General features: G+C 28.4%; 11 protein-coding genes across 14 annotated transcripts; 9 read left to right on the top strand and 2 right to left on the bottom strand.

Annotated features, from left to right (window-relative positions):
* Positions 1 to 16,333: 16,333 nt before the first annotated feature.
* Positions 16,334 to 16,921, bottom strand: LOC113852182. Its single transcript, XM_027482423.1, has one exon. The coding sequence runs from the start codon at positions 16,919 to 16,921 to the stop codon at positions 16,334 to 16,336; it is 588 nt and encodes a 195-aa protein (XP_027338224.1).
* A 10,583-nt stretch (positions 16,922 to 27,504) lies between these two features.
* Positions 27,505 to 29,766, top strand: LOC113871010 (plastid-lipid-associated protein, chloroplastic-like). Its single transcript, XM_027507670.1, has 3 exons — positions 27,505 to 28,038; positions 28,626 to 28,821; positions 29,121 to 29,766. Exons 1-3 carry the CDS (start codon positions 27,602 to 27,604, stop codon positions 29,433 to 29,435), a joined length of 948 nt encoding a protein of 315 aa, XP_027363471.1. The 5' UTR covers positions 27,505 to 27,601; the 3' UTR covers positions 29,436 to 29,766.
* A 14,119-nt stretch (positions 29,767 to 43,885) lies between these two features.
* Positions 43,886 to 48,611, top strand: LOC113852181. The gene is made up of 3 exons (XM_027482422.1): positions 43,886 to 44,185; positions 44,997 to 45,125; positions 47,280 to 48,611. The coding sequence occupies exons 1-3, from the start codon at positions 43,886 to 43,888 to the stop codon at positions 48,609 to 48,611; spliced, it is 1,761 nt and encodes a 586-aa protein (XP_027338223.1).
* Positions 48,612 to 52,929: 4,318 nt separating this feature from the next.
* On the bottom strand, positions 52,930 to 53,328 carry LOC113852180. The gene has a single exon (XM_027482421.1). It carries the CDS (start codon positions 53,326 to 53,328, stop codon positions 52,930 to 52,932), a length of 399 nt encoding a protein of 132 aa, XP_027338222.1.
* Positions 53,329 to 60,522: 7,194 nt separating this feature from the next.
* On the top strand, positions 60,523 to 64,994 carry LOC113852179. Its single transcript, XM_027482420.1, has 6 exons — positions 60,523 to 61,102; positions 62,138 to 62,206; positions 62,513 to 62,620; positions 62,736 to 62,780; positions 63,023 to 63,567; positions 64,341 to 64,994. The coding sequence occupies exons 1-6, from the start codon at positions 60,523 to 60,525 to the stop codon at positions 64,992 to 64,994; spliced, it is 2,001 nt and encodes a 666-aa protein (XP_027338221.1).
* A 3,316-nt stretch (positions 64,995 to 68,310) lies between these two features.
* LOC113852483 (pyrophosphate--fructose 6-phosphate 1-phosphotransferase subunit beta-like) lies at positions 68,311 to 74,228 on the top strand. 2 transcript variants are annotated; one of them, XM_027482772.1, is made up of 16 exons: positions 68,311 to 68,595; positions 68,673 to 68,834; positions 68,957 to 69,078; positions 69,317 to 69,370; positions 69,477 to 69,583; positions 69,819 to 69,924; positions 70,853 to 70,916; positions 71,723 to 71,811; positions 71,969 to 72,100; positions 72,248 to 72,418; positions 72,513 to 72,628; positions 72,711 to 72,822; positions 72,979 to 73,063; positions 73,391 to 73,435; positions 73,826 to 73,894; positions 74,078 to 74,228. In XM_027482772.1, the coding sequence occupies exons 1-16, from the start codon at positions 68,415 to 68,417 to the stop codon at positions 74,152 to 74,154; spliced, it is 1,692 nt and encodes a 563-aa protein (XP_027338573.1). In that variant the 5' UTR covers positions 68,311 to 68,414; the 3' UTR covers positions 74,155 to 74,228. The 2 variants fall into 2 exon arrangements, with proteins under 2 accessions (XP_027338573.1, XP_027338574.1); XM_027482773.1 differs by having other exon boundaries at positions 71,723 to 71,823; positions 71,981 to 72,100.
* Positions 74,229 to 86,350: 12,122 nt separating this feature from the next.
* On the top strand, positions 86,351 to 87,931 carry LOC113852521 (translation initiation factor IF-2). The gene has a single exon (XM_027482824.1). It carries the CDS (start codon positions 86,465 to 86,467, stop codon positions 87,452 to 87,454), a length of 990 nt encoding a protein of 329 aa, XP_027338625.1. The 5' UTR covers positions 86,351 to 86,464; the 3' UTR covers positions 87,455 to 87,931.
* Positions 87,932 to 94,019: 6,088 nt separating this feature from the next.
* LOC113873231 (probable 26S proteasome regulatory subunit 10B) lies at positions 94,020 to 99,930 on the top strand. Of its 2 annotated transcripts, XM_027511277.1 has the most exons (13): positions 94,020 to 94,341; positions 94,484 to 94,746; positions 95,588 to 95,718; positions 95,847 to 95,991; positions 96,115 to 96,383; positions 96,938 to 97,062; positions 97,573 to 97,616; positions 97,839 to 97,970; positions 98,060 to 98,137; positions 98,584 to 98,666; positions 98,762 to 98,884; positions 99,143 to 99,203; positions 99,453 to 99,930. In XM_027511277.1, the coding sequence occupies exons 1-13, from the start codon at positions 94,227 to 94,229 to the stop codon at positions 99,606 to 99,608; spliced, it is 1,725 nt and encodes a 574-aa protein (XP_027367078.1). In that variant the 5' UTR covers positions 94,020 to 94,226; the 3' UTR covers positions 99,609 to 99,930. The 2 variants fall into 2 exon arrangements, with proteins under 2 accessions (XP_027367078.1, XP_027367085.1); XM_027511284.1 differs by lacking the exon at positions 97,839 to 97,970 and having other exon boundaries at positions 94,034 to 94,341; positions 99,453 to 99,647.
* A 3,256-nt stretch (positions 99,931 to 103,186) lies between these two features.
* LOC113849784 (plant UBX domain-containing protein 4-like) lies at positions 103,187 to 106,601 on the top strand. The gene is made up of 4 exons (XM_027479951.1): positions 103,187 to 103,441; positions 104,919 to 105,204; positions 105,569 to 105,664; positions 105,875 to 106,601. The coding sequence occupies exons 1-4, from the start codon at positions 103,323 to 103,325 to the stop codon at positions 106,253 to 106,255; spliced, it is 882 nt and encodes a 293-aa protein (XP_027335752.1). The 5' UTR covers positions 103,187 to 103,322; the 3' UTR covers positions 106,256 to 106,601.
* Positions 106,602 to 123,486: 16,885 nt separating this feature from the next.
* LOC113852674 (homeobox protein SBH1) lies at positions 123,487 to 129,034 on the top strand. Its single transcript, XM_027483012.1, has 4 exons — positions 123,487 to 123,891; positions 124,278 to 124,527; positions 128,293 to 128,534; positions 128,831 to 129,034. The coding sequence occupies exons 1-4, from the start codon at positions 123,487 to 123,489 to the stop codon at positions 129,032 to 129,034; spliced, it is 1,101 nt and encodes a 366-aa protein (XP_027338813.1).
* Positions 129,035 to 130,984: 1,950 nt separating this feature from the next.
* Positions 130,985 to 136,874, top strand: LOC113852496 (50S ribosomal protein L4). Of its 2 annotated transcripts, XM_027482786.1 has the most exons (9): positions 130,985 to 131,116; positions 131,393 to 131,538; positions 131,675 to 131,736; positions 131,877 to 131,994; positions 132,389 to 132,537; positions 132,931 to 133,038; positions 133,154 to 133,273; positions 134,279 to 134,452; positions 136,523 to 136,874. In XM_027482786.1, the coding sequence occupies exons 2-9, from the start codon at positions 131,424 to 131,426 to the stop codon at positions 136,622 to 136,624; spliced, it is 948 nt and encodes a 315-aa protein (XP_027338587.1). In that variant the 5' UTR covers positions 130,985 to 131,116; positions 131,393 to 131,423; the 3' UTR covers positions 136,625 to 136,874. The 2 variants fall into 2 exon arrangements, with proteins under 2 accessions (XP_027338587.1, XP_027338588.1); XM_027482787.1 differs by lacking the exons at positions 131,393 to 131,538; positions 131,675 to 131,736 and having other exon boundaries at positions 131,000 to 131,116; positions 136,523 to 136,768.
* The last annotated feature ends 1,644 nt before the right edge of the window (positions 136,875 to 138,518 follow it).

Genomic DNA, 138,518 nt, shown 5'->3' with positions numbered 1-138,518 from the left:
GTGTTCATTAAAATTCATTATCATTGAAACTAATCATTAATTGACATTGATAATATTTTGAACAATTTAATAGATTAGTGAGGTTTGTTTGAATTGATTGATGCAAGTATAGTTCCTTTAGAATGAGTAATTCATCACAAATATTGCACCATATAATAACTTGAAATATTAGTTGTGGTAACTTATAATGTTATAATGATGGTAAAATAATATTTTATTGTAACAATGTTTGTGTGATGCAAGAGGTAATAGCTTATAGTGGCGATAACTTGAGATGTTGATGTAATTACGGTAAAAGGTTTAACTTAAATATAACAGATTATAATTTATTATTTAACTGGTGATTAAATTTAAATTAAATAAAAAACTCAAATTAAGTGTAAAATTTTTTAGACTTACACAAGTATAATTAACGGATATGAGCTCTACATGAAGGTGATCAATCTACATATGTAATTGACGCATCATGCTCTATCAGCTTCTTTTTAACACTCTTTTTTCAATGGTTTATCTCAATTATGATAGAGGCAGCAGCATTATCATACCTCCAGCAGGAAAAACCTAAAAGCAAAAGGTATGCCATTAAAGGGGGTTATCGAACGTGTGAAATGAAAAGTATCACCGCCCAGGACTGGCACTATATTTAATAAAGGGTTCAATTAACCTGTCTCAACTCGTGATCAAGTACAAGACATGCATTGAGAGATTTCGGTAAATGTTTTCCACTTAAATCATCATTATCTAACTCAATCAATGCATCCAAATTACCTACTTTTACATCTCTTTTTTTCTGTTTTTCCAATAAAAAGATAAAATCTTAACCAACAACAACAACGACAAAAAAAGAGAATATTATTTTTCATCCATGCACTTTTTTTATTAAAAGAATAAGAAAAAATAAAATAAAATAAAAACTTCGACAGGTGATTTCAATTCCTAACGCAATACCCCTTCAGCAACATATATGGCCCACTAATATTCTTTGCTTCCTCCGTATTTAAATACTTTTTCTTGAGGTAAAATCTGTGTCGAAAGCCTCTGTTCGCTATAAAACCCTTCTATTCAATCAAACACCAAAGATGTAAACATGAGATGTGTGAATTAGTGGTTTCGTTATGTACACTACCACCTAAAGTATAATATTTATTAGAGCAATTTGTACTAAACAAAGATTAATTTTATCGCATCATAAATATATATAACCCTTGTACATTTAGAAAGACTTAAAGCACTAATCAATTATATCTAATTCTATAGAAACTTGATGATTTTTGCACTAATATGAAAATGAATAATATATTTTATTCAATTTGTAATATATTAAAACTGGAACCAGACTTCAATTTTCTGATGTCTATTAAGTAAACCAACAATACCCAAACCTTTCTGCTTGAAAACTACTGCCATTTATCTGAGCGTATATTTTTGTTGTACTAGTATTTTTATCATTCTTTTCATATCAAATAAATAATATATTGAATTTTATTTACATGTAGTAACGAGACACAATTTACACACTAAGTGTGACCTAGTTATTTAATAACATATAAGTTGATTTATTATCAATTGTTCCATCACCTACAAAATTCCAACCCATAGGTCAAGGTCAGATGAGTCACATTCATTAGAATAAGAATTTGTTACGGGATCTTTCTAACCACAAAGTCATACACAGTAATAGAAACAATCTTTTCTATAGTTTATTGTATAATTTTTATAACCATTACTAACCCAGAAAGTTTATAAAAATTAAACACCCCACAATCATGTATCCATTGTCTGTTTCTTGTTGTTTCTATCCTTTTCTTTATATATCCCTCTTTCCTCCAAGCTTAGAGAATGTTTCACGGACTTGATTGATTAACAAGGCAGAGGTATCTGTTTTATACGTGTATTTCATGCATTCTGAGAGCGAGTGGACATCTATCTATACGACCTCCATGACAGCTTGAGTATACAAGCAATAAAGAACCTGTTGAGTTTACCTGCTACTATATATGTGATCACTGACAATCTATAGCATGTAAGCAATTAATTTTTCTTTTCTGCATGCTATACTAAACTGTGGGCTATCCTCTCTTTTTTTTTTTCCTAATTAACTAAAAAAATGGTCTATGATCACTACAACGGATATATAATAAACACCAATGAGAAGTATTTTACTCATTTTTTTTATATATTTTTATTTTATTTCATTTTACAATTTTTCTTTTTTATTATATCTCTACTAGTTTGAGAAAAAAAAATGACTAAAGACACGATTGATTCTTTAAAAAATTTCAAGCTGAACACATCAATTAATTCTTTCAATTATAAAAAAATTAATTTCTAAAATTCATAAATGCAAGTTATATTAATCCTTTTTAAAAAGTTAATAGATCTCGTCCAAAAGGACTAACATATAGGTTATATATGTTATTTTTAAGGACTAGTGAACTTCTAGTATTACCAGAGACTAATATATCTCGTACTAAAGCTATTAAGGACGAAAAATTGAGTATCAATTCAGAAGAAATTATAGAATTATAAATAGGAAAAAAAATCAAATTTTTGTTGTCTACTAGCTAATACAAAGGCATGGGCTTCAGAGTTGACAGGAATTGGATTCATCAACTTTCGGTCTTGATTCACATGCAAGGTTGCTTTCTATAATGGTAGTGCCAGATTGTGTCTCACATAGATTGTGGAGAGATATTAGCTTTCACAAATGAACCATGGAAGGTTAAACGTACGTTTAGCAAAGAATTTAGAGTACCAGAAAGGAATGTTGGAAAATAAGCACGCCTGAATTCCCACAATCTCTTCCTTTGCTGATGTCATTTCAGCAAAGCGTTTTTCTTGATTAGTGGAAAGTGGAAAGGATAATTGATTAATTATTATAACTTGGACTGAGTAGTTAGAAAGAATATATAGGTGGGTCATTTCATGTATTTCAATCAATTCTGATTAGAACTCACATCGGGGCAGTTCCATCCAAGCTTTAGGTTGAATGGACTATCATGGTATTCAAGAAATTTTAAGATTTAACAGGATTTTATTCTATTCTTTAGTCATGGTTTGTTGAATGGACTATCATGAACGTCTTTCCAAATGTAAACTGCTTGTGAATACTACGAAATCTTCGAAAATGACCAAGCATAGTAACAAGCTTGTCAACTATCCTTTTTTTTTTTCTCCTGTTCAGAATATTTTTTAAAATTTATTTAAAATTTGAAGTCAAAATGGTATAAAAATGAATTTATATTTTTTTTTATAATTAAATTGCTTTCTCGTTCATATATTATGTTACTATTTATATCTTTGTATAGATATCTTAATTTTTAAGTTTTATCACACCACGTATATGTATTTATATTAATATAGGTAGTCGTACAGATCCATAATTAACACAATAGTGATTAGATTATGAATATGTACGTTAAGCACACTAATAAAGCTTTTTTTTTTTTTACATTTCATCATAATTTCATATGGATGTCTTTAATTAATATAATCATCAAAAGCCTCTATTTTCCCACTAATCCCAATGAGAATTAAATCATATGATTGATGTACAGTGTCATTTCATTTATAAATCAATTACTAATAATATATCTGGATTCGGAATAGATTTAACGCCTTTGGATTAAGCAGATTTTATGGAGTTGCAGGAGATGAGCATACATCACACGTGCAAGAGCAGGATATAAAATAAATGGCCACGTATATACCCATTGGTTTATGTCGTACTTTGTTTCTTGTTCGGAATTCTATGAATTTGTTCTTGCTTATCTGATTTGTGGATACCAATTTGTGACCTCCAACGATCGATTTATAGTGCTGTAATCATAGACATCCAAGACAATAAAGAGCATGCGATCAACAAATATCGTCTGGCGTGCAAAGAATTTTCATAATGTGGGACTCTTCCCGAGTGGTATGGAGTACTGAAATTCCTTTCATTGTTGAAAGTTGTTAGGATTCCATAACATGCCCTATTTTATATTTTATTTCCATATAAAAGTTAGTATTTTCCAGAGGATAGTCAGTGTAATTTGTAGTGGTTTGGTGACCGAGAAAATACCTAAATAGAAGAACATTCTGGTGAATACTAATTATCTGCACATGATATGCTGTTCATCTCGCTTGCAGACAAGCCAGTGGAGCCCTATGACCCTTTTATATCCATCCCCTCTTTTCTTTTCTTTTTCTCACTCCCATATGTACTCGTCTCTAACAATAATATGTTAAAATGCAATCCTTTTAATATTGTTTTATAAATAGAAGTACACTTCTATACTGTTTTCTCTTCTTGTGAATCAGTGAATATATTTAGTCACACAAATTTTTTCCTCTCAAATGTATATAAATAAATAAGGAAAAATTACGTCGACACCCCCCTAAGTTTAAGTTTAATTATGTTTGATGTATTTCACTTATTTTATCAACCTTAAACAGACCCTTTTAGTTTATATAATATGAACATATATCACTGCATCTTATTAACATATACCCTCCTAATTTCTACATAGATCTTTCTTAATTTATTAATGTAAGAAGATCAATGTTTAAAAAAAAAAAAGAATACTGGACACCTTATCGCTTAAATTCAGGTGGAGCGAATGTAACTTGTCTTATTAAAATAAAAGATAAATGTTCAGATTCTCTGCCATTATCTTAAAGACATATATTAATCATTCTGGAGAATGATCTGTGCATGTATATCTTCCCATCTACTCACTTTAAAGAAGTTGATGGATGGGTAATTTACGGAAGCTGTAAACTCTATCTATATTATTTTGATAAAGAAATATCAATTTAAAGGTTTTGTCTGAAAGATGTGTATCACTACTGTAAATTACACATTTTTGTCTGGGTGTTATTATTCCAAACGAAAACTTATGCAAATGTCATATTCATCCCTTTTGGAATAATCTAAGTTTCTATTTCACAAGTTAGAAGTGCGCTTTTCCCATTAACCGGAATATATTCACATTTTGAAAGTGTGATAGGCATTCAAATTCGTACCACGATTATGATCTGGAATCTTAAAAAACTGAACATTTTTTGTCATATCATGAGAATCGAATCATGCATTCATATTGTTTTGAAGAGTTCCACTAGACATCCACAACATACTAAATTTGATTTGCTGCCATCAAACAGTGGCCATTATGGGGAATATAATCATAAATGCAACAAGGTAAAGGTTATTCTTTGGAATATATACAGGACGTGCAAGTTTTATATTTTTAAGCATCAAAACCGACCCTGCGCTTAAGAACCAAACGGCTTCAAACAGAAGATAAAAGCGATTCCCATCACTTCTAAACAAATCTAACATTTGTTCCGAAGAATCCTAATTTGAAGTATTTAAGTAAGTCAATGAACTACCTCTTTTCTTTTTTTATAAAGTATAATATTAAGTGAGGTTAATTCATGAATAATTTTATATCATCATCATCCTTATGTAACTACATTTGTTATGTTAATTAACTCGATATTCTTTCTAAGTAAATCCTTTTTCGTTTTGGTCAACTAGAAGCTTTATAAAAAGTAATTAAACTGCATACATACAATTTAATTATATTTTTAACTTTAAACTTTTAAATAAAATAATCAACATTTAACTGTCAAGGTGTCTCCTGTACTATGTTTTGGATGGTGCTGGCTCGCTACTCAGTTGACGTGCATTCATGCCATTACACGCGGCTTTTCAACGTATATGAAGTAATTCCTTTTAAAAATTATCAAACTAAAATAAATTTTAAAAATATATCAAAATAAATTAAAACACATTCATAAAATAAGACTTTTTCTATTTTTTTGTGTATGAATGAATACATTTGTGACTATACAAATATTTATGACGGTTAAAAATCATAAAAACTATATTATAAACTGTCACAAATTTATTGAGGTAAAAGATTATAATAAATTACACATAACATAAAATTACTCCACTGTGCATATTGTGTTTGGGTGATGATGCAAAAGGGTTTACAGTGTCTTGCTAAATCACTTAGGGCCAACTAGGCCTGGGTATTGTTTTTGGTTTCGACTTCCAAGTTGGCCTGTAAAAGCTAATAAATTCATGGGTTAGGATTATGGGATCAATTTACCTGAGAGTTTATGTATATTAGAAATGAAAAATAATTTTTAATTATTTTAATATTTTTAAAGTAAAATAAATTGTAAGTAAAAAAAATTAAGAATCAAATTAAAAAATAAAACAGTAAATATAAGCCACCTTACGGATAACATGATATAACACAAATTTATGTAAACTTATTAAATATATAATCCTACGCAAGTTTTATGCATATTAATTCATTTAATCTTAATTTACAATTTGATTAGCTCATTGGAGTTGGAGCCGTGACATTCTTCCTATAATTGCAGAAACCGTGGTTTCCCAACCCTGCCTCAACCGTCAACATTTATCACATGATTGCTCAATCATAATAACTATACATTTCTTGAGCCAACATGCTTATTAATTTTAATAATAATAAATTTTTATATTATAAATGAGAACCCTTTATTTAAAAATAAAATATTCTATAAATTTTTTATAATTAATTATGTATATTTTTAAATTTTAAAATAATACGTGAATTATATATTATTACAGTAATTATTTTATTTTTTATATATTTTTTAATTTTGTTATAAATTTTAAAAATAAAAGTTGTTCTTTAATTTATTTTTGTTATTTTATATAAAATTTTATGTTTATCATAAATATTTACAAAAAAAAAATCATTTTTAACATTAGTATATACATATCATTTTTAACATTATATTTTAAAATTATTTAATCTTATTAAATTTTTATCATGTTTATACATATTATTTATGGCTATAAATTTAAATTAAAATAATTTATACTGAATATAAAAAATTTAACATTATAAAAATATAAATTACTAAATTTTTCTCATTTAATAATATTTTTAAAAATATTCTCGTTTAAAAGTCAGTATTTATACAATATACACAATAATTGATTTATAATTTAAATATACAATATTGATTTTTAATAAAATTATTGAATAATATTTAATTTTTATGAAATTTCCTTTATTATATATATATAATTGTTTTTTTAGTTTTTTAAAATTATTGCAGTTAATATATTTTAAAATTTTAAATAACTAGAAATTAAAAGTGCACAACTTTTTATAATAATATAAAAAACTGTTTCATTATATATGTTAAAAGTATTATATATATATATATATATATATCAAAGTTTAATAAAATGTAATAAAATTATGAATTAATTGAAAAACATCTAGAAAATAAAAATTGAAAAAAGTTCACGTGAAGTTTTTCATAAGAAATTTAATAATCGACGAGATGAATACGTATAAATATAATTTATACCATGAATCATATGGATACAGATAATAACTATATTGAAATTACCAATTAAATTTTAACGTAAGTAAAACTACTTTATAAGGGACATTCGATGCTCCTTAATAAGTACTTTAAAATTATTATATTCCTTACCAAAATGATTTTTTCCCGAGATAATACTCAAGATAAGTCGGGAAGTACTTTATGATTAACAAATAATTACATTTAATTTAATATTTTATAAGTGAACACTTTTTTTTTTATGTCGAAAAAAGTAAACACTTCAAAACTCATCATAAATATCATTATCATATAAGGTACCAGGAAATATTCATTGCTTACATATATAATTTATCAATTGACATTTTTCTTAGATCAATATAGAAAACCAAAACGTCATTAATAAGTTAAATTAATTTGTCGTTCCTTGTATTATTTGGAAATTTTTATTGAAGTTTATATATTTATAAGTTTAAATGTAATCGAAATTTTATAAATTTAAAAATTAAAGTTGAACTACAATAAACTGATGACTCGAGAATAAAATCGAGAGTTTTAGAACCATAGTAAATTATATATAAATTTTTTTCAATAGAGTCCTTGAAACCAGCTTATTATTAGAGATCCAATATCTCAATGCTCAATTACAAAAACAAAAATAGAATTTTCTAAATTATTGATTTTTGAATATTTTAAAATATAAAATAAAATATTAAAGAATGTCTTGCTTACAATTAGGAATGAAAATAAGTCAGGTTGTTCGACAGGAACTTACAGTCTAGCTTTTTTAAAGTTTAATCTAACTTTACTTATTTAATTAATAGACTTAATTTAGACTTTTTAAAAAGTTTAATTAATTAAATGGGTCAGACTTAAACTTAAAAAAACCTATTAAGCCTATTAGAATGACCTATTTAAAATTTATAATAATATATTAAATTAATAAAATTTTAAAATAATAAAATATCAAATTAAAAATCTCAATTTTTTTCGTTAAAGTTAAAGAATGTCTTTACTACATATTTTCTAAGAGAGAGAGTCTTATTTGTTGAAGTTTTTTGCATATTCTATATAAAAAAATATTGTTATTTGTAAATTTTATATTTTTATTTGTTGTATTTGCTAATTTTAGGTCTAAAACTTATTTAGTTATATTGTATTTATTGATTTAATGTATAAGACTTTATGCTACTAAATTTGTTTAATAATTTATAAATTGATATTTATTTTATTGTATTTTTTGTATGTGTAGTGATTTACTTATTTAAATTAAATATGTGGTTTGAAAGTGATAAATAAAAATATGTAATTTTATTATACATGTTCAAAGTGTTGAATCATTTTTTTAATAGTTTATTTATATATAAATATTATCACTTTTAAAAGATATACATATTTACTATAAAAAAAATACTTATTTAGATAATTTAATAATCTATTTATAATAAAATTTAATAATTTATTAAATATTTCAATACGGAGTAAGTCATTAAAAAAGTTAATAGGTCAAATTAAATTTTTAAAAAGATCATATTAAGCTTAATAAAAAGTCTATGATACAATTTAAAACATTAATAAAAAGTCTACTAAAAAATTAATAAATAATATTAATTTATCTATGACAATTAAAATCCCGCTTCCCTAAAATAAGGCCTCTAATATTATCATATTTTTTTAATAAATAAAACTATTAATTAAAAAAATCTAATTTTTAAGGAAAAAAAAATCATCTCAACACTTTAGGCCTATATATCTCTCTGTGTGCAGATGCCCTGCACTAAGGTTTGATTTGATTTTTCATTAACAGTATATAAATTTTTTTCTAAATGAGAACATTAGAATTTAATCTAATAACTAAACTCATTGCGTATTATTATTATTATTATTATTATTAAAGCATGTTATATTCTCACAAGGATTTCTCGTTATGAAAAACATCATAAACATGATTAGAGGAAAATGTGATTACTGATTAAAAGATTAAAAAAAAACATTAAAAATTTGTTAAGATATTTTTTATCATATTTTTCAATACACTTGAACATAATTTTTTGTAATCCTTAACAAGATATTACTTCTAATTTGAACATGTTTGGCAAAGGAATCATTTGCACAGTAATTGACTAGTGATTACTTTGTAATTAATTGAACAGAAGAAAAGCTTCATTCACGAAATCTTCGTCGTGGTGCATGCATCATGCATGTGTTTTGTAGTATATGACTAGTGTTTCTAAGGAAGAGAGACATGAAATGATTGCATCCAATAGCTAGAGCCTCGGGGTTGGGAACCCATTTGGGCTAATATATCAACAACAGGGTTCTATACAAAGAATGTTCATTTTTAGCAAAAAGCTTAAGGAGGCATCATATACTGAAAGCTGGAGGGGACTGTTCTGTGACTCAGTCACTATCTATATTCTATACAATAATAACCAAAAATTTTGGAACTCTTCTTCGAAAATAAGATCAATAACTTGATATATATGGACACCAATAAATCTGATGCGAAAGATGCAAATCGGGGTTCTATAAGCAAGCGATTAGACACACGCCAGTACTGAGAAAGAGACCTTCACGTTTCGAAGACCACATATTTGGAACAAAGAGCCAAAAGGCTTTTAAACTTTCTCAAGTCGAACTCATGACATGCACACTATACTGAGGAAGCCCCACTAACTTATAATATAATATAACCAAAATAATTAAAGATATTCACGTTCAAATACCTCCATTCTTTGCACCAAACGGGAAAATATCTACTTTCAAACTCAACAGGGGGAATCATATATTTCTCCACTCTACCTTGCTTTTCCACTTATGGTGCCTGTACATCTATCTGCTCTCAATAAATTATTATACCTTTATTATTTTTATATATTTATATTAACTATTAATCACGATATTGATAAAATTTAATATTTATACAATTTTTAAAAATATATAAGTTTATCAAATTTTACACTGATGTTATTTTCATATTAACTAGTATTGCACAAACATTATTACATTGGACATTATAAATTTTGATTTAATAAAAAATAATAAAATTTACAATCATCTCCCTTGCATCTACTGTTATTTACACATATACGTTATTTTTTATTATAAAAGTCTTCTACTTTACTAATTTTATACATTATTTTTATTCGATAACATTTATTGTTTTTTTTTAATTCTACATATTTTATCTTATTTTTATGTATAGAGTATACATATACATGGAGTAGTTAAAAAGAACAAACCAAGAGTCTATTTATATTTACATATTTAATATAAAATTAACATTAATAATTATTACACATATAAAAAATATATAAAATGCTTTCTTACTTTATGAGGTACACTAAATTACATTTTTTTAAAATAGAGAATTGTATCGAACACTTAGTTAGAATTTTGGTAAGGGGATATTTTAACTTTTCCTGATTGTTGGTTGTCCTGTGTTTTTACCAAAATTAAGGGTGTCTGTCTATTCATGTTTTTGTCTACGCTTTTTAGAGAAGTAGGAGATCGCTCGGGTATTGTAGAATAGTTGCACAGTGCGATAATGATAATTAGAGTTCTAAATGAGTTAAGTTAAATTAAATATTTAAATAATTTAAAAATATATTTAAATTTTATTTATTTAAATAAGATAAATTTAAAAATTGAATTTAGTTTGTTTGAAAATATGAAGTTTGAATTTAACTTATGTGTAGAATGAAAAAAGAATTTATTTTGTTTAATTAATTTGTGATTTAAATATTTTTATTTATTAAATATAGTGATCTTATATTATTTTAAAATTTATTAATTATGTAATTATTTGTCACCAGGATAAAGAAGAAAGAAGTAAATAATTATTTAAATATTAAAAGTGTGTGTGTATATATATATATATAATTTTAAGTGTATGAAGCTTAAACTTGATTTATCTATACAATTGAGCTTGAAGTCAAATTTAAACTTGTTGTTTTTGTTGAAGTAAATGAACTTTGATCAAACACTCAAGAAGTTTAAACGATTCGTAAATAACTTAACTCATTTATACTTCTTAGAATAATAAAAGTTTATAAATCTTTATGTTATTTCTCTTACTTGGGCCCCAAATTATTTGGATAATATTTATAAAGGGATAATCTCTTCACCGATCATAACAATCATATCCCACAATTATACATCAAAGTCATTGAAAGAATTAAAATATTGTTTTGTAAGGAGTCAAAATTGGTACAGAAAATAAATTGTCACAAATTTCCATCACCAATTTTGTTTTCTTAAAAATTGTAAAAAAAAGCCAAGTGTTTGAATATGGACTTGGCAAGTTCCTATGAAACACCTAACTTTTGATAGGATAGACGAGTTCCATAACCCAATTTGGCCCAATAGAAAGTGAAAATGAGTTAAAAGAAGTCAAAGGGAAAGGCACTTAGACACCGTATCCTAGGCAACGTGCTTTAGATGGATAGTTGTATTACTTTCGTTATAACCCCATTCCCTTATAACAAATAATAATAATAATAGTTTCAGCAGAGCAGTAGACTTTGTTTTAGAAGTTGGTTTTTTTTTTTTAAGAAAAGTGAAAGAGAAAATATAAATGATGTTTACTCATGTTTAAGAATTTTAAAACAATGGTAAGAGGATTTACAAACACTTTTAATCTTATATTTTTAAATTCTTTTAATTTAAGAGATTTTGTATTAACTCTTCTTCTTTTCTTTTACCTTTTAAACTTTTTTCATTTTTTCCCTCTCCAAACTTTTAATAATTAAACTAAATAGTTCAGTGCAAAGAATTCATATTTTCAAATAAGAGAATAGTACGCCATTAAATACAAATATTAGCAAGGAAAATATGAGGTACTAGGATATGTGTTCTCTATACATGTATAGCTCACAATGTCGGGATCGAAGATAATCAAACTATTTTAAATTTATTTATTTTTAATGGATTTTATTACCTTTTCTATTAGAAATAACAACAACATGTAAATCATATCATCGTTTGGATTGTCATTGTTTTTCTTGTTTTAATATTTTTAACGTTCCTCGTATTTGAGCTAGCACATTAAATCCTCTAACTCTTTTAATTTTTTTTGCTAATAACTCTTACTTTTAATTTGATATGCATCATTTGCAATATCCTCATTTTAATCATACATTAAGGATTAATTTTTAAAAATAATTAAATATAACTACGAATTCTTTTCCAACAACTAAGAATAATTTTTTGGTCAACTAAAGTATTAAATCAAATAGAATAGGCACAAAATAAAGAAGATAGATAGGCATGGCTTATGTCTTTGAGATTCTACTTTGGCCCAAAAGTTTGCATACAAGTAATTTTGGGTTATGTAGTTTGACTTAACGTAGGAATTAATCCAATAACCCGGTTGAAATCTCTAAGCTATACCTAAGAGAACGTTAGCATTCTAACTTGGTCTATTTTGAGCTTAAGAAGTGAAAATGGACCTAATCGTTGCCTTGAGGTTAGAACTTTGGGCCCTAACTAGTCTAACAAGTATAGTGTGGGCTAGGAGATAAATATTTCGACCTTGCTTTTTAGGGTTCAAGCATCCTTTGAATTACTTGTTAAGATAAGCAAAATAATTGGCCCAATATATCTATATTGTGTGCCAATAATTTCATCAAATCAAGATTTAGTTGTTGAGCCCAAAAAAAATCAAGATTTAGTCAAAATTGAAATATTTGTTTAAGATGCATTTAGATCGGTCAAGATATTTGACTTAAATGAATAAGTTGTTTGATTTATTAAATAATCAAAGCTTGTGGAATATTTCTTTCTTCAAGGATCACTTTTTGTACCTTTTTTTTAATTTGACACTACCCATAAATTATTATTTTTTTGTAATTTTTATTTTCAAAAACTATTAATATTTTAAAAAATAATAATCTCCTTTCATTTATTTTTTCAACATTTCCTTTCATGTTTGATAAACTTCTGCCTCTTTTCGTTTTCCTTAGTATGGTTACCACCAGTTGTTTGCTAAGCCCAAAGCAACAAAGAGAACCACAAATTCGTGACAACCCAAAGAATAAAAAAAGGAATGAAATACAAAAACCTTCTTTCTTTTACCTTCACCTTCTTTCATGTGCCTCATTTTTTTCTTCAATTTTTACTCCTTTCATTCTAGTTGCTTATGTTTAACTCTTGCCACTGCCTCTCTTCCTTTCTTTCTTTCTCTTTTTTTTTTTTTTTTTCTTGTCGCCTTTTTCTTTTTCCCTTTAGCCTTAGCATTTCATTTCTCCTTCTTACCCATGTTCATTTCCTTTGTCTCTAGCTTTTTTTTTTTTTTTTGGCTTCTTCATATCTCTAACTTTCTATTCCCATGCAACAAAGTATTTAGCTAGGAATAAAAGAGAGAAAAGCACTGTAAAAAAATACCCATATTTCAGGGAAAATATAACCAAACTTTGGAGACATGATTCTTTTTTTTTTTTATTATTTAACTTGATAATTTATTTAAATTTTAATAAATGAGCATGCTTGTATTGATTATGTTTTGTTTTGTATAATTACAATATCGCTTTAGTATAATTTAATTACTCTTGTAAATGTTATTCAATTTAATCGATAATTCCTGAAAAAATAGTACGCTGATAAATTAATGGAGTCAGGAAAAGATAAAGTCACACGTTACATAGAATAAATAAATAAAAATTTAAGATAATTATGGAAAAAAAAGTCAGCTTGAAATCGAAAAAACAAAAAAACCAAAGCCATATGAGATAATTTGAAGTAAAACGTGAAAGTTTATATTTTTTAAACAACGGGGGACTAAGAAGAACCGGTGGTTTTTTGAAAATGAATTTAATAATATTTCAAAAATGTTAATTAACGAAGGCTGTTTTCGAAAATAAAAAATAAAAAAAGATTAAGACGATGTTATTCAATAGTAAAAAAAGGGAATGCAATTTAATTTGCATGTCAAAGTTGGCTTATGAAGATTAAATCATAAAAAACAGAAGCTTAGATTTACTTATGAAATTGCTTATAATTTGAGTTGAACTTCGAATGATAGGATTTTAAATTGTTTAACTTAATTTTAATCCAGTTATTTTGTACGGTATAGATATGCTACAGTAAAAGATGTGTCAAAAAATTTTAGATTAATACTTCGTTTACAGTATATATATATTTACGAAATTATATGTCTCAGTATAAGTATTTTTTTTATTAAATATTATTTTTTTATATATATGAGTTTTGAATTCTCTTTAAATTATTTTTAATAATATATTTTATCTATAAAAAAATATTACAAATGATGCTGCATTTCAAGGGTAGGAAACGTGAAGTTTCCAATTTTTAAATGTTTGAACGTGTTTTTTCTTCTTTCCTCACGTCCAAGATAAGTTGGGAAGTCAATTCACTCGCCCAAAGGCCGAAACAACCATGAGAATCTGGTCATAGGAATAACCAAGGTTACATTAAGTAATTTATTAAACAATATTTTTAACGTGCGTGGAAATATAATAAAAATTTAATAAATAATATTATTTTATAAAAATAGAACATTTAATACCAATGATATATATTAATTTTAGTGATACCATATCATTTTCAATAAAAAATTATCATATATTAAATTTTTATTTAGTCTTAAACACATTAAAAATTATTTATTAAACAAGTCATTATTTTTAAAAAATAACAAAAAGTTGGGCTTCAATTTATCTGAAAAATAAAACTATTTTTTTATAATAATAATAATAATAATTGTTGTTATTATTAATAACTTAGTTGTCAAAAAGAAAATATCTTGAATTGAATGTATATTCACTTGTTTAAAGGCTTAAATACACCAATTTGTATAAAAATTTAGGCTTAATAATCTATGTAAATTTAAAATTATTAATATATTTAAAATATCTTAACACAAAATAGATTTGTGAATAAATTTTGAGAATATATTATGCTTTCAAAATGACTAAATCAGACCTTCAAGAAAAGCATGTTATTCATGTATCAAGTACATAAACCATTCTAGGACCTTTGTTAAAAAATCATATTACATCAATTTATGATAAAGCTTAACATGCGAAAAATAAGGCTCCATTGTTCATCACATGAAATATTTCAAAAGGTTATTTCTAACGCAAGTATACCGCTATTTTATACATTTAAAAATAACATCAAAACAATTTATTTACAGAATTTATTAAATCAAGTATAAGTACGGATACATGTGAATACTAGCAAAATATACGAAAATACAAAAGAACACGTTGTAAACTAAAAGTTATTGTTATTAAAAAAAATAAAAATATATACATGAATTTGAAACTTTTTGCCTTAGAAATTTTTTTAAATTATTTTAATTCATAGAAAAAAAATTAATAGTGATTTATTAATATAATCAGACTACCTAATGTTGATTAAAAGCATTAAACTTTTTTTTTACGACAAACATTAAAAATGTTGTTAAAATTCAGGGAACGATTTTATTTTTTTTTCAGTTTTTTCCTTTTTTAAAATTTTTTTCTTCTAACTCTATGTAAGTAATCTAGCGAATGGTTGAACTTACATTCAGATTGGAACGCATAGATCGGAGATTGACATATACTATCAGTAAAAAATTATATCATCATATATGTTAATTATAATTGACAGTACGAAAATTCTTAGATTGACAATATAGCAAAATTAAACTCTCATATTATTTAAAAATAAAATTGGTTGAAATCTGAAAAATTGTTCAACGTAAAAGTAAAATGAAATAATAAGAAAAAACATTAATAAAGCAAAACTAAAAAATGGAGCGGGCTTCTTTATCTAGTGAATAGTCATATACTCACTCACATATAGTATATACAATATATATAGAAAAGGATCAAACATTTGGAGAGGTATCAAATACATGAAAATTCAATTAATTCTATGATATATTACAGTGAAGAGGAAGGATGAAGTTGTTTTCAGATAAAGAACAAGAGGAAGTGGGAAAAAGGGAAAGGCAAGATCTGAATTGTGAAAGAAGAATTTGAATCTAGAAAATGTCGAGAATCTCGAGGATGGAACGATTGCAAAGGGGACAAGACCCTCGATTAAGCCACAATTCTCTGGAACACACCCTGCAAAAAGTGTGCCCACATGGGATGAACGCTGCACCTTTCTTCCTCCCCATGCACACGCAGCACACCGAATCATTCCCCACAGCTCCTCCTCCTTTCTCCTCCGCATCCCCACCCTCCGTCTCCTCCAACAGCCTCATCAGCGACACCCTCCATGGCGTGCCCGGCACCCTACCCGCTTCCTCCTCCGGTCCCCGAACTTGTCGCTCCGCCGCCAACGCCGTCGCCAGATTCATACTGGCACCCGCCGGAGCCGGGCCCACGCAGTGCGCCCCCGACCCTTGACCCCGATCCGTTTCCATAAGGTGTTGTTGTTGTTGTTGTTGATTGGGCTGTTGTTCGCTGTCGCTGACGGTTAAGGGCGTTGAACGGAATCCCCAGGTGGCCCCACAACAACCTATGGCGATGAATCCGAAGCGTTCCTTGAAACTGCGCCTCCTGCGAGGGCCTCCATCTACAGCGTCCATTTGTTCCCTCAACAAACCAAGGATAGTTTGACTCATCTCGAGCGGGGGAGGGAGGGAGTCACAAAGAGAAAGAGGAGGACATTGAAGGTATTGGTATTGCTAGGGCGCGTGGCACAGAGATCTCGTGAAGTTTATGGACATTTAAAATGGGAGTGACAAACAAAGAAAGCGACTTTGAATAGTGGGAAAACGGAATGCTGGGTTTAATTAATAATGGGCCTCTCCGCTCCACGCATTGCAAGTTCCCTTATTTATTCAGAAAAGATGTGTGAAATGAAAATAGAAGGAAGAGAATAAGCAGAAGAAGAAGAAGAAGAAGAAGAGTTGGGGTTCCTTTACAGCCTGTGCCTCTCTTCTTTATAGTCTGGGAGTTTGAGTAATAACGGTGTTGCACAGCGTTTTTGTTTTTCTCTCTCTCCCCTCGGAAAGATAATTCATATCATATTTTTTATTTATTTTTAAATAATAAAACGTTTATATACTTTTTCTTTGTAATTATACTTTGCGAGTATATGATACATTTTAAAAAATATTAAAAAATATATTATATTTGAAAAAAAGCAGTACTTTCACACTATATACTCATATTTAATGATATTTCTCAATGTCAAATGAACTACCACTTATGTGACAATTTATGTATAATTTAAGTGTTGTTAGTTTACATGTCACAAAAATATAAATACTAAAAACTTAATTAGGTTTTAAAATTTTCATGCATAGTTTTTATTTTGATGTTTTGTCATATATGTGATATGCAAATTTAGTATGAATTATGAAGAAATGTAATATAGAGGTGTTCAATTTTTTATTTTCTAATTTATTAGCACTCGTGTCAGTGTTCTCTTGGCCGGAATTAAATAAGTCAAAAGCCGTTGAAGCCGGCACGACAAGTAACCAGGTTCAGGCCAAATGGCCCATGCATGCACTCTTGCGGCAAGGAATTGGGATTCTCCACTTTAGTTGCATCATAATCAACATTATGTTAAGAGAAGTATTGTTTGTATAACAATTTGTTTAAATTTTTTAACAAATTAGAGAGAGAAAAGGTTAATGAGATGAGTAATATGATAAAAATTATAAATATTATTATAAAATTTTGTTTTATTTATACATATGGAATCGACTTATTTAATATGAAGTTTTATGCATAAATCCTACTGATATAATTTCTTTTGTACTAACAACAGCTACGAATTTTAAATTACTATTTTTAAATTCCTTTAAACTTGAAAATATTTCACGATCTAGCATTATAAAAAATAAAAACAAAAATTCACTGATTTATAGGATGAGGGAATTGTCATGATAATTGGGACAAGTTTGAAAATATTTCACGATCACTGATTTATAAAAAATAAGAAATTTTTAGAGTTTTTTTCTAGTAATTATAAAATAATTCTAATTAAATTTAGTTTCTAAATATTAAGTGCGTTTGGTAAAAAAAAATTTATTAACATCAATTTATATTCTTAACTTTAAATGATTAAAAAGTAAAAAAAATTTAAAAAATAAACCACTTAATATTACTTTAAGTAAATTCTCTCACCCACTACATCTAAATACACGGCTTAATTTGATAAAAAAAAAAAATTAAACTTTAAACAAATTAACAATTTGTACACCTCTGTTTTACTTTTATCCAGAAATAGAAATGCAAATTTTAAAATTTTGAGTGAAAAATATATTTCTTAATCCAAGTTAATTTATAAAAACTATTTATTTAATAATAATTAAATATATTCAAATTTATAATTTCAAATTCGAATCTCAGTTTATGTACATTCAAAAGCAACCCGTGGAAATACTTTAATATTTGAAGCATTAGTTAAAAAAGTGAAATAATTGAAATTCTTTATTCTTTCCAATCTTAGGAGATATAACAAAACCTAATGTCACCTAAACAAGGATTAGGTTTGTAGTTGCTACAACGCCGCCCTTCTTCGTTAATTAGATGCACCAATGCTACTTAACTACATTGCATCATTATCAAACACAACATAACATTATAATATGCATTACGTTAGAATATAAAAATCTCCCCTCAATTCTTCCTTTCACTTTAAACCAGGTCAACGATGGCATGTAATACCCCTTGTATTTTGGATCGCATGGGTCCCCATTTGCCCCAGTTTGCCATGGGTTGAATACAACATAATCTAATTTACACCGAATCAAATATAGTTTAAATCATTAAACTGTTGACACTTAGCTTGATTTCATATTAGCTACAAGCTAATTAAATTAGTATGTAGTTTCCTTATTTATTCAATTGTACTATCAAAATATGGATCTGTGAACGAGGGTTTTAAATATTTCATTAAGAAATAACATGGTTATATTAAATACTTTTAATTAATTAAAAATACATATTAAATAACTTTTGAATTTTTATATAATAAGTATTTTTCAGTAAATATTTTCATTTTAGTTTTCTTAACTAAGGGCACCGATTATGCATAAAAAAGCTAAATGTGAATTATTTAATTAAATTATTTTAAAATCTTAAATTAATTTTCATGGACAAATTTAAAAAATTATTGATTAAAATATATAAATATTTATTTTAAAACAACACTAATTTTTTAATAACAAACTTAATGGCTATAGTAAACCCTGCAGAATTAAACATAGTTATTTTATTTCAACTTATTAGTTGAATTTGTATTTTATGTTATTACTTTTCACATTACCTCATGAAATTTAACCTATTTTCATATCTCTAGCTAATGCCTGTTTTTTTTTTTCATCCGAAGTTCCCATTTCATGTATTCCCATTCTCACAAATTAAACATATCACTTGTTGGACCGGAAAATTTTATGCATCACCAACTAAGATAAGATGAAACATGAATAACAAAATTAGTATTAAACTATAGCATTTAAGATTATTTATAATCTAAGTAGACTAGAAAGAAGGGAATGCAATAATAAAGAATGAATGAAATAACAAAGTGACAAACAGAAACTGTGGTTTGGTGAGAGTGGGACTCGTACCTTTCAGTCACAGCAATTATTTTGTGGAGATTCTGTGTTCATAATTCAGACCTAAATCAAAATAGCCACGTTATTGTCATCATGATCATAATCATCCCTCCGTGATTAAAGCAATAATTAATTTATTAAACATCACAAAATATTATGTAGAATTAAGTAGTTTAAAAATTGTTTTGGACTAAATAATAACAATATTGTGTTGATTGTTAATTTGAATCATGATAGCATGGTATATTCCTCACACCTTTTAATCAATGATTGACATGGTTGGTAAATGGAGTCCAACCAATCAACACACGCCCGTTGATGTGGACGCCATTTGACTCTTAAAAATGGAATTTCTGCCGCGTCCAAATCCGCAAGGATCATAATCAATATCATTATTTAGTATTTTAATATTATTATAAAATTTAACCATTTTCTATAAAATAAGTATATATATATATATAATCATTGCATGATATGAATATTAAAATTTACTTTTTAACTGTTATTATTAAAGCTCATAATCAATTCATACACTGACTTAAACTCGTAGTTGACATTTACACTACTTCGTGTGTTTTATTGTAACATTTTAAAACTAATTCTGTTATTACGAAGTAATCATATAATCAACATTCACTTGATATAAAAGGACGTGTATATGTATATATAAGATAGACTAATATATGTGATCATTGATTTTTTTCTCAATTATTTCTTTTTTATATTTTTTTCAAAAACATTGTTACAGTATCAAAGCTGTGAGACTTTAGAACTCTGTTGTGCGACGCTACGATTAGAAATGTTAATTTTGGTGGCAACATCCCCGATCCTACGCAAGATCAAGGAAGTCCTTATTACGTATATTCGAATGAAAACTCATTTGTGGTAATGATGAATCCATCTCTTGGAGGAGTAAATTATCATTTTTGAGCAAGGGCAATGAAGAGAGCATTGATTTTCAAGAGCAAGTTTCTATTTTTGAATGGTTCTATTGCAACACCGACTAGACGCGATCTAATTTTTGAGACATGGGAACATTGCAATAATCTTGTGCATTCTTGGTTAATGAACTATGTTTCTCCTTCAATAGCTCAGAGCGTATTGTACATTGAAAATGTGACCGATGTTTAGAATGTTTTGAAAGAGAGATTCTTGCAAGGGGACTTGATTAGAGTAGCAGAATTGTAACAAGGAATTTACTCAATAAGCCAGGGAAGTTGAAATGTAACAAATTATTTACAGAATTGAAGGTCCTAGAGGAAGAACTTGAAAATTATAAACCTACTCCAAGTTGTACATGTTTAATTACATGCACATGTAATGCAATGAGAAATGCTCACTCGTTTAAACAAGAAGATTACATAATATGATTCCTTACTAGTCTTAATAAAGAAATCTTTAGTGTTAGATCTCAAATTCTGTTATTTAATCCTTTACCAAATTTGAATAATCTTTTTTATGATACTACAACAAGAACGACAAAATGGTTTTAACGTGAATGAGAAATAAAAAATCTTAATTAATGCAATTGAAAGAAAAAAAACTTTGGTAGAAGACAAGGTTACTTTCAAGGAGGATGAGGATCAAGCAAAGTTTGCACATACTACAAAAAGACTAGGCACATTGTTAAGGTATGCTACAAGATACAAGATAATGTCACTTAATTGTACTACTTAAAGATACAAGATGATCAAGTTGCTAGTATTAATAATTCATTTTCAAATTCATGCTTTTGTGATTTTAATTTTGTTCTTTCCCCATCTCATCCCTTTAGCATTATAGATTAGGTCACTTTTTTTTATAAATACTTGTCATTGTTATAACAAAAATATGATTACATTTCAATCGATGCTAAAAGAGCTTGTAATATGTCATTTTGCAAAACAAAAATGTTTACCCTATTCTACAAGCAGTAATAGAGCTCCTAATATTTTTTATTTACTTCATTTAGTTGTTTGGGACCTTTCTTAGTTAGATCATTTTATAGGCATAACTATTTTTTAACAATAGTTGATGATCATAGTCATTTTGCGGCGTAGATAGTGTTGCTACGATCAAAATTTATGGTTCAAACACATGTTCAACATTTTTTGAAATTGGTTGAAACACAATTTAATGCTGATATAAAGGCTATTAGAAGTAATAATGCCCCTGGATTTATCATGTCTCAGTATCATATGCCAAAAGGTATTGAACATCAGAAGAGCTGCATTGAAGTTCCTCAACAAAATGCTAGGGTGGAACGAAAATATCAAGACAATTTAAACATTAGTCGAGCATTGTTGATTCAAAGTAATTTTCCCAAATAGTCTTAGTCTTTTTCTAAACTTTATAGTGTTTATTTGATGAACATAGCACCTACTGTTGTTCTAAATAATATGTCCCCTTATGAATGTTTCAATGGAAAGCTTCTTGACCTTAGTAATCTTCGTGTCTTTGGATCACTTTTCTTTGCCTCTACAATCATTGCTCAACACTCCAAACTTGATCTAAGAGCACGAAAATATGTCTTCCTCGGTTTTGAACATGGCATGAAAGGACTTATGGTGTTTGACATGAAGACACAAATGTGTTGGTTACAAGGAACGTTGAATTTCATTAATTTTTCTATACCAAAATCATCATATATACATAGTTAGCCTCTACTCAACAATACTTTGAAGATCCCTTAAACTATCCTTTATAAGAAGTTGCTGACTCTATAGCGCAACAAACTAATAATACAAGTCCTAATTCATTGCCTTCCTCTGACACATAATGGACTAATTAGTCATCTCGTAGACGGTGCCAATTAACCAACATACTTGCAAGATTATGAGTGCAACACAGTACATCAGACACTTAATCCTATCTCTTCTTATGTGTATTATACCAAATTGTCTCCTCCTCATAATGTGTTTTCCATATCGTTATCAGAAATTGATGAACCTAAGACATACAAAGAAGTTATAAAACATGCTTACTTGAAAGAAGCCAGAATGTTGAAATCTCAACACTTGAGGCAAACTACACGTGGATCATTACTGACCTACCTAATGGAATAATACCTAGTAGGAGTAAGTGTGTGTACAAAGTGAAAAGACGAGCAAATGACAGTGTTGAGCGGTACAAGAACGTTTCGTGGCAGAGTTACACAAAGACTGAAAGATTAGACTACCTCAACACATTTTCTCCGGTTGGTAAGCTCACTAGGGTGAGAGCAATTTTGACTCTAGCCTTCATAAAACAATGGTTCCTGCAGCATCAACTAGACGTGAATAATGCATTCCTTTATAGATATTTAGAAGAAGATGATGCGTATATGACCATACCAGCAAGAATGACTTCCACTATGTTAATCAAGTATGCAAATTAACAAAGTTTCTATATAGACTCAGGCAAGCAAGTTGAAAATGGTACATGAAACTTACTTTATTATTGTTTGATAAGTGGGTTTAAATATATATACCCATGCAAATCACTCCTTATTCATTAAAAGCACTAATAGCTTTTTCATTGCACTATTGATCTATGTTGATTATATTATACTTGCTGGCAATTCAATCTCAAAATTTGCAGCAATCAAGAACAATCAACATAACGCCTTTAGAATAAAAGACCTTGGTACATTGAAGTATTTTTTAGGTCCTGAGGTTGACCACGCAAATAAAGAAAATTTTCTATGTCAACATAAATATTGCCTTAATCTCTTTTTAGATATCAACATCATTGGTTCAAGGCCTCCTTCTACACCACTTGATCCAGGAGTTAAAATTCTCTAAACCTCACTCATTTTTTGTTCTCACTTCTCTAAAATTTACCGTCTCTTAATAGTTGTCGATGTTGGTTCAACTTCAACGACAAAAATTGACCTTGCCCAAGCATAAGGCCAAAACTCACCCATGTAAGCCACAATTCGTCCAAACACATTTAACCTTATACCCCTGGTAGACATAGACGATCCATCCTATTAGTCATCTAATTTAAATTATTTCTAGATTTTATGTACCAAGTCTACCAATTGTTCATCCTTATACCTCTGTTCATTTTTTTTATTGTAATAATTTTTTCGTTCATTGTCTAACTTATAATATTGACCAACACTTCAAGTTCTTTGTTCGTTCTACTTATGTTTTCACATGTTACTCGAACTTGGCCAAAGTTATATTCTCTCACCACCAACAGTTTTAACTATGGTTCTTGTTATAGTGCTCTCACGTTTGAGGAGTATAAGATACTCCTACACAGTATAATATAATTGGTTTAATTAATTTATAATTTATTTTTATTGTTAAAAAATTCTTTAATATTTTTTTTATTATAGAAAGGTCCTTAAAAAAAGAAAAAATCTTAAACTAAAGGATCATTTAAAGATCTTTTAAATATAAAATTAAATTTATATATTTAGGGAGAGCATTATTTTGTCTTTAACTATATGATACCTCCACCATCGAATCTTTAACTTCATGTATAAAAAACAAATAGGCCAAATAAAATAAACTATTTTTAAATAAATATTTGAAATTAAAATATTGACATCATTACAAATAAATATTGTATTTGATTAAATTTTTAAAATTTATGAATAAAAGAAAATAAAATAAAGATATTACGTTCAAACTCTTTTATTTTATCTGACACAAATTCTAAAAAAAATTAGATTTGATATATTTTTACTAAACAGTAATATAAAGTTGAAACACATGTTATAAGTCAAATCTTTCACAAGAGTAAATAAACATAATTTATTTTCTCAATCAATTATCATACATATTAAGCGATTAATGTAATATAAAAAAATGACATAAACAAATAAATTTATAAATGAATTATTTCAACTTATTTTTGTACTTTAAATAATTATAATCAATATTAATTTAATCTTATAAATATTTAGATATAATATTGACACCATATGAACACATAAAATTGAACCGCAAATGTAAGATTTGCGGTAAAAGGAGGGCAGTAATGGAAAAGCATGGGAGAATATGACAAATGTGTGAATTATCTGCCGACTAAAAACAAGAAACAGATGGAAGATTCTAGAGCAGCCACGATGGCAGTTGCAGGTAGTGTTTGATTGCGTGCCTCACACTCTAGTTATCTATCGTTTTCGTTTTAATGGAAAACCTCAAGCAAAGTACCCCAACTCAAATATCAACCTCTTCTACTCGTAAAGCCTGGCCCATTTGATATGACCGCTAAACTCGCCTACTATTGAGGCTTTCAAGATTCTACTCTATTACACGTCTCTTTTTTCTCTCATTGCCATTTTCTCAAGAACCGACGTTGACCTTCTCCCACTTACCAAAGTTTTTAAAATATTTATTTAAAGTAATTTTTACCACCTAAGAATTCATGTCAATTGTTCAAGTCCAAATAACTCTCTAGCAGTCTTCTATTGGGACTCATACAATATTTTTAAAATATTATAAATTTTGTAAGGTTTTTCTACACTATAACATTCAATGTGTATCCATGCATGCCATATGCCAACATATGAGCATGTGGTGTTGCCCATGGCATGGTGGTGCAACATTATTGATTTGGCCAAGCCTATCACGTGACCTAGACTTGCACAACTAACATGCATTCTAATGTAATAAAAGCAATTCCTAACTTAAATAAATATTTGAAAATGCATTTTTAATACTCTGCTTCTAAATTTATAATACATTGTCTAATTAAACTATTTGAGGCATAATTCATCGCACAGACAATAATTATTATTTTATTCAGATCTTCTAACTATTAAGTCTTTCATGAATATGAGTAACGGTTATTGTCTCTCTTTCTTTGGCTCCCTCTCTTTCATAGAAAATGAGTTTTATTTTCTCAATAGAATAATGAATCAGAAAAATTTATAGATCAAACATCTTTAATTACAGTATTTTAATTTTTATAATGTACTTGAACAAAATCCTTAAAATTTATAAAGTTGAAATCGAACGAATTTAACTTAATTTTAAAATTTAAAGTAATGATGTTATCTTTAAAAACTTAGTTGTCTTACCTCAAATTTTTTTTATATTCTTATTCAATAGTTTGTGATTAATTTCGTTCGGGTGATTTTTGTTTTTTTTTTTAATTTTTCTTTCTCAAATAATTATTTTTTTGTGATTGGGATTTAAATGCATAATTTATATATATAATATTTAATCATTATTGAACTTCATAAAAATAATGTATCTCCAGTCAATTACTGTAAAAAAAGGTTTATAAACTTTATAAATGATTATTACAAAAATAAAATAAATTATAGTCAATTATTATGAAATAATTTAATATTTTTACTGAATTTAGTAAAATAGACTTGCTCAACCAAAATAGTTTAAACTTATACAATACAATGTAAAACTCTAACTTTATATTTTTCAGTTTGAATACAATACAATGTAAAACTCTAACTTTATATTTTTCAGTTTGAATTAAATTTATTTTCTTTAAATTTGATCTCATCAAGTTTCACACGTGATGAGCTCACAAAAATATGTGAAAAATTAAAATTTACTGATTTAAAACACTATTTTAAATTTAAAATTTTAATTTAATATAATAATGTTCACGTCTTGTTATCTACCTATTTGAATGGACTTAAATAGCTTATTTTGGTAGTTTTAATTTTTATAAATTGTATTTTGGTGAATTTGTAAATAAATTTCTATAAAATAAATATAAAAACGAATAAATCTCTTTTTATTATGTTCTATAAATTAAAATTATTTATATTTATCTATATTTTAAAAGTTATTTTATTTTTCTAATTTTTAAAAAATAAATTATTTTTAACTTATAAAATAAATTTTATTTATTTTTATATTTTTTATTATAAGAACTTATTTACAAATTCAGCCAGCCAATCAGAGACATAATCAAATATTATAAAAAAGATTGAAATAATACAATTACAGTGCACTCTGAAAATATTTAATAACTTTATAATCAATTATTATGAAAACTTTTATGTTAGAAAACTTTTCTCTCTCTCTTCTATTACATAGGAGAAAGTTAAATTCCCGTATCTATTTCTCATAAATAATTTATTTTTTATATCAAACTATTTTAGGATAAAAATATCATTAAAGTAAATATAATATTTTAAAGTTTTGTTATATACACGATTAAAAAAAATATTAAATAAGACTCAAATTTTTATCTATTATTATATTATATTTACCTTTCTAAACATGAACGATGATATTTTATATTTTAACCACTTTTATATTAATTTATATGGAAAAAAATTTAGATCCTACTTTAAATTTTGTTCAAATATTAAATTTACTCCTAAACTTTACATAAGATTTTCTGTGAACAATTGTTGAAAATATATAATATTAGCTTCACTCATAACACTAATCAAATCAAATGAATTAAAATTATTATTCAGTTTTAATTGTATTAAATTAGTCATGTCACCTTAATAGCTTAATTATTTTTCCTACTTTGATTAAGAGTAATAAATGATCATTAAATGAGCAAATTCAATTCACATTCAAATGTATTGTAAACGTAATATTATTTTAAATCGTAAATTTTTTGATAAGTTGCAAATATTATTAATAAATGCAAGGACAACAATGTCTTTTAATCAGAAGGACACGATCTTTTCATTTTACAACGTAGCACAGTCAATTCTCAAATCTCATGCGTTGAAGTTATAAATCCATCCCCCACTTTCCCTTCTCCATTCTGTTCTGTTCTGCTCTGTTTTGTCCCATCTTCACTTTTCTCTGAACCTGCAAAACAATGGCGTCCCTCTCTCACCACACCAAACTTTACAGCAAGACCCTCTCGGTCCCCCCGTTCAACTCCACGCCCTCTATTTTCCAACCCAGAACCGTTGGGTTTTGGACCAAAGCGTTCACAAAACCGAGGCTCTTCGCGGATTCTCCGAGGCCGGTGGTGTGTGTCCGAGCTGTGACAAACGAAGACGAGTGGGGCCCAGAGAAGGAGGAGTCCAACGGCGGTGGCGTGGCGGTGGCAGAGGCGGAGGAGAAACCGACGGAAATCGAGAAGCTGAAGAAGGCTTTGGTGGATTCGTTTTATGGGACCGATCGTGGACTCAAAGCAACCAGCGAAACCAGAGCGGAAATTGTTGAGCTTATTACTCAGCTCGAGGCCAAGAACCCCACACCTGCACCCACCGATGCTTTGACACTGCTCAACGGAAAATGGATTCTAGCGTAAGAGTTCTTTCTTAATACCAATTAATCTCACTAAACAACCACCTTTGCTCGATTCCATTACAATTTAATTAAGCACTTCTTCAATAAAAATAAGACAGCTACAAAAATTTATTTAAATAAATTACTTGAAGAAATATATTAAAATAATTAAGAGAATTGACGAAAGTTATAAACTATTTTTTGTAATTTATTTATAAATTCTTCTAACTTATATGCTTGCCTAGGCTAAAGTCATTAGAATAGTATTTTTTTATAGCTTTTGATTAATTATGAGAGAGGTCCTAGTTTTAGGGGAACTTACTTACTTGTTTTAATGGTTATTGACGTTACTTGAATTTCTTAGGTTGCATTACATGTGGTGATGGGAATAATTTGAATAAAGCTTTCTGACAGCACTAGTTAACATAAGAAAGTCTTAGTAGCTTGCAACTAACTATCATCCTATTATTATTTTTTCAGTTTACTTAATATGGTTTGTGTTCTTTTTCGGTTTTTACCCATTATTTGTAGCTGCACAATAGAGATTATGAACATTTAAGAAAGTAGCAACCCTGTGAATGGACTTGTGACTTGTGGTTGTGCAGGTATACATCCTTTGTGGGTTTATTCCCGTTGTTGTCAAGGGGAACACTGCCATTGGTCAAGGTAGAGGAAATATCTCAGACCATTGACTCGCTGAATTTCACCGTCCAAAACTCTGTTCAGTTTGCGGGTCCATTGGCCACCGCCTCAATTAGTACTAATGCCAAATTTGATGTTCGAAGTCCTAAACGTGTGCAGGTTTTTCTTCAATTTCTCCTGAGTTAGCCACAAGCCAATGAATTTATCTTATGAATTGTTCTCATGGGTATATGCTCAAATTGAAATTTTACAATCATATGATAAACTAATGACATGTTTGGGTCAGCTTAAATTTACAGAAATAATTGCTTTGTAAGAAGTAAGTAATTTCTCCAAAATAAGTTGAACCAAATTGATGGAGAGACAAATATATAGTGTGTGTGTGTAAGATGTGTTGGTTCAACATGTTGATTTAGCTCTACAAGTGACATTTCCTCATATTATTGCATGTTATTCAGATTAAGTTTGAGGAAGGCATAATTGGTACTCCACAGCTGACAGACTCGATAGAGATACCAGAGAATGTGGAATTTCTGGGGCAAAAGATTGACCTTACGCCTTTCAAAGGCATCATTACCTCTGTGCAAGACACAGCCTCATCAGTTGTGAGAACAATTTCAAGTCAGCCTCCCTTGAAGATCCCAATTTCCAACAGCAACGCTCAGTCGTGGTTATTAACTACATACCTTGATGAAGAATTACGCATCTCAAGGGGTGATGGTGGCAGTGTATTTGTTCTCATTAAGGAAGGAAGCTCTCTTCTCACAAACTAAACAAAACAACTTGGTTTACTCTTGGATATTGTCTAGTTTATGTTTATAAATAGTGTTTATCTTTGTTATATATAATATCTTATGAACATAATGGGAGGGAAAGGCATGAACTAAATTTGTTGAGTTTTACCTGTAATTGTGAAGGTATAACTCAATACTAAAATTGTAGGCCTGCTTACCCTAGTTTCGGTGTTGTTGGATTCAAAAGTTTGGTTGGCCCAAAAATATGTGTTCATTCTTGTTTCCATTCACATCCTTAACCAGTTACTCAATTACTAAAACCCAACCCAACATGACCCTGTCGATTCAAAAAAACCACGACCCTCTTCCCTACAAAAAAAGAAAAGGAAAAACAATAGACTAGTATGTTCTGGGATATTTTATCATTTTTAAAATAATCAGCATTTTCCCGCAGCTACTCATTTCACCTGTAATTACTCTTTTTTTTTTTTTTATGACCTAACTAAAGCACCTCTTTAAACATTAGAAGTTCATTTTAATCAAGGCCCGACAAAATATTTGAAAATTTGAATATTGAAATTTTATCAAAATTAATTTAATTAATAAAATATTATTTTAATAATAATTTGCAAATATATGATTATACTTAATTTTGATTCACGTAATTTTAACATGAAATAATTAAATAACTAAAATTGTCCAATGATTGTTTAATGAATTGAAGAGAAAAAAATTAGTTTAATTTGATATAAAATTTCATAAATAATATATTACAAAATAAATGAAATAATGTGTTATTACATTACATGCGAAGAAAAATATGTATGAAGATAGTGCTATTTTTAAGAATAAATACTCAAATTTATAATATAGGCATGAAGAAATCATACAATTAAGGAAATAATGAATGTAAAATTTTATTACTTTCCTCGTTCAAGAAATTTCATGAAGTCAATCCAACAATATTTTTTATTTTTACTTTTTGGTTACATGTAAACCAAGTGTTTGGTGCAAGGACGATTGTTTTCACATTAATACAAAGGATTGTTTTTGGGTTGAGTTTCGTGAATTTTAGTTTAAAAAATTATTCAATCTAATCAAAATTTTATGGATTAAGGTAGTTCAGATTTGATATTTTTTATCTTCATCTAACCTAATCATAGAATGGGTTAGGAAGCCGGGTTAGTAACTAAAAATATGTGTATGATTGATGATTTAATCTCAACATCTTAAATAACAAATCAATTGAAATAAAATAAAAAATCATTCATTTTAAGATATAATATAGTACTAACAATTTAATATTCATGTAAAATAAAGAGTTTAAATAATATAGAGTTAAAAAATAAACTTTGATTACCTCTCATAAATTATATTCAATATGTTTAAATTATTTATCAATTTTTAATTCTTCACTTCAAACAAATTGAAAAGCCCGAAAACATGAAATGATGCATTATATATAAACAAATGAAAATGTTAAGACTATAGCATCTCTTATAGTCACTAAAATTATTTAATTAGTAAATTATACCATTATCTTATTAGAGAGACTAGAAAGTAAGATTGATATTAATGTATCTAAGACCTGGAACATCAAGAATATCTAACAATTCATGATTAAAATGGAAAGATTAAAACAAAATAATAAAATGTAAGTTTAAAAAGTAAGTTTTAAATTTTTATTTATGCAATTATACTTGTTTCAAATTGCACCACATCAATTAATTTTTGTAGATCAACAATCTTTTTTGTAGCAGACTTTAACCAATTTTGAGCACAAATCAAAGTTTCAATTTTAGTGGGTTTCAAAGAGTTATATTATGCATAAAGAACACGACTTTTGATACTAAATGCAGACTCAAATGATACAAGTAGAAGCTATGGTGCCACAATGGAATGCAGAAAAGGAAAAATTAGATACATGAAATGAGAGAGTAAGTAAAAAATGATTATAAATTAGGATTTTGATTCACTCACTAGGATAAGAATTAAGATCTTGATTTACTCTAAAAGATTGAAAGTAATTAAGCCATTAACATCACGATCCCAAATATAACAAGTCATTAAATTAAGTTAAGTTTAGTTTTAATATTAACAACTCGTACATAAGTAGGTTATACTATTTTTGCTTGAACTAACTCGTCTACCTAAACCAATCTGATAATTTTTAATTGAATTGAGTTGAATTAATCGAATTTATTAGGTGACCCAAAACTGTGAACACTCCTAGTAACATAAGTTCAAAAAATTTCATTATAATGTCATTATCTTTATTAAAAATTCTATATAATTGATGACTGAAACATTCACTTTAAAAATGACGTTAAATATAATTTTTTTAAAAGTGATAATATTGATATATGAATATTATCTTTAACTTTCTTTTTTTCTATAAATTAACGTCACTAAACTAAAAAATGACACATAATAAGTTTAAAATTAATAATTAAAAAAAAAATTTCAAAAAAATAAAAATAAAAATATATTAAAATATGAGAACTAAAAACTTTTTTTTTTCTCTTTGCTCTCCAAACTAATCATATTCATTTACTCTATAGTTTTTATACGTTCTTTAATTGTAATAATCTTGTTTATATATCTAGTCTTATTATATATTTTAAGGAAGTGAGAGTGTAAAATTTTGTATATTAATAATGTAATGAAATCAAACTCTAATAAATTTATAAATAAATTGTACAATAATAATTAAAATAATAATAACAATCCCAACCATTGTTAATAATTAATTTTAATTGTTATTTTAAGTAAATTTTATTCATAATATGAAAATTGAACACATAAATTTTGTTCTCCGTATTTTTTTAAAAATAAAACCTATCAATTTGCTACTTAGTTTAAAAAAACAGGACTTGAATTTCATAAAATTCTTAATATTTTTACAAATTATTTTTTTACTTTTAAATAATAAAAAATATTTTCATGACCTTTTATATAAATATTAGCAAATATAAAAAATAAGATAAAAATTTGTAATTAAAAATATTTTCTTAAATCAAACAACCTCTTAAAATCTCATTTATACGCTACAATACTTGATAAAATAACAAATCAACAAATAAACCAACTATCTCCTTATTTTTTAAAAAATTATATGTTTTTTATTTTATTTTAAATTAATTAGAAAAATTTTATCATATTTTTATTTTATTTTTTGTTAAACAATTGTATAAAAATCTCAAAATCAGTTTTGTATGGAGTGTGATTTTGGGATTTTAAATTTTTTGATTTGATAAAATATAATTTTTATTAAAAAATTTTGAACATGAAAAGGATTTTAAGCGACTTACATAGTTGAGTTTATGGAAATTTTAAGTAAAAAATGGTTATTTAATGGTCTCGAGTAGAGAAAAACGGACAAAAAGACATAATTACAGCCATTTGAAGAGACTGAGGTTTAATTAAAACAAAAAATTATTCAAAATATAAATATTAAAAGGATACTTAAATTAAAGATAATTTATAATTTTATTTTTTATATTTAACTTTTTCTAGTTTTACTTTATATATGAAAAAATAATTTTTCAATTTTATTTTAAAAATTATATTAGTCTCTATTATTTATTAAAATAATAATATAATATATTTTTTATTTTTTGATCAATACAAAAAAGTAATGTCATATATAGAAACTAAAATACAAATTATATATATATATATATATTTAAAGATCAAAATTTATTAAAATAAAAAAAATATCAAGCACAGAAAATAAATTTAACATTATTTTAATCATGATAAAGATAATTTTTTATATAAAAATTAAAATATAATTTTTAATGCAGGGACTAAAAAAAATGTCAAGTACATATAGTCATATACCATATTTATAATTAGACCTAAGCCAAATGAAACAAATTAAATCCAAAATTGATAATATAATAAAGGTTGAGTAATGTTATTCTTATTGGGTAAAAAAAAAAAAGCCTCGCATTTAAAATTATATATATATATATATATATATATATATAATTTTAATGTAGTTTGATATATATTTTATATATGTTTAGAAATTTTTAACATAATTTTATTATTTTATAAAATTTTTTTAGATAAAATTACAAACTATCTCACCTATATTATTTAGATGAATAATGAATATAATTGTTAATTTTTATATTTAAAATTTTTCGACGGCCAAAATTTTTTTATTTGAGTCTTTAGTACACCATAAGAATTACCTATTGTGATGAGTAAAAAAAAAACTTCATATTTATAATTTTTTTTATCTATTTTTTTTTCGATTTAGTTGATTGGTTGATGTAGAATTTGTATGAATGATTCATTTTAGCTTAATCAATTTTGTTTTAATCTAAAGTTTCATGTTTTTTTTACTTTACGAGAATTTTTCTATTAGTCTTCGTGATGTTACTGTGATTCTTCTTTGCTATTGTGATCATTTCAATAAACTCCACTGTGCAACTTAGGATATCGGTTCATAAATAAAGGTGGAAAATTGTAATTTGATGGAAAAGAAAGTATAAGAAAATTGTTAATTTAGCAGAACTGCATTGATGATAATGTTGGGCATCTACCAGAAAAAACTTGATAATTATAACCTATCTCTGCATCTGAAAATCCTTTTTTATTTAATTTTGCATCAACTAGAGTATCGGCCATATATGATGAATTACAAGTATTGATGAAAGTAGCTAAAACCAGAAGAGAGTGGGTCCAAAAAAGATAGCACTGAAGAGTAGAGTTAGATATTGGTGTTGAGTTTCAGTACCTTTGTCTTAATACATTTGTTGAATGGTCTAATCAAATTAACAGAGTAGAGGGAGCAACACAGCATCTTTAAAAGGGTTCCTCTATTGCACGCTGTCTTTCTCCGCTCTCCATCCTTAATCTTAACCGTTCATTTCTATATTTAGCATTGATATATATAAATTTATAATAATAAATACGATGACAACATAAAATTAAAAACTGACGACACAAAATTTTATAAAGTCAAGTAACCTGTTTCTTATTCATATTCATCAACGTTGATCAATTTTATATTTTAAAATTTTTATTATTATTATTAACTATTTATAAAATTCTTAATTTAATAATTTAATTGGATTGAAGCCTATGTTTTTTTTAGTTTTAACAATTATTCAGTTTTAGAATCTCGATGAAATCAACTACTTGAATTGTCTATGAACGTGTATTTTCACTAATTTTTTGGGTGCGATTCCTTTGACTGAGACATTAGTTAGAATTTTAATTGTTGAATACAACTCTGCTGAGTGCTGAGCGTTAGGTAAATTTTAGGTATGCCAATCAACAAGTGGCTGTCTTCAAAAGAGTAAACGATGTTTCCTGCATTGATATTAATGAAATACTCAGTGGTGGCTGAGATCTGAATGGTCTCATTATGTCATAAATTTTTATACACCATGCATTTATTTTCTTAGTTTAATATTAATTTTATTTTTGTCATTTACTTTTTAAATTTTATTTAACATTATAAAATATTTATTACTAATAATTAGTATACTTACTTTTTAAAAAATTATTAAATTTTAAAATAGTCATATACTATATTTTAATTTAATAAAACTCGTGTATGACAAAAAAAATTATTAGTTATAGAAACAATCTATCACTCATTGTTTTAACATTCCAGCCGTTTATCGTTCCTAAACCTTAAACTGAAACAAATATTTATTTTTGTCTTTTAAATTATAAGTGTTAACTATTCTAGTTTTTAATTTTACAAAAAAATTACTTTAAATTTATTTATTTTTGTTGTCATTTAATATAAAAATGAGTAAAATAAATGTTACTATGTAAAATTAAATATTAACATAGGATTATTATAAAATTAAAGACTAAAATAATTGATTCTTACAATTTGAAAAATTAAAATAAATGTTTACAAGATAAACTCAAGATATATGTACCATCAAACATACGGTGTGATGCAGATGGACACTGGATGTTGAATAAGGTACGATGATGAACAGAATCTTTATGAAAATTTTGTTTTTTGTTTTTTTAACGCAAGAAGGGTTGGATTTATGACAAAATAATATTAGGTTTGTTTGGGCGAAAGTAAACGACATATGAACAACAGTATATATTTTTTAATTTAAGTTAAAGGAAAAAAAATACAAAGAAAGAATTGAAAAAAATTAATTTAGAAAAACTTCAAAAAAAAACTTTTCACTTTTCTAAATTTAATTTTTACTTTCTTATTTTTTTTTATGAAACAGAAAAAAGATAAGAATGTCTGGAATTTTTTTAAATAGATAAATATTCCTTAAAAAGTTTGAAATTTTTATTTTAACCTCTTAAAAATAAATGTTGATGATATATATTAATCCTTTTAACGACTATTGTATCCCATTAAAAATAAGTAAAAATTTACTTGTGATATTTCAGAACTAATGTGATTTTTTTGTACTATTTATCATATACTAATATGTTTCACACTGGAATTATTTTGATTAATGTAAATATACTTACCATATAAAATTTGATATTCAATTTAAAAAATTGCTTGCGATATTTAAGAACTAATGTAATTTTTTTACACTATTTATCATATACTAATATGTTTTACACCAAAAGTATTAAAAATTAACATATAGATGATTAAGAAAAATATTATTTTAATTTTAATATACTGATATTTATTCATAAATTGTCATATAAGCAAAAGTTATTAGTTTTGATACTAATTAGTATATAAATCATATTTACAGTATAGTTCACGATATAAACTTTTTTATATTGACAATGTCCTAACATTAAACTCTAAAAATAATGTTATCGTGAAAAGAAAAATTAAATTATGCACAAATATATAAATGTAAATATTAGACCAAAATGTGTAGACAGGGGTATGATGTTGACTTGTAATATTAGGGGTGAGTAGGAAAAAAAAGGGACCAAAATCTTGAATCTAACAAGTGAAAATGAGTATGCAACAAATTCGTACTGGAGTCAGGTCAATTGAAGTGATGAAAAGGGTTAAAAATAATTTAGTTGATCAGCTATGAGTTTATGATTTTGAACTCATTAGAACTTAAGCCTAATCATGTCCCACTAGTGTTTCCAAAGCCTTTGCCATTTTTATTAAATCACATACCTTAATCTTTCACTCCCACACCTATCCTACAATGCCATTGTATGATTTTGATGTACTTCCTCTCCAACTTTACATTCCTTTGTCTCTAACATTTACAATACTTCATCTATAACTTCCACAATTCTGCATTTCCACCATTGCTCATCTGCTGTAGTTCTTCATTTTCAATTATTCTCATCTTTTAGTTTATTTATTTTATCTCTTTCTATACTCGTTCTTTGTTTCTTTCATTTTCATTTATTAAATCTCATTTTTTTTCATCAATAGTAAAATTCATTTTATATGTGATCCAAAAAAGAGTGAAATTAAATTTTAACCTAAACTTACTTGAATCCACTCGCCAAACTGATAACTCGTCCAACCTGTAGGGAAAAAATTTAAATGGAAACGATCTCAATTGGTAAAAAATTTAATTGTCTCACTCTATATTACAAACATGGAATTTTTTTTAAATGTGAAAAATGATATAATTAAATTTAGAGTGTAAAAGTGGAATGTATATAATTAAATTTTAATAGGATGAATATGAAACCTTCCTTTAGATAGGAATTAAATTTGTTTGGGTTGTTAATTTTTGCTTCTGTTTTTTCTATCAACATGGTTTGTGTAAAATATTGTGATTTAATTTAGTTGATTATCTCTTTATTATTACCAGTACATGTGTAATTTGGATTTTTTTTAACATATTTTGTTCAAAATAAGTTTTTTCTATGTTAATTTTTGTTTACAACAAACTCTCAACATTTATTTTTTATTTAAATAGTTGAAGGTTTAAGATAGATTTAGAATAAGAAACCGCAAGAAGATATGGGATTCGAGTTTGAAGGATTATGTATGTTATGAGATTAGAGTTTCAAAAAAGAAAAATAAGAGAATTTTTTGTGTGTTTGTTAAAATATAATATTCTGATTGATGGGTTTTGATTAAGATAATTTTTTTAATAGTTTAATCAATTTAATTGATAATTTTTTTAAAAATTAATAGTTAAAAAAGCTGACGAAATGATTGAATTATATTAATTAAAAATTGAATAAAAATATTAAAAAAACAACTCATAAAATATAATTAAAAACGAAATTAAGTTATGCACACACTTCACGTACAAGAAATTATTTTATAAGAAAGTATAGCATTTGACTCAAATAAAAAATGTGAAAAAGTGTGAGAAATATATAAATATAAATAAGAAATATTATATACATACATATATTTTTATCACTTAAATTAAAGTAATAATAATAATAATTTGATAAATAACTAATTAAAAGGTTAAGTTCAGAATTACTTTATTTAAGCAAGGGTGATAGTAATAAGAAATAAAAACAAGAAAAGAAACTTTATAAAACTGTATTACAACTTAAAGAATTAATTCATATATGAAATCCAACATTTTAATCAAAGTTGTTTCTATTATTATTACTATTATTACAATCACCACCACGATTAAATAATAATAGATTATAAAAAAAAGCTTAGAAACTTAAGAAAAATATATTGTAAGTAATTTTAGAAAGGTTATAGGTGGTATATAACTTTGATTAATCTCAAAAGTAAATAAAAAGCTAATTATAAATTGTTAATTGATTGGAGGGAAGTGAAATAGAAATTAGGAGAGGATAGAAATGTTGGGAGCTTAGACAACAAAAATGTAATTAATTAATGCAAGATTAAGAGTTGGCATATCACTGTCCTCTAGGTGCATTCATCCACAAAATTGTTATTAGTTTCTTTGCAGATATGATGGAGTGGGACACTTTGTTTTTAATTTTATTTTTGATGAGAAGTATGAAATACTTTGTCCATATAGATTTTCCATTTGAGATGTCTTGTCTATAAAATAACTATTAATATATGTACCTTGGCATAAGAATGTTTATTTGATGTGCATGCTCAAATCTAGTCTCATAAAAATTAGATTTATAGACAGATTTGTAAACTATTACAAACAGATTTTGAAATTACAGATGGACACAAACCGTTTATAATATCCTCATCAGTAAAGAATTACAAACAGATTTTACAATTTGTCTGTAAGTTACAGACAGAAAAATCATTCTGTAATCCGTCTGTGATATATTTTATTATTATTGGTATTTTTTATTTATATATATAGTTATTTGTACCTGTTCCTGATTATTATAATTTATAAACATAATAAAAACTATAAATTGGGCATCTAAACATTTAAAAATGATTTATAAAATATAAAATTTAAATATCATTACAAAAGAAGACAAAAACATCCAAATAAATAATGTTAAAAATAAAATATAGGTGTTCATCATGAATAATCTGTATGATCATCATCCGAAAGAGTATCATCATCAGTAGACGAGGAGTTGGAAGAAGAATGATGCATGTAGTTGAAAACCGGTGATGTTGGAGCAGGTGGGGGAGGAGGAAGAGGTATGGAGCTGCTTGCTCTTATGAGCTCAAAATAAGCATGCATCTGTTGCATCTACATATGATGTTGCTTCATCTACTACTGGACCTCCCTTTGCATTCTCAATGCCACCTTCTTCTCTATTTTTTTCTCCATTTTCTTTGCTTACTTCTTCTTCCATGCACTTTTCTTGATCTTCCACATATCCTCATTTTGCTTTTGGAGTTCTTTATAATGCGACCTTTATAAAGGCCACCCATTGTCTGTGACCACTTAGCATCCTCATCAACTGACTCAGGATCTTGAGAAAATGTTTCCTCAAACCTTTGAACATAGTCATCCTACAGTTCAATTTAGATAATTAGATATTAATATGGAGAACTATTTAACAAATCACTAATAATAACATACAGTGTCAATAAGAATGATTTACATATGTGACCTGAGATCATGTATCAACCCACGGGTTTTTGTTTCCTCTGCGAGTGTGTGTCTCCTTGAACAACTCTCCAGTCGTAGGTGGTCTCTTCAACGACTTCTGCAATTCAAAATAAATCACAATCTCAAATATGAAATTGTAGATAGAGTAAAATGAATTTTAAAATCACATATCAAATTTGCCTTAGTGCCAGCCAAAGTCTTAGATCCACCAGTATGCAATGATCCCCCCTTATTAGATGCCCTGTTTGTCTTGTTCTTCACAGAGAGATTTTTAAACTCATTTGTACCCCAATACTGCTGCAAGGCATGAAGAAAGTTGGGTGTTATCCAATCAGCAGTAGAAGGATCTTGATGAGCCTCAGTGTACATATGTCTTAGTCACTTTGCAGTGCGACTCTTCTAGGCCTTGAAAATCATCTTTTCGTCCTGGGGGGAATGGAGAAATTGCTCTACATAAACATAATTTCATTAGAAGAGGTACAAACAGTAATATATAATTACACTTAGTTAAAATTAATACACTATTATTACCTTCCAATCTTTGTATCATTCCATCTTTGTATCCTTCGGCACCTTTGCAAAACTTGTGTAAGGCGCATCATATATCTTCTTAATGGTATCTGTGACCTGGTGGAGACCTTTTTGTGGTGGCATCCAATTGATAACACAATAAAATAAAATAATTATTATAACATTCATATAAAATACGCAATGTTCAACATATTTTGAAGGAAACTTACCAAGTGGACTCATCCCATCTCAAAGTTTGTAACGATCTCGATGATGTCTGTGTCTGTGATGACTGTTGTCCACTTACAGCTGGGACAGTAGTGGATCCCTCTCTTATGCCCTGTGTAGTAGGTGACTGTGTGGCCTGTATAGTAGGCAGTGCAGAGTGTGAAACTCGCTATATTGGAGGAGGAGGAGCAATATACCCAGAATTGGGTACCATGATAAATTGCTCCTGCCCTTAGCCTGGGAGGTCTGCACTATAGCTAGTGTGGAGATCAAAGTGAGAGTGATGGGTGAAGAAGTGTTACCACGATTAGGACGCTGAGCAACACCTTTCTTATCTTTACCTACCATATCTGAATCAAATACAATATATGTTTAGAGACAAAAACCATAATCGCTATAAAATATGATTAATATTAATGATAACTCAAAATAAATAATCATGAAAACATAGTAAATTGACAAATCTACTTAATTTACCTCATTTACTCTAATAGTTTAAGACTACCTTCATTATCACTCGATGAAAGTTCATCCATAAATCCTTCCTCCTCATTTTCCGTCATGTCATCCATTTCATTATTTCTCAAAACTTGGATAGGAGGATCAATTATTTCAATTTCATTCAAAAGAGAAGATAGATTTGGAGGGACAACGATGTCTATTACTACACGTGAAGGGATTGAGTCATCAATTTGATATGCATCTTCATTACCTACTTCATCACTTTCAATTCGACCCCTTGGTTTAGTTTTTATTACAATCCTCCAACTTTTATTATATTTTCTAGGGTAAGATAAGAAATATACTTGTCTTGCATTTTGTGCAATGATGAAGGGGTCAAAGCTTTTAAATCTTTTGGTATGGTTAATCTCAATTATATTGTAATGGTTATGTTTACGTGTCCCTGTTAGGCGTGTTGGATCAAACCATTCACACTTAAATAAGACAATCCTTTTTATGGTTTTACCAGCATATTCAAGCTCAACTATTTTATGAAGTTTTCCATACCAATCATAGTCACCATCACTTGAATTTCCTTTCACACTACCCCACTATTATCTATTTTTCTCCCTTTACATGATTTAACGGTTTGGAATTTATATCCATTAACATAGTAAATTGGCCAACAATATGCTTTACATGATTCAAAGAATTCTAGTTTTATTCCCTCCGACTTGGGTGCAACCTATCATACATCCACTGAAAATTTTCTAAGAAACATCTGGATCAAGAACTATATTAACCTAATACAAATACACAATGTGGTATCAACCTTCAATTATACATTACACAAATTTTTTATATAAATTTTGGCAGAATCTCCCCTAATACATGTCAAATTTCTTACCTTTGTTTACCACTTTTTTACAAAAATTAAAATTTCACCACACATAACTAATATATTATATAACAATATATTAATCAATACATAAAATACAAACACATCACAATCCTAAATCGTTCTAGAGCACATCTCCTTGTAACTCCACAACATGCATATTCTACAAACTCCACAAACACAAACAATCTCACAACACACAATAATCAGGTTCGAAGAAGGACCTCTACACCCTTCCCCCAGTTATACAATCTTCAATCCTACAACTCTATCTTAGAAATTTTAAGTCTCTAAAATATATCAAAAATAAAAAAACTAAATTGATTAAAAGTTAAAGTATCGTACTAGAAATACAATGATGCAAATTATTTGACAAACAGATGCTCTAATCACTCACAAAGGCAAAAAAATTGAGCTCCTAGATAGAGAGAGGCGAGAGAGAAAGAGAGATTTATGAAAAATGAGGAAGGGGGAGGTGCTGTTTTATGGGTTTCAGACATTACAGACGGAAAAATCCATCTGTAAATGGTTTAATGAAATAGTGTATTTTAAATGTCTATTTATAGACAAATTTTTCCGTCTGTAAACTCGTCGAGTCCATTTATAGACGGAAAAATTTGTCTGTAACTCCCATTCCCAATTTCTCTCAAATTTTTAAATTATAGACAAAAAAATCTGTCTGTAATTCCTGTCTATATAGTTTCGCGCCAAATGGCGGGCAAACTACATATCCATCTGTAATACAGACAAATTTTTTAAAAATTAAAAAAAAAAAACAAATCCATCTATAATTTTATCTATATTACGGACAGATCTGTCTATAAATAACACTTTTCTACTAGTGCATGCGAGTATCTTCCTTTGCAACTTAAAATTTTCTCTCCCTTACCCTCATGCCTCAAACAATTTCTCAACATAAGTATATATAACACAAAAGAACTCGCTAAAGTACAATCACCTAAATACATACACCAGTGCTCTATAACTTTACTGGTTTCTTATTTTCTATTGAAAATGTTTTCTATACTTTGCTAATGTCATTCGCATGCATATCCTCTACATCCATTACGTAGTTCATACATATATTTATATTCATTACAATATTTAAATCTAATGGTAAAATAAAGAATTATCAATAATAGCTTTAAAGGATATTTTAAAAGTAAATAATAAAAAATATAGTTAAAAAATGTTTGTATTCTATATATATTATTTTTAAATTCTATACATAATATCTTTTAAAGTATTCTAAAAATTAAGTTAAAAAAATTAATATGTATTTAAAATAGTTCTCTAACACATGCTCACTTACCTTTTAAAAATAGTATCTTAATAAGTAAATGTTTATTATATTTAAAAAAATTAAAATTATGAAATTATATATTATTTTAAAAAGTTAGTGTATTAACAATTATGAATATTAATATAAATTTATTTTTAAAAGAAATATATTAATGAATTTTACTTTAGGTATATTTTTTTAAATAAAAAATATAATTTTAAAATAATTAAAGTTAACATTAGTCTTTATTAACTAATCTCATGTTGAAATAAATTATTATTTTTATTTTGAAGATTACGTGGAAAAGCAAAAGAATTTACAAACCTCGGAAGATGCAACCCTGGGCTCTGGACCACTGTCCATACCTCGGACTCGGAGGAGACAATCGTAGGTTTGGGTATTTGTTATTGTCCGTACATGACTAGACTGATTTCCTACGTCGTCCTCCGCATAGGTTGGAGGAATAAAATTCTTCACCCAACCCTTTCTTTTTGGGATAAAAAAATGATAAAAGGAATAAGATGTGCCCACTTTCACGAATAGGGCACCATCTTGACATGCAGAAAGACCCACAGAAGACATTATTTTGCTAGAACCAACCCTTTCTTTTATAAAAAAATTTGGCTAACACCAAGTATTAGATAAAAAGCAAATCATATATTTTATTAAATATTTTAATCATTTAAAAATAAGATATTTTTTAATATGACAATGATTAAATTTTATTATTAAATGATATAACAATACATCCTCCTAATTTAAATACATCTCTAATGTAAATTTTAATAATTTTTTATTTATTCATCTTTTAATCAGTCTCTTAAAATACTAGTTAATAATATACTTTAATATAACAACACAGTTTTCAATAAATAATTTTCGTATATTTTACTGAAGACTGTTAAAGTTTTCTTAGAAAAAATAAATTTTGTCACAATTTATATATATATATATTTCATTTGGGCCTTATTTCTCTTTTTTTCTTTTATTTATTTATATATATATATATATATAAAAGAAAAAAAGGAAAATAATGCCATGGAAATGAAATAAATACAGGTGCCAAGTGACTCCTCGGAAAGCAGAAACATTTGATTTCCGAAATTCCTAACCATCCTATGTTTGTTTCCTCCCATGTTTTAAGCTTTCTTCTCTCTCCTTTTGCTTTGAACCCTTAGGTGTCTGAAGCTCTCTTATTCTGTTAATGGCGTCCAACAACCCTCTTCCCGATCCAATGATATTTTCCGGTCAGTCCCATATCCCTCGTCGCCGGAAACATCGAAATTCAGCCGTCGCCGTTGCTTTTCGGCACAGAGCTGCACCCAAAAAGCACTCTGATAATAATAGCAATTCCCCTGTGAACTTTTGTGAAGGTTTACACAAAAGTGAGGCTTCTGCAAGGAAGCTCGCTGCAGGGTTGTGCCAGTTTAGGCTTATGGAAGCCTCAGAGGATGGCGGTGCTGATTTTCAAAATGCATCGTCTTTTCCATTGCCCATGTCTCCGGTATAATTAATGTCATATATTAGTGTGTATCTCTTTTCCTCTTTTTGTGTCTATGTTTTCTATTTAGAATATTCTTTGATTGGTTCGGTAAAAGCCCAAAATGGCAAAAATCAAACGTAAGTGTTTTTGGAAACTTTAGATTTCAGTATTTAGTGATGCATAGCCGAAAGCACGAGAAGATATAGAATAGTTAGTCTTGTGAGGCCAAAGCACACGCCTCTATTGTATGTAGTAAACTTTGTATGCTTTTTTTTATCAAGGAAAACTAACTAGGTAAGCAAATTTTACTGACTGGAAAGTTTAAAATTCTTGTTTATATAACAGTGAAGTGTTTTTTTTTTCTAGATCTGATCGAATTTTTTAGGGTTTCATTTTGATATTTATATGTTGAAGAAATAAAACCTAAGTTTAATATAAGAATCAGCATGCGTGTTTAATTTCTTATGATGGTACAACTTCAGCGAGTAACCTAGTTTAAACGTTTTGTTTTGGTTCGATCGCTTCTTCTTTCTTTCAGCTTAGGCTTCTTGTTTAACGTTTTATGATATTTTGGGTATTTTACATTTTTTTTAAAGACCAATTTCTTTTGATCCATCTCACAGTGTGCTAGTTTTGAATTTACGACTCAAAGTTTGGTTTAGGACAATAGCAATTTAAAATAACAAAAAAAAACCAACATTTTTACCCTATACTTTTTTATTTAACTGAGTTTTATCATTGACTATAGTTTATATTCTAGGTAAATTTGCCCCCTTCCTTTTTCTTATTTTCATTGTCTTATATGGCATCTCCCCGCACATGTTTGCTTCAGCTTGCTAACGGAAATGTAAAGATCACGCTTTCCCATCATCACAATACTGGAGAAAAATTTACAGAGATGAAAGATCGGCTAAGGAGGCCATTAACCATCTTGCGTTCAGGAAATGGAATTCAATGTGAGGTATGAATTACAAGCTCTTTATTATTTGAATGCATTGGCTATTTGAGACTGGAAGGCATTTTAGTATGGCTTGGATTGTGAAGTTCACCTTAGTTATCGATCTATTCCCAAAAGTTGCTCGTGTGGATGACTAAGCTTTGACATATTGGGTAGAGATTCTATATAGCTATTTTTTTACATGGTATAGGTTGGGATGGATTTATCCTTTGTCTTTACTCAGTTTGAAATTTTAATAGCATCCTTTTTAGATTTGAATCCGATTTAATCAAAATTTGATAATATATAGGACACATTAAGTTAACTCCGTTTATTGACAAAATAATCTTAACATTACACATAATTAACTTACAGAAATAATTAAGAATAAAACTAAAATTGTTTACAATATATAATTTAAAATAAATAATATTAGTATAAATATAATATCATAATATGCAAAATATTATCTATTAAGTCTTGAACTTATATTATTACATATACTTATTTCAAAAAACATATAAAATTTAAAAGAATAAGAAACACTGGTTCAGATTAGGATAACTCAAAATATAATCTGACTAATCTTCAAAATATACTAATCTAATTTTCAAAACCTGAACTTGTCAAATTAACACTGTAACAGGGTTGTATTTGTGGAATGAACTGGATCTGGAACATCCCGAGCTACTTTGATCGTAATTTAATCAATTTATGAATTAAAATAATAATATATGAACAGCTGGTTCATGAAAGGAAAAGTAAAAATGTTGTTAATATTTAAGGAAATATTTGATATGCAAAATATTATTTCGTTGCTAAAAATTATATCTTCTAAAAATCATGTTTTTATGAGAATCATGATTTCTAAGAATGTTATAAATATATTTGGTATGTTTAAAATAATCTCAAAAATATTTTATGAATATAACTAGAGCTTTTTCACTTTTATGAAAATTTTATATTATGACCCTTTCCATAGATATTTTTTTATTGAAAAACACAGTTTTAAAAAAAACTTTTTGAAACTGTCAGGGTTTATTTGATTCCAGAAAATATTATTTATTTAAAAATTTAATTATAAAATAGTCATCTTATTTAATGCAATTATATTGTTATTTTTAAAATTTATACAGAAAGCATTAAAAATAGAAAATAAAATATTATTTTTAGCATTTCCTCTATAATTATTTAAAACTAGTAAATAAAATAAAATAAAATGTCAATTTTTTTGTTAAAAGTGAAAAAGAAACTTTTTTTTTTTATAAATCAAACAACTCCTTAGTTTTCTTTTAATATTCTAATTTTAAAAAAAAAAATTCTACTAAACACCCATAAAAGTATTATGATGTATTTTAAAATTAATTCCAATTTAAATTTTATTTGTTTAAATTCTTAGATGTTATTAGAATCATGTTTCTAATCCTTAGTGAAGGGGACTAAAAACATGTTTTCTTTTTATTAAATATACAGATTAAAAATAAATAGAGAAGAAAATAAAAATATAATTTTAAGGATGAAAAGATATTTTCATCAAAGAAATAAATAAAATTGAAGTATATCATTTTAAAACGACAATGGATAGATTTTATCATCTATATATTTCTCGTACTCAGACCCTTACATACATGGGTAGCAATTTTATTATTTGGATATCTATATATTCAGGTAGGTTCAGATTCATTGCTTATATTTTAGTTAACTTAAATATATTTTGTATTCACAAACTAATAAAATATAATTACCATTATGTACTAATATAAATAAGAATAAATCAATAAAAATTGAATAAAAATAAAAGATTTAAATTAAATGAAAATATTAAAAAATATTATTATTCTTAATTATACGGCATTACAATAAAAAATTTAACCAAATTAAAAAATTATTTTAGAAAATGATCAAATTTTAATTACAAAATATAGATGATGGATTATATAACACGATAATCATGCTTGCAACTGTACTCACATCCGTAAAATTTTCTAGATAATTACTTATATCTATAGCCAAAGACCGATTTGATATGAAAAAATCATGAACTATCGTGAATAGCTTTTAACGGGCACCCATCAGATTTGATACGGATTATCGTTCATCACACGTTTCTCCTCATGACAACAATATTCAGATTTAAGCTTCTAATTTGTTAATTAATTTTTTGTGGGGTTGGCTCAGACTGAATCTTCTCTGCCAAATCTCAAATGTTCAAAAGAAGAGGCGAAAAAATGGAACCCTACTCTTAAGAATGAAGCATCCGATGAGTGTCCTATGATTCACAGCAGGAAGTGTGTTGAAGACGAAAAAATTGTTGGTGACTATGACTCTGTTATGACTACATTGTTAGAAGAACTCCTACGAGCTCAAAGGAGTATCAAAAAACTTAAAGCTGCACAGAAGGCTTCTAAGAAAAGAGTTAAACAATTTTTGCAAAATCTTGAAAAAGAAAAATTATTTTGGAAGCGTAGAGAATGCCAGAGGGTTGAAACAATGTTAAATGACTTAAAGGACAAGTTGGAGAGGGAAAGAAAAAGTAGGGAAAGGATGGAGTTATTGAATACCAAATTGGTACAGGAGCTAGCTAAAGCTAACTTATCTGCCAAGCAATTTATGACAAAGTACAAGAAAGAAAAGAAAGAAAGAGAATTGATAGAGGAAGTGTGTAACGAATTAGCCATGCAAATAGGGGAAGACAAAGCTAAGCTTGAGGGATTAAGTGATTCCATGAAAATTTGTGAGGAATTGGAAGAAGAGAGGAAGATGATGCAAATGGCTGAGCTATGGCGTGAAGAAAGTGTGCAAATGAAGCTAGTTGAAGCACAATGTGTACTTGAAGATAAATATAATCAAATGGTTGAGTTGATTGCTTTTCTTCAAACGTTCTTAAGATCAAAGGGTGCTGAACTAGACACCACAGAATTAGAGGACACTCAGTTGATCAAACAGGATATTGAATCAGTGAATATTCAACGTATTGTTGAGCTTTCATATGATTTCTCAAAGTCAGACAATATAGTTTCCATTTTTGAGGAGCTAAGAAAAGACAATATAGAAGAGGGGGTGAATAAACCAGATTCCCATCTCACTCTTACTAGCCCCTTACCCACAGCCCACATTGAAAGTCTTGATGAAGAAATGTTGAATAAAAACTCAACATTGCATGATAACTCAAGTCCCTCTAGCGATTATAATAAAAACTCCAATGGTGGAACTACGATTTCTTCAACACAATCTTCTCAACATAAAAGGTTTGGTGATGATCGTTATGAACAAAAGGAGTCTACAGGCTCAATAATTCAGAATGGAGGGATTACTTCTTCTCAATGTAAAAGTTCTGTTGAAGGTAGCTTCAAACACTCGGAATTGTTGGGACCAGGAAACTCTACATGTAACATGAACCCACATATACTTCGTGGGATGAAAGGGTGCACAGAATGGCCACGTGGAATACCAAAATCCAATTCCAAAGTCATTCCTTCTGAAAGAAAGAGTGAAAAACAAAAAATCTAGGTTTCTACAAATGCTTAAGCCGAAGACCTGAACAAGGCCAACTTTGTTTGTTTATGAATGAGCTGAGCTTGAATTTGCATATATTTGACTCGTTATAATTTGTGAGTTGGCTTGATTTTATTTTTGGCTGGATTTAATTATTTTTAATTAAATTTACGTGGACAAAAGTAGGTTAAGTTTCAAAATTATTTTGTATTGGATTTCATTCAAATTGAAACAATCAATTATCAATTCTAATCACATGCTTTCTATCCATATAGAGAGAAATTACTGCATAAAGATGAATAAAACCCTTTTGTGTTCTCATACCCAATATAATGATGAAAACTAAATATGAAAGCGCACCTTAGGTTTCTCTTTTTGGGTTTCTCTTCTGAAGAAGATAAAGAGAAAAAAGAACTGTAATTATACATGTTACTTGCTCTACAAATATGGAGCATAACCCTTATATTGGTAACTGTCATTAGTTACCCTAAAATTAATAATTATAATTTAGCTCCTCATCAAATTATAATATCACGAATGATGTCTATATAATTAACCTTTCATGACATATATGTCTTTAGCCATAAACTTATATTAATTATACCACTTTAATATTTTGGCTAATAAAATAATGGCCCTAATACATTATATATATATATATATATATATATATATAACCAAAATTGCTAACATTCCGAACTTGTAAGGCCAAAATTAATCAACTAATTAGATTGGCCAAGAATTACATTGACTAATTTGGATAACTCGTGAGCTTAAATAAGCCATTTTGAGCAAAGAAAATACGTTATATATATATATATCACTTTGGCTCAAGCCACTTCTAATAAGGGCATTTATGATTAATCTAAGTAACCATGGAAGCCAATTGACAACAATTAATAATAATAATAAATAAATAAATAAAAGAGAATAGAAAATAGAGACCTAACTAGTGTTGAGTCAAGTATCGAGTTTTGAAAATCAAACATACAAAGGACCATATTCCAGCCACCAAGATTTCCCAATTTAGTCTGCTGTATACTCAAATCCATCTTGTCCTACTCTAATGTTCTTTGCTTCCTCAGCTCTCCTTTAGTCTTCTCCTATTTTACCATTTGTTGTGTTAAAAAATACCAACAACCCCATGACATGATCCAAATCAATTCTAGATTCTAAAACAATTTACAAAATCAACTTGGACCGGCATATTGATCTATTATGACTCAATCAATTCACTCACATAAGCTAGCACTCGTCATTCTTGTTTTTTTTTTTTTTTTGGGGCAAAAATATTTGTCTTTGAGTGAGAACGAGTAAGAAGACTAGAAACAGAGACTGATATATATAAATCCTGAACCAGTAAAAATTAACTTTTAGGAAGTAGATACAGTATATATAAAGGTTCAGATGTTTTGGTTTGAATGAATAACACATGGAATAATGTGACATTAAAAAGAAGAAGTTATACAAACCAAAGAAACTGAGATTTAGCATCACACTTGCAGACAGCAATAATATCACCCCGGAAATTAATTGGATGGAAATTTCAAATATACCATAAAAACTAGTAAATATTAGGCAATAAATAATGATGAAAAAATACCAAACAAAATGTGAGATGTACATGACGTGCATGGACAATAAATAACGGGCACAAAGTTGGTGTAGTCATGTTAATGTAATTTTTAAAAAAAGAATAGGTAAATTGAATTCCAAAAAGTTACTAAAGTTAGAACATATCTCAGAGCATTTGTAAATATATTTTTGGAATAGTTCATCAACAAAATCCTCACATTATTATTTGAATTTATGAAACACGAATTCAGCCGTTGCTAAGTTAACTAATCTTTGTTGGTCACATCAATATAATTTTAAAAAATAACAGTTACAAATATTTAAAAATAAAAATAGATAATAAAATGTAAAAAAAATAGTGAACTTTTTAGACAAATACTAACTAATATTTAAGAATATCAATAAAGCTATCGAATTCTACAAAAATCACATAAAATGAAGTAAAAGAAAAAACAACGAACAAGTGTGCATTTAATAAATTTTAGGCAGAGAGATTTTATACACAACCTTAACCAATCTGACACAACTACAGGTTGGTTTGGATTCAGTGGTCAGGTGTGTATTTAATTAAAATTCTTGTGAAGTATTGAATTTAACAAGCATTAAAATAAATTTAAAAAAATTATCAATTTTATAATCATTATTTATATTTAAATAGTAAATTATTCATAAAAATCACATTTGAAAAATATAATAAGATTTAAAACACATTAAACTATAAATATTATACAATATGTCAACAAGAGACTCAATCCCAAAACTAAAACCCATTGAGTTGCAAAATATAAACATATAACGGATTGTGAAATGGAAAACCTAATATGTAAACCGAAAAATGATAAGTTTCTTGTTTTAAAATTTAATTATAGTTAATTACCTGAGCCAACTCATGTATTATAATTTAGTTTGAGTGTAACTAGTCATGATATTGATATACCGCTTAAAAAGTACTTTTAGATACATTAATTTTATATAAAATGATATTTTTATCTATAATAGTTATTGGTCGATGGAAGAAAATTTTATAAAAAATTGTTTTATTTGATTAAAAAATAATTTTTATAAATAATAATAGTGATAAAACCAAATATTTCTATCTTTTAAATTCTTTTAATTAAATTTAATAAATTTTTATTAATTATTAGTACAAAGTAAAAACACATAATATAAATCAATCCTATTATAGAGACAAATGTTACATAATCTATTTTTATAATAAATTACTAGTTGGAATATCTATGTCATGCCTGGATTTTTTTTATTTTTAATAATTATAAAGATATAATTAAAAGGAATATACATATTTTAATTAAAAATACATATTAAAATTATCACATTTTACTCTAAATAACTTATAATATTCAAAGTAGTGTAACATGGTTGTCGTGTATTTAATTATTTTGTCTATGTAAGGAATATTTATAGTCAGTTTAAGGTAGAAAATGCATTCTACTATTGATAACATCTTTCATATTAGTGTCATGACTTTTAAAACTATCTGTTATCTTTCTAAAAGTTTTAATTTTACAATCATGACATAAGATCCTTGAAGAACAGAGAAAAATATCTTTTCAAATACTATAAAAAAAAATATATCTTTTCAAATACTATAAAAGAATATATATCTTTTCAATAACTATAAAGTGTACTTTACACTTGTCTGCTTTTAAAAAATTCATTTGTATTAGAAATGTATCAGATCAAGATTAATTGTTCTTTTTCACTTTAATAAAAAATTCAAATTAAAATTTTAATTTTAGTTTTTTCATATTGATTTAAATTTAAATTTGAAACTTAAATTTTAACTTTTCTCCCACGTAATTTAAATTCAAAATTTTAAATTTTCTCTCATTTTAATTAATTAATTTTTAATTTTTAAATTTTAACCTTTGGTCAAAATGAAAATAAAAATATAATTTTAATTCAAACTTCAATCAATCAATGTGAGAAAGAAAGTAAAAATTAAATCATAATTTAAAATTTTTCTTAAAATAGAAAAATATTTAAATTTTAAATTTAAATTTGAACCATCTCAAGAGAAAAACTAAAATGTGCAGAATAAGATAAAGATGAGTAAACCCAGGTGTCAATAAAATGTGTCACATATCTTTTTAGTTCAATATGTTTCGAACACTATTAAATTCACTTATTTTTATAATTAATTTTTAAAATTGTATTATTGCAATAAAAAAGAGAAATGTTGTTTAGTACAAAAAAAATAAATTGACGAAACATACAAATAGTTACCTGTAATTTCAGTCAAACAGTAGATATTACATTTTTATTTATTTAACTCACATTTAACCAATAAAATTCATCCAAATGTATTTTATAAATCCGTACTAAATTTTGTGGTACTAAATAGCAATGCTCATAAAAAAAAGCCATATAACGGGCCATCCATATATAAAAGCTAAATTATAATCGAACAAAAGTGTGTATAAATTAAACAAAATGACAAGAAAAAAATGTAAAATAAGTAAAAAAAAAAAAAGGTGACATCAATTCATTCTTTTACGTTGTTATACGCAAGATTCACTTTGTTTAAGTTCAGATTATCATGACTATAAAAATCACACACTCTCCACCTCTACAAGAAAATACAAGCTGAAAAAACATGGAATTTTTTATTTTTTTAAAAAGAAAAAAGCTGGGTTGCTTAAGTAGTTGGATTTTGTACAAGTACAAACCAAAACCTTTCCGAAAATGTTCATTGTTCAGTACACCATCACCACCTTCGATCGATCTCATCAATTAATTAATTAACCTCGGGAATACTACGTAGCACAGGCCTCCACGTCCTATGATAGCCATCATGTACATGGTGCTCGTTATTCACGTAGTCTCTGGCCTTCATCAAGCGAACCAGAACTTGTTCTGCAGAAGAACCATGTCCTGCACCTACTTCCTCAATCTCTCTACCACCCAACAACTCCACCAGCTCCTTCTTTGAGATCTTAATCTTCACTTTCCCATTGGCATCGGTAGAAGCTTTCAGCGCACCCGAAAGCCTCTCCTTCTCTACGTTCCCCAAACTCAACCCATCAACTTCATCAAACACCTTTGAACTGATCTTTCTCTTATGCTTAGACGACAAAGAACCCCAATCATCACCACCCCAATCCATTGACGACACCGTCTTGCAACAATTTCCCATATAGTAATATATAAATGAATGAATTTATATGTGTTGCGAAAGATGGCTGCTAATGTATCCTTAGTGTAGGTTGAAGTTAGTGAAAATGGAACAATGAAGAGATTTATGAGTGGTGAGACTTGGGAGATTTATAAGGGTGTAGCAAGAGAAGAGGGTAGTACATAATAGGGAAATTGATTTTTGGTTCTGAATTTTGAATTGGATCAATTCTTAACCCATGTGACAGCTAGATCTAGTCTTTCATATCTACAATGTTTGTGGCAACTGGAGATCATATACTTTATTGACCAAATGGTATGATTTTAGCTATGCATGTGCCGTGTAGGAACCAGATAAAGGATTTATTACATGATTTGGCCCCAAAGAGGTGTGAAATGGGAACAGCATCGCCAGGATAGTGCGGAACGTGCATATACAATTTGTTTTTTTGGTCTTGATCACGCAATCTGCCATTGGAATCTTGAAGTTTGGCTATTACTAGGCTTGTGGACCTTGGCGTGTGGGCTTAGAGTTCATTTAGTTAATTTATGGATGAAAATTTATTTTTTGCACCTTTTAATATAAATTGATAAATTTTCATGATTAAATTTAATTGAATATTTATTTTAATTATATTTAATAATTTAATGAATATTTTTATATAAAATGATTATAAAAAATTATAATTTTAAAATAAATATAATTATATTTGATTATATTTCATTTTATTTAAAATAATAAAAAAAAAATTAAGAATAACTCCACTCCTTCTTCGTTAATGGATCTTGTTGTGGGTGAAATAATTTGAGGATATTTTTAAACACCGAAGAGTTGTTCAATAATGTTTTCGTTGGTAATTAAAATACAAGTCTTTGGGGAAAAAAAAAAAACATGTTGGGATCAAACCAAGAGAAGAAACGACCACCACGCATCAATATTCTAGAACGAAAATTATAATGCCCATAGGAAGATATATCTAGATTCAACTTTGCTGACATACCAACATTAAACCAAAAAAAAAAAAAAAAAAAGTATATTTGTTGACCTATGTTTAAGTATATAATAAAAATTAATAAATAATTATAAAAAGTGTCTTCATTTAATATTATTAATGTATTAAATTCTATAGCTTTTAATAAATATTATTATATATTTTATTATATACAATTAATCATATATTTAAAAAATAAAAAAATACCGACATATGCGGTGTTTATAAGTAAAGGCAGAACAGTGACCTAGCTCTGCTGTAGAGCACTGTGGTCGGTTGGAGGTTAAACGCATGCATTCGGTCTTAAACGTAATGAACAGTGTATTTGATGCTGCTTAGAAACATGAATGTTCTTCATCTCGTTATCCATCATTACCTGGAAAAAAACAAATCATCTACGACATTATATGATAATCATACGAATCCTCGATGCCTTGAGATTCAGATAGAAAAAAGCACCGACTCAGGGAATTTAATTTTTTTCTTTGACCATTATGTTTTGTTTCTCTGCATCTGCATCTGCATGCACCCAAGGTAGTTAGCAGAAAGAAATTTCATGAGATAACGCAATCTATTTATGAAGAATAATTTCCTAATTACGTCGGCCATTTGTTAATCTATGTCTGTATAATATATAAAATGAATTGATATACTTATTATTTTTATTATTCAGACTTTAATTTAAAATATAAGATTTTTTATTTAATAATGATTCAAAATAAATTTTATTAACTAAGAAAATACTTCTTTTAAAAGGTTACTCTATTATTATATTAAATCGTGTATTATATTAGTACTCCTTATTGTACTAATGTCATGTTTGATATTAAAAGTTTTGAATAATTTTTTTTCATTCATTTTAATAAGACGATGCTAATAGAAAGATTTTATAATATTTTAAACATTTAAATACAAATGTTAAACTTTAAACTATAAAAATCATGCCACTTTTGTTTCTATTTATCTATTGAGAAATAATTTGAACCGCCTTATTCACTTATGTTAATGATACTTGTCAAATGAATTTAAATATATGAAAAATAAAAATGTTAATATAGATATGTAATAAAGTATTTATATTAATTTTTATAAACTAAAAAATTTATTTCAAAATATATTTATTTATAATTTATATGGTGTTGATTTTTCTTTCGTGGTCAAATTTCCCTTATCAAGACTTTTAAATCTTCATATTTTAATCAAATTTTTCATCTCCAATAATTATTATGTGTATACTTACTTTTTTTTATCTTCTTCTAATTTATTAAAAATGTCGATTTTGTTCTATTCTTGAATTGGAAAAGTATGCCCATTTAACTAGTGAAGAGAGTTAGTAATACATTTTGACATTTTTTTTTTCAATTGGATAAATATATTTTTAAATATATCATAAGTCAAACTCAATAAATAAAAAATAAAACCCATATAAAATTTTCATAATTTTAATTAATAATAAAAGTGTGTTTCAAACGTCATCAAACACATTTTTCGATGGTCAATTGCCCACAAATCCAAACAACCATCCCACACTAATCTAATTTCAACCTATAATGTGTGAAATCATCCACTGTTTTATCTGACTGATTTCCCTTTGCCTCCGTCACAGTTATCAGGATATCGACTAGAAGCAACATAATATTATATGGATTGACATATATGTTCTATCCATTTATACAAAAAGTTAAGAGTCCATCAAAATTTAACGTAACTCGACTATTGTATATGGAAATTCTTAAGTTCAAGCTACACTATAGATCCCAAAAACACAAGCCCCATGTCTCAAACAACCAACCCTTCCGAATTTCATAATCAGTTTATTCTCATGTCCTATTCCCTTTGCTTTTCATTTGATTAATTTTCTAATAAAATTTGATCCAAAAATTGACCAACCACATGAACTCATTAATTTTTGATTGAGTTGGTTTGAGATTCGTAAAACAATTTGTAAAACTCGACCAAAACCATTGCATTTAATTTATTTAGACTCGACTATTTTTCTAAAACAAACCCAACGCCCCTATATACCCACCATCTTACCAAGGGCGCTGATCTTTTCTTTAACATGCATATCTTTAAAATAAATAATAGAAACATACAACTCCCAGTGGGGTGATTTAAACAGCGTGTAAGTGAACTTTATGAGCAGAACAATCCAAAAATTCTATATTTTTTTATTAGGACTTTTAACTTTTCTTTTCTTGTAAACTTAGTAATGAATCTAATATAGAGTGCCAATGGTCCATTAAACGATATAATTTTGAAAAAAACAAAACAAAACAAAAAACCCGTACCGCAAAATTGTTAATAAATTTTCTACCAACACCTGTGTAAATTAATATAGCTAGTCTCAAATGTGTTTCTTTTGAAGATTGAGCTAGCAACCCATTATTTTAACGCGTTTTAGTAAATATGTTTTTATTATTAATTAAAATTTATTAAAAATTATATAAATCACTTCTCTCTTACTTTTTTTTTTTTTCAAATCAATATTTCTCTTTTGTATTTTTTTTAATTTTCAATAAATTTTATCTAATAGTAAAAAAAATGTATTGCTAGCTTTCTTTGTAGATATAAAGTGCAGGTTTGATCAGCTGGGGTATTCAGGCATTAAGAAATTACATACTCGTAAGCACAAATCAATAGCTAACACTTCGGGTAGTATTATTACGTCAAATTTTACTTTATAATTTGTCAATTAAGAAAGCAGGGAGTAGAGCGCTCTTTAAGATATATTTAAAAAATTATTATTTTAAAACTATTCTTAAAAAAAAAAATTAGAGAATGATTCTTTATTAATTATTTTCTAAAGTTATATTCTAAAATTATTTATAAAGAGTTGTTATATACTAATCACTTTTTAAAGTTATTGTTGAAGAGCATTTATGTGTTAATCGTTCTTCTATATTAAAATTTTAAAATGTTTAAAAAATTTTATTTTATAAATGAAACAAGTTCAACTTACACCTATGAATCTTTTTATTTTTTTTGGTTGATAAAGTTAGTTTTCTTTTTGTTTGTAAATTCTTTTTGTTTTTTCTATGATAATAAAGTTTGTGTTTTTTATAGTTTTGTTTATTCTTTTTTTCTTTTCTTTTTTCTCTATTAACAATTAAATTTTTTATTCATTTTTTTCTCTATTTATTAATATTTAGTTCATGCAGATATAGATTATTTTGTTAACATAACATACGAACTTGAATTTTAACGTACAAGGCAACAAATTAATTTTAATTTAATTTATAATAAAAATAAAGAAATTTCGAATGTCAAACATATCAATTCAATTTTAAACATAATAATAAATTAATTTGATTTGTAATAGAAATTTTATAAAAAAAATACAAATTTTAGATTCATAGTTTATACACATACTTTATAAACAATTACATAAATCGTTAATATTTATTTTGAATAATAATACTTATTAAAGCGATTTGAATCACTTTCTAAAATAATGCGAAATTTTGTAGTGTGTAAATCTCTTACCATACTCTTAAAATATTTTAGAATTCTTATCATACCAAAAAATCATAGGGACCCTAATGATTAGAAATGAAAGAGTAAAATATTTAAAAAAAACATACACACACATACACACAATGTTTAACAGTTAATTGAAAATTAATGTAATAATGCATACATTTACCATAATTTTTAATATATATATATATATATATATATATATATATATTATGAGAAAGAGATCTTTTTATATATTTTTTCCATCTATTACTTTAAATTTATAATTTTTATTTTATTTCTTGTATTATTTATTATAATTTTTTTTATCACATACATTTGACATCTAAAATAAGATATCAGTGAATTATTTCCCAAACAAAAAACTTGCAGGATTGTTGTATGATGCAAGAATACTTCCCGCTCCAAATGGTTAGCAAACCATCAACAATTACTAATATATTACATTTTTTAAATATCAAATCATAGCTGTGCTAAGTATAAAAAAATATACATTACCTTTTTTACTTTTTTTTTTCTTTCTATCTGTTACTTTCCTTTACTCATTTAACACCCATTTAATGAATATCAAGGTATATTATTATTATTACCAAAATATATGTTTCCATCTCATTAGCTAAACGTTAAATTATAAAACTAAAATATAACAGGAACTGGATGAGAATCATGCATGCGCGTTCTTGATATATAGGTTTCGTCACTTTTTCATGCATAAGAATTTGTATTGTAAAGTAATTAAAAAAAAATAAAAAATCTGATCGAACCAACCAAAGGGATTACACCCCGTGCAGTATTTTGCGGGACACTAGATGATCCTATTCCAACAAAATTCATTTTTTTTTTTAAAAGACTTTTAGGTGATTACGGGCATCTTCTACTAAGTAGAATAAATTTATACTAATTAATTAACGTGTTTAGTGATTTTCTTTTTGAAAAATTTTATTCTTGGTCTGAAATTCGAGATCGTTAAGTGTTTTTAAGCCCAAAAAACGCAAAATTATTTGTCACTCTCAGTTCGTGACTGTTGTAAGAAAATTTTGCAGATGATGAAGTTTAAACATAGGAATTATTGCTAAATAAATTAGCACACGTGTGAACACAATAAAACTTTAGATTGTACCAACCGTTCATGTTCCATTTTGGAAGATTTAATTTATCTAAAATAAACTCACAGTACACAATAGAGTAAAAAGATATAATTATTAATTAAACTCCTTTCTTTTCATATTCTCTCTGATCATTTTATCCAATCTTTTCTCAAGATTACAGTTTTTAGAACAAGTTAATTTTTCTTTTTTGGGTATAGCTGATCGATCAAGCCAGGGTACTACGTCTTTCTTTCTGGCATTCCACAATCTCTAACTCCTTTAAGAGAGAAGAATAAAAACACGCAATAAAGATAAAAAGGGTGAGACAAGCACGGCTAACTTGGCCTAGAATCTACCTATAAGAATCCAATGACCCGCTAAACACTCCGTATATGCGTGTATACAGGCTAGCAAAGGACTTAGTTAAATTAAAATATCACTTACCATATGGTGTTTTTCTAAAGTGAATCTCACCTTTAGTTCCTTTGTCTTTTCATATTCTTTCTGTTTTTCTTAGGCATGCGAGTAATTGACGAACGTTGCTGTTGATTGTTTCGTTCTTTTCCTTTTGACCCTATCCTCTTTTTTTACCGTTGATAGAAAATAACAGAGACAGAAGACAATTACAATTCCTTCAATTGTCAATACAAATTCTGCATATTCTTAAGCTGCTAACCATGAAAACAATCCATTTTATTTTACACAACTTCTAATCTCTGGATTAATATTGTAACGCAGTCTTTTCTCTTTAAAATTAAATATTTTTATCCAATCTTTTTTTAATAAATCTTTAAATTAGTCTTCAAGAACGTACAGATCAAATATTTTAATTTTTGGATATTAAAATACCTAATTAGTTTTTGACTTTGCAAAATAACATATATTTTATTTTTCTTAATGTTAAATGACAATAAAAAATAGAATAACCTAAAATTAATTTTTATAAAGTTAAAAATTAATATCATCATAGCTTAGGTATCCAAATAATGCAATCTCAAGTATTAACTACTAATAGTTAAATAAGTATTGCATCTATTGATGTAAATCTGTTGATGATGGTTTGTTATATTAAGTGTTAGTTTATTTAGTTTAACCTTTCTTTTTTGGTTTTCTGTTATTGTTAGTTAGTTTCAGCTGCTCATGTGTATCAGTGTATATATATAAATATCTTCCTTTATATTAAGAGATGCAATATACAGTTTGTTTCCTATCATTCATAATTCATTCTTTCTATTACATTGCTGATATACTTACTGCAATCTTTTTTCTCAACACCAAGATTTTCGGGACAAGTTTGCTTTTTGGGTCATGTAATAACTGGGATATTTACTCCAATCTTTTCTCAATATCTCGTTTTTGGGGTTTACTCTTAGGATAGAGCTGATCGATCAAGCCAGGGTACCACTGCTTTCTTTTTCGTATTCAACCTTTAAGCAAAGAATAAAATCCCACAATAAAGATAAAGAGGTGAGAAGCACTGTTAAGTTGGCCTATAATCTAGTATATAATTTTAAGAATCCAATGACCCTCTAAACAATCTGTTTGTATATATATATATATATGTGTGTGTGTGTACTAGATAGCAAAGTACTTACTTAAATTAAAAGATCACATATAGTGTGTTGAGTGTCGGAGTGAGTAGCAAGTGAGAGAGACATGGGGAAGAAAATAGAGATAGTAGAGACTAGCTTCACAGCGTTTGATAGGAAAATGGAAAAGCCTCAACATGCTGTATTGAAGGAAGATTGGAAAGCCTTCAAGAAATTCTTCGAGCAAGACAACAAAGCATTGTTGGAGCCTATGGACTTGGACAAGAACACCGCTATTCACGTGGCCACACGCTCCGACAAACCGCAATTACTGGCAGAGTTGCTGGACATGCTGCCCATAACCGACAGGTGGCATGCACTGAGGCGGAAGAACGTTCACCGAAACAACGTTCTTCACCACGCCGTTAATTTCACGGACAACGTTGGAATATTGGACATGATACTCAAGTACGAGAATGAGGTGCCGCCACCACCGGGTGATCAGATTGATGAGTCAGAAGAAAACGGAACGCCGTTGCTTGAGATGAAAAATGATTTAGGTGAAACCCCCCTTTACAGGGCTGCTAATGCTGGCAACCTAAAGATGCTCCAGCACATGGCCAAATGTGTTGAGGATATTCAGGTGCATTTTGTCAGAGGCGACAAACTTCCCATTCTTCACATTGCTATTGTTGGTCGACACTTAGGTACCTCTCTATGTGTGTTCACTTTTTATCCCTATATTTTACTTTAAATGTTGCTGAAATTTATTAGTACTCATATGATACATTAAAAGTTGTTTTAGTAACTGGTAAAAGTAGGGTGTTCATGTCTACCGCAAACCCAACTCGTCAGAAATTGAACGGATTAATTCACGAAAACGGGTATGATTAAGTGTACGTTTCACGTAAGCTCATAAATTTAAGTTTAAAGACGTAAATATAAATTTAAAATTAATAAATTCTGTGTTACCTTTAAAAATTTTGCATATCTCTTGAATATTCTATTATTTATATTTGTGTGTAATGTTATTTTTTTTATTATTGTTTCTTAATTATTATTATTCATAAAAATTCTTTCGTTAAAATCATATAAATCAATTAAAAAAACATTAGATTCGTATTATGATCACAATAATTCAAAAATAACTTTTAATCAAAGTCTAAAATTCTCTGATTAAAAACTGTTAAAATCATCACTTATATATTTAATGAACAGAAAGATTTTAAATTAATAATATTTAGACACACAATTAAATAATAATTTTATTTAATAATAAATTATATATAATAATATATATTTTGTATAACTTACTACATGTTTCTTTTTTATTTGTATAATTATTTAAATATGATACTCATAAAAGAATTTTGAATATCACAGCACACACCTTTAAAATTTGTACAAATGTTTTTTATAATTTTATAATATAATTTATTTTGGTTTTAAATTTGTGGTTAAGTAAATACAGTAGATTATAACTTTTGTATTAAATTTAAAAACTTATACTATATTTTTTTACAAGCTTATTTTTAAACAGTTTTATAAAATTAAGTTGGTCTAAACTTCATTTTAGAGATCTTCACTCAAAAATAGTAAACACCCTTCAGTGAAATTAAGTTGTCTTACATTTCTAAAAATAAATAAATAAATGGGATCAACGGTGTTAGTATTGCTCTACATTATAAAGTTATACATTTTAATTTTGGTTATTGAACATTATTTTTTATTTTCCGGCGCAGATGTAGCCGTTTGGTTAATGAAAGTGGATGAAAGACTCGCTGATGCAAAGGACCAAAGGGGATTGACAGGTCTTCAACTGTTATCCAACATGCCCTTTATTTTCAGGAGCTGTTGCCGCCTGGGAAACGCAAAGTCTATCGCATACTCTTGTATTTTTCTACCCCCCGTACTTCACGTTTTGTTTAATTATTAACTTTATTTTATACTACTTACGACTAAAAATTGTTCTTCGTTAGATTTCTTATCTACTGATATTTCTTACATTTTACACACGATATATATGAAACGACTTGATAATTAATGTGAGAGTGAGATCTTTAATGGCAAGATCTATAACTTGATTAGTCTATTTGGCTCCAATTAATGAACGACAGTGCTTCCTGATGAATATTATGAGTTTGAAGATTATGCTGAAAGCGTCAGGGTCATCAGAAGTGAGAGCGATTTAGAAAGTGGAAAAGATAAAAAGCTACCAACCTCAGGTACTTTATGGGGAAGTACAAATGCAAATTTTTAAGGTATACATGTAACATTTAACATGTAGAGTGTAGATATGAATATCAAATTCCTAATGAAGCAAATATCACAAAATTGCAGGATTTTCCAGAATCAATCATGCAGTCTGGAAACGTCTTGCAAAAGGTACAAAACAGTTAATATACTTCTCTTTTCACTTATTGGATGCGTGAGTAGCTAGAACCTTAGTGTGCTAATTAATTAATCGGTTAACATGTGTATAAATATGTACCGCCTGAAATTTTTATTAAAATAACAAGATGTCACTTCAAATACTATAATTTAATAAAATTTATTATTTTTTAATTTCTTAACAGGAATCACGTTAAAAAAAGTTGTTAAGCTTCTTTAACGTTAATTACATGCAGAATGGGATGCGGTTGATCGTCTTTGGCAGTTAAAAAGGCAGCACAAGCTAGCTGAGTATCTAGCTGACTTGTTAGTGCAGAAAGATTACTCATGGCATAAAACTTGTAATGAGAAACAGCGAACAGTGTCAGTATTGCCAATTATTAAGCCCATAAATGTGACTGCAAGGACGAAACGGGTGAATGAACTGAAAGAGACGCAATCTACGCAGCAAAGCAGGCGTACTTACAGCGACTACACACCGCTGTTGTTGGCAGCAGAGGCAGGAATCGTAGAAATCGTTGAAAAAATCATTAACATGTTTCCCGAAGCTATAAATCATGTTAGTGAGGATGAGCTGAACATACTGCATGTAGCTGTGAGAAACCGTCAATTGAAAATTTTTAAGCTTATAAGGAAATATGGTGCATTGAGATGGTTGGGTGATCGCATAAGTAATAAAGGTCGCACTCTCTTGCACCAAGTGGCTAGGATGGAATACTACAAAGGAAGTGATCAAGCAGGCTATGCATATGAACTCCAAGATGAGTTGCGATGGTTCGAAGTAAGCACTCACCCTTTTAAATTTAAATTTCTCAGCATATTGCCGAGTTATTGAAATCTTATAAAAACATACTTATTACCCAGACAAAACAATTTCCATTGAAGGCTACTTTTTTTCATCTTATCATCGCATTATACTTCTAGAATAATTTTTAACTCGTTTTTAAGAAAGAGATAAAAATAGAAATCAAGAGAAATCAAAGAAGGTAAAAACTGTGGAATAATCATCATGTTCATTCCAGTTTTGGGTGCAGAAGGAAAAGAAGAAAAAGATAAAAACAATAAATGTAATTAATGATGTAGAAAGGGAAAAAAAAAAAAAAAAAGAGATCCACGATTTCATACGATAATAAAGATATAAAAAAAATAAAGTAGAAAGAGGTTAAAAAAAAGGTGAAAATTATGTACTATTATGCAAATACTATTAATTATAAATTAAAATTAGTTTAATTTTACTAAAATATTTGTATATAATACTATCGTAAATTACTAATATAAAATTTTAAATTTGATTAATATACATGTTAACAACACCTAAAGAATTGTAACCAAGTTTTTTTCATAAAAATACGGTACGTGTATAGATATGTTGATTCTTCTGTTACAAGTAAAAGAGAAAATATTAATGGCTACTGGATATCATAAAAAAGAAAATGTAGGAACGGGAGGACAGATTCAAGTGCAAAGTTGATAGGTAACACGCTTTTACGTCATTATTAATTCACTTAAAAAACACGCCCTTAACAGTTTGCTACCATATATTTGTATGCGCAGCGAGTGAAGAAGCTAATTCCAGCTCACCTAATGATGCATTGTAACGAGGATAACCTAACAGCAAAAGAGCAATTTGAGATAGAGCATGCTGACATGTTGAAGGACGCACAAGATTGGATAAAGGAGACAGCTCAATCATGCTCTGCAGTTGCAGTGTTGGTGGCCACCGTAGTGTTTGCAGCAGCCTATACAATCCCAGGAGGAACGGACGCAAGAGGCATCCCCATATTTCTTCACTCTCCAGTTTTCCTCTTTTTCACTATCATGGATGTTGTGGCCCTTGCAAGCTCACTTGCTTCAGTTGTGATGTTCCTTTCAATCCTCACATCCCCATTTGAGATGTGGGAATTCTACAAGTCTCTCCCTCGAAAACTCACCCTTGGATTCACATTGTTGTTCTTCTCATTGACCACTACTATGCTATCCTTCAGTGCAACCATTTTGCTCACAATTCGCTTGGAGTCTGACAAATGGAGTTCGAGTTTGATATATAGTGCAGCCTTTTTTCCTGTCTCAATATTCGGGTTGTTGCAGTTCCCCTTTTATATTGCAATCAAAGACAAGCTAATGCTGTTTTTGAAGAAATTTAAGAAGATGATTCCGAGGTCGGGTGCAAAAGCAAAGAAAAGAAAGTATCGTGTCTTCGAGCGTTGAAGCTTCTCCTTCTACCTTTGTGGGGTTGATTTTTTGTATTTTGTGTGTACTGTTTTGATACTCTTTGCTTTGTGCGTGTTTGGTCAGCTAGGTCGTCCATCATAAAATTGAATTATTTTTAAAACCAAAAATTTCATGCCGTTTTCACACCAATATAATGATGTTCTACTGGTTAATTAATAAAGTTTATCAATTCAACAATGAACCATTAACATAATGATACGAATTGATACTATTGTATGAAAGTAATTTTATATCTTCGAACAATATCTTTTTACTAATTTTTTAATACTTTGTATAAAATTTGATCTAAAGAAAGAGTAAATGTATTTAACATGTTAAAACTATCTATCTATCTATATATTTTATTCATTTATAAATAGGATTATTGTTTTAAAAAAATTTAAATTATCTCTATCATATTAGCTATTATAGTAAAATTATCAAGAGAAAACTATTCGTTTAGTTCATTCCTTATTTATTTACATTAACCATTAAAGACTAATTAAAGAAATAAAATAAATATTATTTAATAAAAATATTGTATTAAAAATATAAAAATATTTTTTCCAATAATTAAAAATGTTTTATAAGATGTATCAATTAGTTTTGATTATTTTTTTAATTCGTTAATATGATCCTATCTTAACAATATTAGTATTTTTATTCAGTAGTGGTTAGGGGCCATGAGCTGCCTCCTTTTCCTGTTCTGTAGCCTCGCAAACGTGGTCTGCATCTGTACTGTGATGTACGTTTAGTTTTAACTTATCATAATTATTCAAAATCCCTATCTTCAAAATCTTTACAATATTTAGTTGCAAGCTACACACGCATGTACAAAGAATATTACGTTATTCAAAATTAGTATATTGGATGAGACAAGTATTCCAAATGAGTATCACCTTAACATAAAACTTAATTTTAGTTTAATTTTTATAATTGTAATTAAATTATTTACTTTAAGGGGTAGATCAAATGATGATAAATTCGTTAGTTGATGAAACCCTTTAATACACACAGTTTACTTGTTTGTTTATTAATTAATTGTTGAATTGTCATTAGTAATTATCATTTTTTTCAAGAATTTTTAGCTCATAACAATTCATATTATTAATTCGGTAATTATTTAAATAAATTAAAATAATTTCATTATACTGAGCTTCAGAAAAAGCTTACTTGAAAAATATATATAAATGAGAAGTTATTTTAATTCTGTATAAATTTTCTTAAATGTCCTTTAACTACTATAAAAAGGATGATATGTAAAATATTTTTCATTAAAACTAACTAATAATCATGCTATCCTGTATTTATAAATGTTCCAGAAAATTAAATAAAAATTTAAAATTTAAAATAAAATAAAATTTGTATACTTTTAAAAATAAAGAGACTTAGTTAGTTTTTAAAAAATAAAAGATCAAAACCACACATAAACTAAATTAAAAAATACAATTAAATTTTACATTTATATTGAACATGTTTCAAAGAATGAACATATTATTTAATTTTATATTAAAACATCTTAAATTTTAAAATGAAATATTGATTTTTTAAATATTTCCATTTTATATTTCCTAACATTTGCTGAGTAAAATTCACAGTTGAAAAGGATCAAATGAGAATATACGCTTGCGTCTAATCCACACGTGACTGGTCCACCAAAATTAGGTGTCACCTTCCAATCACTCGGTCTCAGGGTTAGGTGAGCTCTTGAATTGGATGAAGGGTACCCCTTACTCAAACGCATAACAGTTGAAGAGATTATCTCAAAATTTATTTCATATAAAATCAAATTTGATAAACACATTTCAAAGCTTTTAAGTCATTGAGTTTATATTGCATAATGTACAATTATAATATATTAATAAAATTATTGTGCATTATAAGGATATTATTAAATTAAAATAAGTTTTATTTGTAAAGAAATAATTATTTATCATCAATAATAATTTTGTTATATTAATTATGAAGAAACTAAAAAAATTAGAATGAATTATAAAAAAATAATTACTTTAATTTTATAAAATATATTAAATATATAAAAATGTATAATTGCAGAGGATAACCCTATCTCATTTTTAACAAGTTACCATCCATTAAATTTAATGTGTTCAGTCTTCTTTCAAGCTGATTTGTATTTCATTTATTTACTTCCAACAAAAGTTTCATTTTTCTCTATTTTGGTTTTACATTGAAGTTAAATTATTCTGCTTGATACTTGCTGTTTTCCCATGTTATGCACGTGTGGCTTTTTAAGTTTCTAACAAATGGTATATATTATTTTAAAATGTTAAATATAACACATAATATCATCGATTAATTTTTCAAAATACATATTGATTAAAAATTTAAATAAATCCATCGGTTTGACCGAAAAAACATAATTATCTAATCAGGTAACCCTTTCAGACAACATATAAAACTGGATGACTAAAGAATTGGTTCAAAGTCAAGGAAAATTGATGAAGAACCCACCATGGAAAAATGATTTGAAACAGTCTTTAATTAAACATTTAAAAAAAACAATTAAATAAAAGAGAATATTAAGTTATAAAGGTCCACATATATATGCTATTATTCAATTTCTTATCACATTAACTTTATTTTATAAAATGCGTAATTTAGTCTTATAAAAAACTTTAAATTTTTACTTAACTTGTTTTTTACAATTTATTGGTGATCTATTAAATAATATGTTATAATTTTTATATAATTATCAACAATTTTACTACAACTTACAGTCTGATAACGTATTCAATTTTAAAAACATTACTAATATGGATAGTAGAAAGTATATAATCTTTAAATTATACACATTAACACAAAAGGTATGCATTTTATTTGGTTATCAAGAATGATTGTGCAATATAGAGCCAATATGACGAAAGTTCAAACCTCTAACAAATCATATGCTTTTTCTTTTCTAAAATAAGTGATTAATTTTGATAAAATTATTTAATCAAATATAGATTGTGAAGGAAAAAAAATACCGATTAATCTCTTAAAATTTTAAATATAAGATACTTAAAATTTTCATTCATTTTTGATAATTTTTTATAGAATAAATTGAATCACTAATATTTAAAAATAAATTAACACGTATTATTTTTTAAGGATTAATTGTTTATTAAACAAAATAAAATACTCTTCAGGTTGAGTGGTTATTTTTTTCAAGAATAAATTTATGTATTTATTTATTTATAATAGAAAAAGACACACTGGGAGATTTCGCCTTTGTAATGACAGTGTAGTTATAACAAGCTAGCAAAGCGGCGGATTGGGATATTCTGGTTGATTTGGAGGACTTTTAAGGTGCTCTTTTCAAACCTACTTCTCCGCTGTTTGGAACAACCATTTTCATTTCATTTTCGTTTCTAGATTCACGCTCCCATTCCCACCTCACTCATTCACTCACACACAATGGCACCTTCACTCGTACCTAACGGGACCCTCACCACCGCTCCAGTCACCGGTAGATTCGCCTCCGTCTACAGTGAGGTCCAAAACAGCCGCGTCAACCACGCGCTCCCTCTTCCCTCTGTTCTCAAAAGTCCCTTCACCATTGTCGACGGTCCCCAAAGCTCCGCTGCCGGAAACCCAGGTCATTATCCTTCACTCATTTCGATCTGTTTCTCTCTGTTACTGTCTCTCATTCTCAATGTGCGTCCGCGCGTGCAGATGAGATCGCGAAGCTGTTTCCGCATTTGTTCGGACAACCTTCCGCAGCATTGGTGCCTAGCGATTCACACGTGGCGCAGCCGCATCGCACGTTGAAGATCGGCGTGGTTCTCTCTGGAGGCCAGGCTCCTGGCGGCCACAATGTCATTTCTGGAATCTTCGGTAACGCTCGATTTCAATCCAATTCAATGAAACAGTTTTCTCTTCTTCTTTTGGTACTTAACATTGGTCACATGCGTGTAGTTACTGAGTTTCAACTTTTCCGGGTTTTTTTTCCGTCTTAGATTACCTGCAAGTTCGCGCAGAAGGAAGCACATTGTATGGTTTCAGAGGTGGTCCTGCTGGCATCATGAAGTGCAAATACGTTGAACTAACCTCTGACTATATTTATCCTTATAGAAATCAGGTTCATTTTTCTTTGTTACAATTTTTTGGAACGTAGTTTTACCAGTTTTGCTGAAATCTGGAAATCCTTATTATATTGTTTTAATCATTCTTGTATCATGACTTCTGATGCTGTCTTATTGTATGTGTTTGAGATTCGATATGTTAATAATTTAGTATGTCGAACTGTTATTACTTTATTTTGTATAATCAATGGTTACAAGATTTTGATAGCTAATAATAACAATTTCGGTTGGTAGGGTGGCTTTGACATGATTTGCAGTGGGAGGGATAAGATTGAGACACCGGAGCAGGTGAGTTTGTGAGGCTGTGTTCACTACATAACATGATTAATTCATTTGAGCTCTTAAAGGTCTTCTTTAAGTCTGAAGATTAATTTAGTCTACTTACATGGTACAGTTTAAACAAGCTGAAGAAACGGCAAGGAAGCTAGACTTGGATGGGCTCGTTGTTATTGGTGGAGATGACTCAAACACCAATGCATGCCTTCTTGCTGAGAACTTCAGGTTTGACTAAATGGAATTTTTGATTCAGTGTTTCTATGATCTAGGATGCTTTGTTAATGGAATGGTTTTCATGTTGGTTAATAATTTACCTACAAGATTTTTTACCAGTCCATCTATTATTTAATTAGCTGGTATGTGCATATATGAAGAGAATCAATTTCCATTTATGAATACATACAACTTTCCTGTTGGTTTAGCTAGTTTTTGTCTAATGCTTTTATATGGATTCATGCAGGAGCAAAAATTTGAAAACACGTGTGATTGGATGCCCTAAAACCATTGATGGTGATTTGAAATGCAAGGAAGTTCCCACAAGTTTTGGGTTTGATACTGCATGCAAGGTAAATGAAAATGTGCAGTCAGTCTTCATTGTACATTTATAATTTTGTATTGTTCTAGTCCCTACCTTTTAAACTCTGCAAGTATGGAATTTTAGCTTTTGATAAACAGTAATCTTTTATGTGTGGGTAAGGGAATATCAAGTATATAAGGATGCTTTTGATTGCTACTGATGCATTGCAGTTTCTCGAGCAGCACATTCAGCATATCGTAGAATATATCTTTCTCCAACCGTTGTCTCTCTTCCTTGAATTCTCTGTGTTGTGTGTTCCATATTGATGGGAAGGAGGGGGGTTCTTGTGGTGTGATCTTTTCTACTACTCGTGTTTGGTTTATATGTAACATTATGATATTTATGACCTCTCCTGAATATACTCCTAAATATTAATCTAGTAATGCACATTTTCTAAAGAAAATCTTAAATTTGGTCCTCCAAAATTACATCCTTCATCATATTATTCTTTCAAAGATTTTGATCACTAAAATAGTTCCTTAAATATTCAAACCATCACTATATAAGTCCTTGTATTAGTCCCACAAAGATATAACATGCCCACCAAAGATTTAAATTGTCACCAACTATGTTAGTCCTCTAAAATTGTTTTACCAAATTACTCGCTCAAAGATCTAAAACATCAGCTTATACGTCCCTTATAGAGGACTGAAGTAATGGAAAAAAGAATCTTTAAAGGACTAATTTGATGACAAAATCTTTAGATGGTTAAAGTGGTGACAGAAGAATCTTTGAGGAATTAATTTGGTGAGATTTTTTTATGACATTTACAGAGAGTTATGTAATTTTGAAGAACTAAACTGGGAGTTTTCTGTATTCTTTTATTGCTAAATGTTGTTAGATATAGTATAGATAGCTTTTTGGATACATGTTGCATGACCTGACTATTTCTCATTTTTTATGTTAATTTAATGCAGATATATGCAGAAATGATTGGAAATGTTATGATTGATGCCCGATCAACCGGAAAATATTACCATTGTAAGTACACAAAGTTGAGACACTATTTAGATATATATAGTGATTTAGACTGAAGCGTTTTGGAGTTGCATCACCTTGGACACGGATAGCTGTTGTTGCTGTTCTCTACTACTTCCATTTCCATTACTCCCCTCTTCTTTCAACATGGACTGCTTCACTTTCTAAACATTTATCTCTTTAGAGCTGCTGCTATAATTTGTTCTTATTTTATCATCTGAAGGCCTGAGTGAGGCATTATGCTATATCATTTTATAACAAATTACTTATTTATCCTTCTCTTCTCAACTCTTCTCATATTCAAGCAAAACATTGACAAGATGGTTATATCTATCCTTATTGTCGCTCTTTAGTTTATATGATATCATCCATTCTACTTTTGACTAGCAAAAATGCCACATTCATACGTCATCCTTGCCTTATGTTATGTCTACATTTGTCTTGTTATATGAATATTTTCTATTTCTGATTCTTTTTGTATTAAAATTCATGTTTTTGTGCTGATGAAGGGTTTTATAATTTCATGGAATGTTATTGGGTCATTGACAGTTACATCAATATCAACTATGCCCTCAAGATTAGATTTGATAGAACTTCTGAAACAGGATTTGCACTTCTTGGAGATTTCTTTCTTTAATACCTAAATAAAATGTGATGTTCAGAAAAGAAATGATGCTTCAATTTATATGGTGGATGAGACATCATTTTTTTAACCAGCATATAGCTCTCTTCCTCTGTGTGTGTGTGTGTGTGTGTTCATTATTGCTCCACTGGATTTCAAACAGTGACATATGATCATCTGTCTGCAGTTGTGCGGCTCATGGGGCGTGCAGCTTCACACATTACACTGGAATGTGCTTTACAAACTCATCCAAACGTTACAATTATTGGAGAAGAGGTTTGTCATAAAGTTGATCATTTATCTAGTGGTTCTGCACTCTAGGGATTCATAAATTAATACAAAATGCTTCCATGTTTATCTTATGATTAAAGCTTGCTAATTTGTAAGAATTCCTTTATCAAAATTTAATATAACCTGTAAATTTGCATCTCAGGTTGCTGCAAAGAAGCTGACACTGAAAAATGTGACAGACTATATTGTTGATGTTATTTGTAAAAGAGCTGAAGTTAATTATAACTATGGTGTTATTCTTATCCCTGAAGGTCTTATTGATTTCATTCCTGAGGTATCTATCATTCTGCATAAAAATAATTTATTTACCAGTGTTTCCTCTCTGTGAACTTGTGATTATGCATTGGTGTTCATGTACAATCTGCATGAAAGCACACACTTATGATTATATTCATTTGTACATGATATGTGCTATTTGCAGGTCCAGCATCTTATTGCAGAACTCAATGAAATTCTAGCCCATGATATTGTGGATGAGGGTGGGTTATGGAAGAAGAAACTCACTGATCAGTCATTAAAACTTTTTGAATTTTTACCTCAAGCAATTCAAGAACAATTGATGCTTGAACGAGATCCACATGGAAATGTTCAGGTGCCTAGTGTTGTTATAGTGCAGTGTGTTTATTTGGCTCCAATGCTCTATTTGAATCAGCATTAGTGTTAACCTTCCTTGCATTCCCATTTAGGTTGCCAAGATAGAAACAGAAAAAATGCTTATTCAAATGGCTGAAACTGAGTTGGAGAAGAGAAAGCAAGAAGGCAAATATAAAGGCGAATTTAGGGGGCAATCTCACTTTTTCGGGTATTTTATCTAATAGTGATATCGTTTGCCAGTTTGACTTCGTTGTTAGAGTTTGTAGTTACCACTTGTTTAAAATATGCAGTTATGAAGGGAGATGCGGTTTGCCAACTAATTTTGATGCTAATTATTGCTATGCTCTTGGTTATGGTGCTGGAGCCCTCCTTGAAAGTGGGAAGACTGGATTAATATCATCAGTTAGTGCTTCTCTCTATGACTCCATCTTTTGTTATCAACTTAAATATTTTTTCTGGATTGGTGTTGATATTTGATTGTGCTTTGAAATTGTGTTTGTTTTGTAATACTGATGGCATCAACTTAATTTTTGAATTCGCTATGATAATTTTGACTAGGTCGGTAATTTATGTGCTCCAGTAGAAGAATGGACTGTTGGTGGAACTGCACTCACCTCACTAATGGATGTGGAGAGGAGGCATGGTACACATTTTGATTTATGAGAACTTTTTGCTTTGCCCCCAATTGCAATTCAGTGAAATTGCCGTCATGCAATAACCTTTTGTTTCAATGTTGTAGTAAAACTTAAATCCATAGCTATACCCTACTGCATCAGTGCTATAAAAGACAATCAAAATGCATTTTAAGTTAGAAATATTTTCTCTTGGAAATTTTTGGACATGATATTGACAGTTTTTATTGTTTTGACAACTTCTGGTTATGTCAAAATCATAGAAAGTTTGTACATGTTGCATTTATTTGAATGCTTTTTTTGTTCTGCTGTTTATGAATGTGTAATTTTCATTGCAGGTAAATTCAAGCCTGTGATCAAGAAGGCAATGGTGGAGCTTGAAGGTATATATTCATAAAAACTTAAAATGACTTGGGCTTTAATACTCCACTAAAGTAGTAAGTGAACTACATTTTTCATTCATGTTGGATCAGAAAAATTAAATGAAAAGGAGGGAAGTTTTTTTTTTATAGGTTCATAATGTGGTACAAATTACAAAAGATTAATTTTTGTTATTTTGCTTCACTAATCACCGTGGTACGAAAAAATCAGTTATTTCTTTTCACTAATCACCATGACATTGGTCCCCCAGACCTTAGTGGGTGGATCCTGACTGTATGTTAAAAATATAAATTTTGCAATATCCGATACTAAAATGATTTCAGTTTTAACTTTCAACATCAGCTCCAGTTATCTTGATACTGAATGACTATATTCCATGTTGAATTATTCAGGTGCACCCTTCAAAAAGTTTGCCTCCTTGCGGGATGAATGGGCCCTGAAGAATTGCTACATCAGTCCAGGTTTGCATTGACTATTATTTCACCTATTGCTTACGCTGCCTTCAATCGGATTGTTTCTTTGTTTTGTTTATACATTTAAGTTGACTGAAAAAAAATGCTTAGTTTTAATCTACTTTTTTGTTTAACTGGAGTCCCCTACATTATTACTCAAGTTTGTTGCTGGTGATGATGATTTCATTGCAGGTCCAATCCAATTTGCCGGCCCTGGATCCGATGCAATTAATCACACTCTACTCCTAGAGCTTGAAGCCCTAGCTTAAGCATAGAATGAGGCCCTTGTTTTTATTCATGTTGTTCTTCGGGATCTTGCAAATATAGTTGAACTGAAACTAGCTAGAGTTTTTGTGTCTACGTATGAAATTTATCAAATAATGGTTCGTGAGTTGATTGATGAGCATTAATTAATGACCAGGTAGAAAATCAAATTTTCGACATCATCGCATATTTGCCTTCAAGTTTAAAATATTTGAGCCGCTGATCATTGCATTTCAAGTTTATTGGCTTTCGTTTTCCTGTTTTTTTTTTTTCCAAGTCATTGAATGTCAAGCCGATTTGATTGAAGTTTCTTTGATGTTTTAGATTATTTTCCATTTTTACAGGCGAGAAAACTATTGTATGATTTAAAGAAAGTTGTTGCCTTTTTCGTATTTAGCCATTGTCTCATCGTAACTTGTGTGTGTTCGTTTTATTGTCTACAACTACTTAAAACATTTCCGCTTGAGCCACAAAAAAACAAGTTTGCAATACGACAATTAGTTGTTTTTTTCCTTTTGTTTTAGTATATTGAATTTTTTGCCCAAAGCTAAAGAGTTATTTCAAAATTTGAAACAATTTTCCAAGCTTGTCAAAACACTGTCAAAATTTGAAACAATTTTTGGTCATTTACTCTATCAATCGATGAGGATTAAGTGCAGAGTGCAGAGGACCTCAATGAGTAAATATGTATGGATGCAATATTAAAATCAAACATTCATTGACGGCTAGTTGTAACATGTGAAATTACAGCTGGAGTTAACAGTACAAATGAATGAAGTTATTCATGATTTAAGTTTACTTTATTAAAGGCTTAATTAAATTTGTTTTAATGAATAATAATGTTCAAACTTGATTTTAAATTTGAATACATAAACCAGTCAAATTTAAATTTAATTAAATTGACATTAAAAATTAATGAATATTTCATGTGTGTTAATTTTAGACAAGTGAAAATTATATAATTAACAAGTTGTTTCTACATCTTAAAAACTATCATTACATACTTTCATTTTCAAATGTCTTTAATTTTTCTTTTTTCTTTCATCTCATCTTCTAAGATAAAAACATCTACAGAATATTAAATTGATGTCTAAAATACCTCATTAATATTTTTAATAAATAAACAGAAAATAATTAAGTTATAGATTAGCTAAAAAAATTAAGCTCAAACTTTATTTGCAACAGGTAAAGTGTAAGTTTAAATTTTGCACATTAAATAAACTTGTCAAATTTAAACGTTATTATTTTTACAAGTCAAGCTTAAATTTTTAGTTAACTCAGCTAGTGAAAGAATAACGAACTGTATATTCCTAGTTCCTTTTTCCATTTTACCTTCTTTAAAAATCAGACTTGCATTGCCATATCGATGGAAGGGGTGCAGAAGAAATAAGAAAAAGACTTTTGAAAATTAAACATTCTACTAAATCCTAACTTACATTAACCGTGGAAAAATGTGGAACAAATCATACTCCTATTAACCTTTCTGGTTTTCATAGTACAAAATTTAAAAATTTGTGTGTCTACTATCAAAATCTGAACTAAAATGATGAGTGTAGATAAGCCCAAGTGGCATACTCTTGAAGGTAACATGAATTTTCCAGAAAGGATAATTAATCAGTGGGATCGGATACATATGAACATGGGATTCATATGATTCAACGAATAATGATTGTTACCAAATTATATATTGGTTTCTACATTTTGGGGTGACTACAGCTAGTAAGATGTTGACGATCAAACGTGGTGGGCTTGCAATTGGGTCAAGGGGAAGGATTTATCGCTGCTGGTTGTGTCTGTGACAAATCAACCAGTCGCTTTATGACTTTGGTTCGTAGTAGATGTACAAGAAAAAACATCTCTCGCTTTCTTTCTCTCTTATACACATTCATCCATACAGATACAGACACGGTGAATATGCTGAATCACTAGCATCACTTGGTAAGCATGTATTAAGTTAAATAAATTGAAAGTTTGTGAATCATAAATGTGTAGTGGACTTTATTGAACCATGCACATGACCTAATTTATGTCTCACCAACATGGGGTTGGGTTGGGTCCATAATACTATAAGCTTCTAAGGGGTATGGTATATGTCCTATATGATGACTAACTGTGATGATTTGGAAGTAAATGAAATAAGCACAAGCATTCAATTCTTCTTTATGCTTTCTGCTTCGCTTATTTTTCTTTCCTTTTGCACCAAATTGGCTTCTTGAGTGATGGGTTCTTTGACTGTTTGACTGTGTTAATCTCGTTTTGAAGATGCCAAACTGAAAAGGACGGCCACTTTTTCTCCCGAAGACAAAGCTTGCACTGGTTTATCTTTTGGTCTTGAGGGGTACCTCTTTTATGTGCAAACCTCGTTCCTTCACATGCTATGCTTATTTGCCCTTTTTGGACTGTTCCACTTACCACGTTATGGAACCTCCCCAAACAATTGCGGTATTGCATATTTGGATTTCGATTCAAATGTTAATGAATTCACGTTTATTTTTAATTTAATTTTTTCAAGAAACACACATAATATATCTCTCCCCGTCCCCTCGAGATCTTTGATGCTCCTTTCATATCTCAAATTTTGTTAAATTACGCATAAAAACCAAATGATAAATGGTATATATAGATCATGCGAGTTTACTATACTATGCATTATTATCAATATGGACATTTTTTAAGTAAATTTCACTCCTTTCTTTTTTATCTTAAAAATATATATATTCTTTCGTACAATTAATGTAAGTCAAATTTTAATATATTTTATCTTAAAAATTAGTTTTCCCTTTAACAATTCTCAGCGTTAAGTAGTTGTTAATCTCTATAATAAAATTAGGAAGTTGAAAGATAAAATGAGAATTTTAAATGAACTTTTAACGTCAGTAATAAACATGTTTTGTCAAGGTAGGAAAGTGTAATGTTTTTAAAATATAAAAGATGTAATTTGAACAATAACCAAGACAATAACTTGTAATAAAATATATAATTTTTTAAAAATACGGCTAACAATTCTAGTATTACCTTTATTTATGATTATATTATATTAGTTAACATCTCGAGAGAAAGGATGACGACAGACTAAATTTAATGAATACTCTTCAAAGTTATTCAAAATAGATAGGTTTTATCGATACATAAGTAAAATTAGTATTCGTTAGTATATCTAAGTGTAAAACCTGTGCACATGTATATTATTTACTAATTTTTAATAGATAATGTATTTTTAAATATAAATAAATATTAAAATTTAAATAATATATTTATAAATGTCCAAACTAAATAAAATTTGATATGAATGATTATAAATATAATAGAAGATGATTCAACCGTTAAATTGATATTTTATATTTTATAAAAGAATTGTTAGATAATACAAATGTTTAATTAAAAATTTAAATATAATTTTAGTTCATATAAATATAATATATTTTGTGATAAATTTTTAAAATTTATTATGGCGCTGTTATATTATTTATTTTAGATTTAATTATATTTTTAATTTTTATAAATGTAACATATTTTATGATAAATTTTTATAATTTTTTTTAGAATTTAGTTATTGAAATGTTAAAAAGTTAGAATTTATTTTTTATTAATAATTTTTCTTCTGTTAAGTGTTAAGTTGTCTCATAGATAGTCAACTCATCACTGTCATATATGATTATATTATTTAATTTCTTTATTTAAAAATGATATTTATAAAGAAATTACTTGCGTATTTTAAATATTTACAAAAAAAAAAAATCTTTTGATACTCTAAATGTCTTTCCTTCCAACATCTTCTTTTCTTTCTCTATCTTCATCTTTGTCTCCCTCTGTTTTTATTGGTTTTCAATGTTCCACCAGGCAAGTTTTATACATTTACATCAAAATGGTTGAACCTTTCAAGTCTTAAAAATAGAAAGAGAAGAAGCAGGTTCTCAAAGAAAAAAAAATTAAGGTTATAAGGGACTTTTTTAAAATATTTAAAATATATTATAAGACATGTTTATAAATATTAATTTAAATAATAAAAGATAAAAAAAGACATGAAAATACATAATAGTGATTAACATTGATAAGTTGACTCTAAAAAAAAGTTTAGTACAAAGTTGATGATGGTGACTAAATTTTAACATTTTAAAAATTAACTCCTAATAGAAATATTTATAAGAAGTTTTTATAAAATATATTATATTTATAGAGATTAAAAATATAATTAAATCTAAAATATTTAAAAAAATAAAATGATGTGTAAGAGTATTAAGTTGGCTACTTGCCAATTAAAAATTATGACAAAATTAAATCTTAATGTTTTAAAGATTAAATAAAAAAAAATTATAACAACTTGTCACAAAATATGTTACATATATAAAGATTAAAAATATATTTAAATTTTAATTAAATTATAAAAATGTATATTTAAATTAATTAAACTATAAAGAATAAGTTGAAGTATATTTATAGATAGTCATAAAATAAGAATATTAGGATAAAAGTTATTTGCCATCCAAATATAAATAGTTTTTAAAAAAGATAATTATAAAGACGAATATTATACTGTGCTCCTTAAACACTACTTACAGTCATCTCTATTAAGGTAGTTCGAAATCAAAGTATAATTTATCACAAGTCTAATTTTGATGAACTTTGTGTGGTTAATCGATCTGCTACACTAAGTCTGAAGGTAAACAAACATAGTAACAGGTGATCGTTTCGAGCAAACAGCGTGCCTGGGAATCTTACAAATGGCGATTCTTTGTATTTTACTGTTTAAATCATTAAAAATTGATACTCTATATAATATTATTATTTCGTCTCTCAAAATTAGAATTGGCAAAATAAATTATCAATTTATATACTGTCCGCCCAAATCAAGTTTTAAACTTTGTTAAATTACACTAAATTAATAAGTTCACTTTTTATTTGATTCAAATTTTTAAAGTTTATTTTATATTTAAGAATATTTAAACGAATCAACTCGATTAAGCTGACTCATTTTATGAGTTTTACTTTTTTTTTTATCACGCTCAGTCTTAAAATAAATCTAGCCAAAGTACTTCTTATTATTCTTATTACATCAAATTAAAATTATTATTATTATTATAAATTTTATACAAATTAAATTAAATAATGTTAAAAATTAAACTAATTTGAGGCATATATTCTTTACATATTTTTATAATTTTAAATAAAGGAAAAATAAAATAAAATAAAATTTTCCTATATTTTTTATTATCACACCCAATTTAGAAACAATTATTTGTTTTAAATTTTATATCAATCTATAATTTTTTTACATTGTTCAAATTTTAAAAGGTAGGTAAATATATAGCTAAGTTGACCTTAAATTCAAATTCAAATAGACTTTTTTATCTCGTTAAAATTTCAACAATTAATTGCAGGAAGAGACTGGTAGGTTGGATTGAATTTATGAAGATGACTATACGTAGATGACATTAGAAGGGGGAAAAGGTTCATAAGGAAACTTCATGGAAACATATCATGAAATTTTTACGTTAATTTGGGTTCAACAACTAGTAGCCGAATGTTTAAACACCACATTATATATATATATATATATATATATATATATATATATATATCTTTACAACTCACTCAAAAGTTTAGGATTAGCCTAATCACTTTCAAGATAAATGGTGATTATCCTAATAATTTCTTGAAGCTTTCCACTGTTCTCTATTTCCTCTATGAGTACCTAATTGAGAGGAGGGAGGGAGACAAAGGAACGAGATTAGAACTTCAGTTCCATATGAATACATATAAAATTCATATGATTATAATAAATGCAATAATCATCTAAAGTGTTGGTGACAAACTGACAGGCTGCCTGGAATTGACAATTCAATTTGTTTATTTTTTTATTATTTATATGCTTTGATTATAATATTTTTTATGATAAAGAAAATCTGAAAGATATGTTTACTTTGTATCAGGAACTAAATTCCGATGTCTTTTGTCTCTTCTCGTGTCTGGAGTAGGTGTAATCAAGATTACTATGATTTGATTTCATATGATGTTTGCACCAAACGGAAAAGGAAACACTTAGATTTAACATAATTTAGGTCACGACCTTTGAACAACATATAGCAAGCAGCAGCATTATTATTACACCACAAAATTAAAATCTTAATAATGACAAGTTAATTTTCGAAATTTTCTACAAGCAAAACACACAACATACGTATTACTTCAAATTTAATTGATTTTAAATTCAACTCGCTAACTTCTCATACAATAAAAATCTGTACTTATATTTATTACCATTTTGCTAAAAGTAAATATTGGAATTTTTTAAAGATTAACTTTAAGTCATTACAAATTTTAAAATGTTAAAAATATAATATATTTTTTTTTAAAAATATTTTTAAATTTTAGTCACTTAAAATCAATCTTAAAAGTTAATATTACCATAACCATACTTTCTAATCTAACACCGACTTGAAACGATGACGGGCATATCTAATTAATTAGCATAGATAACTGTTTTTTTTTTCTATCTTAAAATAATTGTCAATTTAGAGTAACGTACAAGAATTAAGAAAATTATTAATTCTTCTAAAACTTGAAAAAAAAAATTGAACCTGAAACTAAATTAAACGTGTTTGGGACTACATATTAATACTTCACTTCTTTTTAAAAAAAAGCATTTAGTTGGACAATTATTAAGATAAATTAATTAGCTACAAAGCTTATTAAACTAAGCTTTAAAAAATTATAATAATTTTACGAATTCAAATAAACCATTTCAAACACTCTCAACATTTCTCATTATGATTTTAACAAACAATAAGTCTAAAAAGAGACTCATTTAGCAACGATCAGAGCAGTAATGTCCACGGTGAAAAGAGAAACAAAAATATTATGATTAATATATGCAAGATGAATATCTCAAAATTAATAAACAATGAATTTGTCTTTCACTCCTTAACGCAACCTTTTTATCTTACCCTTTCTGTTAATTGTGTATTTGTGTAAAAGTTATCATATTAATGTCAATTAATTATTCATTCATAAAAAAATGAATTTGTAGGAATTAATGTGTAATATTATAACAATTAAGCTAGTTTAAGTTATTATATATATATATATATATATTGTTGAGTAAAATAATTTAAATTATGTGAGTACAACAAATATTAGAAGATTTAGTTTTATTACGTTGTAAATGTTTTTATGTAAATTATTATGTTTGTTACGAGAGAAACTAGTTATAAATTTAAATGATATATATTTATTTTTTCAAATAAATTTTTTATTTAAGATACGTATGGTGTTGGGAACTTGGGAGAGAAGCTAGCTGCAAGTACAACTGTACAAGGTTTGGTGGATTATCGTCCTTTTTTAAAATTGGACTTCCCCAAACATGGGACCAAAACTAAACATATTATGCTTCTTGTTTAAGAAAACCAGATAAATAAATAAATTTTTAGTTTTCAGTATAGTAGCTGTGTGAAAGGTAGCACTTTCTTTTTTTAACTTGTCAAAAAAATTATATCATTTTTAATTAACATGTATGAATTTTGTATTAGAAAATATGCATCTTTTCCTTTAAATAATAAAACCAGTAATACTATTGTTTTTCACAACAAAGTTTTTGTTAAAATAGAACTTAGTTTATAATTTAATGCGCTTAAACCAATATAAATAGAGATTTATTGACTAAAAACAATAATATTTATCGAGTCCAATTATGAGAATTCAAACTGTAATTCCTGTGACAAAACTCAACTTGTTTTACTCTAAATTTAATTTAATAATATTTTATTTTTAATATATTGAGATGCGTGATGATGATGAAAATGAAACAAATAGCCAGGTGTTTGAAAATCACAACCCGAGCACCCACGGAGAAGCTGATAAATCACATTCCAACGACAAAGAATTTCATATACCATTTATAATTTATAACATATTCGTTGAAATCGGAACAGTAAATTTTTTGTTTTAATACAATTTTTGAAAACTGTATACTTTTACCTCACTATCAAATATTATTATTATTAAAATGAATCGACCCTGGAAACAGTTTTTATAATGTATGGAGAGTGTTAAATTGAAAGAAAAATTGTAGCAAATTACTAGAAAACTAATAATTCTCTGTAACGAATGAGACCCCTCATACTGGTTAATGATAAACATTTTTTTTTTCTTTTCTGGGAAAGAATAAATTGTTTCTCTATGGATTGGAGAGGACAACGGGGGAGCGTGGAGACGTGGCCAAGTGTTAGCAAACAGCAAAAGCGAAAAATTGATGAAATAGTCTGAATTCTGAGCTACAAAGACATGTAAAATGGCGATCGCCAAATAAAAAGGAAAAAGGAAGAGTAGGTTCGATGTGGGACCATCAAATAATGTTTGCTTTTGCCCCCACATGCCCTCTATCATTTTCCCTCCAAACAAACGCCATTAACACTCTCAACTCCGTCCCTTTCATTTCAGCCTCTTCAATTTTCAAGGTTTCGTGCCTTCTCGCAATCGGGAATGTGTTTTTTCGTCTCAATTTTCAAATCATTAATATACTAAATCAATTTACAATTTTTTTCTTTTAGGAAACATAAAATGTTAAATAATAAAAGTGTTATGCTCGTAGATTAATTAAATTATAAATTATATAAATAAAAAATTATAAATTTATCTTGTTAATTTTTTAATAATTTAAATTTATTCGCTCTTAAATTGAAGTTGCACTTAAATTCTAATATAAATCTCGTACATAATCATCATATCATATCCTGTCACATGAAATGAGCTTTTCACAATAGATTTCTATCCCACGTCCCACACATTCCCCAGTGATCTGCAGCCACTTGTACGTCAAGTTCTGTGGTCGGGGCCCACCTTAGTTGTTACAATGGGCTTCACCTTAAGCCCATTTACCCTTGGGCTTCTCTTACCATTTACACCCATTACGTCATAACGGTAATAACTAATAACCCTCTCATTAACATTTCAACTTCGGGTACAAATTATAAACAAAACGAGTTAAGTCAAATGCTCAAAAATTAAGTTTAAGTAATGAGAAATAAAATTACACTTAACATTAATTTATTTATATGAACAAAAATAAAGTCATTTTTTTAAAAAAATTAATTTTAAAGATTATTTTGACTTGTTGAAAAAATATAAAGATTATAATTATCTTAGTAAACTCATTTAAAACTTGATTATGAGCCAGTTCAAATAAAAAGATTACTTGAATTCGAAGACTCACTCTAACGATATTGAATTACATGCTCACAAAAACTTGATTATACGGACAAGGGGATATATTTAGCAAGTAGTTAGTGCTTAAAAATTGATTAATATTTAAAAAAAAAAAAAAGGTAACGACGAGGGACTTAAAAAGTACATGAAGCCTAAAAAGCTTGATAGCATGTGATTAAGATTGAAAATGGAAATGAAGCTTTTGAGCAGAGCATCATGTGAAATAATAGAGGGGAAAGTCAACACTCACAAAATTTAGGAGTCTCATTTCCAATTTTCCATTGTACTATGATATGGATGCATGACATGATCTGACATGTTTATATACGATGAGGCTTGCAATGCGCTGTGCCGTTCGCCCTTCCTTCCCCGTCCTTTTTTCCTTGCAAAATATGTAGGAATTGTTTGGTTTTTAAGATAAGATAATAGCTCAAGATAAAATAGTTTATTTTATTTCAGTTTTTTTTTAATAATATGAATTTTATTCTGTTGATTTATGATGAGTTAAGAAACATGATTTTGTTATTATCTTCTTCTTTTTTTACTTATATTTTACGTCATTTTTAATATTATATGAAAAATATTATTTAAAAATATGATTTTAATTTTTGTCAACAATTTTAATTATAAAAATTTAAAAATATATTAAATTTAATAAAAAATAATGTTTATACAAATATAATTTATATTTTTTAATTTTTATTTATCTCAAACATTAAACAATATAACATAATATTATTTATTATACTATCTTAATTTTCATCAAACTTATCATAAAATAAGAGTTTATTATTTATTTATTTATTTATTATATTTTTATTTAATTTTCTATTTTATTATATTCACCAAACGAACTCATAGTTCACTCTTTGCTTTTACCAAAATACAACCAAGAAAAGATTCACATTCCTTCAGATACAAAAAAAAAATCATATTCGTTGTACCAGAGTGAAAGATTCATATTCCTGTCGTTATATATCTCACAATAATATATAAAGGATATTTTGAAATTAATAGTCATCACAGATTCTTAATGTATGGGACACATGATCTCATTTCAAAACTTGATTCAGTATGAGAATTAGATGAACAAACAATTTTGTTAAGGCAATTGCATAAAGTAATTTCCCTTTTCTAAATATCGGCCCCATTAATGAAAAGTATAATTTGATGATACACCTTCAAATTAATTTATAACTTTTTACTTTTCGTATGCCAAAGTTGAGGAATTATCTCTTGTAGGAATCAAACTTTAGGAATGATTTATCCTTTTTCTGTCACCTTGTAAGTATATATTTAAATAGTTTCCCCTATTTAAGGGTTTGCGTTATAGTATTTTCAATTAAAAATAAATTTAATTAAAATGTATAAACATTATTTATATTATCATTAAATTATAAATTATCATATCGTTTAAAAATATTATATTTTTATACTAACTATTTAAAAAATTATATTTAAATTATTCTTAAATCTATTGACAACTTTTAAGATATTAAAATTAATCTCTTGGAAGTAAAAAAAAAAGAAAAAGTGACGAGACTATTTCACTTCCTCAAGTGAGTCCGCTTGACCAGATTTAAATTAATCGTCCAATATGACTTTTAAACACAAAAAGTTGTATCCATCGACGATAAATTATATAAATTCTTAATTTAAATGCTTCTCTAAAAACTAAAGTTGAATTTATTTATTTATTTTTTAAATACCCCACAATTGTGTATAACATGATAAAGTGATAACATATTTCAAATCATTGAGTACTAATTTAATCGACTTAAAAATACATATCCAAACGGTGTATTGAATAAAAGAATAGATTTTGTAAAATAAATAAACGAGCCACTTCAATTTTACAAAATTTAAATTGAATTTTTAAAAATATTTATCTGCGGAAATTACAAAGTAAAGATATAACAACTTTTTGTAAATCAATATCTTTCAACCAAAAATTTAAAACTGTTTTTTATAAGACATAACATTGTTTAAAGTATAGTTGACCTCTTTCAACAATTTTTTTTTACACACAACAATAAATTTTATTACAACTCATTTTTTAGAAACTACTTCTGAACTCCCTCCTTCTCAATCAAGTGAGATTTGATTATAACTTGACGAAAGCCATAGATTTTATCAACCCTATATAATCATACTTTCTTGTGATAAAAATTGTAATGAACAGAGTGTGTCAAGCAATAATTTTGTCATAATTCAATACCCTTTAATCATTTGTTATTTATTCTTGACTGGTTGTTATCAACGAGTTAGTGCTGAAAACACACTACTATCTTACGCAATGATATGTGTCGACCTCCGTGGTTCACACCAAATTAATGTTTTTGAAGTGGCGGCCGAAGCAGATAGGAATGTTCATCAACAGAGGTAGCCATTAAATGTCTTTTTTAAGGTCAGCTCATTATTCCACCAAGAAACTTTGGGGAGAAGGGGCGGGGATGCCATGATTTATTCACCATTTTGTATACATAAAAGCCATAAATATAATACGCTTTGGTAAATTATTCTTACTACTCACATTCCACAAGAGAAGTTCAACATAACATAATATTTGTAGTATTGCTATTAACTAAAAAATATTTATTTATTTAAAGTTTTATCCTTTTATTATAAATATATTATATTGCATTTACAGTATATTTTTGCACTTCTAGTACAGTACTTTATCCTAATTAATTTAGGACAACCGGATAAAACTATTAAGATATTAGAGCATGTGCACCCCACAGATATCCACCATTATCTTTTGTTTTTGGTGGTGATTGGTGCAGAGAGGCGGATATAAAGATGCATAATGAGGTGATTATATATAGACACCAATTATCGCTTTACATGCTAATAAACTCCCCAAATTATCTTTTACCAAATAGCAATTTGTATGGCACATGCTGCATCCATATACATGGACCCCAATCTCCTCCCTTAAAATCTATGCTATCCCTTTCCTTTCTTTTATTCATTCCTCTTTCTTTCTTTAATGCTTCGGTAGGGTCATTTTCTCTCCACGCTCTCAGCTAACAAAGAAGCTTCTCCCACCTCTCACCCACCTCTACAAAAGGCCATAAAAACATACCCTTTTACCCTCTCTTCACAATCTCCATGGACACCAACAAACACACCCTCTCCCTCTCACCCACCACAACAACCCATTGCAATTCACCCGAATTCGAGTTCTGGATGCTACGAAACCCTTCTTTCCCACAACCAAATCTTCTCTCCGCCGATGAACTCTTCGTCGACGGCGTCCTCCTCCCCCTTCACCTCCTCCCCACCACAAACAGACCCGACCCACCAACCCAAACCCCCAACACAGAACCTCCTCCTCGAGACCCGGACCCGGAACCCGGTCCACCACCCGAACCTTCACCAGCCATAACAGAATCCCCTTCCTCCTCCACTTCGAAGCGGTGGAAAGACATCTTCAGAAAGAAAAACACAGAAGAGAAAGAGAAAGAGAAAGAGAAAGGGAAGAAGAAAGAGAGAAAAACCGGAGCTGGTGCGAGTTCTGCGGAGTTGAACATCAACATATGGCCATTCTCTCGAAGCAGATCCGCGGGAAATGCGGGTACCCGACCCAAGTTGTTTCCCGGAGCCCCGGCGACCCGGAAAGTAAACAGCGCTCCGTGTTCCCGGAGCAACTCCGCTGGAGAGTCCAAATCCAGAAAGTGGCCAAGTAGTCCGGGTCGGGTCGGACTCCACGTGGGCCGGAGCAGCCCGGTGTGGCAGGTTCGCCGTGGATCCGGGACCGCCAAGACCGCCGAACCAGCTCAGGCTCAGAAAACCGACAAAGGGTCGAAGAAAGAAACCGTCAAGACTCGCCGGAGCAAAGCTCCCGCCGGAGGAGGAAGCGGCGCCGCGAAAGCTAGGGTTTTGAATCTGAACGTTCCCATGTGCATTGGGTATAGACAACACCTGAGCTGCAGAAGCGACGAGAACGGTGCCGTCGTTGGGAGTGGCGCCGCCACGAACGGCGGCGCTGATCCCCGTGGGAATGACAGTGGGGGCAATGATGGGGGAAGTGGTGGTGGGGGTAATCTTTTTAATCTGCGGAACCTCTTCACCAAAAAAAGCATAGTAACTTCTCACTAGTGTTACTTTTTAACTACGCTACAGGTTAATAATTATTTACTACTGTTAAATTAACCTTTTCGGGATTTTTTTTTAATTTTTCTTATACAGAAAGTTATAAGTTTCTCTTTTTATCTGTAACTTTGTATGTAACCGAAAAAGTATCTTTTTCTGACTTACAGATTAGGAGTTAGGACTAGATTCGTTGATGTCATAGCTGGTTAATGCTATCTTTTCTTTTGTGCTCCTCCTCGTGTAATCTGAAGTGCTTTATCAGAATGTATTTATTATTATAGTATTTAAGTAGGGTCTTTTAGTTGTTTTTCATTTTTTTTCTTTGCCCTTTTTATGTTACGATAGAACATGAGGCAGAAACACAGAAAAAAAATATAATCAAATTATTTGATACAGAGGTGTATGTTAAAGTGCCACGTTGGTCTTTCAAACTTTTATAATGTTCAAGCTACCTGCGTGTAACCTTTAATTACACTGCAAGGAAGTGTGCGTTTGTTCGGAAAGATTATTTAATGTAGTTCTGTGTGGGTTTGGAACATCAGGGATCTTTTTACTAAAGGGCGTAGTTATTATTGTTGAAAGAAATGAATGCTCTTTACAGTTGTGTCAGCAGCTGCTTCAGCTTCCTTTGCTGTCAATTGTCATGCATGGTGTGGCATAATTTGGATTTGTAAGGCGCTAAATTGCTTTTGAATATTGTTGCTGCAACTAAACTTGGTAACTTGGGTGTTCAAATAGTCAAATAGGGTGATTTTATGGAAAGGCTTTTGAATTTCTTGTGTCAAAAATAATTATCCAGAATCAATTGTGAGAAAGTACATGTTTGTTCAAAAGCGAGTTTAGAGCATATGGAATTTATTTGAATTATATAAAGGGCCATGCATAAGGTACTCGATAAGGAATATAAAAAATTACTAGAGCTTATGTTAAGAATTTGTTAAATATGACTGTATACATACTGATTAATATTTATTTTAAATAAAAAGTTGTATTTAAGAAATAAATTGTTTAAGGAAATGCATAAAATAATTTCAAAAGATATTGTTAATTATGAGTTTAATTTACATCAAAATATTTAATTTCTTTTTGTTGGAATGTGTCGTTGTAATTGTACAATAGGACATTTTTTCAATTTGTTTGCCTCCCCTTCCTTCATAGCCGCATAAAATGAGAAATCTCAGGATACTAATGGTTCTAATTTCATTCTCATCTTTAAAGTGCGATTGAAAATGTATTATTGAGTTTTGGTAGTAGCATATTTGTCTTTGTAATGATATCATAGGACATATTTTACTTTCTATGTTTGCCCTCCCCTTCTTCCTTAGCCGCATAAAATGCGAGATCCAAAGATGCTATACAATGGTTATAATTTTACTCTCAACTTTTGAAAGTGATAGAAAACATTCATCTAGTTGCATGAACAACACACACTGCTCGAAGGTTCTGAAGCGTAAGAAGTAAGAAATGTCCTATTATTGAAGCAAATAAATAAAGAATGGGAGGAAATTCCAGTTTCAAAGAGCGAAATCTCCTCCAATGAGTTTGAGTATTTATTTTTATTTACTCTCCTTCGTAGAAATCTTTTTTTTTTCTTATGTTTCATGGATATTATTAAATTATTTTTCAAATATTAAAACTATATTATATAAATATTTTAAAATTTAATAAAATTTTAAAAATAAATATTATAGTTATTATTGTATTGTATTAGATAAAAATTAAACAGATAATGTTAAATAAATAATTTTAAAATTTAAAGTAATATCAATTTTAATAATAAATATTTAATAAAAAAATTCATTTGACATGCGATAAAATAATCAACTACTACAAGTATTTTAATTTGAAAAAAATTAAACTGCTCACATTTATAAATTGTACTGGCAAATTACACATAAAAATAAATTAATAGTTATTCTAAATTTATACGATTCAATTTATCCTTCTGAAAAAAGTGAAAAAAAAGAAGAAGATCAGTTCAAATGTTACCTCAATAAACTAAGAAATAATAACTACCAATTTGATCAAACCTTATTAATGCTAACAAAGAACAATTGTGAAAATTAGCAAAAAAAAAAGAAAAAAACAATGGTCAAACTTAATCTGGCTTGTAACTTCTCTGACTCACTGTTTAACCTTCAAAACGACGTCGGTGTGTTATGCATTGATAGCAAATAGCAGACACAATTAAAAAAATAGTGTCGTGACTCCGCCTGTATTGTTATTTTGATTGTGTTGTCCTTTAATTTCATCACATGAAACCTTAGAGCATGTGATAAAATTAGGATAAAAGTATGAATAATAAGTAAACTAATTATAATTAAATAGAAAAAAAATTGTGTGAATGTAAAATACAAACATATACAATGGCTCTTTCTTAGTTGCCTAACTTTCAAAATTTATCCTAACTTAACAATTTTAAGTTTACTTTATAGTAATTAAGATATTTTAAAATAGGTGTCTGCTTCAATTCTCCATTCAAAATCTCAAAAAACAAAGTATTGCCCTATTGTTTAAATTATTTACGAACTTTATATAAAGTGCAACAAACTCGCGATAGAAACTTGCGCGTATATAAAAACTTTACAAATTAATAATTAAAGTTGCTCAATTTATAAACTATTTTTATCTGGTTTGTAATTTCAAGATCGTGATGCAGTACTATTTTACTCATTTTTTTAAAAGTGGATGTCAAAGTGAAGTCCCTTTAAAAAACTTACTTTTAATGGGCAAATAAATTTTTGCATTTTTGGGCTGCCATTGAACCCACTTCCACATCATTTTATTTTTAATTCTCAAAATTATAGTTTTTACTTTAAAATATACGCATGTAAACATATTTTATACAAATTGAACGAGTAAATCTTCTTTTATTTTTTTTTTAAATATAAGCGTGAATGACTTTAATCTTTTATTTCATAAAATAATATACATTTCAATCAAATTATATAAAGTGAATAAATAAATTTAATATCACCGGTTTAATGTAGAAGAATTGTTTAGCACGTACATATATTTATCTAGTTTACTAAAAAAAATTAATTAACCAAATTTTTTAAATATTTTGCGACGTAAGAAACATACTTATGTAATGTAAATTAAGAAAGAAGTCTCCTTGCCTTTAAATGATTGCCATAGTACATTAGTAGGGTTTATTGATATCATCGTCATTTTATTATTTTCAAACTGGAAGGACATTTCTAAAAGTATAAATTTTGGCCCTATTAAGTAAATATTGTTTTTCGAAAAAGTCTTGAGGTTAAGCTTGGCTTCGTAAAGGTTAAATTAGAAAACTATATCATTATTAATTTTTTATTTTTATTACAAGAAGTATTAGTCTAAAAACTTACATCAAATTTTTATTTAACTTATATTTAATATATTATACTTTATTATTTTATTAACTATTATACATAAGTTAAATAAAATACTCAAATTGAATATAAAATTTTTTAAACTTACAGTAATATGATAATTTTATTTTATATATATATATATATATATATATATATATTATCATCAATAACCATAAATTACATGTAAAAATTAATCTTAAAACCTTTAAACATTAGAACATGATTTCTAATATTGAACAAAGAAAATTTTGGTGCAACAAGTTTTGTTCGCCACACAAGTAAATAATATTCCTCTTTTCACATTAATTATAAATTAATCAATGTTAAAATGAATATTACTAACATTAAATTATAAATTATTTTTAAATACAACCAAATTTGTGCATCGATTCGTAAGAGATTATTTTAATTTAATCTAATTTATATTCTATAATAAGTGTGTCTAAATACATTTTAAAACTTATCATTACAATTCAATTTGTAAATTGAAGATTTTTTTTTTTTTGAATAAATTAAAACTAAGTTTATGATTAGGAAAAATATTAAATTTTGTATTACTTCAAATAAATTTATTAGACCCAAATTTTTGTCTAAAATTATAAATAAAAAATAATTTGAATTAAAATTTTTATAACATAATAAAAAATCATTATATACTTAAATTTGGATGAAAATAAATTTAAAATAGTTTTAAATATGGAGAGTATTAAAAAAAATTGAGGTCAAGTGTCGAAAAACAACTTTTTGACAAAACCTATGTGCAGTTTTTTCAACGTTTTGAAAGAAGAATCACAACTTTTGATCGTCCAAGAAAAAAAAAATTGAAAACTCTTGTTTGGTTAATGTAAAAATTATTATAAACGTTTATGTTTTAAATTTTTGTGTTTAATTTTTATTTTATTTTATTTTATTTTATCACTCTCTTGTAAGATACTAATTTTGGTCTATAATATCTATTTATATTAATATAAATATTTTAAAAATAATAATTTAATTAATTATTACAGTAAAAAGTTAATTTAAATAATGATTAATATTAAGTTATTTCAATCGTTAATTAACAAAAACCATCTTTAACAAATAAGAATATTATTAAAAATAATAAATACTTTTTATATTCTAAAATAAATAATAATAATAACTAATATGAGACAAAAAGAGAAACAATACTTTTTCTGTTAGTATTAATGAATTGCATATAAGAGCTTCAAACACTTACATTTTTAGATTATAAGTATTTTTTAGAGTCTTGGAAGTATAAACTTATTTATGTGTCAGGAAGAAGGAGGCAGAGTAGTAGACTATGCCGTCATCCAGATTCAAAGCTTTAAATCTCTGCTACCTTTGCAAACGCAGATTCAAAGCTTTAAATCTCTGCTACCTAGCTTTGCAAGTAGATGCCCCCTATGACTCTCGGGTAAATGAAATGACTCGAAGTGCGAAAAAGTAACATTTTCATTTCAAGATGTAGCAGCACTTTTAGGCACTCATCATGTGACCCATAAATATAAAACAACGTGTAAGGTCCCATTTTTCACTATTTCTTTCTTCACTTTTTCAGTCAATATCTTTGTTTAAATCTAAGGTTTTTCAATATGAGCCTGTAGATTCAAGTGTTACTTTTTTTCTTTTGAAAAATATGTTATTTCGTGATTTTGTTTACTTATCAGTGGATAGGATAACTCGGAAGGGATCAAAGAAATATGCAATTTTTCATGTTATCTGCATGGACCATACAAGTCCAGGCCCAGAAGACATTTCATCACTTTGGGCCTAATCATTAATAAACTTACTATAATTTTAGGTCTTTTATTTATGTTTAAGGTGTGTTTCTTAAATGTATGAAAAGAAAGGAGCAGGGATAAAAATGAATATAGAAAAAGGCAAATGTGTATTTGAAAAGTGCTAATAACAAACATTTTATTATAAACTAGCTTTTGTTACATTTTTTTCCTCATATAAGTTGTTACTTAATACTAATGCATATTTTTTTAAGAAAAAATGATCACTTTACTAATTATTATAATAAAAGAATAATTTTACTACAATGTCCCTTATTTAAAAGTGTTGAAGATATCGCAGTGGTTAAGTAATAAATTATAAATTTATTTTAATGTTAATTGGCAAAATTTATCCTTGATAAATATGGATATTATTAAAAAAGGTAGTAAATGATTTATTAATATTCTAAAGTAAAAAAAAATTTAAAATAAATAAAAAGTGCTCAAACGATAACTAATATGAGACCAAGAGAGAAAAATTATAAAAGTATGAGTAAGAATGATTAAATTAAGGGTTTAAATAATAAAGAATTGGGTTAGTATATAAGTAATGAATTAAATAATATATAAGCATATATCTAAATAGCCTATAACATTTTAGATAAATACATCACACTTATAGTATATATTCTTTCCTAATATCGATTTGAACTTGCATACTATTTTAATATTAAAAACATACATTTTTTAATAATTATTAATCAATGATTAAAAACATTAAAAAGAATGTGCTAAAAATTTGAGTTTCAAAACATTTTTTTAGTTATTTTGAAATTTTGATTTTAAAATTTAGAAAAAAAAAACATTTTGCAAACGACATTGTCAAAGGATATTTTTTTTATTTAAAAGAAACTTTTTTTGAGAATACGAAACAAACAAGCTATAACTTTTCTAAAATAATATAAATTAATAGAGTTAAAAACATCTATGTTCATGTTTTCATTTTTTATATTTTAAAATCGAGCCACGAAATAGATTGAAGTGAAAGAATAACTAGAGGAGGATGAACTGTTTTCTTACTCTCAATAAGTTCTTTTGTTGTAGCAAAGGATTTGTTGATGGCCTTTTTACTTTGTTACAAGAAATTTGATTGGAACCATTACGAGGGTATATAATTTAATTTAATAATTAATTATAAATTTTATTATATATATATTATATATAATTTAATTATAAATTTGATTTTAATAATAAAAACTTATTTTTAAAATTTTATTTAAAACTACTAAACTAAATTCTTATTTAAAAAATAAAATTTATTTTAATAGACATGTCATAAATTTTTGAAATGTTATTTTAATTTATCAAAATTTTTAATATAAAAATTTATGCTAAAATTAAAAACACTTATTATATCAAATATATATTGATGTTTAAGCGTGTCGTTAAAAGAACCGTTAATTTATACGCGAAGACCGGGCTCAGTTAGGTTGCATTACAAGGGTTCGCTGAGTCCTGGCGACTTAACTGTTGCCTAAGATACACGAAACACCGTTCTCTTCTCGTCTCTTCTTAATATAAACAAGCGGGAAGCTCGGACACAGCAGAGTTCTGGGGAGTGACACTGTGAATCTTCACCGAGTGCGGAATCAATACGCTGTCGTATCAGCGTGGATTTCGTTTTCGGCTCTGCACTCTCCAATGGAACGTTTTGCCAGGTCAGCTCGGGCATGGCGTCGCCATTGCCCTTCATTTCCCTCTTTCCGAACCCTAACTTCTCACTCCTCGCGCCGCATTCCCACTTCTTCATATCCCAGTACGTTCCTCTTTACTTGGAATTTGTTATTACAATGCTCCACTTAGGTTTCAACTTTCAATTCCATCGTCGATTGCTTTCTTTCTTTTACGTTGAATTCGTGAATTTCAGTTACGGATGATTTGTGGTTCATTTTGTGTAGAAATCGTATCTGCTTGGTCTACCTCCTCCGTGTCTGATGTTTCGAGTTCCAGAATTTTGCGCGAGGATTTTTGGTTGCTTCCTGCTGTGCTAGGTGGTGTTTTTGGAGTTGGATTGGTGGAAACGGCGTATGCGGATAATGCTGGGGAGGATGTTCAAGAAACTGCTAAGAAAGAACGCGAGCGAATTGAGGACTTGATCAAAAGCAGAGGAATTCGAATTGGTTCTTATCCTCGCTTCACTGTTTCCGTTAAAGGCCAAAAGGTTATTCCTTGATTTGCCTAAATTTGGGAGTGTGATTATGTGGGAAATAAAATAACTAGTTGGTTCGCGATGGTTGCTTTATGGTTTATGTTTGGGAAGCTAGTCCTGTAATCCAGAGGAGGAGGCTTAGCATAAAAAGAACATGCGTGCTTTTTCTTCAATGTAGAAATAAATAAGTGGATGCATTTTGCCTCTTTTTAGGAGTTCCAATACTGCTTTTTTAGAATTACTTATATCTGTGCAAATGGTCCTTGATTCTGTTAAGCATTAAGCCCATCACATTTCTTTGGTGCTTTAGCAGGTCAAATCTAAATGCAAGACAACATGTCCCTTTTCAAGACTATATTTTAATGCTATTTTGATCTCCACTAATGTTATATTTTTCATATAAAACAATTACCACCAATCCTTTTTTTCACTGGTGAGGCTTTTTGCATGGATCAACAGCACCATAATTTTTTCTCATAAACCTGCCTATATTGTGCTTTGTTGTTAAACTTTACATAGCCAGTCCCAAGCCTGGATAAAAGGCGAGAGTTATGTTAGGCAGTTGATAGTCAGCAGAAAACTTAGTCGAATCTCTATGACATGGATCAACAAAATTATTTCCTTTATATATTGCTTTTAACTTCAAGTGGTATCACATGTGACATGTTTCAACTTCAATCTCTTTTTTTCTTCATAATATTGACATGGGTGCATTCTCGACTATATTTTTATCCTTTTCTTTTTTTTTAGAAAGACATAATTGTCAATTGCTGTGTGCTTGTTTTGATGATGGGGTGTTTTTTTATTGTATTAGAAGTCAAACTATTTATGATGGTGGAGTTAACAATTGTAGGTCAGTATAAAGTTTCAAATTCCTCCTGGTTGTGAAATCCCACAACTTATTGCAAATCTCACTGCACATCTTGGACTGAAAGATGAAGGCCATGGTGGTGGTTCAGATATGTTATTGCGAGCTTGGGACAGGTATTTCATTCTCAATGTCTGTGATTTAGGAAATGTAGTGTTCATGTACATATTGAGTTTTTTCCTTTACAGTAGTAATAAACTCAATTTGGTTTAAATCCTTAATGTTTCTTGTAACCTGCTCACAGCACAGTGGCTTGGCAACTCACCCTTACTCATCCATCAAAACAAAAACATATTCAAGAGAATCACCCATCTTCAACAGATATATATGCAGATGATAGAGATCTATGTGTACTTATATTTCATTCTCTCATTGGGTCAGATAAAGCTGTAAGTCTTTGATTTTTTCCTTTTTCTTAATTTGTTTTCATTTTCCACATTATTGGGCTTTTGTGCATTGAAAAAAATGGCCATCACTTGGCAGAAAATTATTATATTTGGACAATATTTCAGGAAATTGAATTCATTAAGCAAGGTAGCTTGAGTCCTGAAGAGCTTGATGCTTTCATCTCTGTTTTACAATTAGCTGGTAACAAGTTGGGACTAAGAAACCCTCTGGAAAGAAGACCTAGGGAAGAGACCCAAAAGGTGCCATCTGTAGATAAATCTATTTCCGATCTCAAGGGTATGGGAGTGAGAATTTATGGACTTGATGAACCCATGGGTATATCGAATGGTAAGATATCATGGGACAACATTGCTGGGTACGACCATCAAAAAAGGTATGTAAATCTGGAAATTCAGCTTCCCTTTTCTGATTAGACATGTGTTCTATCTTATTTGGAAAGTGACTGTTTCTGATGAAGGTTTTCAATTTTATGGTTTTGATAACTAAGTTGCTAGTGGGGCAGACTAAAATAGACATACAATTCATCTATTTTCAAATCTCTTCAAGAAATTATATAGCTTGATATGACCCTTGTCGTTCATTATGTGTTAGGTCACATCTTATTTTTCTGTCAAGTGAGGCACAGTAAGTGCCTAGTCTGTGCAAATTATAATGATCAGATTCCAGTGTTTGAAGGAAATAGGAGATTCATCAATAATTTCTCAACTAATTTGGTTATCTATATATGCTTAGTCTGATCTCTATATCTCATTAGAGAGCTGTAACTATTTTTTTTTTTTGCTTTTGCTTTTTGTTTTCGTATTGTGTTTACTTATAAAAAACACCTTATGGCATCTGTAGAGATGTGTGCTCAAGCTATAAATTTCATTTATCATCATGCATGATAAGTACTTAGATTTACTTTATCTTTAATTTTGTATTTTGTAGAGTAATAGAAGATACCATACTGTTGGCTCTGCATAGTCCTGAAGTATATGATGATATTGCTCGAGGGACTCGTCAAAAGTTTGAATCAAACAGACCTCGAGCTGTGCTGTTTGAAGGTCCACCAGGTGTATCATTTTAGCCTTTTTTTTTTTCCTCTATATTTTCAAATAATTGAGTAATGTGAAGCATTTAGGCATTTTTGTTTGGAATAATAGATTTTCTAATATTTTTTTTCTTATCAATTTCATTCTATTAAAAAATAAAACCTAAACTTTCATAATAATCTCTCTTGAATTATCAGTTTAAATAATGATCAGGCTTCTTTGATCATGATAAATTTGGGTACACTATGGAAATTATAATTTTTTTATGAAAAGCTTCATCTTAGTTTTTATATGTCTTCGTACATGAATTGGACATAAATACAACATGAAGTTATTTTATTTATGTGAACTTTTCACATATCGAAATGTACCTGTGATCTCTAAAGTTTAAACTACCGCTATTTATAAGAAACTGCATTTGTTTAACTGTTTCTCTATGAAGTTGAAATTTCAATTTAGTGAGATGAAAATTACTAGATAATTGTACATTTAGTTTTCCTTATTCACATTGTGACATTTTTATGGTTTCAGGTACAGGGAAAACTTCATGTGCTCGTGTTGTTGCCAATCAAGCGGTATGCTGCTTTTAACTGTTTTACAGTTGTACCCCTTAGCTTTATTCTTGCACTAATTTCTGAATATCCTGTCCTGTGCTCAGCCAAGGAAAAAAACTATACATTGAAACTATTCTTGAAACATTATTCACAGGACTCGTGTCTATGGTATAAATCACGTAGAATTTTGTTGGTTGTCCTTGAGTATGCAGTGAACTGAAATCAGCATACTTGGCTTGGCAGGGTGTCCCTTTGCTATATGTGCCACTTGAGGCAATAATGTCCGAATTATATGGTAAAAGTGAACGCCTTTTAGGGCAAGTGTTTTCACTTGCAAACAATCTTCCTAACGGTGCTATTATATTTCTGGATGAGGTAATGAAACATGAAATGTTGATTAAGTTTTATTTTCCATGAAATTTCCTTACAATTTACATATTGATTGTGTTCTTGTTGCGATAAAGATTGATTCTTTTGCTGCTGCTCGTGATATTGAAATGCATGAAGCTACACGCAGAATATTGTCAGTATTATTGCGACAGGTTAGTCTTGTCGCTTACTGCTTTATGATACATGGAATAGCATGTTATATACCTTATATCAGATATATGCTATAGAAATTGGTTGTTTGCTGGAGTTTTAAAAGTCTCATTATGAAGGTTTATGTTCAGATTGTAAGTTTTTATTTAGCATCTAAGCACTTCTCAAGATAATTCACTAGTTTATTTTAGTTTATGAAATGATTTGATCTTCACTAGAGCTCGTTACTGTTGATTGTTTTAGACGCAACCTATTCCATGGTGGGGCAAATTTTGATTGTTGTTTGTATTAGTTTGTGGTGATATTGATATTTTATACTGGATTCAAGTAAGCACTGGACCTATTTTCCCAAGACAGTATACAGCTTAATAACTCATCCAAACTGTATCATTGCTGAAAGTTAAAGTTTTTTATGCAATTTGACTGACGGATGGAGCAAATTTTGCAGATAGATGGCTTTGAGCAGGATAAGAAAGTTGTTGTCATTGCTGCCACAAATAGAAAGGAAGACCTTGATCCCGCATTAATCAGGTGAGCTTGAAATTCAAAGCTTTATAGTTCGCTAAGTTTACACAGTCAATCTTGCAGGAATTTCATCCTAAGGCCGTTTCTCGTTCTGTTTGTAGTCGGTTTGATACTATGATCCCTTTTGGCTTGCCCGATCATCATAATCGTCAGGAAATAGCATCCAAATATGCAAAGCACCTGTCCACACCCGAACTAGATGAACTGGCAAGAGTTACAAACGAGTAAGTTTGGCTTTGAGTTCCGCACCGAAGTTTATCGCTTACAGGTTGGTGGGTAGTGAAAGTAAGAAGGTAGAAGATAAGTGAAGTATACAGATGTTTTCACCACCTTAGTTTGACTTCCACCAACATGACACATTCTGAAATTAAGTAACCAGACATGAGCCTTTTTCCTAACATCAACGTGCTCAGTCATGTCTAAATTGTTTTGCACTATTTTTTTGACATTTCTTTCCTATTCATCGGTTCTCATTGTTTCAGTATGTCTGGAAGAGATATTAGAGACCTTTGTCTGCAAGCAGAACGATCTTGGGCGTCGAAGGTAATTTTTTTTTTTTTTTTCAGTTTGGAGTCTTGTTAGGACATTATTTGAGAGAAAATTTTTAAAAGGAAAAATATTTTTTTTTAATTTTAAATTAAAAATTATATATTATTTATGATGATAAATATATTATTAAAATATTTATGTTAAAATATTAATTTATATATTTTATTTAAAATATAAATTTTATCCGTTTGTGATATATTTAAAAGCATATATATATATATATATATATTCATGGGTGAACAGATTATTCGAGGACAAGTGGCTAAAGATGGCGAACAAGCGAACCTTCCACCTTTGCAAGAATATATAGAGTGCGCTACGAGTCGACGCGAGGCGCTGCTTAGTGCCGCAAACAAGAATCTCCGAAGTTCTTCCCGCCGCAGGATTATAAGTGATTAAGACCTTATTTAACAATACACAAAGCGTGTTTGTATGGTTTATATATATAAATTTATAGTTTTTTATATTTATAATCCTACTATTAATTTATGGTTTAATAATTTAGAAAAAGGGTTTAAGGGAGAGCTTGAAATTTATAGTGAAATGGAAAATAACATGACTTTTAGACACCTTAATTTTGTTGAGCATTTTGTAATGGGTTTTATTAATCTTAATCTCAGCTGTTAGAGTTGAATTTAAGCATTCATAAATATAAAATTTTATATTAAAAAAGTGTTTATTTATTGTATTGAACTTATTAAAGTATAATAAATAATCTTTTTAAAATAAAATTTTATCATTGGTAGTTGTAGTAGAGTTCACAGAACTCTTTTAATTTATCCTACTTTAGTGCTTACTCGTTTCAGTAATTAAATTGTTTCCTCACTGCATTTTTTCTTGTTTGTGGAAAGAGTGCAAAGAAAATTGATAAATCTACATATGGCTCGTTGGTCCTAAGTCTAAGTAAATTAAGAGGGTTGTGTTAGATTTTTGGCAGGCAATGCAAAATTTGTTAATTTTATCCAATTCAATGATGTTATGTGATTTTAGGATAAAATTTGGTTGTTACAGTTGTTATGTCCTTGACACCTTTTTATTTAGTTAAGAGGAAAGTATGGAAAAGAAAATAAATATTAAAAATAATGTATTATTTTGTTTGATTAAAGAAAAAATAAAAAAATTAATTTTAAGAAATAAAATTTTTAAAAAATGTTCATTCATAAAATAAAGGTTAAGTATTATTCTAAATGGGTCAAAACAAGGTTGTCTTTGTAGACTGTATTTAAAAATCAAATAATATACCATGTAATTTAACTATAATTCGATCACAACATTTAAATTATTTTAAAAAATTATTAATTATATATAATTCTTAAAATATTGGATCTGGATTTTCTATAATGAATTTTTTATTACACCAGATTTAGTATTAATTCCTATTATTTGTTAAATAAAAATAAAACATTTTATTAGTGAAGATCTTCTCTGTGATAATTCCACTGCAAAAGATTTTAATCATGAAATGTCAATATCATACTAAAATCATTAATGCTTTTATTTGGTTTGAAAAAATATATATAAACGACAAGAAAGTAAAGAAAGAAGTAAATTTTTTAATAGGAAATTAAAAGAGAATGAGTTAATAACATTAATATTTTTATTTTATTACTTTCTAGTTATTTAATCAAATAATATAGTCGTTGTCAATTTCTGTTTTTTCAATTTTTTATCTTGTATTTTACATATCTACCAAACTCGGTGTGATTGTACATTACTTTATAATTTTTTTTTGTTATTCCTTCAATAGCAGATCTATTAAGAATTAAAATTAACATTTAAAATTATAATTATAATTTTAATTCGACAAGAATTAGAATTAATTCAAAATTATAATTCTAAGTTTTACATACTTAAAAAATTAGAATTTTAAGTTGAAATTAAATTTTATAATGTGAGGTAAAATTTAAAATTTTAAAAATAATTCAATTTTGTATTAAATTTTATTTAATAAATTTTTAAAAAATAATATATTAATTACAAATATAAAATAAATTATTACAAATGATAACTTAATATTTTTTTTTCAAAAATCATGACACATTAAATTTATTTTTTATATTTAATTTATTGTTAAAATTTAATATTATATTGTGAACTATTTTTTTCTAAATTAGATGAAAGCATACGAATGCTTACAAATATAATTTAATTCTCAAAGTTAAAAATATAAATTAAGTATAAGTGTTTCCAAAAATTCTCATTTTGAAACCATGAGCTAAAACAAAGTAAAAACATTACAACAGATTTTTCTACTTTTAAATGATAAGTATTATGTATTCCTTCTTTTTTACCTAAAATGTTGCAAAGCTAAAAAAAAAATTTAAAAAATCTTGTTTAGTAAGATGCAATTAGTTATAGCAATTTTTATCAATCTCATAATATAATCATTTCAAAAGTATACTTTTTACTGTATATCACTCTATTGCATATAACAATAGTTTTCTTGTCTTCTTTTTGTACTTTCAATAATTCTTGAATTAATTTCTAATATTTCTTTCGACATCTAACAATTCAAGAAAAATATTAGACAGTTTATTATACAATTAACATAAATAATATAATTTGCAACAAGTGTAAAAAATGCATAATGTCAATATGATACACTAACATAATCATTAATAACATGTAATAAAGGTAGTAAAAGAGAAAGAAAAAAGAAGAATAGGAAGAACAAAAGGATGAAGAAGGGAAAAAAAATCACTTTTATTAATAATTAATGTAAAACGAAGAAGAAGAGAATAAAAAAAAACACAAGAACATAAGAAGAGAACTAGTATTAATAATCAATGTAAAAGTAAAATTAAAAGAATAAAAGTACAAAAAAACAAGAGAATATAAGAAGATGAAGACGAAAGAGAGAATAAAAGAAGAGAGAGAAAAAAAAGTACCCAAAGATTAAAGTATATAAAAAAAAACAAGAACAACAAATATGAGGAATCACATAAGCACAATATATGAGAGTATATTTGTGAATTATAATATTAAAAATTTAAATTCTTAGAGTATAGATTATGAATTAAAGTGAGGCAAATCTAGTTGTTATAGAATTTTATGAAATTAGTCTGCAAAATTATAATTCTAATTATAAATGTACATCTGAATATAATAATTAAAATTCTGAAGCTCAATTTTAATTTCAACATTTAAATTTCATATTCAGTTACATACACAGACACTTATTAACTTATAAATATACTCTAATTACAAAAGAAAACTTATTAAAAATAAATTATTTTGCTAACAATTATTTCATAGATTTTTAAAATACTTTTCTATTGTAAGTTGTAAGAAAAACACTTTAAATTAATGAAAAATGATTCTGTTCATTATTATTCTAAAATTAATAAATATTTTTTTATTAAAGCATGAAAAAAAATAACAATATTACATTATATTTTAATAATTTTTTTTTAATTTCTCATCTATCATCATTATTCTGACAAATTTTATCATTATATAAAAGTATTTTATTATAAGACAACGACATATAGTGATTATTAATATTTTCTTATAATGCATAGATATTTTAAATCATAATAAAATTTCAATAAATATTTTATTATATTAAATATAATTATAAAGATAAATTTTTAAAATTAAATAATAAATTATAAAAAATTAAAATATACTTTTAAATTAAGATCAAATTAAAAAATGTAATAAAAATTAATTTTGAAAAATATCCTTATATAAGATATTTATTCATAATATTCTTATTTAAAAATTATAACTCATAAATTATATATAAAAATATATTAACTTAAATGTTTATAATTATAAAATTATAATTTTTTAAATTTAACATTTTTATCTTTAATAATAAATGGTCTAAAAGATTAACACATAATACAAAGAATAATATATAAATTTTTTAATTTAATCAAAAATTAAATCCAAAAAATTAGATTTAGAAAGCTAAAATTAAAATCTCAATGACAAAAACATATTTGAGTTGCATTAACCCACGTTTGGGAACGACCCAAAGCATTAGGGGTGACATGGTTTACTTTATACGCGCCTGCGATGCGCGTAAATGTGTAAGAGATTCCTTGAGCGAGAAGAGATAGTGTACTCTCTCTCAGTCTCTCTCTCTCTCTGCAACTACTCATCGATATGGCGTCGAGCAGCCGAGCAGGCAGAATCCGCACGCTCTCCGATCTGAATCGTCCATCCGCCGATTCCGACAGCGACTCCGATGGTCCTCAGGAATATTACACCGGCGGTGAGAAGAGGTTCCCTCTCTCTCTTTCTCTCTGTCCTCCCTTAGGGATGACACCAAAATTGAAAATTAAATAAATGTTATATTATATCAATATCATTCAAATGTTAATGTTAACTCTGCCTTTTAGCAACTCATACAGAAAAATCTATCTCAAATATAACTTAGTGATTAGATTTCAGGTTATTCTTTTGCGCGTTTACTCGTACATAGTGCTTTCAGATTTTTCTCAAACTCATTTTCGGGTGGAATGAAGCATTTGGAAACTTATCTTAAGGCATTTAAAGCGATTAATAGTGCTTTTGATGAGTGTTTTTAAACTATTACTTCGAAGATATTTTTCTTGAATTTGGGTTACTTTTTTTGGTATAGGTGATAGGGTTTTGGATATTCATTCAGATGGATCTAACTCAATTTGTTGAAGAATGGGACCAAAAAAAAAAAACTCGAAGCAGTGTGTTTTTATCAATTCTTGATTTATTGTGTGTTCAAATAGGCATTCTCTTTACCCTTCAAGGGTTTAAGGGCAATGCTTCTGTATTTTGAGTCTTTTGAAGTCTATAATGATTTGTGTGCAGCTTTACCTCATGATTTTAAGCATTGTTCACTTGATGATTAAGATGTTTTAAGTTTTCAAAATTTTAACTTTGACTATATATATCTTAGAGCTTTCAACATATAGATATGGATAGCTATATATCTATATTTTTAAAGATATTTTTATATAGTATGTAAAATATTCTCTTTTAAGTCATATTTGGATAGATGGAACAGAATGAAAAAAGAAACTCAACCCATTGTTGGAGAGTTTTAAAGGTAAAGAGGTGAAGTAGTTATGGGTGGAAACCCAAACTAGTCCTTACCACTCAAACTCTTAAAATTTCCATATCAATACCCTCCAATTTAGGGGCTTGGAATGGAACACTTCTTTTATATTTTAAGATAGCTTTTTTCCAAATTTACCCTGAGACTGTAACCTTTTTCTATGACTATGTTATTAAAAGGGTAATACTAGAAGATAAATTTGTAATCTACTCCACTCAATTACCATCGTTACTTCTTAACAGAGGTAAGGGGCTACCTGCCATTCCCTTGTTAAAAATTTAAACAACAGTGTGGTAACTTTCCACTTCATCCAATTCCAAACTGCTGACCCTTCAAAACTCCCAACATAGTCTTATGCTTCACTTGTATGCTTTATTTTTCTAGACATCAATCACCTTATAATGGAAAGTCACTTTTGACTACCTTGATTGAAACTGTTTGATTTTGGATATAAAAAATTGGCTTAAAAAGGTATATTACCAACGTTTATTAAATAAGGTTATTGCATCTGCAATCATGCTTTCTAAAGTTTAATGTGCGCATACAGTTTACTGATGTCACTAATTTTGTGCAAGATTTATCGATAAACAGTGTCCAGTTTCAGTTGGTTTTATGATTTGGTTCTTTTCTGTTGAATATTTAACAATTTTACATTATATTTCCAGTGGAATGCTTGTCCAGGATCCTTCAAAAGGAAATGATGTGGATGCAATTTTCAATCAAGCTAGGCAACTTGGAGCTGTTGAAAGGCCTCTTGATCAACTTCAGGAACCTCCAAGGTCAACTAGCTTTACTGGAACTGGTAGGTTACTTTCTGGGGAAACTGTACAATCTACTTCTCAGCAACCTGAAGCTGTTGTTCACAACATTGTTTTCTGGAGCAATGGTTTCACTGTAAATGATGGACCTTTGAGGAGATTGGACGATCCTGAAAATGCCTCATTTTTAGAGGTAATGATATTAAGATTCTGATTTCGTAAATGGATTGGAGGGTAAAGTAATTTGGAAGTAATGAGATTTCCTACCTGAAAAGACAAACCCTGAGCATTAGAGGATTGAGTTTTTGGTTGGCATTATTCCGGGAATAATGTAATATCTCAACAAATTTCACTTATAACTTCACTTTTTTATTTCAAATCTCTCTGAAATCCAGCATATTTTGTTATGTAAGCATTCTATGAGTTTCTTTTATTCTCTCTTGAAGAGAAAATGTAAATGTAAGAATGTTGTAGATGTGTTTGGGCCACTATTAATATTTTCTTAGTTACATAAAGGGTTTTGTGTGTTTAGTTATATTTGCTACTTTTGAATGCAGAGCATAAAAAAATCCGAGTGTCCCAAGGAGCTTGAACCTGCAGATAGGAGGTCATCTGTTAATGTTAACCTCATAAGGAGGAATGAGAATTATCCTGTGAGTTTTCTGTTCAAGTTCTTTGGTTTGTCTACATTCAATTTACTAAAAACCAGGATGAATTTAGTTGACATTGTTTATTTGTTGTGGAGCTTTTGAAGTTTTGCATTTTGAAATGCAATCCAGGTCTTTTTGCTTTGCATAATGACTTATCTGACATCTCACACGGGCAATGCATAAATTATAAGTGAATTTGTGTCACACATGCAGGAACCCGAAAAGCAGCATGTTCCATTTCAGGGAGTGGGAAGAACCCTTGGAAGCAGCTCTACTTCAATGGCACCTGACCTAACTGCTGCCGCGACACCTCCCAACACAGCTCCAGCTCCTTCTACTGGCCTGGTAGTTGAGCAGTCATTGCCATCAACCTCAATACAACTCAGGTTAGCTGATGGAACACGCTTGATATCACATTTTAATTATCACCACACCATTAGCGACATCCGTGCCTTCATTGATGCATCTAGACCTGGGGGTCGGCAGAATTATCAACTTCAGATTATGGGTTTCCCCCCAAAGGTTCTAGCTGATGAAACTCAAACTATAGAGCAAGCAGGATTGGCAAATTCAGTTGTCATACAGAAATTCTAGTAAACTACTACTTCATGTCTAAATACTGCATTGAAGGATCCTGTTTCATTTGAGGTTTCTAGACTTGAGGTACTGTCATAAACAAAAACAGATAGGCACTCGCCAATGTTTGGGGGTTACATCTTTTTGTCGCTCAAACTTTACCAGTAATTTATTTGGTTTAGGATCAGTTAGATGGCTTGGCTTTGGACCTAATTCTTTGTTTTATGTTGATTGTGTTGTGTCTTCTTTCTAGCCGGGCCTGACGACTGAATTTGATATTATGTTGAAGGCTTCATTGAAATGTAGGATAATCCTCAGATACACGTCAGTTTTTGAATATGTGCTACCAAGTGTGGTTATATATCTTAAAATAAACAAAACTGCAGCGTACATTTGCTTTGGCTCTGCAAGCATACCCTTTAAATAAAGGGGAGCAAAAAACACATTTTTTTTATTACTAGGAATCTAAGGATTTTGGGAAAAACACAGTATTTGTGATAGTGACGAGGAAAACATGTGTTGATGCTGTCACAACTATAAGCAATAATGGAGAAATACGATTAACTTGAAATTTTAATACAACAAAAATAATTAAGCGACTTGTGAATAACGAGATTAAATTCAGTAAGCAAGGGTTTGGGCCCATAACCAAAAGTTAAAAATCATTTAAAAAAAAAAAAAAGTAGCCTCCCCATTTGTCTGCAAAAAAATCTTGATGCATGGAGATGGAGTGAAAATCATTGCAAATTACAAGCATCAGTAAACATTGATGAATGGCCTAATTGCTCTACTGACAGCCAGGAGGCACAGGAACAATTTCTTTCTTCCCTTTTCACAGCGTCCCATGGCAGCATTCTGTGAAAGGCAAAGCAAAGACGACTTAACCGTCACATAGTTCCCTTGTGTGGCGTGGAAAGAGCGTCATTTTAATTCAGTTCCTCACATGATATATTTGCTTGTAATTAAAAAGGAACAGCTAAAATTTCAATCATATATGTTTTCTGACTTTGTCTTACATATTTATTGACTATCCAATCAACCAAATTCTTTGATTTAATATATAAATATTTTTTTCTCACCAACCAGAATTACCTTTGATTTTTTTCAAACCAGCCATAATTACCAAACAACACCATTGCTACAGCCTGCAGCCCACTTCAATGTTGATCCATCTTGGGCCCCAAACAGTAACTAGTGCTCTACTCCTCCACGGAATAGTCCAATTCCATTCGTAGTGGCATGACATGACATGAACTTGACGCTAGAATAAAAACTGGAAAAACAAACAAGCATGTCGCAGCCCTACAACAGCAAATGCTATTCTGTGTGGAAATAATTATGAAAGCCAACCATACACTCGTATACAATCGTGAGTCCAAGATTGGAAATAAAGTCCTCAATGTTTTCTTTCTCTCCAACTAGACACAGATTAGCATTTTAATTGGAACAAACAAAGCTCAATGTTTTGGGAACATTACATAATAGCCACTATCTTATCTTAAATAATACTAAAGGATGTTGAAGGGAAGACCCAAAAGTCACTCTATTTGTGCCATTCCATTTGACGGAAAAGCTAGATATGCTTATGAGAAAAGCAAGATTTGATTTATGTTGGAAAATTGTGAGCCAAACACCAGTGAAGAAATATCAATTATATGTCGACCAACTTTTCAACTAGTAAGGTGCCATCTGACTTGGTGAAATTAGATTAACTACATCAAGATAGTCAACATAGGTGGAGTGTACTAACATGTGGGGGCTTTACCCCCCATGGTGTGTGGTGTACAGATAATGTGCAACTGCAAAGAGAGGCCTGGACCCACCACTTCTTGCTGCTGATTTATTCTCCTGTATATCAAACTTGTACAAGTTAAATTATGTTGTTAATTACTACTAGGATAGCTCATACTGGGCTATTGTTTGGAGCATATGATCTTTTGAACCCTCCAGTTTTGATAATTATAAATTATAAAGGAGGGGACATTTTAGTATGAAACCTTCAAATGAAAGTACATACATTCAAGTACTCGATTTATTTTAAGGGAACAATGTCTGAGGGGAGAAAACGTCTAAAAAATCTAAAAGCATAGAGTGGGTTAGAACAATCTTCATTTGGAGATCACGAAGCAAAAGAAACAAAAGGGAAAAAAGGAATAAACACACCCGTTTGGAATAGCAGCCCAACATGCTTTAACAGGACGCCTTTCGTCTTGTTATTGGTCCTTTTCCCCCCATAACTCCAAGAAACAAAGTTCATTTTATTTGAGTCTGAATATAAACGTTTGCTTTTTAATCAACCACAATCCGTTTACAAAGTGGGAAAGCCAATGATATCTAGTAGCATAAAAAGTAAATTTTAATGATAACAATGGGATGGTAATATCAATCAAATAATATAACCAAATTATGCTTCGACGTTGATGTCAATTGTCAAATTTAACTATTCAATGACTGACTGTACTGAGTTAACACCACCCATAAAAGCTGCGTGTCTCCTAAAGCCTCTTATGACACTGTTAGTAACCATCTTTTGGCTGTTCAAAAGTATATACTGTGTAATAATTATTGGTTGATTTGCCTAAAAAGAAAAGTTTAGTAAATGTCGTTTTCCTTGTGGAGCAAAGCAGAGTAATTTTGCCATACGCGCGCAGCCCCCGGACTAAATATTCAAGAATTTTCTACATAAACATGATACCAAATTTGATGATGCAAAAGTTAAATATATATTATATTTCAAGTTTAGTAAATGAGTATATTTATAAATTTTTTGTTTTAGATCTTTTAATTTTTGTTTGTTTTTAGTTTTAGACTTTCTTTTTATACAAGACTAATTAAAAAGTGTTGATATTTCGTAAAATCACGTCGGTAAAAAGGACAAAAACTAAGGAATTAAAAAATATAAAGACTAGAAACAAATTTAAAAATTTAAAAAGGCTAAAATTAAAAATTTATAAAAATATATTGATTAAAAAAACAATTGTATCAATAAATGATTACAGCTCCTGTCCGTGAAAATTGTACAGTATTTGATATGATAAATAATCATCTATTAGCTCAATAAGTTAGGATGTAATTTTATATTTTATCATATTAAATTCAATCTTATTTTAAAATTTATTTTATCACACTAAATATAATACATATAATCTGTTTTAGCGGAAAAGGTGTATAAATACTGATTTATATGAATCAACTAATAATTTATATCATCAAATATTACATGATTTTACTTTAAAAGAACATGAGTCAGAGATATATTAATTTTACATTATTTATTTTTCTTTTTTCTTTTTCTTTTTCCCCATTAATAATGATTCACACTTTCTTATCTGCTAAGTATCATATTAAGCCTATTTTTGGTTCGAACGAAATGAAAATAAGAGAAGAAAAGGAATGCAATCTGACGACTTCTCTCTTGTTTAGATGACAAAATAAAAGAAATTAACAATGGATTGCATGGGAAAGTTTCTTCGCATATAAGCAAAGAAAATGAAGGAAAGAAAGGCTGACATCGTAAAATTTAAACTCAGCCAGTGGTCTTTTCTTTAACCAAAAAAAGGATCCAACACCCCATAGAAGGAAGACAGACAGAGAGATATAAGCAAAATGCTGCGGACAGGAGCTGTTAGCCAGAGCAGAAGCCATATCCTCTTGACTATTCAGTGTGGATGAGAGGCTTTACGGATAACAAAAGAAATTTTCAGTGTGCATGGCTCTCTCTCTCTCTCTCTCTCTCTCTCTCTCTCTCTCTCTCTCTCTCTCTCTCTCTATATATATATATATATATATATATATATATATATATATATATTACTAAAAAAATTTATATTCGATTGAAACTGTTCATTTATCTTATATCTAATGATCAATAAAATAATAACTTATAACCTATGTAAATTAAATGAAACACTTAAATTGAATCTTAAAATTTTTAGACTTATACTAATATGAAATTATTCTTTTCTATATATATATACAAATTTATTTAAAAAATTTATAAAGTGTTGAGATAGTTTTGTTTAGTACAAATTTTGTCTAAAATAAATAATTTAAAGGTTTATATTAACAATAATAAAATATACTCACTAGTAGAAAAAAAAACTTTTTACATTGGTTAAAAGAGACTTTTTACATTAATTTTGTATCCGATGTAAATATAGGCGATGTAAAAAATTTAATATTTTTTATATATATTGTTAAAAATTAATATAAAAAGTGTCACTTTCTACATCGGTTGTTTATAATAACCGATGTAAAAAATGTTCATAATGTTTATTTTCTTCAATGGCATCAGTATTTATCTTCTATGAGAGTTTTAACATTTGTGTCAATATTATCAATATATTTTCTTAAGTTAAATTAAAATATATAAACATTAGTGTTTATGGTATTCTCGTCGTGTTCTTCAAGTTCTTTATGTTCATTGTGTTCATCGTGTTTGTTGTGTTCGTCGTGTTTATTGTATTCATCGTGTTTTATTATTGTTCATTTTTGTTTGAATCTGAAACATAAAAAAGATGCAATGCTCATCAAATCGTTTAATAAGTAAGAAGAAACAAATAAAATAAAAGAAATTAAAATAATTGATGTACCTAAAAACTTTTTGCATGTTCGTTATCTACTAGTTAACAAAATAAAAGTTTCAAAAACTTAAGAAAAATCTATATTTGAATCTCTAATTTATGCCATTTCACTGTTGTGTATCTAAAAATTTGAAATTTGAAATTATTTTATATCGGTTTCCAGAAAAAATTGATGTATAATATACATTTTACATTAATTGTAAAAATAACTGATGTAAAAAAGTTTGCATAAATTTAAAAAATGTCACTGCATTTTTTTTACATCGATTATAAAAATAATCGATGTAGGAAGTATTTTTCACATCGGTTCTTTTGACAACCGATATAGAAAAATTTGTAAAAAGTTTAAAAATATTATCACATCTTTTTCTGGTTCATTTCAAAAAAATTGATGTAAAATTCTATTATAAAAAGTGTATTTTGTACTAGTGACAATAACGTTTGTAAATTGATAGTATATATTAATGTTTTGCATTAATAAAATTATGTATTAGTATAATATGCCATATTGATAATACAAATTTTATGTGGATATACTAAATTTTTTGTTTGTAAATAAAAACTCAATAATAAAAGATGATTCAACAATTAATTCATTAATAAATGATAATTTTTTAATAGTAAATATAGTAATACATCAGTCTAATGTATTGTTTAACACATTTTTTATAATTGTTTTATTTTTTAGTTAAAGCGCTCATTTCATAAATTAATAACTTTTTAAAAGAAAATAGGGTTTGTCTATGCTACTCATGAGAAAATAATTTTATCATGGATGGATTAATAAAGTTTAGATATTATATTAGAAATTGAAATATTGACTGTGTTTTAAGCAAATTTGACGAGGAAATTAAACCACCGCACATCTTATTTTTATTTTGTAAATTGTCTCACAACATTTGACAATAATGCTTTAGATGGTTGGAATATCAAACCGTTCTGCATAAAAGAATGTAAAGCCAAATTTTTGTAGCATAGTGGAATGATAGCAAGGACGAAATCAAAAGAAGGTTCGCAGGTTGTGTCGTTAACTGTCATTTGATCACTATGGACTCGTAAAAACAATGTTATTTTCTGCAATGGTTTAATTCTCTTCTTAATTTATTTTTATTTGACAAAGTATACTATATAAAAATATGATAAAAGAAAAATAAAATGGACTATCATGAAAATAAAAATAAAAAAACAAAATAACAACAATATTGAGGTATTATAATTTTAATTGTGTGAAAAATAATTTTTTTCAAACAAAAAATAAAAGATAAAAATGTAATTAAAATATTGATAATTAACTTTTAAAAGTTAAACATTTATCTAGATCAATTTTAAAGAATTAACTTTTCAACATTACAAATTTTTTATTTTGTATTTATCGAAAAAATCTATAAATTTAGTAATTCACTAACAATTTTCTAAATAAAATATAAATTACTTTTATCAAACATAATTTACAACTTAATTTTTAAATATATATATATATATGTGTATATATATGTATATATATATATATATATATATATATATATATATATAATATGTGAAGGGACTAAAAAAAGTGTTACGTGATGGAAAAGAATTAAACTGAAATTTGTTATCAACATAACTCTCAAAAGATTACGGTAATTTATAACAGGTTATAAAAGATAATTTATTAAATTTAAACAATATAATTATAAATTAATATGATTAGGAAGATTGTTGTGAAAAGTAGTATTTAAAAGTTAAGTAAAAAATATTTTAGTGTTATATTTTTGGTTTTTTGAGAAATTACTTGATAATTTGTTTAATAATATAATTTATATGCAGTACTTTCAATATTTTTTATGTTTTTTAAATTAAAAAATTAGCTTTAAAAATAATATAGTCAATTAACAATGACCTTTATTATACTAGTTAGTAAAGTAAAATTTTAATTGAAGATTAATTCTTAAAAGGTTGTATTTATATAAAATTAGTAATTCATCATAATTATATATAGAAGCATAAGAAAAATTAATAAAAAAATTTAGCTTACAAGATAAAAGAATAAAATTACAAAATAAGTTATCACTTTTTTTAAAAAAAATAATTACTTTAACATTTAAAAATTTGTTTAATTTTTTCCTTGTAATATCTCATAATCAATAAAAAAAATATTTTTATTAAAATCTCAAATATCATATTTTCATAATAATGTGCTCAATGATAAACTTTTTATCTCTCTTTTTATCTCAAATATATATATATATATATATATAATTTTATTTTTATGATTATTTTTCGTATAAGAATTAAAATAAAATTACGTTATATAAGAACTATAATTAAAAAAATTATTAGATAAAGGAATTAATATATATATATATATAATAACAGTCTTATAACAGAAATTAATGTTAAAAAATATTAAAAATTTATTTAACAATCTATTTTATATAAAAACAAATAAAAAAAGTATGTAACATAAACTAAAATGGTATTTATTTATTTTTAAACATGTTAATGCGCCTCTTTGTTGTCTACAAGTTTTTTAAAACTTGGGAGACTTTGTATATAGATTTAGGTAACTTTAATACGATATTTTATTATTACTTTAATGTGCTGGTAACAAATACACTCCCCCGTAAAGACACTTAAGTAAAACAACCAAACCTGTGCTGTAAAATAACCTAATTACACTGTATTTTAATGTTGCACCATTAGTCTAAATTGATCTGATTCAATATCTTCAACATTTAAAAGTTGATCCGTATTTTAGGGCCGTACACTGTATTATGTAAAACTTCTTTATTGTATGTTGGAGACTAAACCAAATATCTTCAATTTTATTTTCTCTTGGCGAATTTTTGTTCAAATGTATCATTGTACTATTATAAGATTCTTTTTAGTAGATAAGACTTTTATAATTACCAAACCTTCGAATAATTATACATATTTTTTTTCATTTAAAGAAGCTCAAAATTTTAGGATTCATCGTAGATAATCGAATAGAATATTGCGACGTTAATTCGCATGTTTGCCTACTTTTATCCTTTTATATCTTGGGTTAGATTTTTCCTCAAGATTACAACTTAAATTATAGAAAAAAAATATTAATGTTGTTATTTAAATGTGTTAAGTAATTTAAATTAAGAGATTTTTTTGAGATAATTTTTATTTTTTTAAATTATTAATCAATGTAAATTCAAAATTAACTACTTCAAACAAATTTATATGTATACAATTTTATTATAAAAAATTGATCAAATATTTATTCAAATAAAAGAACTTAAATATTAGTTGTATAGTTGAGTTAATTAAAAAGAATTATTTTTTGATGTCAATCATGAACTGTCCACAGACGTGACTTAAAGTGAGAAATGGAGAAAAATAAGAAAAAAAAGAAAAAATAAAAGGAAACCTATGCTAGGGTTGCTGTCCCTCCTATATGCCTATGTCCCCACCATCACACATCGCAGCAGTGACGTTTCTCAACTTTTTTGCATTACTTTTTCTTACTTGTGACGGATTCGCGTACTGTGACTATCCCCTCTTCCCATCCCTCCCCAACCCTAAACCCTAACCAGTAACCAACTAATGCCCCCTTTGCCAACCCTACATGTTTTCACTAATTCTACCTGTTTTAGCTTCACTAATCTCATGCTTCTGTTCTTTTTATTTTCTTCTTTTTTATCTCCCTCTAGTTATCAACAAATTTTACGTGAGGTAGAATGCAAAAACAAAGAAATCGAAAAAGATATGTCGAAGAGAATAAAAGAAATTAACAGGGATGTCGATCCCCAGCTATTTTTCTTTAAATCAATTAATTAAGAAAATGGAGTGAAAAGATTTACATGCATGTTACACCATTGTAACATAACAAAAGATATCAAAAGTAATAAAAATATTTAGAAAACAGTGATAAAAGTTAACCTTGTTGATAAAAATCAAAGCAATAGTTTACCCTTATTAATAAGTATATTTAAATAAGAAGTGTAATTAAATGTGTAGTTGTAAAAATGATTGTACTAAAGCATAAAAAAATTGATGTGAATTTTGAATAAAGTATCTTTAAACAGGGTTGTTAGTCGTTATCACATAATAGTATTTGACAATTGTGAGACTAACTGCGTCTTTGATAATAAATGAAAGAATTGATGATCAATTGTGTACGAAATAAATCTGTCAGGAGATTTAGGACCCACTGATTGGATTGATCGTCAAGAAGGCTCATCTGTGTTATGGCAAACTATTTGTCTCCACTTTCAACCCAGTTGGGTGCCCCCTTTCCTTCTCTCCCGGGCACCATGGATCTCTCAACTCCAAGACAACATAAATCTTTTCAAATTTTAATAAAGATATATTAAATGATAAACACAGAGAATCCAGATTCCTTTCCAGGCTCTCTTTCTCTCCCCTTCATTTGCGTTCAAATGGGACACTTTGCCTAAATCATCAATCCCCTTTTCAACCTACCTAGTAAAACAATATGAAAATCGTGCAGATTCATGATGAAGACCACTTCACGCGTGTAATTATTATTATTTATTAATATCACTAATGAACATCATGGTAAATTTACCTCACCCCCAAATAGATTTTTTTGTGCGTGTGTGCGCGCGCTCTGTTTTCAATATACATATATAAACATAGACGGAATTAAAACCTATTTCTTTTTAATGCTTTATTTTTTAAGTTAAATGTTGACTATTTAGAGATGCAAAACTTTTTTTTTTAATAGACAATAGCATTTTCATTTGTTTTTTTAGTTATTAACATTAAATATACGTCCGTTCAATTGACTATGGAGACAATAAAGTATTTATTTGTTAATAATAATGTTTCATTGAAGAAAATGAAACACAAAATAGAAGATTAAGAGCGTGTTGAATTTTATAAGTTAGTTTTGAGAGTAAATTGGGCCAAATTTTATAATGTTTAATTTTATACAAAAGTTTATACAAGATATCCAATCTTAGACATGACTTCGCATTTGATTAATTATTCTAAAAAAAAGTTTGAATATCTACGTCTAAATATAAAAAGGCATAAAAGAAAAAAAAGTGATGATACTGTTTGAATATTTATGGTTGAATAGATAAATATAAAAAAATATACAACATTTGGTTGAATTCCAAGCCTTTGACTAGTAAAATTTTTCACAATATTTATAGCTGAATATTTCTTGTTTTCATATAATATATATATATAATTTTTGTAAGTATCTACTTAAATTTTATTATATTACTCGTGCAAGGAATGCATGCAAAATAACAACAATAATAAAATAAGCTACTAGCATTTTCCTAAATCAACGAAAAAGCAAAATTATTGCAACATAACTAATACAAGTAAAATTTGTTATACTTCTATTTATTTATTTTTAATATTAAGTGAAATAATGTGACACAATTATTAACGAAGAGTGAATTGAAAATATATATTTAAGATCAGTATAAAATTTCATTTAACGATATAAAAATATTAAAAATAAATTATTAATATTTCTTTTTAATGATTTTTATCAAAAGTATACCTGTGCATAACTATAAACTTTCAATTAAATAGGTTCGTTTATTAAGCGTCGATGTCCATAAAAGCAAATTGGAATTTGATTATTGTGGTTTAAACATTACGCAAATTTTTTTAATGGAGACAATATTATTCCAACGAACAACCTATTAAATTTGTAGTGTAGACATCAAATTATTGGTTGTGTTAAGCTTAATGTGAGTTTAAGTAATGTAGATGCCGATTCAAACATGCACGAATAGATATCACAATAAATGATCAAGCTCTCTTAATTATAGTGTAACAGTAAAATTAGGCATAACATTAATATTTGCTTTAATGATTTTTGTCAAAAGTATAGTTAGGTGTGCATAACTATCAACTTTCATTTAGACAAGGTCACGTATTGAATATTGATGTCTATAAAAGCAAGTTAAGATTTTATTTATGTGGTTTAGACATATTAAAGTATGTTTTTATTAAGAGATGATATTATTAATTAACAGCACGATTGGATTTGTGGTAAATAGAAAAAAAAATTATATAGTCCAAAATAACGTATTTCGACAGATTATGTTATATTATATATTTTATAATTAATTAAAAAATATTAAGATATGACACAATCAGAATGAATAAAATTACATAGCTCTAAACTATTCCAATAATTATTTATGGAACAGACATCAAATGCACGTACAGACACTCCTCTTAATTACGTTGAGCTAAATGTGAGTTCAAGTAACATAAATTCTGATTTAATTACTTAAAGATCACAGGAAATTATTAAGTTTTTTCTTGGAATATTTATCATAAGAAAGCATTTAAAGTGTTATATTTCAATCATGAGTTTGTTTAAAGTGATTTGAAATAACATATAAAACTAATTTTAGTCGAAAATAATTTTATTTTTGGTAGAGGAAATCGAAAATAACTTTAAATGCAATAATGTGTTTTGTACACATTTAAATAAAAAAGCCTAATAATATTTTGTGCGAATTAACATATTGAAAAAAATTCCCGTAATTGTAGGTTTTGGTGGAGCCACTGAATTTTTGTAGGTCGGTCTGTTTTCGGATCGGAAGGGGACCCTCTTCCTTTCTGTGTAATAAATTTACGCTTCATTTTGTCTACCGCTTCTTCTTTAAATATTTCAGAGATTATTTTTTTTAGAGAAAAAAAGGAAATAATATGTTTTTCATTTTGAATTAAAATTATATATTATTTATAATAATAAATACACAATATATTATATTTATATTTTTTATTTTTAAAATATAGTAATGTTAAATAAATTTATTAAAATACAAATTTTGTCTTCCTTTTTTTTTCAAATAACCCCTTAGGTAAACGATAGAAAAATAAAAGAAAAAGAAGGTAATGCAAAAGTGACAATAGATGGGTATTAAGCATTTTACGTTTAAATAATGCAAAATATGAGCGGCTAAGGCTTCTTCTTAAGCTAGCGATCAGTTAGCGGAAAAAGCCTCGTTGGAAACAAAAGTTCACTCCTTTACAGTTATTTTTCCTACACTAATTTTTGTATTTATTATTATCCAATGACTTGATGACTTCAAAAAATTGAGCGCAGGGAATGCATATACAAATATAAAGACCTTCTGAGGCATTTTTGGGTAATAAAAAAGTGGTTCACTAATCAGATTTGCCAATAGAGTGATAACTGATCAGAGAGATGACGAAACCTTATTGCATGTTTTACGTGATTGCAGTAAAGGTTAGTGCAGGGATGCTATGCTTTCTTTGATCCTGACATATTTGCTCATTCAGTTGCGAATGATTAATCTTTGAAGACGCTTCAGCGAAGGAACTAAGGTCACACTACTGTACCGCCACTTATGTGACGTAACATAGAATGTAGTAGTCATTAATAATTAAATATAATTTTCACACCGTATTAGTCTAATTTATAAGAAATTTAATCAACTTAAAGTTTGTATTAATAAAGATGAACCGTAATGTATAACTTGTCAAATCATCTATTAATAATTACCTAAATATTTAAATAATTACTCTATATATTAATAAAAGCTTAAACACGATTGAGTTCGTAATTAAAACATATTAGATGACTAAATTTGAGTCGCGTGAGTCGAGTAATGGTACCCCTTGCGTATTTATAACGTGATGTATGTCCCAAGTTTATTATCAATGCATGTGTGTTTTATTATTACTAACCTGCACGGCGTGATCTTGTACCATTCAAAAGCGACTTTTGATGGATTAACCGCAAATTAAACATGCATTAAGGGTCTATTTACTTTGTATTTTTTACTCGATTTATATTAAAGTGATATTATTATTATTATTATTATTATTATTTACTGTGCTACATTTATCTTTTTATTAACTTTTGTCAGAATACTATTAGATCTTACGAGCTAATTAATTAAAGAATTTTATTAATTTCAATTTTTATGACTAATTTTAAATATTTTCAAATAAAAAATTTATATAAAAAATATAGTTATTATATTAAAGTTATAAAAATATAATAAATATTTTTTAATAAAATTTTATTATAATTAACTACTTATAATTAATAAAACTCTTAATTAAAAAGCGAGTAACTTACCATAAACAATTTTTTTATCATTTATCCTATTTTCAATTTTTTCCTTTAACATTTTAAACTCTATAAAATTAACCCAACTCTCTAAAATTAAATTTACAAAAAGTAACATCAATAAAATAATTTATAAAATACAGATAAATAAAAATACTTTCTACCGTACTCATAAATTTAAAAAAATTAAAATTAACAGTTATCATTTTTTAAATATTTTAAAAATTAAATAATATAAATATGAATTAATTATAACTTTAAACACGATAAAAATTACCATAAATAAATAGCACCGTATCCCAATTTAGCATCCTTTCATCCGCTTGGCTTCTATCCGACCATAAAAAACTCGTCCTTTAAATCGAAACATTATCCCCATTCCCGCCCTTTCAAGAACCCATCACGTAATCATACAATCATCTAATCCCCGCTTAACACTGTTATAAAATGCCTTTTAGTATTATTATTTAATTAACATTATAATTTTATTTAATAATATACAATAACATTAAGTGTAATATTTTAATTAAATAAATATTACAATAAACACATAAATAACAATATATATTTTTGTCCATAAAAAATATCTATTATAAATACTATATATTTTTTTTTACTATTGGCCACAATATCTTCTAGAAAAGCAAGTGTTTTTATCTCAAAACTGTAAAAATAAAAAATGTAAACTCTATTAAATTATGGGAGAATAACAATGGTATATATATAGTCAGTCTTTGAGGCTTAAAAAATGAGTTTATATAATAACATTTACCCTTTTACATAAATAATAGTTAATAGAAGAAAATCTAAGATCTATTATATTCGGTAATATATCTATCAGTTCCCCGTATATTGATCCATCTGCACTAGTTTTACACATGGTCCGTGTTAAACACCATCTTTAAAAATATTACATGAGAAAAGTCAGTTTGTTAAAATTTGTTATTTATGAAAGTGATTTTTATTAGCTAAACAGTATTTATCATGTCAAAACTACCTTTTAGTCTCTGACGAGGGGGTTAAAAAGACCATTGTATTTATTAATTATAAATGTAATTTTAAAAAAATATTAATAATAGATATTTAAAACATAAAATAATATATTTTTAAAAACTGAAATACATTTAAGTCATATTTTAACTTCACAATTTGGATCCTATAATATATTAAAAAAGCTATATATAATATCAATCATAAATTTTTGTATTAATTATAAAATATGAATTATAAAAATGCAAAACAAATGAGTGTTATTATTATGACTTTTTTTATATGGTATTTAAAAATAATCTATACTGAAACATGGAATTTTAGAAAATTTTAAAAAAATATAAATTAAAAATCATCAAAAAATATAATTTTAAAAAATATCAATAATTTTCTTAAAATAATTTATTAATTTATTACAATTCAAAAATTTTCAACGGTCAAAATTATGCTTTCAAATGCAAATAATTATTTTCCTTATTTTTTTTCCAGCAGACATTTTCAGAGTACAGTTTAACGATTCCAATTTATAGCTTATATTTAATTTAATATATTTTTTTCCCAGTTAATTAAGGACCTAAAATTTTACATGACAAATCAAACTCACATGCTTTTAATATATTGTAATTAATGTTTTACTATATCTACCTCAAGAAAAAATTATTACTTTTTATAAAATAAATATGAATTAAAAATGTGTTTTATTATCTTTAAAATTTAAAACATATTTAATAATTTTATTTAATAATTACAGAAAATTATATGATTTAGAAATATTCTTTTAGTGAACACATCACAAAATTACTTTTTTGTTCATTAACTACTTTTATTTGAGTAATTTAGAAAATTTAAATTCATATTCGAAATTTTGTTAAAAACATGCATGTTTAAAAAAAAGAATCACTATCAATATGCAAGAATAATATTATTCTCAAGACATTTGTTCATATAAGTTATTTCTAGAGATAATAATAAAAAACAATATTATTTCTAGAGAATTTTTATTTTATTTTTATAAAAAAGGAGTAACAACAACGATATATGTGACAATTTAAAACTTTCCTATTTTTATTTTAAAATGATTGAAAGAATCCCTTGCAATGTTGAAAAAACATTATAAATTTTTATTAATGTTAAAAAATGAAAATTACAAATATACCAGAGTTAAAGTTGTTATGATTTGAAACTATAACATTTTAAATTTATAATTTTTGTAAACATTTTTAGGCCATGTAAGGGAAGGAACTGTACAAATTTTTAATTGACTTAATTGAGTTGCACGTCTGAATTGTATAGTATCAAAGATTATAATGTTATGTAAGGGATTAACTGTTAAAAAATGATACTTATACATTAAAAATTAACTATTTTATGTCAAATTTTAAGATGGTGAAACAATAACTGTGCATTTTGAAATTTTTTTTTAAAAAATAAACATGTAAAGCAAGTCAAAAACATTTGAAAAGTAAATATCAACTTTCTTATTAAAAAAACGTATGCTATTGCGTAAGGATTAATGGGAGTGTGTATTGGAGTACAAGATTCTAATTTCATACGAACTTTATTATTTAATAACATTTTTAATTAAAGGTTATATATCACTGTTTCGGTGGAGAATAGAGAGATTTAAGAGTGGCTACAATTAGAATATTAGAATAAAAAGATACAAAAATAGGTGGAGACTGGAGAGACAGAAAACTGAGCAGCGGAGCAGCCTGAAGTGGTCATATTCATTCACGGCGAGATGTACTGTGGAGATTCCTAGACATAGCCACAGCCAGTAGCTGCCACGCTGCATTTGTGATATCATAATCACTGATGCTCAAATAGTTTCAAGAACTACGCGTACGTTCAAGTCTCAATATACGTACAATACCCTACAATTACATTGACGGGCTTATATACACATACACTTTTGTGTGGAAGTAAATAATTATTACTCACTAGATATTTATAATTTCAATAATACTTAATGGCTTAGTCTATACATGTTTCGAACTAGCTAGTTTGATTTTAAACAATGATGCTTTTGAAAAAACACTAGGGTTAGTAAATGCATTTGATAAAATAAATTTGAGGTGCACTTTGAGGTTAAAAAACCAAAAAATTTGGAGTATAAGCGGGGGAGGGGGACAATGGGAAGCGACAAAGAGTCCGTAACCTGATGGAGCTGCTTTCACTACGGTATTTTACGGGAAGTGATGCCACTCTAGGCCTTTATTGTGGATGAGTGATATATAGAAACCTATGGTGCTTGAAATAGAGAAAAGAGTTTGAGAGGAAGAGACATTCGGACTGTCCCACAAACTTTACCAGCTTTATTTACTTAACTGCAGACGCGCTTTTTCTCTGGTAAATAATCTCGGATTAGATCGTGCTACCAAGCATACGAGAAACACAGACACAACCATCATCATGTCATATATATATATATATATATATATATATATAGCACACATGCACGAATATAAATAAAATATTCTGTATTCCAGTTTCTCATCAACCACTCATGCTGTTAATAAACCACAAAAAATTTCTATTTTAGAGCTAAAAAATCAACAAGAACCATGGATTTCCGCAACTAGATTGGGGGCGGGGGGTGTCTCATAAATTAAAATCCTTAATGTGTGGTTAAATATATTAAAATAAGAATTAAAAGTTGTTTGTGGGACTAGAGAATTTTATTGGACTCAAGAAGGAGTGTGGTGAGAAGAGGACAAACAAGGTAAGAATATTAAATGAGTGGAGGGATTGCCATCAAAGAATGGAGAGAGAGAAGGGTTGATTCCGTGCCCCATAAACCTATCTATCTCTTCTCCATCCATCGTCAGTAGTAGGTAACTTGTTTTCTCTTCCTCGATTTGATCGTTCCTTCTTCTCTATCTATCTCTTCCTAAACAAAAATAAACTTGGTTTCTTTCTCTCTCTCTTTCTCTACTGTTTTTTATGCCAGGAATGGCAGCGTATCAGTGGCAGTGCAGGAAAAGAGAGGGAGAGTTTTCATTGGGAAGGTAAAAGCCTTTGTTTGCAGCAGTGCCTTACATGAACCCCCGCCCCTCTCTTCTTCGGTAACTCAAGTTTGTATTGTTCTCTCTGTGTGCCCCGCGTGCGCTCTGCTGTGTCTTTCTCCCTTCCTTTCTCACTCCTCAGTCTCATAAGTGTAACCGTGTAACCACTAGAAGCATAGAGAGAGGTATAGGGAGAGAGAGAGTAATTCGTTCCACTCACTCATTAATGCTCAAATGGGAGGAAAGAAAGATTAACACCCATTTTCCAAAGGAAATCTGTGCAGGCTTTACCATAAAAGCCAAGTGGGAAAACCTCTACACTACTTACTTCATGTAACTGACGGCCACCACTATCACTATTTAGGATTTTGCTGTAAAAAGCCTGAAACAGTGTTACTTTTGCCATAAAACCCGGGAGAGCCCTGAAAGACAAAACATCTTCAGAGTAAGCAGACTTCATAGAATAGAGAGAGAAAATAATAAGGGAAGGAAGGGTTTTTGTTGTTGTTACTATAAGGCTGGTGAACTGTAGTGAGATACAGAAGAGTTCGTAGGCAAAAAGGATAAGACAGGGAGGGAATGCGTGTGTGTGTATGTTGACAAGTTAATGTGCAAGCCATGGAGGGTAGTTCTAATGCCACTTCTTATTTGATGGCTTTTGGAGAAAACAGTGGTGGGTTATGTCCAATGACGATGATGCCTTTAGTGACTTCTCATCATGGCGCTCATCATCCAATACATCCTAATAATAATTCTAATACTAATGCAAACACAAACTGTCTCTTCCTTCCCAACTGCAGTAACAGTGGAAGCCCTTCTATCATGCTAGACAATAACCACAACACCACCAATAACAACAGCAACAACGCTGGGTTAGGGTACTATTTCATGGAGAGTGACCACCACCACCACCACAACAACAATGGAAGCTCATCTTCCTCTTCTTCTTCAGCTATCAAGGCTAAGATCATGGCCCATCCTCACTATCACCGTCTCTTGGCAGCATACGTCAATTGTCAAAAGGTTAGAAAAAGAAGAAAAAGCTTAATTTTAACTCATCTTGTGTGATATATACCCATTAGCCGAACACCCCCTCTTTCTGTGGAAAAAAGCAGACAGATTTGGACTCTGTCGTTGAAAACGATCGATGCTTAATTAATTTCTGCACACTCCCTTTCTTTGGCAAGTTCGGATCTGAGTTGTGTGGCATTTGTACTGTGAACTGTGGACTTGTTTTTTTGTTTCTTTCTATTTGAAACTATGTTGATAAATTATGTTCCATCGTAAGAAAGAGAGTGGGACGAAGAAGTCAAAACCCTTTAAAGCAGAAATGATAAAGACAGTTTGCCTTCATGACAATTATATCATGTTTTCTTATAATACATAGTTTGTGTACACCTTGCTTGCAGGTTGGAGCACCACCTGAAGTAGTGGCAAGGTTAGAAGAAGCATGTGCTTCTGCAGTGACGATGGCAGGTGAAGCAGCTGGATCAAGCTGCATAGGTGAAGATCCAGCTTTGGATCAGTTCATGGAGGCTTATTGCGAGATGCTGACCAAGTACGAGCAAGAACTCTCCAAACCCTTAAAGGAAGCCATGCTCTTCCTTCAAAGGATTGAGTGCCAGTTCAAAAATCTCACAATTTCTTCTTCTGACATTGGTGATGACTCTCTTTCCCTTTTTCGCGCTCTCTCTCTGCTATTTTCTGAAGATATTCTTTAGATTTTTATCTTCATACTATTAATCTTGATAGCTCGGTATTTGATGTTTGATTAATTGACTACCCATGCATGTCTGTTTCCAGGAAGTAGGTTTTGTTAGAATTGGAAAGTGCTTAAAGTTGATGATGCACCACTACTTTTTCTTTTGAACTTTAAAATCCTTTATTAATCATTGGGTTATCTTTTTGAATGAATATTTTATTTTGCTAACAAGAGTTTCAAATACTAGCAACGGTGCCCTTGTTCAAAGCGTGGCTTTGTCTGTCAAAGTGTGGATGGTGATGTTGTACATATCTGTATTTCTTCTCGGTGTTAGTGCATTGAATGAACTGTTTTGGTATCCTATTAATTCGTCATTTCGTGTGTGCCTGATATTGACATATATTCAGCTGGTATTTTTGGGGAATATATTACTTCAATTAAATAGCTGGTCTATGTATTTCTCCATTTGATGTTCACAGCGATTCTCAGGGTTTCGCTGCTTTTGCTTCCTTTACATAATTGTTAAATGGATCCAAAGATAGATGAACAGCTGAAGGCAGCTCGTTGGTGAACTTAGGTGTTGTAAATGACCTAGGGATTAGGGTTTCTTCTGCAGTGGTAATCGCGGGGTAGGAAGTTACTTAGATAACCTCTCCTATTGGAAATACAGTATGCAGACGAAAAGTTGGCTGAGAAGAGCTGAAGTTCTTTGGGGACAAGTGCGACCGTTTTGAAGGAAATAAACAAGTTTCAAGAGTGAATTGAAAAGCTAAAACATACGAATTCTTTTATTAAGTAAAATTCTCACTAAAATTATTCCTTCCTTTTCTTTTTATCTGATTATTTTGAAAATAAATTCTTTTAAAACTCTAAGACAACAACTGTAATCTTTTCAATTACACCTTGTCTTCACCTAATTCTTAGATATTGTATATTGTAACTACAATTGAATGAGAAATTATAGTCATATAAAGTTCAAAAAAATTTTAACAGACAAATGCTAAAGTGTCATTATTTATTGAAAAGGAAAAGGTGAAAACTAACAATACTGATAAAAGAAATAAATGTAAATTTTTTTATTAAAAAGTTTTATTAATACACTTTTATCATAATTTTCAATGAACCTAGTGATTTTGATCAGAAAATTTCTATTAGCAAGAACCATTTTCATACAAACGAGAAGATTGCATTTCTTAATTAATGTTGTTTTTTTGTACAGGTCGCACTGATATAAAGATTAAAAAAATATTGGAAATTACATTAGAAGTGCCTTGAAAATCATCATAAAAGTGTATTGATGAAATTTTTTACCTATGCTCCGAGGATATGGTTAACATTTACCTTTTTGTAACACATAAAAAGGAACTTAGGGGTAGCAAAGGTGATTTGTATTCTCTTCATTAATATTTTGATCAACGGATCAATAAATGAATTTGTATAATAATTTATTTCAGTCAAGTCTAAATACTGATATAGTTTGGTGGAAGATGTCAAAAAGAAGTTTTTAGAAGTTTCAACCGTTTATTAATTGTGTTTAATTTTTTATTCAATATTTAATTTTATTAGTAGAATAATTACGTAGAGAATGTATAGGAGGGTAAAACAAACTTTTTACTACGACATTTTTCTCAATTTTGAATGGTGAGTGATAAGATAGAAAAATGTGAGACTGATGTAGAAGATTTTCTCGTCTGAATAGAAGTAAAGTGAGGTGGAAGAAAAAAATCAGTTAATGACAAATATAACCTTTATCATACTTTCTTATAATGTAAGGATATAAGTGTCTGATCTAAATTATATCTTTACATGAAGCTGTTATATTAATTGAGAGAGATGACAATCAATTTGTATTTTCATTTAAAAGTGTTTTTTGCACGACAATAGGTCCTTGTGGTACAAGAGCCTTTTATGACTGATTGGTGCTTAGCAATATTTTGACCCTCCCTGTTCCTAAATGTTTTTAATTAGAACTTGAATCTGAGCACATCATGAAGTGTTATATGTGCATTGTTTTCACTTCCTAAAGCGTTCTTTCTTAGAGGATTTTTTTTAGTTTTAAAGAGTTTGTTTCCTCAAGGTTATGTGTTCACCACTCTCTCTGTAATTAGACTAATGCAATATTTGTGCAATTTCAAAGTCTAACCTTGCCTATTGTCATTTTTCTGCATGCGTTTGCCTCTGCAAATGCAGATGCATTTGTCATACCTGTTATTAGAATTATGTTCTTGAAATTTACAATTGAATGCGACAACCATCAATATGAGTCAAACTTTGCTGCTGTTACGCTAATGACTATTAATAAAGATGAATGGAATATGATTCGATATTTCCCTGGATATAAACATGAGTTTTAGTGAATCACTGTTCTCCAGCTTCCAAATATGCATGAACCAAGCGACGTGGTTTCACTATTTGATGTGAAGTTTACAAGGTTATATTCGAGGAGAGAAACCATTTTAATGGTGCCGAAATCTTTATGTTTTTGTTCCCTTATTCTAGCTTCATATGGTTTTTCAGTTAAATGGAAGTTTCCTTGTATCTATTGCGTAGGTATTGGTATTTGCTTTCTTGCTCTTAAAATTCGTCCAAAACATATATTTATCAACAAAACAGATTGTTAATAGTGGAGTATATCTCCCTTAGTATTTCCTTTTCTCTACTTATTCATCATCTATTTATGTATTTAATGGAAATAAATCACTTTAATGAATCTGTATAATGTAGATGTTTTCAATTGCTGTTTAAACGTTACAACCCCGTAATGACAATCATTTTTCTACTGCTTTGGTTGTATTAAGATTATTAGTGTGATTTCAAATAATTAAGTAATTCACTATATCTGGGAAGTCCTATATTATGGGTGAACCAATGTTGTAATTACCTTTTGTCTTCGCTACTACAATAGATTCCCTCTGGTTTTAATCTCTGCATTGGAAGAAGCATGCCTAGCCTTGACTAGGGTCTGTGTATTGATAAAGTAGTCATTCATAAGTTATAGTGAAGTATACGTTCACGTGGAGTATACTTTTTTGTTCTTAACTTTGTCGGGTCTGAAGCAAAAAGGGAGCATCCAATATCCAAGTGTTTAGGTGCATGGAGCCTTGGGAATAAGGTTTCGCATTGGCTCTTTATCCTATGCACCAGTTTAAGTGCTAACTTTCAATGGGATGAATCAATTATTTCCTAATGATTGCAAGTTGTACTTGTAGTTATCCTTTATTTTGACGTACCATTTTAAATTCTCCTAAAGTGTACTCCAGTAATGATCTTCTTAATTATTCAACGAAGAAACCAAGTGCATGCATAAATATTTCTATTTCTATTTTCTCTTTAAAATATTTAGAGGATTATTAAGATATAATATTAATTTAATCACTTATCTGAGGTTCTGTCAAAAATTTTCTATTGCATAAATATTATAGTGACTTGGCATGTAAACTTGACGTAATCCCCACTTTCAAATAGTTGAAATAGTAGCGATAGTTAATGGTTTGATAATGGCATGCTACAGCAGTTGTTTTCTGTATTGATTTATTTGATAGCGGTAAAATACTTGATAGAGAAAATAGAAACAGTGACGTGTATGTGCATTTTTACTTACCATGATATATTAATGATATTCTAACTATGTTGAATAAAGGATGTTCGAATTTCTCAGATATCTAAATAATCCTTTAAGTTAATATTCTTATCATAATTGAATTGATTCATGTGATGATCAGCTTGCAATGACGGTGCTGATAGGAATGGATCATCTGAAGACGATGTTGATCTACACAACATCATAGATCCACAGGCAGAGGACAGGGAATTAAAGGGTCAGCTTTTGCGCAAGTATAGCGGATACTTGGGTAGTCTGAAGCAGGAATTCATGAAGAAGAGGAAAAAGGGAAAGCTACCTAAAGAGGCAAGGCAACAATTATTAGAATGGTGGAGCAGACATTACAAATGGCCTTACCCATCTGTATGTTAATCTAGTACTCAATCCTTTCTTAGTGTCTTCGCCAAATCACTAATTAAATTTGAAAAATTTTAACATCAAATTTTATAGTTTAGATTTAATAATTAATAATAGTAAGCTTTTTTTTAATAAAATTTTACTATAAATAATTGTTTAAATAGTCTTTTAAGAATAAATGTTAACAAAATTATATTAGTAGATTACTTTTATAATAATTAAAATAATTGTAAATACTCTCCCCCTCCAATAAATAGGAGAACAATTTTCTTAGTTTATATGGTATTTTTATTCAATAACAGGAATCGCAGAAGCTTGCTCTTGCAGAGTCGACAGGTTTGGATCAGAAGCAAATTAACAACTGGTTTATTAATCAAAGGAAACGGCACTGGAAGCCTTCAGAGGACATGCAGTTTGTGGTGGTGGATCCAAGCCATCCACACTATTACATGGACAATGTTCTGGGCAATCCCTTTCCCATAGATCTCTCCAACCCCATGCTCTAGAAAAATGCTATTTTGTGGCTCTGATAGATTGTTTCTGTGTTCATGTCCATTGCAAGGCATTCTGTAACTTCAAATCTTATGATTATCATATATAATTAAGCATTCTAAGTGATCCTAGAATGCTATACTATATAAGTAGTATGCAGGTGTATACTGCAAGCCTCTTAGCCGGTCCTTATGTGGATTATCTAGTGAAACTTTGAAAGATAATATTTTATTATGTCATAAATAAATAAAAATTGTTAAATTTTTAAGGTATTCATACTTTACTTTTTAATTTATTATTTCTTTACGCAGCATAAATTTTCATGCAAAGATATCTACCCATGTAAAGTTCTTGAAAATTATATTCTTGAGCAGAGCAATCAATTTCTTCTGAGAGAACTGGATAGAAAATGCAGTCCATTAGTTCAAGATACAAAAAAATTCTCTAAATTAACAAGTAATTGATATTTTGGTATATTTCGCAGTAATTTCAGTTACCTAAATACATGATCCTAAATATTAATTGTATGGACTTGCAAGTATTAAGTATATAACAATGTTATACCCACCTTTAATATGTATCATTTATTCTGATAGATATTAGTTATACCCACTTGGATGTTTATATTTATACTTCGACTTATTGAAGCCCAAAAATCGAAGCAGAATGAATTAGGGTTTTGACAAGATATATCAGAAGTATAGCACCGGCAATGAAATATTACCAGATTTTAAAAATAGAAAATATTAGCTTCCAACTCTTAAGGAAATTTTAATAACAAGATTTTATTAAATAAAATAATATTTATTATATTTTTATAACTTTAATATAATAAATATTTTTCAATTAAAAAAAAACTATTTTTAAATATAACTGAAGTTGACAAAATGCATAAAAATTAAATATCATTTTCACCAGTACAAAATAAGTATCAAATCTTTTTCTTAGTATAATAAATATTTTTGTTTCATTTTTTCTGTAATATCTTTAAAATTCTTGTTTAACATGATTAATATCCTTAAACAATTGTTAGTAAGACTTAAATTTCATTTAAGAATGTTGGAATATTAAGTACGTATTGTTAAAGCATGATATAAATAATAATTTATAAAAAATTAAGAATTTAATATATTAAAAAATTAAAAATATAAAAATTTCTATTATATTTTGAGTCTTTAATAGTTTTTCTGCAATTTGGTTTGCTAGTTTTTAATAGGAGAAGAAGATGCCAGTTTGGTTTCAAATTAATCCATTTTACAATATGGAGCTCATGTTCAAGGTAAAATTTTTCAATATTTACTGTGCCTCTATAAGTTTGAACCAAATAGCTTTTAACACTGTCCTCCCCAAATTAGAACTGTGGATTTTAGCTTTTAACACTGTCCTCCCCAAATTAGAACTGTGGATTTTTCCTCAATCTCATGGTTTCTCAGAAGAAGCCAAATGATTTTCCTGCATATATAATTAGTGAGTAATTAAATTTTTTAAAAATTATTTTCTTATGAAAATTACTTTTGAAATAAAAAGATTATTTTCTCTCGCTTTCATTTGAATTTAAGGGTGATTATCAGGTAAATATATTTGTACGGAAAATTTACTTACCAAATAGTGATTAAAAGCATGCTATGTTTTTCTTAATTCAAACAAATTTAGAAATAGATTATATAACAATTGGTTTATCATAAACAATTTGAAACTAATTTTGAAATTTACCAATTTGAAACCTCGCCTAAACCCCAAATCTGCACATCATTGATTAGTAGCCGAGTAGGTCCTAAATGTTAACCCAAGCATATAAATCAACAAAATGAAGTTGAAAAAATATGTTGGGCTCAAAAATCTAATTCCAATATGAGCAAAATTGAGTTGTCCACATCAAAAGGAAAAGCCCGTTTTTAACCTAAGCCCAGAGAAGCCCATTAGCCATAAGTGCCTTTTGTAAACGGTTGATGAGCTCGCGAGCAGCTTCCATGGAGGCATAGACAGACACGAAAGCATGAACAGAAGAAAGTTTGGATTCTTATTCTGAGGAAAATTTGGGCTGCAACGAACTGAAACCCTTATCATTATTAGCTTGTCTCTGTGTTCTATCGCTGGTAAGTAGTAGCTCTTTTTTTCTCCAATATTCTCGTTGGGTGACGTGGCATCAAATTGTTTTTGATACTTGTTTCGTTTTTCACATCGTTATGTAAATTGTTGAGGGACCCGGTGATGGTGATAATGCTGTGATATATGAGATGGTTGGTTGCGTGAATTTAAGTTGCTTACAATGTGTTTGATGAAATGTCTTTCCTTCCCTCTCTGGTTTAGTTTAAGCCCGTGATCTAATTTTACTCTTACCATTGCTTCTGTTCTGAATTTCGAATGGGAAGGTGCAATTCACAATAGACTATTCGTTCTGTTATGGCGGCCTTGATTTCCAAAAGGCTACTACGTTCTTCTGGTTCCTTACATTCACTAGGACGAGGTTGCTTTGATTCGCCTAATGCTGGCTTTGTATCTTTTTATAAATCAAATGGTACGACCTTTATGTGGTTTCTTAATTGTAAACAGTTTTTGCCATCAATTCGATTTTTATTCATTTATTCGTTTAGTTTTTATGAATCATTATATATATATATATATATATACATATGATTATTTTTCATCGACAGATATATGCAGCAGTTTATCTGGGGAAAGACTGTTTTCTGCAGAACGTTCTGGCCTTCTCTTGGTACATTGCCATTGGATTAGATTTTTCTTCTATGTTTGTTTTCTTCTTTCAGGAAGAATGTTTCATCATTGCAGCTCTCTCGCATGCTAGTTGTTTACTGATTATTGTTTAATAATTTGGTATAGCGTATTTAAATGTAGGCCAAGTCAATGTTACGACAGTTTTGTACTTCAATTTTAGCTCCGGGACCTGATGAAGATGCATTTCCGTCTGATTTGTTGTCCAAAAAGCCTCTGACAACATCTGAACGTACAATAGGTATGAAAGATAATTTAAAGCATTTTGTACATGAATATAGTGGCACTTCATTTTGCTGCTTCCGATATTTATTTCTGAAAGGAAAGATGATTTAACGGCGTGAATTCTGATGAGGTTTAGATTATTGAGATATGAAATAAGTTTTGTTGTCCATTGTGCATGTATGATCTAAGCTTTTATCTTCCATGTCAATGTTTCTTTCATGTTATTATTATTTATGTACGGTTAATGTTATTGTTATTATTATAAATAAAAGTTTTAGGTGCATCTTTAATTATATTCTGCTTTTATCACTACCTACCATCTATCATGGAAACCCATCTGGTCTTGATCATGGTGCGACTGTGTTTTGATTCCCCTCAATTAAGATCTAAGAATGCTCATTATGATGTAGGGCTTTGTCAGGATCTTTTAATTCCAGTTACCAACTTTCATAATGAAGACAAGGGCTTTACAGTGTTACCTGGTGATGTTTTTGATTTGCCTATCCGGAAGGATATTATTCATCGCCTTGTTAGGTGGCAGCTTGCAAAACGACAACAGGTAATAACTGCATGATGTTTTGGAATCTAATACTTGTTTTTCATTGGAGACATGCGATATAGAGGAAATTACATATTTCTTAGTTAGGCTAGACTGTTGATTATTTTACTATATTGGTTTAGCAATTTGTGGGTATGTTCTGTTTTTGAAAGCTGGAAATACTCGATCATTTTTTTTACCCTTTTTACATACCTCTTGCTTGCTTGAGCCATCTACCTACTCCCTTTCTCTTTATTTATCCTCACATGGATTCTAGTATATAGATAGTATCTATCATCATAGAATGGTATTGGACATAAAATTTATGTTGTACAGTTGTAGTAAGGATCCAAATTTGGTTATGAATAATTTCCATGAGAACATCAAGTGTTTGCTAATTGATTTGGTCAACAGGGAACGCACTCAACAAAAACTATCAGTGAGGTCAGTGGTACTGGGAGAAAGCCTTGGAAACAGAAGGGACTTGGTAGAGCAAGGCATGGTACGTTGCGTGGGCCTCAGGTAGTGGAGCATTCTACTTCTGTTTACTGCTAGTCAGTTTTATCTCTATTCCTTCTTCACAGTTTTTCTGTTCTGTTTTGCCAGTTAAAATTAATAAATTTATGAATGGTAACAGTTCAGGGGTGGTGCCACTATGCATGGGCCTAAGCCTCGGAGCCATGCTTTCAAACTCAATAAGAAAGTTCGGCGTCTGGGGCTGAAGATTGCTTTGTCAGCTCGTGCAGCAGAAGGAAAGGCAAGTCTCCTCCTACACCCCCATCCCCATCCTCTCTAAATTAAGAAAAAGTGGCACCTTCTCTACTTTATTCTGTCTGCCGCAGGAATTTACATTCTTGCTTATACTCAATATAGTGTGATATTTATGTTATGGAATAGTTCATTTTAGAATTTATAATTATGTTTGTTGGTTTAGCAGCCTAACTGGCAAGATGTGCAGTATTATTATTTCTTTTAGGTGCTTGTTTATTTATATTATTATTGATATCAAAATTAAAGACATAGTTTAGTGAAGTGCACTGCATAGTGGGTTTGTGTTTAATATTTCAAATGAATGTTCTCAGCCTCAGCCTTCCTGGTTGGAAATCTTATTGTTTTATTCCTTTTTTTACTATAAAATGAGAACCTCATGTAGAAACAAAAAATAGACCACAATACCTTAACAGGATTAAGGATGGGTATAGGGACAATTGAAGTAGGAACAATACGGATCTGGGTTCTAGAGTATATATCATATGGCATCTAAGTGCAAAGTCCTAGGGATCATTTAAGCTCAGTTAACTGTACTTTCCTAAGTCCAGCCCAAAATACATGCCCCATCTAAGCTTCAGTTTTGTCTTTAAAAGTTGACATGCTAGTCACGTAATTACTTAATACAGTAAAATGTAATGAGGAACTAGGAAGTTACTTAAAACACAAAAGGGCAATGCTCCTGCTTCAATTTTCTATCCTTGACTGCTTTCTTGATGTGAATTAAATGGTTCTTGTGGGCATGTGTGATCCATATACCATTTCTATATTTTACATTACCAAAATGCCTTTATTATGATTCTGAAGGTATGTTACATTGTTTATTTGACTCTTTCATACATTATAAGGATTTCTTTTGATTTCTTTCATCCCATAGTTATCTTGTTTAAACTGTTTGCAATCTTTAATTTTTTGTTTATTCCTGCATTATATGTTAAATTAGAGTTTCTTCATGTTAAGGTAGACTAATCTCTGGGGAATTGCATTTATTCAGCTTCTTGTGTTTGAGGATCTGGAAGTTCCTACTCATAAAACCAAGAACATTGTGAATTATTTCAAACAAATGGAGGACACCAAGAAACTTTTGCTTGTAGATGGTGGGCCCATAGATGAAAAGTTGAAATTAGCAACACAAAATCTACATTATGTTAACGTACTTCCCTCCATTGTAAGTTTCAATTTTATCCTTGTTGCTTTTATAACAGTTCAGTTGGAAATGATAATTATGAGTTTATTACTGTACAATATAGATTTCTTTTGAAATTTATAATATGGTTCCAATAGTCAATACATTTCCAACAGTGACCTTATGCTTGGTGGGGCCTAGTACATGGATCAAATAATTAATTGACACCATTAGGCTCCATGAAAAACCAATTTTTCAGTAAAACCATTTGGAACAAGTTCTTTTTTAATGGTTTGTCATAGTTGTTTTCTTAATCAAACTATATTTCACTTGATCCTTTTTTCTCACTAGAGCCTTTATTGTTCTTCTTTTGACATGACCAAATCACCTTTAGGAGTGATTCCATCATCTTATCCTCAATAAGAGTGATGGGTACCCAAAATTTCTTCCAAATACTCTTATTCACAATATTATATATTCACTCTTACATTTCAACAACATTGTCATCTTAGCTACTATGCTTACTTGTGGCTTTGTATGCACTTCAATGCCCAACACTTACTACCATAAACCATTGTTAATCTTATAACTAACTATCTTGTAGAATATACATTCAATTTTGATAGTCAATTTGTATACATAAGTTATGATTGAAGCATCATCTCTCAATTGGTATGTATGACATCTCCATCAATCTCTGCATCACTTTGTAAATTGAAGGAGTTGAGGCATGATGTAATTATCCCTAATTTCCACCTCCAAAAACATTGGTAACTTTTGTCTTACTGAACTTGCACATCATACACTAATCCTGGCTTTCTCTTAATTGAAAACCCATTGAATCCAAAGTTTATTTGCAAAATTTTATTTATAACAACAGAACCTTATTCCACTGGGTGAGATCACCTATATGGATTACATAACGCCATTGAACTCCGTCAAAAATCAAAATTTTAAAAATTTGATTAATAGTCTTTTTTTAATAACTTCATCTAAGGTTCTTTTGACATCTTTTTATTGGATTAAAAGTTATGCAGTCAGCTCTTCTCACCGGTGCCTTTAAAGATCTTCATTGCACGTAATAAAATTACGTAAAACGATTTTCATTTGCTTGCACTTCTAAATCCACTATATTTTCATTTGTTCCTTGATCATTTTTTAAAAAATTTATAGAAATATTTTTTTAATCTATCTTTGATGTCTTAATTCAAAACCAAAATTTTTCTTCATCCTTGATACATCTAGGTTGATTCAAATATTTAGATTTTATTCAGAATTTATTAGTTTGACTTTTCAAGGACCATACAAAAGTGAAGGATAGTGGGCAAAATGTGGTTAGGCATAGCAAACGTGTAACTCAGGTTCCTTTGCAATTTAGGGACAGTTAATAATAATATAGGTATAGTGGGGGAAGAGTTTTAGGGAGTAGGTAGTTTTGGTGAACCTCTTTTCTCTCTCCTTATCTTCTTCTTTTATTTGTAATTTTCTAAATGTACTGCACTTTCTTGCTTTTCTGGTGTAATTCATCACAATGGAGCTGACAATTACCATTGAATATAACTTAACTAGAGGAATTCTTCACTTATAGGCTTTCTACGTATTCCTACTCAGTCAATAGAAATTGAATTTACGAAAACCATTACACTTTAGGATGGGCCTGATAAGTACATGTAATAGTAAGTTAAAATGGTACCAACCACGTGCTGATCTTTCCTTTTGTTCACATTTCCATTAAACCTTGCAATATAGGGTCTCCATGGTTGACCTTAACCACTTCGGCATAATACCAAATTGATTCTATGATTTGCCGGTCTCTTCTTTTAATATGTTCTGTTTTTATTTTATTTTTTTTCTTTTCTTACAGTTTCGTAGTGTTTACATGGTTTCTAAATACGTTTCATCTCTGTCTTCCTCTTTCCAACATGCACTTCCATTTCTATCAAATTATATATGGGGAAAAAAAAAATTCAGCTTTCTTATCAGTAATATTAACTTGGCAGTCTTATGATGCTATTTGTTATAAGTTCCAAGTAGGTGAATTTCGTGTGCACAAACCAAATAAAGTAGAAAATTTCTTTGTTTATATATAATGTGGTTAACATGTTTTTGTAGGGCTTGAATGTCTATAGCATTTTGCTGCATGATACATTGGTGATGTCCCGAGATGCCGTGACCAGAATTGTTGAGCGTATGCGCACTCCTATTAATCGTTGAGACACAACAATTTCTTGTGCTTCATTTGATTTACTCGGAAATAGGAATTGTATGCTGAGCCCCTATTTCTGTAACATAAAGAGATCCAATGAGAATATCTTCAGTACGAGCATTCTGTTAAATTTGCATAAGCTAGCAATTTAGATCATTTTTGCCGCGTTGTAGGTTCAAACTTTGGAACTTGATGGTCAAATTTCGATGTAAGGGGTTAGGCTTATAATGTTTTCGGATTAGTTGAATCTCATTTTTCAGTAATGATCTGATAAAGCACGCGATTCCCGTCCTTCGTTCGATAATTTAACCAATAAAATATCTTTGGCTTTCAAATTTCAAGGGTTGAATTAGATTTGTTAGCACACCAAAAGGGATGGATATTTAGAAGTTTTGGCTTTAATTTGTAAGTTGATTTTTGGGAGGAAAGGGAAGGGAAAAGAAAGATTTCCGTGATATTTAGTTATACCTGAGAGTTTGTAGATACGAGCAAAAGGATTTAGAAGGATTTATAGATCTTCTAAATTTTTTAAATTGTATATTTGTTTAAGTTTTTTTAATTTAAGGAGTTTTGTATTAACATCTCTTTTTCTTTTTCTCTTTTTTTTTTTACATTTTCAACTCTTTTATTTTTCCTTTTTACTTTTCAAACTCTCTTATTTTTCCTAGCAGTTACTTTTGATCTTTATACTGCTTCCTCACTTATTGGTATGGACTGAAGGATCTGTTTTGAAACCACAATATGTACCCGATTGTCGTTCATCAGTCCACTACATTTGTAGTAAAGTTATGCATATGATTGAATTGGCAAAAATTAATCTAAATCTACTTCAAATTTAATAATACATATTAGATTTTCAATTAATCTATTTTTTAAAAAATAATTTAAAGTTGATTTTAAAATTTGGATTTGGCTTAAAATTAATTTTAAATTTAATTATGGTTGAAACTAGTTTTAAATTCAACAATTTATGTTAAATTAATTTTAAATATAATTTTATGCTAAATTAGTTTTAAATTTAGAATTAAATCTAATTTTTAAAGTAAAACTAATTTTCAATATATTTGTAACTTTTATTTTTAAAGTAAAATTAATTTGTTCAATTGTACTATTGCATTAAATTAGTGTATTTTAAAAAAATTAGTAACTTTTATTAATTATATTTTACTATATACAAATATTTATAAAATATTTATTATTAATTTTTAACTTATTTTTAATAAACAGTTGATAATGAAAGTTTATATTAAAATCAATAAAAATAATATTAAATAATAAAATATTGTTACAATATTTTTAAAAATAAAAAATTAAATATAAAAAAATAACAATAATTAATTTAAAAATATTTTTATATATTTAATATAATAATTATATTTTAAAAATATTTTAAATATTTAATGTTAATTATAAAACTTAAAGTTAACAAAAAAGGTTAATTGTAAAATATAATTATGAAAACATTTTGTCAATTATAGATGTCTAATAAGTCAAGATATGCGATAGTACTTTCATGCACAATATGTATTTAGATGAATAAGGAAAATTTTAATTTTAGAAAATAAACTTAAAACATTAATTTAGTTAAAATATTGTGAACATTTAACATGCATTTTTTAAGATTAGTTTAAATTAATTATAGATCAAACTTGTATAACTTGGTTAATTATAAGTGATGGTCGAGTCCCTCTTATTATTTTGTTTTCTTTTTCGTTTTTTTTCAACATCACATTATCTTTTTTGTGCTTGATAACTACTTTTTAAAGAACTCAAGCTTTTAAAGCTTAACAAATTGATCTATTTAAATAAATATAAATGATATATTATTGTTGTAATTTTTAGTGTAACGTTTTAACATTATACACTTATTTTAATTAAAGGCTCTCAAGTCTATTAACCAAA

The sequence above is a fragment of the Abrus precatorius genome, unplaced genomic scaffold (genome assembly GCF_003935025.1).
Source record: "Abrus precatorius isolate BTA unplaced genomic scaffold, Abrus_2018 Scaffold10, whole genome shotgun sequence".
NCBI classification, from domain to species: domain Eukaryota; kingdom Viridiplantae; phylum Streptophyta; class Magnoliopsida; order Fabales; family Fabaceae; genus Abrus; species Abrus precatorius.
The sequence above is the reverse complement of the archived record's forward strand: the minus strand, read 5'-3'. Positions and strand labels throughout refer to the sequence as shown.

What these genes read in the sequence shown, in the direction of transcription:
- LOC113852182 (XM_027482423.1), bottom strand. Translation starts at nt 16,921, where the DNA reads ATGAGTCAAACTATCCTTGGTTTGTTGAGGGAACAAATGGACGCTGTA.
- LOC113871010 (XM_027507670.1), top strand. Translation starts at nt 27,602, where the DNA reads ATGGCGTCCCTCTCTCACCACACCAAACTTTACAGCAAGACCCTCTCG. An exon ending in AACGGAAAATGGATTCTAGC is followed by an intron (nt 28,039 to 28,625) that starts GTAAGAGTTCTT and finishes GTGGTTGTGCAG; the next exon opens with GTATACATCCTTTGTGGGTT. An exon ending in GAAGTCCTAAACGTGTGCAG is followed by an intron (nt 28,822 to 29,120) that starts GTTTTTCTTCAA and finishes CATGTTATTCAG; the next exon opens with ATTAAGTTTGAGGAAGGCAT.
- LOC113852181 (XM_027482422.1), top strand. Translation starts at nt 43,886, where the DNA reads ATGGCGTCCAACAACCCTCTTCCCGATCCAATGATATTTTCCGGTCAG. An exon ending in TTCCATTGCCCATGTCTCCG is followed by an intron (nt 44,186 to 44,996) that starts GTATAATTAATG and finishes TGTTTGCTTCAG; the next exon opens with CTTGCTAACGGAAATGTAAA. An exon ending in GAAATGGAATTCAATGTGAG is followed by an intron (nt 45,126 to 47,279) that starts GTATGAATTACA and finishes GGGTTGGCTCAG; the next exon opens with ACTGAATCTTCTCTGCCAAA.
- LOC113852180 (XM_027482421.1), bottom strand. Translation starts at nt 53,328, where the DNA reads ATGGGAAATTGTTGCAAGACGGTGTCGTCAATGGATTGGGGTGGTGAT.
- LOC113852179 (XM_027482420.1), top strand. Translation starts at nt 60,523, where the DNA reads ATGGGGAAGAAAATAGAGATAGTAGAGACTAGCTTCACAGCGTTTGAT. An exon ending in TATTGTTGGTCGACACTTAG is followed by an intron (nt 61,103 to 62,137) that starts GTACCTCTCTAT and finishes TTTCCGGCGCAG; the next exon opens with ATGTAGCCGTTTGGTTAATG. An exon ending in CTGGAAACGTCTTGCAAAAG is followed by an intron (nt 62,781 to 63,022) that starts GTACAAAACAGT and finishes AATTACATGCAG; the next exon opens with AATGGGATGCGGTTGATCGT.
- LOC113852483 (XM_027482772.1), top strand. Translation starts at nt 68,415, where the DNA reads ATGGCACCTTCACTCGTACCTAACGGGACCCTCACCACCGCTCCAGTC. An exon ending in TTATTGATTTCATTCCTGAG is followed by an intron (nt 72,101 to 72,247) that starts GTATCTATCATT and finishes TGCTATTTGCAG; the next exon opens with GTCCAGCATCTTATTGCAGA. An exon ending in ATCCACATGGAAATGTTCAG is followed by an intron (nt 72,419 to 72,512) that starts GTGCCTAGTGTT and finishes ATTCCCATTTAG; the next exon opens with GTTGCCAAGATAGAAACAGA.
- LOC113852521 (XM_027482824.1), top strand. Translation starts at nt 86,465, where the DNA reads ATGGACACCAACAAACACACCCTCTCCCTCTCACCCACCACAACAACC.
- LOC113873231 (XM_027511277.1), top strand. Translation starts at nt 94,227, where the DNA reads ATGGAACGTTTTGCCAGGTCAGCTCGGGCATGGCGTCGCCATTGCCCT. An exon ending in TTATTGCGAGCTTGGGACAG is followed by an intron (nt 95,719 to 95,846) that starts GTATTTCATTCT and finishes ACCTGCTCACAG; the next exon opens with CACAGTGGCTTGGCAACTCA. An exon ending in CTATTATATTTCTGGATGAG is followed by an intron (nt 97,971 to 98,059) that starts GTAATGAAACAT and finishes GTTGCGATAAAG; the next exon opens with ATTGATTCTTTTGCTGCTGC.
- LOC113849784 (XM_027479951.1), top strand. Translation starts at nt 103,323, where the DNA reads ATGGCGTCGAGCAGCCGAGCAGGCAGAATCCGCACGCTCTCCGATCTG. An exon ending in TACACCGGCGGTGAGAAGAG is followed by an intron (nt 103,442 to 104,918) that starts GTTCCCTCTCTC and finishes TTATATTTCCAG; the next exon opens with TGGAATGCTTGTCCAGGATC. An exon ending in GGAGGAATGAGAATTATCCT is followed by an intron (nt 105,665 to 105,874) that starts GTGAGTTTTCTG and finishes TCACACATGCAG; the next exon opens with GAACCCGAAAAGCAGCATGT.
- LOC113852674 (XM_027483012.1), top strand. Translation starts at nt 123,487, where the DNA reads ATGGAGGGTAGTTCTAATGCCACTTCTTATTTGATGGCTTTTGGAGAA. An exon ending in CATACGTCAATTGTCAAAAG is followed by an intron (nt 123,892 to 124,277) that starts GTTAGAAAAAGA and finishes CCTTGCTTGCAG; the next exon opens with GTTGGAGCACCACCTGAAGT. An exon ending in AATTTCTTCTTCTGACATTG is followed by an intron (nt 124,528 to 128,292) that starts GTGATGACTCTC and finishes TGTGATGATCAG; the next exon opens with CTTGCAATGACGGTGCTGAT.
- LOC113852496 (XM_027482786.1), top strand. Translation starts at nt 131,424, where the DNA reads ATGGCGGCCTTGATTTCCAAAAGGCTACTACGTTCTTCTGGTTCCTTA. An exon ending in GTACGTTGCGTGGGCCTCAG is followed by an intron (nt 133,039 to 133,153) that starts GTAGTGGAGCAT and finishes GAATGGTAACAG; the next exon opens with TTCAGGGGTGGTGCCACTAT. An exon ending in TTAACGTACTTCCCTCCATT is followed by an intron (nt 134,453 to 136,522) that starts GTAAGTTTCAAT and finishes ATGTTTTTGTAG; the next exon opens with GGCTTGAATGTCTATAGCAT.